The sequence below is a fragment of the Meles meles genome, chromosome 1 (assembly GCF_922984935.1).
Source record: "Meles meles chromosome 1, mMelMel3.1 paternal haplotype, whole genome shotgun sequence".
NCBI classification, from domain to species: Eukaryota; Metazoa; Chordata; class Mammalia; order Carnivora; family Mustelidae; genus Meles; species Meles meles.
In genome coordinates this window covers 116956819-117078714 of record NC_060066.1, presented here as the reverse complement: position 1 = coordinate 117078714, position 121896 = coordinate 116956819, and the positions used below count along the sequence as shown (strand labels likewise).

At 44.2% G+C, this 121896-nt stretch overlaps 1 protein-coding gene across 3 annotated transcripts; it reads right to left on the bottom strand.

Annotated features, from left to right (window-relative positions):
* Nucleotides 1-678: 678 nt before the first annotated feature.
* TSPAN2 (tetraspanin 2) lies at nt 679-62880 on the bottom strand. Of its 3 annotated transcripts, XM_045984634.1 has the most exons (8): nt 62755-62880; nt 42604-42706; nt 31209-31306; nt 28341-28415; nt 26972-27070; nt 25693-25764; nt 5021-5104; nt 679-2660 (listed from the first exon to the last, which is right to left on the bottom strand). In XM_045984634.1, exons 1-8 carry the CDS (start codon nt 62821-62823, stop codon nt 2595-2597), a joined length of 666 nt encoding a protein of 221 aa, XP_045840590.1. In that variant the 5' UTR covers nt 62824-62880; the 3' UTR covers nt 679-2594. The 3 variants fall into 3 exon arrangements, with proteins under 3 accessions (XP_045840590.1, XP_045840666.1, XP_045840760.1); XM_045984710.1 differs by lacking the exon at nt 5021-5104; XM_045984804.1 differs by lacking the exons at nt 679-2660; nt 5021-5104 and adding an exon at nt 23757-24085.
* Between the last annotated feature and the right edge of the window lie 59016 nt (nt 62881-121896).

Genomic DNA, 121896 nt, shown 5'->3' with positions numbered 1-121896 from the left:
ACATGTATAATCTGGATGAGACAATGTTAATCGAAATCTAACTACTTGCACAAAAGTCCTTAGGATGTTACTTTTACATCCTAGCTCCTCATAGTCACACTACAGAACGGTTACTACTCTTTCCTTTTTTTTAGCCATATTGTTTGGTAGTTGGACATTTAGATAAGTTGTGTAAAGATGTGTATAAAGATACAATAGAATTTTAAGAGAAATCAAACAAGAATTCCAGTGCATAGAAAATTTAATTTAAAATAACTTAAAATAGTTCATCAAGAAATTTTAATTCAGTGCCTTGGTACCAGATGCTTAAGGATAAGTTTGGGTCTGATCTCAAATCAGTTCAGATAAACAGCTATAACCAAAAATTTATATATATGAATATGTATATATACGTACCCATATATGTATACATGTATGTATGTCTGTATACACATTCATGCATACATATATTATTTATGTATATATTCAAGAGTTATAAATTCAAGACACATATAGATTCAAGATATATAGGAATTCAATATATATATAGATTTACGATGTATAAAAATCTGCCCTCACTCAGAGGTGGAATTAACTTTACTCATGGCACAGATTTTAGAAAAATTACTCCTACAAGGAACACATTAACCACAGATGGAACAGATCTCTACTCCCCCACTTTTAAGTATTGTACTCTTCTTAAGGTTGTTAAATCAGGTATAGAATGAAACTGGTGGTTTTTTTTTTTTTTTTTAATTAGAGACAATTCTGAGGTGGAAGAAACCTATGCACTTGAGCCTGTCTTCAGGTAGAGGATGAACTAAAGCTATGAAGAGAGATGGACTGTTTGTTCTTCGCTTGAAAGTTTATATTTCTCACCTACTGGAGTATAAACACCTATGTCATGAAGTGATTTTCTTAAAATAATCTTTTCTTCAGCTATAGACACAGTAAAGTAGCCATGTACAATTAAATTTTTAGCTTGCTTCCAATCTGACTTTTTTCCCAGAAAAGCTTCCTCCGACGTTAGTAGCAGTAGCAAGTATGGCAGAAGAAGTGTGGTTCTCTATGCAAATGAGACTATTTGTAGTGGTTAGGTCTTTTCAGCAAAACATTTTGTAGAAGTTTCTTGGGGTGCACACTTTCCTTTAGTGCATACCCAAAGACTGTGTTCTCACAGGTGGATGAGCTTACGTGGGTTTCCAAAATCCCCGGTACTTTCACTTTTGAGTGACCTTTTAAAATGTAATTTAAAAAACTCTCTATGATCTAATAAATGTACTAAGTTGTTAAAAATTGACAAAGTTACCAGTTTAGATTCTAAATTTGGGTTTACCTACCTCAGTTGAAGCATCAAGACCATAAAGAATATGAAAATTTTATTTTTATAAGGAGATTTACACAGACAAAAACATACTTCTGTTCTGTGGGTTTTATTTTCTTAGCTTGTTTCTGTTGTGTGCACACAACTAGTAGATGCCTTTCTTTCTTTCTTTGGCCAGGGATGCTTCTGATATAATATCTGAATTAGGAAGGATTTTGTTTTAGCTTAAGTGGTAAAAACTATAGGTCAAAATCCACGAAGAGTTCTCTAGGTGAATAAGGAAAATACAAAAAAATTAGGAAAATATGTAAACTCAAGTTATGAGGTATTTCAGAGATACAATGCCAGTAAAAATTTTCTTTCCCACTATTTGCAACTGCCAGAGCTCTTGCTTTAGTCTTTCTATCTGCACATTTGAAGAAACGTGGAAAAGTTTGAGATAAAAGCCCTTTTGCTCATGTGAGGACTGCTGTAGTTCAGAGCAGTCAGAAAAAGAATGTTATAAAGTCATATTTAAATGTATTTATATAAGAACAAAAAAATCCTTAAAACATTACTAAAAGGTTTTTTTTTTTTAAGTCCTAAAAACACTCACTTTTATAGGGCATATGATTGTCTGTGTGACCACTCTTTCCAGAGGGAGTTTTTTGTTTTTAAATACTAGGAAAGTATGACTTATTCAAATTAGATTTTCCATGCTGTATTTAGTCTCACAGATATGTTTAGTTCTAAAACTGTGGTTTACTGTGTTCTGGGGAGTATGTATATAAAAAAATCCCATGAAACCCTTACACCTAACTCAGATGCCGTTAGTGCGTCCTACACCATGATCTCTCAAGTCCTGTTGCTTATTGCTTCTGTTAACCAGAAATCCTGAATTCTCTGTATCTAACTTTCCATGGCTAGAATCTGGGAAAATGACCCATTATCATTTCTTCTAAATAGCCAAGTTTTTAAAATTTATCAAAATTTGATGATCTTTTTCTGAGAGTCAAATAGGTCATTCCTCTGATATAGTAAGAACCAGGAATTTCCAGCAAAACAGATTTCGTTATGTACAATGCATACACCAGATGCACACAGATCACACATGAATCTCAGTCAACACACACAGCATTCACTCAAGGGGTAAATGAGTAATGAGCCAAACATACATACATGTGCAAATGTACAATTAACAGCATATTATTTTAGATCCTAATGTCCTTTGAATATTAAAAATGAGTCAGGAGACACTTCCGGTGACAGCTGTATGGAAGCTCTAGATTGCAATTTTCATGTAGAAGTAACTTCATATCACATCTCTTGAGGTTCGTATTGCACAGCAAAGCACCATACTGAATATCATGCCAAAGATCTGAAACAGAAGGAACCACTTGTTAATGACTTGCAAACAATAGAAACTGATTAAAAAAAAAAAAAAGCAAACTGCATGGGTGTCTAACTAATAATTAGAGTTAAAAATTACTGACCGTGACATTTTTATATATACTACTTAATTATTGTTGCTGGCTAAAGACTTCCATATTAACATGTTAACTATTAGTTGTTTACACTTAGGTCTAAAGAGTTTCCTGTTGTTGGAAAAGCTCTGAACTTTTGCAACAGTGACCACATATTACAAAGTAGAGCATCTTTTCATTTTTCCTGCTCCATTTTAAGGTACAAATTATGCTTCACTATTTAACTCAGTAGCTTGCCCAAAGCATAAACCAAGGTGTTAGAACTATGATATTAGTGATGTCTTCTGCCTCTTGGATAATTCTTTGAAAAGCCAAATACTTGGCAAATCCAATAGTCATTGGTATAGTTTGAATAGAAGGATGTCAAAGATCTTTCTTGTTCTCAATCATTTCCCCAACAATTTCCCAGACCCTATAGAATGTTATCAGCAGGTGCAATGTTTATGAACAACTGTCAATGTTTGTTTAAAGAAATCTGTACCATAACCCTATGATTCTCTCTTTAATCCATCCTTCATCAGATTAGAATCTATAAATGTTCAATTTAAAAAGCCATGTACTGTCTGCTTTATGGAAGGGAGAAAGTAGGCTTAAGTAAAAGCAACCTGGAGCAGGGCTCTAAGCTCCTGGCTGCCAGAACTCAGTACCAGTGTGTGGCAGAGGAGACACCTCAGGACATCTGGCTCACTGATTGCAACTCTTACCTTAAGAAGGAGTTACAAAAGGATCAGATCTGGGGGTGCGGATTCAAGATGACCAATAGAGGGCCTTTCCCGCTAGTGTGGTTGTCAGGTTGGATACAATACTTGCTTCGTCCTGGTTGTACTCTAAAGGGATCCCCTCAGAAAGGAACTTTCTTAGCACTGTCCTGCCACTGTCATGAGTATGGGTGACTGCCTCTACGATGCTCACTCTTTGAGATGATGGAATTTTTAGGGGTGTCTCTTTGGTACTTCTATTATGCAGCCCATTTTCAAATCTTCTGCTTCAAAATTGTTCTCAGGAAGCCACAGAATAGCAAGCAGACTAGCCCCAGAGCAGGTGAGGAGGGCCTGAGAGATATCCCTGGGCTGGGAGGCCCTCAATATAGTATTTCACCTGCTGCCCCATCCCGCTGCACTCTAAATACAGAAGAGAGGGAAAGTGCTTGTGTGTCCTGGAAAACTGCCAATTCCTTGATTTTCCTTGCAATTCCCTTTGCCCCCACTGATGCCATGAATTCATCTACATACAGACTAGAGGGTAAGTACTACCTTAGCATCAGCTATTATTACTCAACCCTGGATGGTGGAAATCACCACTTTACTAGCCTGACTCAAATCCTGCATCCCTCCAACTTACCTCCACATGGCAACACAGGTCCTTCTATCCCTTGGTGGCTTCATCTACCTTAAGGATAGAGCCCAATCCCTCAAAAAGGCACACAAAGACCACAGTTCTGCGGACTTTCACACCCTTTTCACTGTCCTCTCTTGCTGCTTCTATCATGTCCCGTGGGCCCCTATCAGTTCTTGCACGCTCGTGTACTTTGGAGGCCCAGAGCCATCTGCAGGTGCCCGGATGCACTATGCTTCCCACTTCTGCATGTTATTCCTTTAGTCTGGATTCTGGGTTTGGGAGGGCTCAGATTATGTACAGAGCTAGCATTTGTTGAGTGCTATCTTCCAGACACTTAATATGAGTTGATGGTTACATATACCTTATATATATTATCCCATTTCATCTTCACAACAATCTTAGGAGTTTGGTGCATTAGAATCCTCATTCTACAGATGAGGTAATTGAGGAATAGAGAAAGTAAAAAACTTTCCCATGATCCCAGGGCTCGTAAGCAGTGGAGCCAGGAGGTGAACCCAGACCGGGGTGCCAGAGCTTACACTATTATTCACTACACTCACTACTTCTGCAAATCATAGGTGAGAGAGATTTACCTGGTGGGCTATTTTAAATTTCTAACAGCAAGAAGAGACCCAGAATTGGAAATCACTTGTCTAGTTTAAGCTTGCTGGTCTTAATGTGGAAAGTTATTGCAATGATAAACTCAAGGTCATAATTAGGTTCAAGTTAAAATTGGTATATTTGAGAGAACTGAGTATTGATAATCAAGTGCTTTGTTCTTAGAAGATGTCCTGTCAACAACCATCTGTCTTTTATGAGAAATCTCTCTTAAGATACTGCCGTACCACACCTGAAGACAAATAAGATGCAAAGGCTTCTTAGAAAGCAAAAAAGTTAAGTTCTCGAACTTTCTCACCGTGAGACCTGCAATCCCAATACCAACAATTCCGATGAGCTGGAGCTTAACACTGATTATGGCCTCAATTTCATCAATGCAATTCTGTTTTGGAAAAAAAAAAGTCAGGAATAACAAATGATGGTATCTGTGAATTATCACTCTGATCCAACCCTCTCCTTCTCTATAGCATTCTGTTAAAGTTAATCCGTGTCAGCTTCTGCTCACATTTAAACCACTTCTCTTAGATAGCACCATTCTGATAACCTTAAAGCGAAAGTGTGTATTGGGGAAAAAAATATAATCCTCTCCTTTTGGTGGAATGTTCCTATTTAGGCCAACGACTGCTTCAGAACCTAAAACCTGGCTGGAGGAAGCTATTCTAGGACCTGAAGCATTTAAAAATTTGGGACATCTTCTTGCTTTCAGCGTATAAAAGTAAGTAAAATATCCCCCAAATGGTAGTCCCTTGCTTTTGTGTTGTCATTAATAACTTAAAAGACTTTCTACAAACTTGGTCCGATTTACTATGCAAGGTAAGTATTACCTATTAAGAGGCTTAAAAGTCTGTACAGGTTCAAATTAAACAAAGGAAAACTGAATGTTAGCAGTTAGAGGACCACTCTTTTCTATGATGGCTGGGCTGCATGGATCTCTATCCTTTCATTTGCCCCATAGAGACTTGTGCAGAACAGGTTCAAAGAAAAGGGGTTATTGGACAGAGAACAGAACAGATCATTTGCAATTATAATTAGTTTCTGCAGTTTCTATTTGGAATCGTCTTAAGTACAGAGTTTTGCAATTTTGTCTTTAGGCTACCCAGGTCATAAGCTATATGAAACCCTTACCACTATTCTTATGTCTCCTATCATACTACATTCATTCATTCATTCATTCAACAAACTGTTCTTGAGCATCTACCTTGCATCAGTCAGTCACTGGAATGATATAGTAGATATGGAGATAAGATTTCTTCTGCCCTTAGGGAGCTCACAGTTTAGAAAAGGATACAGACCACAAAAAATAATACATTATAATACATTCTAATGAAAGTGTGAGAACCACGATATAAGATATTTGCTCTCTCACTGGAGAAAATGGAAGTCAACCTATAGTAATTCCTCCAACCTTCTTCTCCTTCACCTATAAACCTACATGCTCCATTCAGGGCCAGGCAGTGTTGAAGGCAGTGAGCATGCAAAGTCAACAAGGGAGCACTGCTCCTTAATTCCTTCTCTCTCATAAAGTCAGAGAAGTACCCTTCTCTGTTGAAAGTTAACCCTTTTACTAGAGCCAGACCTTATTCCTTCTTATTGCCTCAGGAAGCCTGTGCTGTCAGTTATCTTCTTGTCTTCCATACATTCAGCCTCTACTTTTCCACTGACATTTCCACTCATCGTATAATGCCATGCCTGTGTACTTCAGTCTAAAACAAAACAATCCCCTCTAGTGTTGTCCTCCTTTCGCTCTGCCCATATCCCCCCCTTGCTTTCACACCAGCTTCTTTTTGTAAGAGAAATATGGTTTATTTTTGCTTACTGTTGAAATTTGGGAAATTCAGTAGTTCCCCCTTATCTGTGGTTTTGCTTTTGCAGTTTGCTACCCCTGGTGAACCATGGGTCTGGAAGCAGATGATCCTCCTAACATATTGTAGTTATCTCATCATTTTATCATCTCACATCATCACAAGAACAAGGGCGAGTACGGTATGGCAAGGTATTTTAAGTGAGAAAGAGACCACATTCATATAACTATTATTACAATATATTAGGATTGCTTATTTTATTATTAGTTATTGTTCATGTCTTACTGTGCCTAATTTATAAGTTAAACTTTAGATATTAAGTATAGGAGAAAAGACAGTATACATAGGGTTTGGTACTATTCATGTTTCAGCCATCCACTGGGGTCTTGCAACATATCCCCTGCCGATAAGGGGGAACTACTACAGATTATTAAAGAAAAGAAAATAAGACATATTTGTATTCTTACACTAAAGGTAATCACTAACACTGCTGGTGTGTATTTTTTTAAGATTTTATTCCTCTAAATGTGAAAAATAAGATTTTATTTTTCTAAATGTGGGGCTTGAACTTACAACCCAGAGGTCACAATCCAGAACTCACACCCCAGGGCTCTACCAACTGTGCCAGCCAGCCACCCTTATTGGTGTATTCTTTTCTCTCTCTTTCCTTTTTTTTTTTTTTTCTTAAGATTTTATTTATTTGAGAGAGAGTGAGAGAGAGCATAAGCAGGGAGGAAGGTGCAGGTGGAGAGGGAGAGGGGCAAGCAGACTCCCCACTGAGCATGGAGCCCAATGCAGGGCTCATCCAGGACCTTGAGACCATGACCTGAGCTGAAGTCAGACGCTCTACTGACTGAGTCACCCAGGCGCCCCTGGTATATTCTTTTTTTTTTTTTTTTAAATTTTATTTATTTATTTGTCAGAGAGAGAGCACAAGCAGGCAGAGTGGCAGAGAGAGAAGCAGGCTCCCTGCTGGACAAGGAGCCCGATGCGGGACTCGATCCCAGGATTCTGGAATCATGACCTGAGCCAAAGGCAGTGGCTCAACCGACTGAGCCACCCAGGCATCCCGCCTCTGGTATATTCTTAAACACAAACACACACTTAGTTCATTCTTTATATCCAACTATGTGCTTTTTAGACTTAAAATTATGACTTCAAAATTACTTTCTTTAAAAATTCTTTGAAATTACTGGCTTTTGATGATTGAAAATAACTCATCACAAGATAGTACATAATTTAGACAATTCCTTATTGTTTCATATTAGTGGCCAATTCAGTATTCTATTCTTATGAATAACACTGCAATGATACCACATCTCTGATTTCTTTTCCTTAAAATAAATTGAGGTGTGGGGCACCTGGGTGGCTCAGTGGGTTAAAGCCTCTGCCTTCGGCTCGGGTCATGATCCCAGGGTCCTGGGATCGAGCCCCACATCGGGCTCTCTGCTCCGCAGGGAGCCTGCTTCCTCCTCTCTCTCTGCCTGCCTCTCTGCCTAGTTGTGATTTCTCTCTGTCAAATAAATAAAATATTAAAAAAAAAAATAAATAAATTGAGGTGTGGAATTTCTGAATCAGAGGGCATGAACTTACTTAACTCATTTGTCTTTAAATTTCTTTTAAAATTTTAACTCCAATTATTTAGCATACAGTGTTATATCAGTTTCAGGTGTACAATTAACACTTCCATACATCACCCCATGCTCGTCGCAAGTGCCCTCTGAAATGCCCATCACCTGTTGAACCCAGTCCTTCACCTCTCTGTGGTAATCATCAGTTTGTTCTCTCTAGTTAAGAGTCTGTTTCTTGGTTTGTCTCTCTCCCTCTCGTATTTTTTTCCCTTTGCTTGTTTCTTAAACTCCACATATGAGTGAAATCATATGGTATTTGTGTTTCTCTGACTTATTTCACTTAGCATTATACTCGCCAGCTCCATCCAGGTCATTGCAAATGGAGAAATTTCATTCTTTTTAGTGGCATAATAATATTCCATTGTGTGCGTGTCTGTGTGTATACACCATATCTTCTTTATTCATTCCTCAGTCAAGGGACACTTGAGCTACTTTCATATTTTGGCTATTGTTGATAATGGTATGATAAACATCAGGGTGCATGAATCACTTTGAATTAGTGTTCTTGTTTTCTTCAGGTTAATACCCAGTAATGCGATTGCTAGATCTTAAGGTAGTTCTATTTCTTTCTTTTTTTTTTAAAGATTTTATTTATTTATTTGATAGATCACAAGTAGGCAGAGAGGCAGGCAGAGAGAGAAGGGGGTGGGGGAAGCAGGCTCCCTGCTGAGCAAAGAGCCCGATGCGGGGCTTGATCCCAGGACCCTGAGATCATGACCTGAGCTGAAGGCAGAGGTTTAACCTGCTGAGCCACCCAGGTGCCCCAAGGTAGTTCTATTTCTAAAGCTTTGAGGAGCCTCCATAATATTTTCCACAGTAACTGCGGCAGTTTGCATTCCCACTGACAGTGCATGAGGGTTCCTTTTTCTTTGCATCCTCACCAACACCTGTTCTTTCTTGTGTTATTTTAGCCATACTGAAAGGTGTGAGGTGATATCTCATTGTAGTTTTGATTTGCATTCCCCTCATGATAAGTGATGTTGAGCATTTTTTCATGTGGCTGTTGACCATCTGTATGTCTTCTTTGGATAAATGTCTATTCATGTCTTTTATCTATTTTTTAATTAGATTATTTGGTTTTTTTGGGTGTTGAGTTTTGTGAGTTCTTTATATATTTTGGATACTAAGCCTTTATCAGATATGTCATTTGCAAATATCTTCTCCCATTCTTTTTTTTTTTTTTTTTTTTGAGAATAAACTACTTGTCTTAAGAGCTTTATTGAGGTCTAAGTGACATTCTTCTCCCATTCTTTAGGTTGTATTTTAGTGTTGTTGATTGTTTCCTTTGCAATGCAGCTGATTTTTATTTTGATGAATCCCAATAGTTTTATTTTTGCTTTTGTTTCCCTTGCCAAAGGAGGCATATCTAGAAAAGTGTTGCTATGGCCACTGTCAAAGAAGTTACTGCCTGTGTTGTCTTCTAGGATTTCTTATGGTTTCATGTCTGACATTTAGGTCTTTAATCCATTTTGAGTTTATTTTTGTGTATGATGTAAGAAAGTGGTCCAGTTTCCCAGCACCATTTCTTGAAGAGACTTTTTCCCATTGGATATTCTTTCCTGTTTTGTTGAAGATAAATGGGCCTTAGGGTTGTTGGTTTATTTCTGGATTTTCTATTCTGTTCCATTGATCTATGTGTCTGTTTTTGTACCAGTACCATACTGTCTTGATCACTACAGCTTTGCCCTATAGCTTAAGTCCAGAATTATGATACCTCCAGCTTTGCTTTTCTTTTTCAAGATTGCTTTAGTTATTCAGGGTCTTTTGTGGTTCCATGCAAATTTTCAGATTATTTTTCTAGTTCTGTGAAAAACTTTTTTGGTATTTTGAAAGAATTTCATTAAATTTGTAGATTGCATTGCATAGTATAGATGTTTTAATACTATTTGTTCTTCTAATCCATAATCATGGAATATCTTTCCATTTCTTTGTATTGTCTTTAATTTCTTGCATCAGTGTTTTATAGTTCTCAGAGTACAGGTCTTTCACCTCTTTGGTTAGGTTTATTCCTACGTGTTTTCTTATTTTGGGTGCAATTACAAATGGGATTGTTTTCTTAATTTCTCTTTCTACTGCTTCATTATTGGTGTGTAGAAATGCAACAGACTTCTGTGTGCTGATTTTGTATCCTGATACTTTATTGAATTTGTTTATCAGTTCTAGCAGTTTTTTGTTGGAGAATTAAAAGTTTTTCTACATATAATATCATGTCATCTGCAAGTGTTTTACTTCTGATTTGGATGCCTTTTATTTCTTGCTGTCTGATTGCTGTGGCTAGGACTTCCAGTACTATTTTGAATAAAAGTGGTGAGTGGACATCCTTGTCTTGTTCCTGACCTTAAGGAAAAGGTCTGTATTTCCCCATTGAGTGTGTTAACTGTGGGTTTTTCATACATGGCCTCTAAACCTACTTTGTTGAGGGTTTCTTTCATGAATAGATTTTATACTTTATCAAATGTTTTTTCTGATTATATGATTCTTATCCTCTCTCTTATTGATATGATGCAGATTTGTGAATACTGAACTACCCTGGCACCCTGGGAATAAATTCCAGCTAATCATGGTGAGTGATTTTTTAAAATGTACTGTTGGATTTGGTTTACCAGTATTTTTGTCAAGAATATTTACATCCATGTTCATCAGGCATATTGTCCTGAAGTTCTCTTCGTTGATGGTGTTTCATCTGGTTTTGGTATCAGGGTAATGTTGACTTCATAGAATGAATCTGGAAGTTTTCTTTCCTTTTATATTTTTTTGGAATAATTCCAGAAGAATAGGTATTGCCCTTTTTAAAAAAAATATTTTATTTAGTTGACAGGGAGAAATCACAAGTAGGCAGAGAGGCAGGCAGAGAGAGAGGAGGAAGCAGGCTCCCTGCGGAGCAGAAAGCCCAATGCAGGGCTCGATCCCAGGACTCTGGGATCATGACCTGAGCCGAAGGCAGAGGCTTTAACCCACTGAGCCACCCAGGCACCCCAGGTATTGACTTTTTAAATGTTTGGTAGAATTTGCTTATGAAGCCATCTGGTACTACATTTTTGTGGGAGTTTTTTGGAGTTTTTAAAGTACTGATTCAATTTCACTGTTAGTATTCAGTCTTTTAACATTTTTAAAATAATTTCTTTCTGATTCAGTTGTGAGAGGTTATATGTTTCTAAGAATTTATCCATTTCTTCTAGATGGTCCAATTTGCTGGCATATAGTTTTCCATAATATTCTCTTAAGATTGTTTGTTTTTCTATGGTGTTTGTTGTTATTTTTCCTCCCTCTTTTGTGATTTATTTGAGTTCATTCTCTTTTTTTCTAGATAAGTCTGGCTAGAAGTTTCTCAATTTTATTGATTTTTCAGAGCAGCAGCTCTGGTGTCAGTGGTCTGTTCCATTGTTTTGTTGTTGTTGTTGTTGTTTTTAGTTTCTATATAATTTATTTCTGCTCTAATCTTTATTTTTTTACTTTCTGCTGGTTTTAGGCTTTGTTTTCTTCTAGTTCTGTTTGGTGTCTGGTTAGGTGTTTATTTGAGATTCTTCTTGCTTCTTGAAGTAGGTGTGTATTGCTATAAACTTTCCTCTAAGAACTGCTTTTGTTGCATCCCAGAGGTTTTGGATGATTGTGTTTTCATTTTCATTTGTTTCATGCACTTTTTTATTTCTTCTTTTATTTCCCAGTTGACTGATTCATTGTTTAGTAGCATTTATTTAACCTCCATGTATTTATGGTCTTTCCAGATTTTTTTCTTATGACTGATTTCTAGTTTCATAGGATTATGGTCAGAAATATGCATGGTATGATTTTGATCTTCCGTTTGTTGAGGCTTTTTATTGTGGGCTAATATGTGATCTATTCTGGAGAATGTTCCTGTTGTATTTTAACAAATTTAGGGTGGAATGATCTGAATATATCTGTTAAGTCCATCTAGTCCAGTGTATCATTCAAAGCCATTGTTTCTTGTTCATTTTCTTCTTAGATGAGTTGTTCATTGTTGTAAGTGGGATGTTAAAGTCCCCTCCTATTGTATTCTTATTGATTAGTTCCTTTGTTTTTTTTAAGCTGTTTTATGTATTTAAGTGTTCCCTTGTTATAAAAATAATTGTTTACAATTGTTACATCTTCTTGTTGGATTGTCCTCTTTATTATACTATAATGTCCTTCATCTCTTGTTATAGTCTTTGGTTTAAAATCTAGCTTGTCCAATTTAAGTATTTCTACCCCAGCTCTCTTTTGACATCCATTTGTATGCTGAATATTTCCCTGTCCCCTCACTTTCAATATGCAGGTGTCTTTAGGTCTAAAATGAGCCTCTTGCAGGCAGCATATAGTTGGGTCTTGTTTTTTTAATCCATCTGTCACTCTGCTTTTTGATTGGAGCATTTAGTCTATTTACATTCAAGATAATTATTGATAGATGTGTATTTACTGTCATTTTATTATTTGTTTTGTGGTTCTTTGTGAAGATTTTCTCTGAAACCTTGTCTTATGGTATGCTGTTTTTCTTTAGTGATATATTTAGCTTTCTCTTTATTCTTTGCATATTTATTAGTGGTTTTTGATAGATGGTTACCATTAGGTTTGTACAGAACCTCTTCAGCATATAGCAGTCTATACTAAATTGGTGGTTGTTTAAGTTTGAACTGATTGTTTTTTCTTCTCCTTCCATGTTTTTATATGTTATTATTTTATTATATTTTATATCCTTTTTTTCTGTGAGTTGCTGGACTGATTTTTTTTACAGAAATATTCATTTTTATTCCTTTTGTATATCCTACCTCTATGGTATCAATATTGGTCTCTCTATATCACTCAAAGAGTGCCTGTTAATATTTTTGGAAGAGCTGGTTCGGAGGTCATGAACTCCTGTTTTTGTGAGGTGCCCCCCCACCCCAGGAAACTCCTTATCTCTCTTATTCTAAATGATACAGTATTTTTTCCTGGATAGAGTGTTCTTGGCTGAAGATTTTTCCCCATTCAGCACTTGGATTATTTCATGCCATTCTCTTCTGTCTTGGAAGGTTTCTGCTGGAAAATCTCCTGCTAGCCTTATGTGTTTTCTCTTGTACTGACTTCTATTGCCTTGCTTTAAAATTTTTTTATCACTATATTTTGCCAATTTAGTTACAATATGTCTTGGTGTGGATCTGTTTTTGTTGATTTTGATGGGAGTTGTCTGTGTCTCTTAGATCTGGATATCTGTGTCCCTTCCCAGATTGGGGAAGTTTTCTGCTATTATTTCTTCAAATGAATTTTCTGCCCTTTTCTCTCTTCTTCTTCTGGGACTCTATTATAGGAATGGCATGATATTTGAGGGGGTCATTCAATTCCCTGAGTCTATTCTCATTTTGCATAATTCTTTTCTCTTTTATTCAGCTTTCCATTACTGTCCATTACTCTGTTTTCTAGGTCACTAATTCATTCCTCTGCTTCTTTCATCCTGCTGTTCATTCCCTCAAGCATGTTTCTCATTTTGTTTATGGAGTCCTTTATCTCTGCTCTATTTTTCCTTATCTCTGTGCTAAGGGTCTCACTCAGGTCTTCCACTCTTTTCTCAAGTCCAGTGAGTATCCTTATGATTATTGCTTTAAACATGCCACTAGGCATGTTACTTATAACTGTTTTGCTTAGATCTCCAGATGTGGCCTTGTCCTGTTATTTCATTTGAGATAAATTTCTGTCTCCCCATTTTGTCTGCCTCTCTCTGTCTGTTTCTGTGTGTTAAGAAAGTCAGCTGTGTCTTCTGTTCTTGAAACTGCTCTTTTATTAAAAAGAGCAGGCACTTCAGAAGAGTATGCCATGTATGTTGCTTATGCTGTTATTGTGTTTGAGTCACTTTTCCTTTCCATGCAATCATCGGCACTGACTTTCTGCCTGTTGTGTGTTGTGCTTGCTCTCTGTGGTGTTTGGGACCCAGGGAAGCCAGCTCTGAGTATGCATGCATGCCACGGAAATTCAGAGCAGGGTTAACAGTGTTAGCAAAATTTGCATCAGGCCACGAGTCCTATGTTAGACCTCTGAAGCATTGTGGGAGTTGGGGGCTATGTGCCAGGGCAGCCAGGAGTATGAGGCTGGGCTTAGTATGCAGTTGTGACTTAGCACATGACAGCGGCTAGGGACACTCAGCTCGATATGGTGCAGCAGTTGAGCACTTAGAGGCTGGGTAGTAGTGTGGGCAGCTATAACAAAATTTGCCCAGAGCCAAGGTTAGCAGGCTTGGAATGGGTGAGTCCTCAAGAGATCTTGTGCTCATGGTGCACTGCTAGAAGGTTAGGTAGCAAGTATCTGTGCAGTCCTGCTTTATGCAGGGTACTCTGGTTTTATGCTGGAGGGTGAGAGAGGAAAATGGCACCTGCCAGCTCCTTTATTTTCAAAGTCACCCAACAGCATATGTCTTGCTTTACCCCACTCATTCTACCTGGAATACCCTTCTCTTTTGTTTGCTAAACTCCAATTCATCCTTTAAAACTCATCCTAAAAATAACATCAGGGGAAAGGATTTCTGGAAAGATGGCAGAGTACGATGTTCCTAAGCTCACTTCCTCCCACGGACACACCTAGATAACAGCTACATCAGGGCAACCAACTCAGAAAACCTGAAGACTAGCACAACAGACTTTCCACAGTTAATCATAGAGAGAAGTTTACCTTGAAAAGAGTAGGGAGGGCAGAGATGCATTTGGGATGGTTAGTCTTAACTACAAGCAGGAGGGGTAACGCAAGCACAGAGAATGGAGAGAGACAGACCCCATAACATACATTCCAGACACAGGGGACTGGCACTGGGAAGATAAGTCCCAATAACATTTGGCTTTGAAAACCAGAAGGGTTTAACTTTGAGAGTTTTTTTTTTTTTTTAAACAATCAGTGGGGTTTAAGACCAGGAACTTTAAAAAGCAGCATGCTCTGGGGTGCCTGGGTGGGTCAGTGGGTTGGGCCGCTGCCTTTGGCTCAGGTCATGATCTCGGGGTCCTGGGATCGAGTCCCGCATTGGGCTCTCTGCTCAGCAGGGAGCCTGCTTCCCTCTCTCTCTCTCTGCCTGCCTCTCTATCTACTTGTGATCTCTCTCTGTCAAATAAATAAATAAACTCTTAAAAAAAAAAAAAAAAGCAGCATGCTCTGCTCTAGGAGAGCCAGAGGGTGCTAGGAAAGTGAGTCACTATTCTTAAAGAGCCCGCATAGCAAACAGGCCTACTGAGATACAGCACAGAAGCAGCAGTTTGAAAAGTACCTGGGATATATGGGAAGGAGATTTATTTACATCTCAGAACATGAGCTGGAGGGGCAGAGATCTTTAGGAGACTTTTCCAAGAACAGATTCCTGGTGGGCACCATTTCTCTCCCCTCTGCTCCCTAGCCTAAATACTTAGATACCTATGTACCTGCAAGATCCAGTGAGAACACTTGCCATCCAGTTTGCTAACAGCACATTGCCTGCCTCCGTGTTCTCGGGATCTGGGTCCACCCCATCCAATTAGCTCCACTTGGCAGGAGTCCCTCCAGAGTGGCTCCTGCCATATCTCAAGCTGCAATCAGCCCAGGCAGGGATGCCGACACTCCAAAGTAACTCCTGCCATGAGAAGGGGGGAAGATAACCATACACACCATTTCTACTATAGTCCCAGTAGCCAAATCTTTATAACTGGCTGTTGAGAGAGAGAAAGAGCTCTGCCAACCAGTGCATATGTAGCTCCACTAGACAGACTGGGGGCAGACATCTGATCTCATTACTGGCCCTGTCCACCAACAAAAACCTCCTGAGGACCTCACAGGAAGAGAGCCCTATAGTTCATGGTCACTGAAGCATCAGCAGATGGATTGGGAACAGACATCTGGTCTAACTACAGGCCTCACCCACAAATGAAAGTCTTTTAGGGGATAAGGCAGACATAGTGCTCTGCAGTTTGGTATGATCACAGCTGCAGTAGATGAGATGAGGGAAGACATCTGGTTTGACTGCTGACACTGCCCAACAATAAGCCCACTGTGGTCCCAGACTGGTCCTGTAACAACACAGGGAGCAAATCCTGCCTACCATAGGCAAAGTGGGCCACTGCAGTCATCTGGACTGAAGATAAAGAAGGCTCAGCCAGAATAGTAGGACCTATGTACCCCACATGGAAGACATTTCTGAAGCTCCTGGTCCTGGTGAACAGGGTACATTGCACTGTGGGGGCACCACAGTCCTTATAGGTCACTACTTTAAAAGTCAGGAGATGTAATTGACTTTTCTGGTACATAGATACAAACACAAATATTTAGACACCATTCGGAGAAGATGTCCTAAATAAAAGAAGAGGACAAAAACACAGCAAAAGAATGAACTGAAATGTAGATAAGCAATATTCCTGATAAAGAATTCAAAGCAATGGCTATATTCACTGGACTGGAGAAAAGAGTGGAGGATCTCACTGAAATCTTCAACAAAGAGAAAAATAAAAAAAGGACTAATCAAAGATGAAGAACTCAATAACCAAAATTAAAAATACACTAGAGGGAATCAATAGTAGATAGAAGAAACAGAAAAATGGATCAGGGAGCTGGAAAACAGGGTAATGGAATGCAATCATGCTGAATAGCAAAAAGAAAAAAAGAACAATAAAAAATGAGAATAGGTTAAGGGAATTCAATGACATCATCAAGCATAATAAAATTCACATTATAAGAATACCAGAGAAGAAGAGAGAAAAGGGTGAAGAACATTTATTTGAAGAAATAATAGCTGAAAACTTCCCTAATCTGGGGAAACAAACAGGTCCAGGCAGCACTGAGAGCATCTGACAAGGTGAACCCATGGAGATACACACCAAAACACATAATAATTAAAATGGCAAAAATAGTGATAGAGAATTTTAATTGCACTACTGGGTATTCACCCTAAAGATACAAATGTAGTGATCTGAAGGGGCATGTGCACCCAAATGTTTATAGCAGCAATGTCCACAATAACCAAATGATGGAAAGAGCCTGGATGTCCATCAACAGATGAATGGATAAAGAAGATGTGGTATATATACACAATGGAATAAAATGCAGCCATCAAAACCCCCAAATCTTGCCATTTGCAATGATGTGGAGAGGATGGAAGTAGAGGGTATTATGCTAAGTGAAATAAGACAATTATCATATGATCTCTCTGACATGAGGAATTTGAGAGGCAGGGCGGGGGATCATTGGGGGTAAGGAGGGAAAAAAAATCAAACAAGATGGGACCAGGGAGGGAGACAAACCATAAGAGACTCTTAATCTCAGGAAACAAACTGAGGTTTCCTGGGGGGTGGGGTGGGAGGGATAGGGTGGCTGGGTGATGGACACTGGGGAGAGTATGTGCTATGGTGAGTGCTATGAAAAGTGTAAGACTGATGATTCACAGATCTGTACCCCTGGGGCAAATAATACATTATATGTTATGAGACTGAGGTTTTAATCCACTGGGCCACCCAGGCACCCCAATACAGTATATGTTAATAATAAAAAAAAAGAATTTTAAAAACAGCATGAGAAAAGTAAAGTTACATAGAAAGGAAACCCCATAAGATTACGAGCTGATTTTTCAGCAGAGACACTGCAGGCCAGAAGGGAGAGGCATGAACATTTCAAAGCGATGAAAGGAAAAAAACCTGCAACCAAGGCTGTCAGCCATCAACCAAGGCTACCATTCAGAAGGAGAGAAAAAGAGTTTCCCAGATAAACAAAAGTTAAAGGAGTTCATCACCACTAAACTAGACTTACAAGGAACATTAAAAGGAGTTTTGTAAGTGGAATGAAAGGCCATAAATAGGAGTAAGAAAATTATGAAAGGCAAAAAATTTAACATGTAAATACAAACATAATAAAAGTTGTAGATTAGGGGCGCCTGGGTGGCTCAGTGGGTTAAGCCTCTGCCTTCGGCTCAGGTCATGATCCCAGGGTCCTGGAATCGAGTCCTGCTTTGGCCTCTTTGCTTGGTGAGGAGCCTGCTTCCCCCTCTTTCTCTGTCTGCCTCTCTGCCTACTTGTTATCTCTGTCTGTCAAATAAATAAATATTTTTTAAAAAGCAGTAGATTAATCACTTATAAAAGTAGTACAAAGAATAAAGCACAAAAGCAGAAAAATCAATTTTATCTATAAAAATCAAAGAATTCACAAAATAAAAGAATGTAAAATGTGACATCATATAAATGTGGAGAAGGGAAAGTGAAAATTTAGTGCTTTTAGAATGGGTTCAAACTTAAGTGACCACCAGCTTAATATAGACTGCTATATGCACAAGATGTTATATGAACTTAATGGTAACCACAAATCAAAAACCTGTAATAATATGCAGAAAATAAAGAGAAAGGAATTAAATTATGAAAGAAAATCATCAAATCACAAAGGAAGAGAACAAAAAGGAAAAGAGAACAGAGATGAGCTACAGAATAACCACAAAACAAGTAACAAAATTGCAATAAGTACATGCCTATCAATAATGACTTTGAATGTAAAGGAACTAAATGCTTGAATCAAAAGACACTGGGTGACCAAATGGATATAAAAACAAGACCGATCTACATTTTGTCTAAAATAGACCCATTTCAGGCTTAAAAACACATGCAGATTGAACATAAAGGGGTAGAAAAAACTTTACCATGCAAATGGAAGCAAAAAAAGCTGGGATAACGATACTTAGACAAAATAGACTTTAAAACAAAGACTATAATAAGAGACAAAAGAAAGTCACTACATAATGATAAAGGGAACAATCCAACAAGAGGATACAACAATTATAAACATTTATGCATTCAACAAGGGAACACCCAAATACATAAAGCAACCATTCACACACATAAAGGAAGAAATTGATCTACAGTAAGAGTAAGGGACTTTAACACCATACTTACATCAATGGATAGATCATCCAGGCTGAAAATCAACAAGGAAACGGTGGCTTTGAATGATACATTGGACCACATGGACCTAACGGAGATATTCAGAACATTCCATCCAATAAGAATGGAATATGCATTCTTTTCAAGTGCACATGGAACATTCTCCATAACAGGTCATATGTTAGGCCACAAGACACATCTCAATAAATTCAAAAAGACTGAAATCGTACATATTTTCTGAGTACAATGGTATGAAACCAGAAAAAAATCACAAGGAAAAATCTGGGAAGAACACAAATACATGGAGGCCAAATAACATGCTAGTAAACAAGGAATGAGTCAACCAAGAAATCAAAGAGAAAATGAAATACATGGAGACAAATGAAAATGATTACACAACATTCTAAAAATCTTTGGGATGCAGCAAAAGCTTTTCTAAAGGCAAAGAATATAACAATACATGCCTACCTCAAGAAGCAAAAAAAGTCTCAGACAACCTAAACTTGCACAAAAGGAGCTAGAAAAAAGAAAACAAACAAAGCCCAAAGCCAGTGGAAAGAAGGAAATAATGAACATTAGAACAGAAATAAATGAAATAGAGACTAAAAAGGCAGTAGAACAGATCATGAAAACAGGAGATAGTTCTTGATAAAGATCAATAAAATTGATAAATTTTTAGCTAGACTCATCAAAAAAGGCAGAGCAAGAACTCAAATAAATAAAATCAGTAACAAAGGGAAGAAAAAACAATATCACAGAAATATGAAAGATTATAAAAGAATAAGAAAAATTTTATACAAACAAATTGGACAACCTAGAAGAAATGGACAAATTCCTAGAAACATATAACCTACCACAACTGAATCAGGAAGAAATGAAAAATTTGAATGGATTGAATACTAGCAATGAAATTAAATCAGTAATTTAAAAATCCCAATGAATAAAAGTACAGGACCAGATGGCTTCTCAAGTGAATTCTACCTCTTATTTAAAGAAGAGTTAATACCTATTCTTATTTTATTTTTTTAGTATCTCCCCGCCCCCCCCCCCCTTTTTTTAGAGAGAAAGAGAGCCTGTGTGAGTTGGGGGACAGGCAGAGGAAGAAAGAGAGAATCTTAAGTAGACTCCATGCTCAGCACAGAGCCTGATGCAGGGCTTGATCACAGGACCCTGAGATCATGATCTGAGCCAAAATTAAGAGTTGGATGCTTAATTGACTGAGCTACCAGGTTCCCTGAGTTAACACCTATTCTCAAATTATTCCAAAAAAGTAGAAGAGGAAAGAAAGCTTCCAAATTCATTCTATGAGGTCAGCATTACCCTGATACAAAAAACCAGACAGAGACATTACAAAATAAGAGAACTACAGGCCAATGTCTCTGTTGAACAAAGATGCAAAAATCCTCAAAATACTGGCAAACCAAATCCAACAATACATTAAAAAATTCATTGACCATGATCAAGTGGGATTTATTTTTGGTATGCAAGGCTGGTTCAATATTCACAACTCAATCAATATATCACATCAACAAAAGAAAGGTTTTACCATATGGTCACCTCAATAGATGTAGAAAAAGCATTTTAACAAGGTACAACATCCATTCATGATAAAAACCCTCAGCAAAGTAGGTGTAGAGGGAACATACATCAACCTTATAAAGGCCACATATGACATGTCCACAGCTGAAATTATACTTAAGGGTGAAAAACTGAGAGCTTTTCCTCTAAGATCAGGAACAAGATAAGGATATCCACTCTTACAATTTTTTTTCTTTTTTCTTTTTTCTTACTCTTACCACTTTTATTCAACATAGCATTGGAAGTCTAGCCACAGCAATCAGGCAACAAAAAGAAATAAAAGGCATCTAAACAGGTAGGGGAGAAATAAAACTTTCACTCTTTGCAGATGACACGATACTATACATACAACACCCTAAAAACTCCATCAGAAAAGTACTAGATAGATAAATAAGTTCAGTAAGGTCACAGCATACAAAAATCTGTATATAGAAATCTGTTGCATTTCTATACACTAATAGTGAAGTAGCAGAATGAGAAATTAAGAAAACAATCCTATTTACCTTTGCACTGAGAATAATAAAATACTTAAGAATAAACTTAGCCAAGGAGGTAAAAGATCTGTACTCTGAAAGCTATAAAGCACTGATGAAAGAAATTGAAGATGATACAAAGACATTCACTGCTCACAGACTGGAAGAACAAATATTGTTAAAATGTCCATATTACCCAAAGCAATCTACATATTTAATGCAATCCCTATCAAAATACACAATATTTTTCACAGAATGAGAACAAATAATCCTAAAATTTCTATGGAACCACACAAAACCCCAAATAGTCAAAGATATCTTGAGTAATAGGAACAAAGCCAGAGAAAAACCAGTACCAGATTTCAAGGTATACTACAAAGATGCAATAATCAAAACAGTATGGTACTGACACAAAAAAAGACACAGAGATCAATGAGACAGAATAGAGTCCAAAAATAAACCCATGCTTTAAAAAAAAATTTTTTTTTTATTTGACAGAGAGAGAGGGATCACCAGTAGGCAGAGGGGCAGAGAGAGAGAGAGAGAGAGAGAGAGGGGAAAGCAGGCTTTCCGCTGAGCAGAGAGCCCGATGCGGGGCTCGATCTCAGGACCCTGAGATCTTGACCTGAGCCAAAGGCAGAGGCCTAACCCACTGAGCCACCCAGGCACCCCAAACCCATGCTTTTATGATCAACTCATCTATGCCAAAGGAGGCAAGAGAATATGCAATGGGGAAAAGATGGTCTCTTTAATAAACAGTGCTGAGAAAACTGGACCACTTTTTTACTTTATACACAAAAAAAACCCCTCAAAATTGTTTAAAGACCTAAATGTGAGACCTGTAAAAATAAATTCCTAGAAGAAAACATGAGCAGTAATCCCTTTGACACTGGCTAGAGAAACGTTTTTCTAGATAGGTCTCTTGAGGCACGGGAAACAAGCAGAAATAAACTATTGGGACTATATCAAAATAAAAAGCTTCTGCACAGCAAAGGAAACAATCAACAAAATGAAAAGACAACCTATGAATGGGAGAACACAATTACAAATGGTGTATCTGATGAGGAGTTAATATCCAAAAATATCTAAAGAACTGGTAGAACTCCACACCAAAAATCCAAATAATCCATTTAAAGAATGGGCAGAGGCCTTGAATAGACATTTCTCCAAAGAAGGCATTGGAATGACCAACAGACACACAGAAAGATGCTCAGCATTGCTCAGCATCAGGGAAATGCAATTGAAAACCACAATGAAATACTACCTCACATCTGTGAGAATGGTTAAAATAAAAAACACAAGAAACAAGTGATGATGATGTGGAGAAAAAGAACCCTTGTGCACTGCTGGTGGAAATGCAAGCTGGTGAAGCCACTATGGAGAACAGAATGGAGGTTCTTCAAAATACTCAAAATCGAAATACCATATGACCCAACAACTCCACTATTGGGTATTTACCCAATGAAAAACACTTTAATTTGAAAAGATATATGGCACCCCTATGTTCATTGCAGCATTATTTATAAAAGTGAAGATATGGAAGCAAACCAAATGTTTATCAATAGACAAATGGATAAACAAGTAGTATATATACACAATGGAATATTACTCAGCCATAAAAAAGAAAGCAATCTTGCCGTTTGCAACAACATGGATGGGCCTACGGTGTAATGTTGAGTGAAGCAGAGAAACACAGAAAGACTAATGCCATATATTTTCACTCATATGTGCAAATTAAGAAATAAAACAGATGAGCAAACAAAGGGGAAAAAAGACAAAAAACAGACTCTTAGATACAGAGAACAAACTGATGGTTGCCAGTGGGGAGGTGGGTGGGGGATTGGGTGAAATAGATGAAGAGTATTAAGGAGTTGCTTGTGATGGGCACTGAGTAATGTACAGAAGTATTGAACATTGAGGTACAGATGGCCCTTCTTTTCAGTACATCTGTATCTTTGGTGTAAATACCCAGTAGTGCAATTACAGGGTCATAGGGTAGCTCTATTTTTTTTTTTTTAAGGTTTATTTATTTGACAGATAGAGACCACAAGTAGGCAGAGAGGCAGGCAGAGAGAGAGAGAGGAGGAAGCAGGCTCCCAGCCAAGCAGAGAGCCTGATGCGCGGCTCGATCCCAGGACCCTGGGATCATGACCTGAGCTGAAGGCAGAGGCTTTAACCCGCTGAGCCACCCAGGCGCCCCTCTATTTTTAATTTTTTGAGGAATCCCACACTTTTTTCCAAGTGGCTGCACCAATTTGCATTCCCACCAATGTTCATAGCAGCAATGTCCACAATAGGCAACCTGTGGAAAAAGCAGCGATGCCCTTTAGACGAATGGATAAAGATGATGTGGTCCATGTGTATATAATGGAATACTACTCAGCCATCAGAAAGGATAAATACCCAACTTTTGTATCAACATGGACAGGACTGGAGGAGATTATGCTGAGTGAAATGAGTCAAGCAGAGAGAGTCAATTATCATATCGTTACACTTACTTGTGGAGCATAAGGAATAATACGGAGGATATTCAGAGAAGGAGAGAAGTGAGTTGGGGGAAATTAGAGGGGAAGATGAACCATGAAAGACTGTGGACTCTGAGAAACAAACTGAGGATTTTAGAGGGGAGAGAGGTGGGGGGATAATGAAGCTGGTGGTGGGTACTGAGGAGGGCACGTCTTGCACGGATCACTGGGTGTGGTTCACAAACAATGAATCTTGGAACACTGCATCAAAAACTTATCATATATTTTATGGTCACTAACATAGCACAATAAAAAAATGGTAAACTTTATTAAATGTATTTTACCACATGTAAAAAAAAAGTAATATATTAAAAAATAAAAAAAGTATTGAATCGTTATACACCTGAAACAAATTTAACACTGTATGTCAATGACATTTGAACAACAAAAAAAATGAATCACATCGGGAGGGCCTCCCGCAACCCTTCAGATCACGTGCCCCCTGTTGAGTCTGTGGTGCTCCTCTCATGTAGCCTTACTCATGCACTGCTGGGTGGTGGAGCTGGCTCCATTGTGGGCCTGTCCAGCAGATGGGGAGAACTGTGAGGGCAGTGGCTCTGCCTTATTCACACTATCCTACTCACAGGGAGTCAGTAAGTGTCCAATGCCTGACTCACGACACAAGCTGGAGCTCCTGTCTCCTCAGTGCCTTCATAGCTGCATGCCCAGAGCATCCATGTCATTGTCCCCATATTCTCATACCACCCCCCATTACCTCCCACGTTATGTCTGTTCTTTCCCAGACCTCTTCCCTGAAACTGCAGAGCAAACACCATTAACGATCTCCTAAGACCAAATCCAACAGGTTATTTCCGGCCTTCATTTCTTTGTCTTCTTCCCAGCATTGGACTCTATGGACAAACCATCTCCGCCTTCACTGCCCCGGCCCCACTGTCTTTGGACTCACAGTCTTCTGACTTCTAGTCCTCTGCTTACCCCTTAAATGGCAGGGTTGTCAGCCCACCTCTATATTATTCCACACAGCCCCCCTGGGTGTTCCTTTCCACTGCTATGGCTTCGGCTACCACCGCCATGCTGGGATCCCTACACCCATCTTGAGCTCAGATTATGTGTAATTCCCACAGTCACCTAAAGAGCAAACTTGACCCAAACTGCCCCAGGATCTGCTCCTCTCCCTATATTCACCTCTTGTGGAAAGCAGAGCCTCCACCCACCCATTCTGCCCAAACAGAAGTCTGAAGTCTTAATTTCCTCCCCTTGACTCCCCCTCACATGCAAGAGGCCTGTGGATTCCACCCCTGAACATCTCTGAATCTGCTTCCTCTCCCTTCCCACTGCCTGTCACTTGCATCAGCTCCTCATCCTCTCCTTCCAGGGTGTGCACAAGTGCCACTGAAGTGGCCTCCCTGCATCACTCTCCAACCTTCTATCTGTCACACTTGGCAGCCTGAGTACTGTTTCTACAACTCAAAACTGACCATGTTAATCCTCTGCTAAAAGCAACACCTTTCCCAAACTTCCAGGTGTACAATTAGGCCTCTGTCTACCTCCCCAAGCATGTCCCTTACCATGCCCTCCAGAGTCCCTATTTTCCTGGAGTTCCACTTGGCTGCACCTCTGTTCCTGCTGCTTTTGGTCTGGGATGACCATCCCTTGTCAAAATGCAGCTCGAGGATTCCAATCTCTGTGAAGCTTTCCTAATGCTCCTGTCTGCACTGTACTCTGTACAGACCAGGCACAGAAATTTCTCCCTTGACTAGACTTTGAGGCCTTTTGAGGACGCAAGAGCCATGTTCTTCATCTTGGAGTTCTCAGAAACAGGCAGAGTGCCTGACACATAGCACTTAACAAATGAAGCATTTATCAGTAATGCCACAGGGAGGTCTTGCGCGACATTCTCAGGGTACATACCCTTGGACCTGGCAAGTTTAAGTAACGCCATAGCATTTGCACCATTATGGACAAGGCAGCATACCACCATTTCCCAGGGACCAGGAGACTGGGATTCAGCATTGCTTCCTACTCTATGCAGAACAGAGCTGAGGCACAGAAGTCACTGGGAGAGGGCCTCCTAGATCACACCCATCAACCCCACCACCACCGCCGCCTCCGGCTAGAACCATCTTACAGGAGAGTAGGACAGGGACCCTGGCAGAGAAGCTTACCTTGGGCCCTAGAAGCTCCTTTGGGCATGTGGGTTGGACCTGTTCAGAGCTTTCCTTTCCACAGCACTGAAACTGGAGAGTCAGAAAAGAGTTTTTAGGGCAGAGGAGGGAGAAGTGGGAGCTACAAGTCTGGGCATCACTGCTGAGGACCAGGGGACTGAGGCAGCAAAGCAGCTATGGGGCCCAGTCAGAGCAACCCAAGCTGCCATTTCTAGAAAGATGGTGAAGAATCACATAATCATGCTAGCAAAACAGGGAAAGGAATTCCGTCAAGTTTTCTGAATTTTACATTGGGAAGTCACTCAAGGCAACCCAAGCAAAGCAAGAAGCCAATGGATGATATCTGTGTAAACTGCTGTTTTTTAGACAGGTATTGGGTTTTTAGATTCTTTTTTTTCAGCCTGGGAGTAATTTAATCTACTGAGTGGCTGAAGTTTTATGAGCTTCAGGAAGGGCTCATTAGCTGGGGACAGTCTGGGACAGAGAGGAAAAGTGACCACAGCAAATAAACCCTGGAGACTGAAAGGCAGGACCTGAAGTCTGGTCAGCAAACAGGTGTCCTGTCTTACAGCTGGCCCTTCAAGGACAAAGGAGAGTGTGTGCAGCTTGATGTCTCCGGGGCAGCTGAGGCTGAGCAGGAGAAATGGTTGGTACTTCCAGTGACGAACAAGAATGGGGCTACGTGAAAGCACCTGGCCCAGGAGTTCATAGCTACTTCTGCATATTGCAGGGAAAGGTTAAGACTAGGGCCTGGCCCTTCTCCCCTGTACCTCCTCCTTGGTTGCCTGTGTCAGCCCTCAGCACTGCACTGACAGCACAGTCCCATGGAACGTTCCAGGATAAAGGGAGCATGGCTGTCTCTGTGCCCTTTCATTTTACAAATGGGGAGCTGAGCGATTATTAGGGAGACAAGGAACGTGCTTAAGTGGCAGACCTGCAGCTAGAAATGAGCTTCTCTGACTTGAAGGTCATGGCTGTTTCTGTTATACCACTATGCTGCCTTTTGAGAGACCTTGGTATTTAATTGGGCAGCTTTCTGGGTGTTCTTATTTGTGCTCTTTTGTCTCTCTGGGGCACATTTCCTGACTTCCTCTTGTGAACCCTCTGTGCTAGGCCTCTTCCTCTTCTAGGTTCTACACAGAATGCCAACTGTGTCTCCCGAGAGGACTGAAATACAGTGCTCCAGCTTCATTTCACCAAATTTATTCTGATCCAGGTGAAGAGAGAGCATCTGGCTAATGAATGATCTTTAGAAGAGATGAGAAGTAAAGTTACTTACTGTTGAGTGGAAAGTAATGAGAGTCCCATTTCCCCTTTCCCTGTCTTTCAGGTAATCATTATAAGCCTCTTCATACATGGTTTGAACATGTCGTATAGCCTAAAAAACCAAGGGGACAGCGAGTGGAAGAAGTTTCAAACATTCTCCTTTCATCAAGGAAAACCCCCCATTCCATACCCTTGGAAAATATAGCCTTTCCCTATGTTTATCTGTATTTAAAGACAATGCTACATATATGGGATAAATTACAGACTCTGGAGTTTCTCAGACACTTTTGGAGATGGAACGATAGACTAACCAAGAACAGCTTTCATAGACTAGCATATTTCTTAGAGTGGAGGTTTTCAAACCTAAATGGACATTGGCATCCATCAGCTCCCAGGCTCCTGGGACCCCAGGGCATTCTGACATACAACCAGAGTGGGGACTTACGTGTTCTTGGTACCCTATTTGTTAGAAGTACTCAAGTCTATCCATGACATGGTTTGAAAAATGTTCATGACCAAGGAAAACTGGTTCAGCATACAAATATCATATGAAACTCAGAGAATGTTTTTTTCTGGTTATAACAGCATTTGATCTGGTGTCCCTAGTGATCTCAAAAAGTCCTAAGATCCAATTCCTCCAACCTATAGATAGAACTGGTTACTTTAGAAATATTCTAAAGGAGGTAATATTTACTTATTCTACATGTTTACCATTTTTTAAGAAAAATCCAAAGTTTGTACACACAATACTGATAGCACATGAATTTATGTGAAATGCAGTAAACTTAAGATTCCATTCTTCCTCCTTTTCATGCTCTTCTTTCCCACAGAGTGTCCCTTCTAAAAAGGCTACTTCCTCTATGGCCTCTGTGGGTTCTCTTGATAACGTATTTTGGATACCTATAGTTTGAGCACCAATTTAAATAAACTGGCTTTCCTAGCACACAGCAAGTCAGACTTTAGACTTTGAGGATGATGTGCCCTCTTTTCAGGCCAAACCCGATGGACAAATGATAATCTAACAAGGGGTAAAAATACATGTCTCTCTCCATCCCTTTTTCTCATGTGTGCAATCTACCTGCTTCCCTATTACAAATGAGATCATCTTAAACTAGAGATCCTTTAAAAGAAATCATAGACTCTTTTACAGATCTAATGAACTATCATCTTCTCAGAAAAATGTGTGCAAATAAATGTATGCATACTTATACATACAATATGCACAGGTCTGCACAATACATGTAGGTTAAAAAGTTCTGTGTAAAGGATATCTGTGGGGATTATTTAGTTTTTCAGTATCATTGTGGGTGAAATATTCTCATAGTTTTTGTCAAACAGAAACACTTTAACCATCATAAAAAGAAATTGAAATTTCTACTTACTACACCCTTGCCTATAAAAGCAAATACTCCAGTGGTTACTTCAGCAGCAAATATCACCAGGAGGCAGGTGAAGAACTGTAGAGGAGAGAAAATACTCACTTCATTAACTCAATACCTTTTCAATTTATTTGGCCTCTTTAATGCTAGTTCCACTTGAAAAAAAAAAAAAACATTAGGCGAGATTATTAGTTTGAATTGATCTGGTAGGAAGCATCTACTGTCATTCCCCTGTTCAGTTTTTTCATTCATTCATTTACTCATTAATTCATTCAGCAATTGTTCATTAAATAGCTACTCTGCACCAGGCACTGTCCTTGGCACTGGGTATACAGTGGTGATAAGACATGATCCCTACGTCTCTGCTATCGTGGACCTTCTATTAGAAAAAAGGGATGAGGGGCGCCTGGGTGGCTCAGTGGATTAAGCCTCTGCCTTCGGCTCAGGTCATGATCTCAGGGTCCTGGGATCGAGCCCCACATCAGGCTCTCTGCTCAGCAGGGAGTCTGCTTTCTCCTCTCTCTCTGCCTGCCTCTCTGCCTTCTTGTGATCTCTCTGTCAAATAAATAAATAAAATCTTTAAAAAAAAAAAAAAAAGAAAAAAGGGATGAATACTCGCCATTTGCATCAACATGGACGGGACTGGAGGAGATTATGCTGAGTGAAATAAGTCAAGCAGAGAGAGTCAATTATCATATGGTTTCACTTATATGTGGAACATAAGCAATAGAGCAGAGGACCACAGGGGAAGGGAGGGCAAACGGGGAAGAAATCAGAGAGGGAGACACACCATGAGAGACTCTGGACTCTGGGAACCAAAGTGAGGGGATGGGGGGATGGGGTAACAGTGATGGGTATTAAGGAGGGCATGTGTGGTGATGAGAACAGGGTGTTACGTGCAACTAATGAATCATGGACCACTACATCAAAAACTAATGATGTATTATATGGTGGCTAACTAAACATGATGATAAAAAAGAAAATGTGAAGTATGATAAATGAGTAAGGCAATAAAAAAGTGAGTTAGATAATTTCAGGTAGTGATAAAGAAATCCCACCACTTACATCAGGGAAATACAAATCAAAATCACAGTGAGATGCCATCTCATGCCAGTCAGAATGGCTAAAATTAACAAGTCAGGAAACGACAGATGTTGGTGAGGATGTGGAGGAAGGGGAACCCTCCTACACTGCTGGTGGGAATGCAAGCTGGTGCAGCCACTCTGGAAAACGGCATGGAAGTTCCTCAAAAAGTTGAAAATAGAGCTACTCTATGACTCAGCAATCGCACTACTGTGTATTTACCCTAAAGATAAAAATGTAGTGATCTCAAGGGGCATATGCACCTGAATGTTTGTACCAGCAATGTCCACAATAGTCAAATTATGGAAAAAGCCCAGATGTCCTTTGACAGATGAATGGATAAAGAAGAGGTGGTATATATATATATATACAATGGGATACTATGCAGCCACCAAAAAAACCCCCCAAATCCTGCCATTTGCAACAATGCGGATTGAACTAGAAGGTATTATGATAAGAGAAATAAATAGTCAGAGAAAGACAATTATCATATGATCTCTCTGATATGAGGAATTTGAGAGGCAGGGCTGGGGTTCGTGAGGGGAAGGGAGGGAAAAATGAAACAAAATGGGACCAGGAAGGGAGACAGACCATAAGAGACTCTTAATCTCAGGAAACAAACTGAGGGTTGTTGGGGGTGTGGGGAGGGATAGGGTGGCTGAGTGATGGACATTGGGGAAGGTGTGTGCTAATGATGAGTGCTGTGAATTGTGTAGGACTGATGATTCACAGACCTGTACCCCTGAGGCAAATAATACAATATATGTTAATAAAAAATAAATTTTTAAAAAAAGAAGGAAAAAGAATTCCTGTTACTTAGAACAGTGCCTGGCACCTAGGCAGTCAATGAAATCTTGATGAATGAAAGAGATTCCATAAAGATATAAAACAAAGCCAGGACATAGGAAGTGACTGGTGGGGTCTAGGCTTGGGGAAGGTGTGGTCCAGACTCTGCGGACCGTAAGGCTTCTCTGGGGAGTGGGAGTGTTGGTGAGGGGCAGCCTCCTGGACAGATTTCTGTTCTGCTCTCTTGGGTCTGCTCTGTGTTCAGTGATAAATGACAGGGAGCTCAGCAACACGGGAAAGACAGGAAGAATGGAGGATGGAGGAGATGAGTTAGAGATTTTACCCTGCAAGAGATCAGAAGCCGAAGCCACAGTTAAAAATCAAAGATTGCAACAAGAAGGAGAGACTGCCCCTATAATTGCTGTTTCTGATTCCTCATGGAGAAAGACAAAATCTTTCTCTCTTCCGGCCCCTCTTCCTTCTCCTTGTTTCCCTAGGGTCACTCTGGCATTGGATGTAGAGCAGTAACTGAAATTCATTCTTTTCTTTTCTTTCTTTTTTCTTTCTCGCTCTCTCTCTCTCTTTTTTTTTTTAAAGACAGAGCCTGCTTATTAAAATAAACCACAAGAGGGATGTTCGATGTTACTGATCTCAAACAGCAATTCTTTTCTTATAGTTCACAACACTTCCCTACCTACAGGAACCTTGGCTGCCTCCCTCACTGTGAAATAATTTTGAAAGAGCAATCATAATTACCCCTTACAAATATTAGGCACTTTTCCTCCCCAAACGTCTTTATGCCAGTGACATCATTTTTTTTTTCATACTTTCCATATGAGGCGGGGACAAAGATAATATTATTCTTAAGGAAGAAATGGAGAAACGGAGACTCAGGGAAGAGGGAGTGAGTGCCAAGGTCTCAGTAAGTCCAGGAGCTGATGCTGGAGGCCAGATCTGGGGGCCCCCTTCAGACCAGTTCCCTCCCCCCAACGCCCTACTTACAGATCCAAGCACACACTGCGACTCCCGCATGGCTCCGCAGCACCCGAAGAAGCCCACGGCCATCATCAGGGCCCCTGCTCCAACCAGCACGTACAGCCCTGCAGGGAAGAGTCAAAGGAGTGGCTGACCCTCAGCCTACTGGCTGCTCAGCAGCTCCAGGGGTCAGCTCCCGGTCGGGCTCTGCGGCGTGTCTTCTGCTGCTGCTGCTAATGTGCTGGGAGACACCTGTTGAAAGCACCTGCCAGAACCTGCGCAGGGATCCTGAGAGGCAGGGGCTCGGTTACCCCCAGGGGACAGAGAAAGCTGGTACTTATCCAGGTGAAGGGACTTCCTCACCCTCGCTTGAACAGCAAGGATGGGAAAGCTCTTCTGTCTGATTCCCACAGCACATATGCTCTTAACCACCTTCACACGTCCTCTCCCTGCAGCCCCCCAACCATGCCAGGCACTTTACCTTTCAGGTCTCTACCACCCCTGTCAAGTGGTCATTACTATCATTTGCATGAAATTGAGGCAGTTGGGCCCAGGGGTGGTCAGGACCAGTGCCAGAGGCAGGGCACAAACCCACACCTCCCTAGGAGCCCCTTGGGCTCTCATGGCACTCAAGAATTCATGGCTGTCACCATCTGTGATGGCCAGGAGGACAAAGTGTCTGGGAGGGCTGATGGACTGTCCAGATGGGAGAACATGGACACAGCGGGGCAGAAGAGGGAGGGTTTGGTTATGGAGAGGGGCCGGAGGACACAGCAATAAGGCCATAAATTTTGTGAGAATCACACACTTTATTTAGAGGGCATCACCATGTACGCTGAGCACATGGGTAGTTGCAATGTTCTAAGAAAACAGCCAAGAGAGGAGGCAACAAGGTAACACACACCAAATACTGTTACTAATACAATATTAGCTCCATTTATGAAGGGCTTACTTTTTCTGGGCACGGCAACTGGCACAGATTTATTAATTTAATCTTTGTGAGGCAAAGTACCATTATTATATCCATTTTCTAGAGAAACTAGGCCCCCCAAATTTAAGGGATTTGCCCAAGTTCATAGAGCTGCGATAAAAATACCCATCTGCTTCTAAAGCCATCACCACTACCTAACCTGCCCCACCTGTCCAGCACCAACCGCAGCCTTCATTTGGATGCTAATTTCCCTTACTACTGAAGGCAAGCCAAAGGAACCATTGCTCACAGAGAAAGAAAAGGACAGAAATGTTCTTGTTCTGAGAGAAATAAGGCCAAGCCCTTTCGTATTTCCTTTTCTGATCCAGAGATAAGTTAGCACACAATGGAGGCCTGGTGCTGGACTTGCTTAGAATAATGCTAATTGTCTCTGTTTTATTTTTTGCATTTTAGTCCTATGAGTCACCTGGAAACCCCTCCCATTCTCTGAAAGGGTGGGGAGCCAGCCTTCTGCTTCTGTGGAGGAGGCCTGAGCGCGCCCGCTGGGTGTCTCCGGGGGCCCCTCTGGGTACTGCCGGTGGTTTGTGGGCAGATCTCTTAGGTCCCTGACACAGACAGGGTGGCAGGCCAGGCTGCTGTGCTTCCTGTCTTCCCCAGGCTGTTGTCAGGGCCTCCGGGCTGGGGAAGCCCTGAGGTGTCTGCCTGCGTGGGGCAAGTGTTCCTCTGTCTCTCTCCTCTGCTGGCTTTGCCCCTTCCTCCCCTTTCCCTTTCACTAGAAAAGGGATTTCGTGTGGAATGGATGCGGTCATGAGAGAAATGACACCATATTAAAAACAGGCTAATGTTGGCTCTGCTGCCTCAACACCTTATTGCTTCAAACATTTTCTTTTTCTAAGCTCTCTCATTTCCATCATCTCACTGGCTTCACGAACAAGCCCATTAGATGAGGCAAGGGTTCTATTTCGGGTTTGTTAGTGGGGTCAGGCCCAGAGACCTGACTCCTGTCCTGTTCGACCAGGAAGCAGGGGCACCACCTTATTTCGTCCCCTCACAAAGGGTCACAAGCATGGGCTGCCGTAGTATATTGATTTCCCTCTACAGATTCTGCTCCAAGTGACAGTCGAGGGCCCGGGCCCCCCTGGAGCCTTTTGTAGCCTGGGCTCCGGCCACAGGGGAATTCACCGGGACCTGACCCGGCCTGCTCTTTTCCATTTGGTGCTTTTGCAGGTTCTTGTATTTGAATTTCTCTGTATCTGAAGTCCACCAACAAACCTTATTGACCCGATCTAGAATATGCCCAGCACAAGACAGAATTCTTGATCAGCCTGGCTGTCTGCCACTGCCCATCTTTGCCGGGAAATACATACTAGGAATACATCTCAACAGACCTTCACGAAGCTGCCACAGATCTGGGCTCTCTCAGGGTTGGGCAGATGAGTGCGTGGCCGCACTCCTGAGAAGGGGCTCCAGGGAGTTCCGAATGCAGGAAACAGGGCTGCTCCTGGGTAGGCTGGGGTGCGGTGGACACAGGCACGGGGGCTGAGGACACCATTGTACCCCACTGTAGACAAGCGCACTCAGCCCCTCCGGCAACAATCCTTGTCCTTCTAAAATAATGACACCCCCCCCCCCCCCGCACCAAGAAAATCTGCTTATTTGTATAATAGGCCATTCTTAGGCTCTCGGAATCCTAGAGCTCAGAGCAAAAACACCGTGGGACTGACCCAGCAGCTCCAGTCCTGAGGCTCTCCCCAGCAACCAAAAAGCCTTGTCTGCAATAACTCATTTTTAAATGCCCCCCCCCCCCCCCGTTTCCAGGACTGGGTAGTGGCGCGGTCATCCATTTCCGTGACTTTCTGGAGGCAGATGGTTTTACAGACCCGGCTAATGACCATTTTCATCCAAGAATACATTTTCTCTGCCTTGGTGCCACACCCCCTCCCTCCCAGCTGGCCCTGGCTGCACAGAGTTACATCTGTTAGTGGAGTGCGGGATGGGACTTAGCTGATGGGGAAGGTAGAGACTTGAGCTCTACGTGAACAACAGCTTCGGTTATGGAGTACTGTTGTGTGGAGCTGAACACGGACAAGTCATGGAGTCATTCAGCCCTGGGGTGACAACTGCCATTTCCTGGCACCTCAGTCTGCTCTGTGCAGTAGCCGCACTATGCACCCAATGGGCACTGGCCCGGGAACCGGCCCCCACGCCATCAACCCTTCTCTCCTTCTGACTGCACGGCCTCTAAACCACTCACTCCTTGGTCTTTCCTCCCTGTATCCTCGCGTGGAGTCATGCGTCCTCCCTCTATCGAGGAACACGGTAACCTCCCTACATAAAAATACTAAAGCCCTGCTTTATTTATTTATTTTATTTAATTTAAAGGTCCTGCTTGTAAGTGTGCTCTTCTCCCGCCTCACCTGGCGCGATGGGGTCTGTGGCTTATTAGTAGTCACATCTCACAGCTGGGGAATCTGAGACACGGAGAATTGAAGGCATTTGCCAGAGGGACTGCCCAGCTCATGAGGGGCAAGCCTGGAACCGAGCTAGGGAGTCTGCGGCAAAGTGCACGGTCTGACCCCCCTGGTACAATTCCAGCAGGAACGCAGGACAAAGGGGACTCTCAGCTAAAAGCTGTTCACTTTGCAATTTATAAATGTCAAGAGGGTGGGGGCCTGTAGAGTCTCTAAGGCATGATGTCTGGGTCTTCCTCTGAAAATACAGGGCTGGGAGCTAGAAATCCAGGCCTGTCAGCTGACCTTCAGGTATGGTTATCTGCGATATGGAAATAATAATCTCACTTGTAAAAACGCTTTGGAGAGGGGCGCCTGGGTGGCTCAGCGGGTTAAAGCCTCTGCCTTCGGCTCAGGTCATGATCCCGGGGTGCTGGGATCGAGCCCCGCATCGGGCTCTCTGCTTAGCTGGGAGCCTGCTTCCTCCTCTCTCTCTGCCTGCCTCTCTGCCTACTTGTAATCTCTATCTGTCAAATAAATAAATCTTTAAAAAAAAACAAAAAAACGCTTTGGAGAAACTGTCTCAACCAGGTAAGCTACAGCACCTCTCTTCTGAAGCCACCATGACTCTCGGGAACAGCTGAAAACCAAGAAGTAACAAAATATGATTGGAGTGATTTGGAGTTTTGAATAAAGCAAGTCAGCTCCTCAGCGTTCAGCCCTGGAACACTTTTCCTTACACATAATGTTACACACAATCGAAACCAGGCTCCCTGACTCTGAATTCAACAGGGAGAGACAGCTACGGGTCAGCCTGGGACCCTGGAGAGCCAAAGGGCTGCTGTCTGTGTGGGCAGCCCCTCTGTGGAAAAACTTGCCAATGTCCTTGGCTCACAAACACGACTTCATGTGCCCTAGCATGAGTGCCCCATCCAGGCTTCTTCTTCTTCTTTTTTAAAAAGATTTATTTATTTATTTGACAGACAGAGATTACAAGTAGGCAGAGAGGCAGGCAGAGAGGGAGAGAGGAGGAAGCAGGCTCGCCACTGAGCAGAGAGCCTGATGCGGGGCTCGAGCCCACCAGGACCCTAAGATCATGACCTAAGCTGAAGGCAGAGGCTTTAAACCACTGAGCCACCCAGGTGCACCCCCCATCCAGGCTTCTGAGGCCCGGGAGGCCAGTGCCCTACTCAGCACTCCTGGAAAAGGCCCCCTGTGCTGTCTGCCCCTCTAGGAGGCCGCCGTGGAGAGGGACTGTAACAGGAGGTCCGAGGGGCAGGTTAGTGGAGTTTGCATGCCAGGGGGCAGGGGAGCCTCCCCCTGGAGTTTGTGGAGAGAGACCACAGTGGAAAGAGTGCAGGAAACCCCAAGTTATCCCAGCAGTTCCTCTCTTTCAGGCTTTCTGTTCTCCACGTTGGCACTCCAGGGACACCGATATCCTGCCCCAACCTCCACACTTTGGCCAGAACTCAGAGAACCTTGAGAAGGGGGGGCAGGGGGCAGCCCTCAGGGCTCAGGGCTCCAGTCTGGATCTCTCCATCCTGTCCCCAGCTGTGACGTCAAGGTAGATCTTCATCACAGGAAGGGAACCTCTCTCCATCACAAGGAAGAAGCAAGGATCCCAGACAGGAAAGCATCCTCCCCCCCACAAGGACGGAGAGAAAGTTCTCCTACAAGGCCTGGCAATCATCTGCCCAGAAACAGGGAGCTAGGCCCCGTGCGTTCCGGAGGTCTCTCTCAGAGAGGGGCCTCTAGGCTGTGAGGCTCTTTCTTTAAAAGCCACTTGAACGTGCCCCGCCTGGTCACCAACACTCTTTAACAAAGGGGTGATAAGGGTTTTGTGGGCTGATTGCTCTGGCACTAATTCTGAAAAGAAAACACCCAGCTTAGTGACCGCCACTCTGTGGCATGAAGTGAGATTTTCCAAAACCTGTGCCTGCTTCTTTTTTAAAGTCCTATTACCTCACACCGTTTGCTCTGTAAGTCCATAAATGGTGTCCTGGTGTATTTTTCTTCTCGTTTTATTGCCAGAGAGCAGGTATCTTTCCTATTTGGGTAATTATTTATTGAGGAAAGAAGTATCGATTTCTGCAAACATGTATATGGCTCCAATTATAGTCTAAGAAATACCTGAAGTAGAGAGGAGGTCTCTGACTTCCCAGGACTGTTTATTGTTGTCACCATGTAGGTAAACAGAACAAGCACAGGCCGAGCCATCAGCAGACCTGGGTAGTGGGCTGAGCCCCGCCAGGAAGAGCTGGAAAACCACCGCTGACTGCCAGCCTCCCGTTTCTTCTCCCCCGTTCTGTTTCCTTATTCTACCTGGTGCTAAGATTCCTGAGAACACATTTCCCTGAACTCTGAGCACTGACCATGAGCATCTTCACCACCAGCCACTCAAGGGCAGACCCAGGGAGGGGAGGTGTGGCTGAGCAAGAAGAGCTAAGGGTGGGTGAACTCACATCCACGCCCCAGGCCACCAAGAACACGATAGAAGGACTCAGGTCCTGCCGTATGGACTGTTGTTTTCCCCAGCCAGCATTCACTTCCTCGTCATCTCTGTGAGAGAAACCAACCTTCTCTGCTCAGTCGCTGTGGACTTTGACCGTGAAGGCAAACGTGAAGCCCAGACTTTGGCCAGCAAGCCCATCCCAATGACCGGTGTGGGAACAGGCCCTGGACCCGAGACCGCTAGCAAGACTGACGCTCGGGATTTTAGTCAGAGCAGCTGGAATGAAAGCAGGAGGTCCCTCCGTTGCTAGGGTTACTAGGGAGCTGGCACCTGGGGCTGGGAGCGGCCATGTTGTCACGTCTTGAGGAAAACTGCCTGAGAACGGAGCCAAAGGGAAGCAGAGGGAAGACATGGGTATAGGCGGGACTCCGACCCCATCACTTGCACGAATCTTGGACTTTTCGGTTTGGCGAGTCAAGAAATTTCTGTTGTGCTCAAGACAGCCTGCATCAACTTTCTGTGACTTGCAACTAAAAAAGTTCTGACAGATATGTCAATAAAGATATGACATTTCTTGCATCATGGGCCGCTTATATTGCTTCGGTTTAGATTAGTGAATAGGAATGTCCGCACGGAACAGGTCCCCCTCCTACGAACCCAGGAATCTCCTGAATTGACAAACACTCCATTCTGATTTTTGCCATGTTAGTGGTTAAATACCAACATAGGGGAAAGTTCACTCTTACCTGTGGGAGTCTGCTTAGCTTCTTGGGCTTATAAAATCATGAAAAAGGTTTTCTTACCTTGGACCCAAATCGACACGTGTGAAACTGCTGGTCAGCCCCCTGTGGGACCAGGCGGACAGAGGCTGCTCCCCATGCTGCACCTCAGGTCCACACACTGTACCCCCTCTGAGCGGGAGCCCTTCCTTCCACAACTCAGGTTCCCACTGAGGCTCAGGAATGATTCCTGTTAGGCTTGACTCTTCTCTCGCTGATATCTTTGATCATTTTGATTCCTTCTGTCCCTGACTTTAATATGGTTTAATAATAATGTTTAATAACGTTTCTTGTCTTTCTAATTCTTTCTTCACAGTTCCTACTGTTGACAAGCACCACGGTGAAGCCATTCTGTCTGAGTCACCTAGCATGTTCTTTCCTGTCTCCCCTCTCATTCCACTGCTGCCAGAATAATCTCTTTAAAAATGCAGCCCCGGGCGCCTGGGTGGCTCAGTGGGTTAAGCCGCTGCCTTCGGCTCAGGTCATGATCTCAGGGTCCTGGGATCGAGTCCCGCATCGGGCTCTCTGCTCGGCAGGGAGCCTGCTTCCCTCTCTCTCTCTCTGCCTGCCTCTCTGCCTACTTGTGATCTCTCTCTCTCTCTCTCTCTCTGTCAAATAAATAAATAAAATCTTTAAAAAAAAAAAAAAGACATTTAAAAATGCAGCCCCAATCATCCCTCCCCCCAAACCCTGAATTATCCCTCTGTTGCTTTACCAAATGAAAAAGCATTGACATTCAGGGCCCTGTGTGTTTGTCCTCTCTCTCCCTTGCTCTTCTAATCCTACCTCCCACCTTGCCCCAATCTGTTCCACTCCACCCAGAGTCCTCTGCCCAGCCTGGGCTTGCTGATCACGGTCCCGTGGATGTGCCTGGTGTGGTCTTTGCCCCACAATTTCCACTGTCCTTGTTTGTCTTCCACTCATTGATGACAGCTGGTCTTTAAAACCGAAATCAGATTCTTGCCTTACTGGTTTAGAATGACCCTTGATGCACCCACAGCAAATACCACTTAGCTGGCATTTAGTTACACGCTCGTTTCCATTAGAATTTAAATTGTTAACTCTGTGAGTTTTTTCAAATAGATCGCAAAGATACATGGGAGCCAGTACAGTGTTCTTATCCTCTTTTGTGTGATTCGGGAGCCCAGGACTATAGATGCTGGCTGACGTAGCCATGAATAGATTATACGTTTTCCTAAATGAAGGAGCCTATGAAAAAAGAGGGAAAGACTAGAAGGGCCCCTGCTTCAATGCATAACGATGTTTGCATAAACCCAAATACTTGATGAAATCCCCAGATTAAAAACACCATGAAAAGATTTTTAGATAGTCAGGTGTTTACCCTCATGGAAAGGAAGACAGCCTTTCTTACCTGTTTTTCAGGGAACCCAGCTCTTCACAGGTTTTTAGAAATGATGTTTCTTTACTGCTGCCCCAAATTCCCAGTTCAGGCTTAGGAATTACATGATAGGGATTTACATCTTTCAACCTCACTCTTGGGGGTCGTGAGGGGATAAGTGGCTTGGTTTTAGGTGGTTAGTTTTTGACAAACCACTTGAAGGAGAATGTCTGCCTCTAAGGGAGTGGGGGGCGGGGATGCTGTCTCTCGTTTTGGTTCTAATGAAGGAAGACCCTTCCCTCCCCAACCACCTGAGGGCACAACTGCCGCTTCTGAGGGCAAGTCTTGAGAGTCCTACCTGGGGAACTGGAGATAAATTTGGTTCCAGTGCAGAGCCCGCAGCACATGAGGAGAAGACAAACTGAAGGCTGATACCCTGAACCCCTCCATGCCTGAACTGCAGGAGCAAAAGATTCCCACCGTTTTATGGAGACTGACATCGCGTTGGGACATAAATAACTGGTGAATTCAGAGTAGGGAGAGAAAATAATGTTCACCCTGAGGATCAGCTGTAAGTGGTCGGAGGAGCTAGGTTAGGAGGAAGCCCCTAAAAGAGTATCCTGAACGATAAGCTCTCTCTTCCTCAGGCTAAAGAAATGACGGGCTGCTGCCTGCCTCCTACTGGCCGGCGCTAACTCAGAGTCATGAACAAGGCTCTCCCTAGCTCAGTCCATCTGAAACCCCACTGTCTTCTGAGGCCCCATTCAAGCACCCATCCACCCTGACGGTTGTCTTACCGACTCCCACTGTTCTCTCTCACTTTTTTTTTTTTTTTAAATGTAAGCTCTAAACCCAATGTAGAGCTCAAACTCATGACCCGAGATCAAGAGTAGTATGTTGTACTGACTGAGCCAGCCAGGTGGTTGCTAGAAGCTTCTTCCTAAATCTTTGATGCTTTTAAAAAATATGACTGCTGGGGCGCCTGGGTGGCTCAGTGGGTTAAAGCCTCTGCCTTTGGCTCTGGTCATGATCCCAGGGTCCTGGGATAGAGCTCCGCATCGGGCTCTCTGTTCAGCAGGGAGCCTGCCTCCTCCTCTCTCTCTGCCTGCCTCTCTGCCAGCTTGTGATCTCTCTGTCAAATAAATAAATATATAAAATCTTTAAAAAAAATATGACTGCTAAATTCACGGGTGCATATCACCACTGTTCCCACAGGATCTTTTTTTTTTTTTTTAAGAGGGCTCTGCACCCAATGTGGGCTTAAGCTTACCACCCTGAGATCAAGAGTTGCACGCTCTACCGACGGAGCCAGCCAGGCGTCCCTTCTCACTTCTTAATTCAGTGATTCTGTTTGTACCACTCATGAGCACTTAACATATGGTTGTGATTATTGTCTGCTATTTATCATTGCATATGCCTGGAGAGGCAAGAATCCCATTACGGTGGGATCAGACCTTTGCTGTGGGTAATCCTGTGGGCACTGAGGTGTGACAATGCTGAACAGAGTTAGAAATCACAGGGAACAGCTATAAAAAAAGCCACCCCGGGACCACGATCAACGCGAGGGGAGAGGTGTTCCTTCTGTTACCCTTCCCCAACTGTCCCTGCATGTCCCCGTCAAGGTGGCGGGGAACAAGGACAGGCTGAGCTCTGTCCTAGGTCACTGGGGCTCACTCTGGGATGGAGACCACTTCTGAGGAACTTTGCAGGGCCCAGAGTCCTCAAGGAGAAATGTGTTAAATGTTTGTGTTAGTTTTGGATGGAGGGGTGTGTGCTACCTGGAAAACACATGGGTGGAAAAGAGCATTTCAGTGTTAAGTATAATGACAGACTCCTCTGCTGCTTCCTTGGGACAGAACTCTGACTTGGTCCAAGTGTCAGGGGCCCTCTGGGGCACCTGGGCCCCTCCCCAAGCCCAGGGCGACTCTCCTTTAGTCACAGGAGCCAGTCACAGCAGCTCTCCTGTGGCCGTGACTAGGTCAGGCATGAGCACACAGGCGGCTCTGGCCAGCAGGCTGCAAGAAGAGGGTTCCCGGGGGGTCTTCCGACAAAGGTTGTATTCATTCCTGAAGAGGGCCATGTGAGGTGAAATGGGCTTTTTTTCCTCTCTCTTTTGGACTTTGCAGCATGAGGATATGACACTTGGAGCCACCACAGCTATCTTTTAAACCTGATGGGATGCAATTGAGGTCATCTCGAGGATGGCCAGTGGAAAGATGGGAAAAAAACCTGGGTCCTCGATAACTTTGTGGAACTCTGAACTCTGGAGAGTCTCCATCACCGCATTTCTTCCGCTGTGTTTCACTGATTTCAGTATACATTTGACATATTCACATTTTACAGTCCCTAAAATTGGGATGCATATTTTATGGTATGTCATGGTTGAATTGGCAGCATTTCTTCTTTTCTTAGGGGAACTTATATGAACTAACTATGTGTTTTACAAAAGACTACCTCTACGCTTTGGTGAACTGTGGACTGTCCTTACTGCCACCCATCTTAGAGTAGGTTTGTGGTTAGTTCCTTCTAGAAGTGTCTTTGCCACTATGGCTGCCCTCCTTAGGAGGCTCAGCTGTGGGAGGGTGCTGGGAAGGGGAGACAGCACAGCCAGGAGGCCTGGAGTGAGTCTGAGTCCCTCCTGGGAAGCAGACACTGCTCTTCTAGGCACCGGGAGCAGATGACCTGCCCAGGATCCTGCTTCTCTCCGTACTCTATGTACCCTGTGGCTGGCGCAGACCGTGAATGGCCAGACATAGGACTATGACCTGTAGAGACAACAGTCTCGGACTTGTTGAAATCTAGAGTCTGGGTGTACCCGGCTGGAGAGTGAGGACAACACACAGAAGAGGACGAGAAGTAGATCAGAGGGACTTAACCCAGGAGAACGCTCAGCTCCTACTTACCACGTTGTCTCAGAATTGCAGGCCACACCCCCTCACCACTCATCCCTTCCTCACAGCTGGTGCTGCAGGCGGCTCGTTCCCAGGGGAGCCCTGCCCTCTGCAGTGCCTAGTTAGGGAGGGACTGAGTACCTCCGAACCTCGAGATGTCTCTGTACTTGGAATTATGTCTCCCTCATCGACAACTTAAAATATAAGATCACAAATAAATCCCTCACTTGGCAGGGACCCCATCAGCCCAGATGGATTGACGCATAACTGATTTCGCTCAGTGGGCAAAAGGGAGTCTTCTAATTCTTTGGAAATGGGTGGCGGCTAAAAGAGCACGGCGGGTCTGTGCCCTGACACTGGACTTTCTTGATTTCGATGAATCATGTGGGGAGCGGCAGGCTAGGCACGCAGTGCCCTCGCCCACCACGACCACACATTCCCTCCAGCCCCCAGCCAGGTAGAGGCTACAGGGCTCAGTTAGGCCTCTTCACTTCCCCTCCCCCAGAAGTCCGGGGGTGGGTTCTGCTCTAAGCCCCTGGGGCAGCTCTGGCTAACACTCAGGGAGGCTGAAGTCACTCACCCATGTAGAAATACTCCGGGGATTTGTCCTCCGATGAAAAGTCCTTCATGGTACCTCCGAACCGAAACCATAGTCCAAAACCAATGACAGCCGACCCTGCCAGCTGAAAGGGAAACAATACTGGTTTTCAGCAAAGGGAAAGGGACGGGGGCGCACAGCCCATTGGGCTGGGGGCACAGAGCGTTGAGGCTGAAGAGGCTGTCCTTTAAGAGATCAGCGTGTCCACCCTTCACATTTCCTGGGGGAGGAGAAACGATGTGCTCAGAGCCCCCCAGGTCCCCGATGGGATATCAGAACTGGGGTTTCCTGATTCCAAGCTGAGTTGTTCCCATTCTTCTGGGCTGTCCTGTGGTTGCTGGGCATGGAGAGGGCACAGCCTGGGGAGGCATCTCGGGAAGAATATTCCAATAATAGTCCTCGGAAGGCATCTGCCCCTGACATGTTGTCCTTTTACTGGGCACCCCGGACCTCCTCAGCAATATCACGGAGAAAGGGGACTGTGTTTCAGCCTCTGGGTCGCCAACAGCAAGATGAACTCTCAGACCTGGGGAAACCCATTCTTTTAAACCGGGGGGAAACATAGCCTTCAGAACCCACCCACACCTCATGAGTGTGCAGTGCCAGTTAGAAAGCTGTTCCAGAGACATCTAGAACCCTTGCTCCCGGGGCCTCCACGGTCACTGCGCTGCCTGGGGATGGTTTTGCTGGCAGTGAGGAAGCTCAGCCGGTTTTTGTTTTGTTTTGTTTTGGGTTTTGTTTTTTTTTCTTTTGGTTGCTATTTTGAGTTTCCATGGAAAGTGAGAAAGGAAAAATAATTTTCTGAAAAAGTGTGGTCTGTGTGCCGTGCGGCTCACGGTGAGGCCGTGTGGCTGGCGCAGGCCCGGCTGGGCAGGCTGGTGGCCTGTGGAGTCATTGCCTGCTTCTTTGAGGGCTTCTGTGAGGCTCTACGTCAACGCTGGGTCTTTTCTACTGTGGTAGGACTGGGACGACTGCCGGCCTGCAGGCTCCCACCACAAGCACCGATCCCGGGCTGCATCAGACCAATCCATCAAAGACATTCACTGGGCACCTTCTGGATTCAAGTCACACGGGGAAGGAAGAAGATGCAGATGTAAAGACGGCCTCCTCGTTCTGCCAACCCATCTAGTTCGTGTGGGGGCCCCTGGCCTGTCACCAGATGAACAGATTAGAGGCTGTTGCTGTCTCTGTCCCTGTCCCTGTCCCAGCAAGGAAGAGTGGACACAGATGCTGGCAACAAGACAGGATGCAGTCAGACGAGTAGAGTTTAATAAGGAAAAATGATATCGAAGTCAGGGGCAGACCAGAGCCCTCGGTACACAGGGGTCCTCTATTGGCAGGGCTGCAAGCCAGGCTAGTGCTGCCCTTCGGGGCTCTCTGGCTGGACTTAGAGGAGACCTTAGCCGTTCCCTTCTCTCCCCTCCAGGCCAGCTTCTTCAGAAAAGCAGCGTGACTTCACTGACAAGTCTGAGGGGCTAGAGCTCTACCAGCTGAACTCTCTCATGCAAAATAAGTAAAACTTTCCAGTACTCAGAGGAAAGCACTAATTGGATAATGTGAGGGACAGCTAAAGGAACTGGACTCAACCAGCTTTCAAAGACTTTTGCATTTTTAAAAGGGTAGCAAGGCATGGAAAAATATTGACAGAAGTCATGCTAAACCATTCACAGTATTTCTCTTTGAAGGGAGGATTATAGGTGGCTTTTTTCTTTTCACTCTTTTAAATTGTCCACACGAAGCACGGAATTACTCTCGTACATTAAAAATGTTGTTTTCTCCATGCATTATATGGTAGTTTATCTGCTCAATCCAGAAAAAGTGGGGAGGATTTTCTTGGGCCGTGCTCTAGTTTTGGGAGAAAACCAGCTTTGAGGTCATTGCTGTTCTGGTGCAGGGAAGAGAGCAATGCCTTAGGAGGGCACTGTCCTAGACGCTCCTTGAGGCTGCCTGGGAGACATGTGCCCAGCAAAGCCGCACAGGCAACCCTCCCCACCTTGCCTCCGTGGTGACTTGATGGAAAGACAGTTTCCAAATACAAAGCAGAACCTATTGACAGAGGCATCAGGCCAAGGCCTGCAGCCACCAAGCAGACTGTGGAGGAGGTGACTGGTCCCAGGGACACCCTACCACGCGGCCACATTTTTGGCATGTCTGTACACAGACTCTAATTTATTGCTGTCTGGGATCATCCTCCCAGACGGAATACATTTGTCCACTTCTGGCACAGATGTATTTGATGCATAATGGAAAATTAAAACAGAGGTTGCAATTTCAAACCACGGGGCAACGAAGGAAAAAAATCTGCGCTTGCTCGTCCACACCCCCAACCCCAAACCACACGGGTTTCCTCCCGGGTCAAGGAAACTGTGGCTTAACTGAATGTCATCACTGTGTGGAGGGAATCCTCCCAGCACACAGCCATGGGCTGTCAGGAATACGTGGGGGAGGACCCGTCAGGCCTGAGGTTGCTCGTGACAACAACGATCACTGCTTTGGAAAGTGACATCAACAGAGACCACGTAACCCTTTGGTCCTTCCAAACTCCCCATTCCTGTAAGACTCCTATAATACTCTGGTCACCGGACTTTGGTTGGTCTGCCTCACCCTAGCAATGGAATTGAATTGGAAAAATTCACCCTGGTTCCAGACCAGTCAGGAGCAAAGTGAGCAAGGCTAGAATTATGAAGTCCCATTGCTCTGTGGGTCCCAAGCCCAGGAAGAGACCTTTCATGGAATGATGCACGGGAAGCCTTCAGGCCCACGAAAAATGTTAACCCCTTCTAGACCCAACCCCCTCTGTTCCTGTTCTTTCTTCTTAGTCTCAGCCACAACACGGCCCCTCAGGCAACACTAGAACAAGTAAGGAATGAGAGGCTGCCCTTTCCTTCTCTTGCCACCTGCTCTCATCTCCTTCCCTTTCCTCCCTGTCTTTCAAGGAATCAACTGCCGTCCGGGTTGGGGGTGTGCTAAGGCTTCATGGAATCAATGATGAAAGACAGGACTCACAGTGTCACACAGGAGCTGATCCTGCAAATGGGTACGCGCCATAGAATGCAGGCAGCTCAGTGCTCAGGGGAAGAACATCACACTGCCCAGGAAGCAGAGCAAAGCGCGACAAGTGGTGTTCAGCAGAAGACATTCTGCTTTGACTTACACCTTCAAGCATGAATTTGAAGTCGTCGAGCAGGAGAGGGCTGGAGGGAGGAGCAAACACCAGGCAGAGGGAACAGCATGGGTAAGGCTCGATTCCTTACCTGCAGCCTGTGTGGGACAGAGAGGGGAATCTGCAGTTGGAAGAGGCAAGTTGGGGCAGACCATGCATGACCCACAGCTTCTTCTTAGCCTGCTACCGTCTTGGAAAGCCCATGGCAGGGCCTTGAGGGAGGGGAGAAGGGAGTTATTCATCCTGACGGGAACAATCAGGAGCATAGGTGCTCTCGGATGCCAGACAGCGAGGAGCCAGAGATAAAGGCCTGATGGCGGAAGGCAAGAGTGGGGACAAAGCGGGGACAACGGGGAGTGGATGCGGAGGGCACTGAGGACCAGAAGGATCCACTGTACTGACAGAAGAAATCTGCTGAGGGCTGCCCTGCTTCCAGGACTAGCACCGATCCCCATGCCTTTGGAATAATCATCACTAGAAATGTTGTTTTTCCAGGAATGGACTTTTTCGCACAACACCATGAGTGGGACTTTGATGCCTGTCACTTAGTAAACATTTACCGAGCATCTATTGTGAGCGGGGAGTCAAGGATTCATAGGAAAGGAAGATTCACCTCCTTCTCAGGAAGCTCTCAGGGGCTCATGGAGAAGCTGATTCCCACTGGATGGTCCAGGAGGGACACTAACCTTGCAGGTGAGAATTCAATCACAGAACCAGCGCATGAGAAGATGATGGATAGCGTCATTTCTTTTCTGAGTCTCAACTGTGTGTTAGGAACTCAGAGAATGTGATGAGGGCAAAAGTGTGTCCATTATTTAAGAAGAAATAAAATAGAAAAAAGAAAAAGGCAGCAGTGAAAGGAACAGTGATATATCAATCCATGTCATTAAATGGCGGGGGGGGTCACCAGATACAATTATATTACACATCTTCAGGGGCAAGCGATTTCGGTTTCTAACCATATTCCAGAGAGTCTGCAGGACACAAGGTTGCAAATTGTAAGCGCATGTTTTTAGAGAAGACAGTTTAGTGTTCTAAAACTGAAGTGACAGAAGAGAGGACTACGGACCTGCTCAGAAAGCATCTAAAGCAAAGTGGATGGGCCAGAAGTTTCCTTTAGGTAATGGCTATCTGTCAGAAATAGGTCATTTAGCACGAAGCAGAACTGGTTAAAGGATTTCAGTTTCATTTTACTGTATTTACTTCTACTTTCCTAGGATTGTTGCTGAAATGTTCTATCTTGAGGACACATTTCTTTTTTTCACTTAAAAAAAAAAGATTTCATGAATCATGAACATGGTTCTTTGGAAGGCACTAAGCTGGAAATCGGTCAGGGCTGAGATGCAAGGATGCCAGGATCACTTGCCAGTCCTGGGTCCCCCAGGCTGCCTAACTCCCCCCAGCTCCCACCCCCACCCAGAGAAGGCCAGCCACCCCTGATCACAACCCCTAGTCATGCCGCTCTCTTATCTGATGACTAAGCCTACCAGAAAGCTCTCTTTCTGCGTAAAAAGCTTCACTTGGGGAAGTTCTCACATGATGCATGTTTTTTCACCTAGATGGAAGGCTGTTGTCTTCAGATCCTCTAGCCTGTGTGTTTCAGTTCCTTCTCCCACTTGGGGGTTTCTGCTCCTATTTCTTTGGCTGGGAAAGCTCTTTCCCCCTACCTGTCCCTCTAACTCAACCAGCCCAAAGTCACTTCCTCTGGGAAGCCTACTCTGGCCTGGGTATGTACCTGCCTTCATGTTTCATATAACCAACTCTATTTAAGTATTTCTGGAATTAAAAAAAATGAAGGCCTGAGCTGCATGGGGACAGGGACAGGGTGTATACTGCTCTTAGCCCCCTGTGTGCAGAGCAGGCTCCCAACGGACATCTGTTCAAGGAAAGAGTGGAAGGCCTTCACCCAGGTACCGTTTAAGCTGTGCTATGGACAAAATGTGTGTTGTCCACCCACCCCCCACCCCGATTCATCTCCTGAAACTCTGCCCGCAGTGTGATGGTATTTGGAGGTGGGGCCTTTAGAGAGAGGTGATTAGGTTTAGACAAGGTCATGAGGGTATAGCCCGCATGATGGGATTCTCTTGTAAGAGATCCCAGAACCCTCCCTCTCTCTCTCTGTCTGCCATGTGAGGACACAGTGAGAAGGCAGACATCTGAACGCCAGGAAGAAAGCTTTTACCAATACCCTGATGGGCCAATACCTTGATCTTGACTTTCCAGCCTCCAGGATTGTGAGAAATCCAATCCTGTTGTGTAAGGCACTTTTTTTTGTTTTGTTTTGCTTTTTAATGGCAACCTGACTTGACTAAGACAGGCTGACAGGAGTGACTGCCCCCCTCCCTGCCCTGCCGCCAAGGGAATCCTTTGCCAAGTACTATTTTCAAAAAACATCTGCACCTGGGAAACACGGAACAGACACCTCGGAAGGCGCGGTGTGAATACGCTGTTGAATTGACTCAGCAAAATACTTTCCCACAGAAAAACAGAACAAAACTAGCCCGTGTAGTATCAGCTCTGTCTTCTTAAGCCTGTGGGGATGTGCGCTGTGCCTCATGCACGGATGCCAAGAGTATAGCCGCACGTGCCCTTTAGAGGCAGGGGCTTATGAATGCCTAAAGCAATTAGAGCAGCACGTGCACAATGCCCTTAAATGCAAGAATGAACAAGGTCAATTTTGTATTCTTGCTTCCCCAGGGGGAACACCAGGTGTGGACACAACCCACCTCATCTGCAATTTTCTTCTTTGCAATGGAGTCCCACAGAGCTGGAAATGACACTGTAACCCTAGAGTTTTCATTAAAAGCTTTTAAGCTAATACTTGCTCTTGGTGGCAATTCCCATCCCAGACGCAATCAGGTAATGAGCATTTGTGATCTTGATCTGATTGCAAACCGCATCACGATACCATAAGGGTAATGGAGTTCCATCCTTTTAGCAGCAAATGTCAGAAGCACATTGCTCTGGAAGATGACACTAATTTTCTCCAGAGGAAAGCCAGCTCCCAAGATTTTCATCCTCTTATTCAGTGAGAGCAAGCCAAGGAGTGAGAGGGCCCTTTCTCAAAATCAAGGATTCAGTCAGAAGAAACACAAGACCCTAATGTCCTGGGACATCCATGCACAACTACCTCCGAGGAAGCCTGCTGCCTTCACCTTGACCTCAGGAGCAGGTGAGGTGGGACGGGAGAGCAGTGTGACAGCATGTGTTGAGGTAGCAGTTAGCTTGGAAATGTGCCGGTTAGAGAGCAGGGTTTCTGATTTTCCCTGTTGTTTTTCTTAATAATGAATCCATGAGAACCAGCTCATGCTAAGAAATTCCCGAAAGACTTCTTCCAGGTAAGGATATATTTTAAAACCTATCAGTGTTGAATTCTCTGCCCCACAGTCACTCTGATCCACAGTCACAGCCGTGACCGGATCAGGAGTGAGCTATTCATCTCTGGAGGGAATGCGGGGCTATGTATTTGGGCCGAACATACCTTCTTCTGTTTGTTTAGATCATTCGGGAGTTGACTTGTGTGGATCAACTGGGAGACAGCTCCGAGGCAGTGTGGAAGGGTTGGTGGCATTCCGGGATCAGGGGAAGGAAACTAACCTGGGCTGGGGGAAAGTTTGCTGTCGTGACAAAGCAGATCCAAGACAGCTGGTGGGAAATGTGTTGAGTTTATTCAGTGGTTCTACACAAGGCTTTTTCTCTAAAGAAATACGGGGCAAAGGAGGAGAAAGGAAATATCAGCAAGAACTAGGAGAAAGAGGATGGTGGGATAGTCTTGGACACCCACACAAGTATCAGACTGCTGGCTCATTACTGCAGTGAGCAGATGCCCTGGTGAAGTGAAGATCAAATACATACAGAACTAAGATCCAATCCACTCAGTCACCGAAGTGAGTAAAATCCAAGGTCTGACTTGCTTCACCTAGCGGATGATTTCCAGGACGGCAATGGCCTTGATGATATCCCCCGACTTCCTCCTGGCAACACCGGCTGGCGCTTATCTCAGGGTTGCCCTCTGAGTAAACACTCAGCTCCAAGGTCTACAATGCCTACTGTGAGGTCTCATCTGTATTGAGCTTCCTATGAGCAAGGACTGGGTGTTTAACAACATTTGTTTTACTGCCTAATATTGTTCAAAGTAGTCTGAGAACCACTCTTGAGATAAATAGGATTCTTACATGTCAATTGATGGAAATGATCCACACCCGGTTTGAGCCGTTACCGGGAGACAACGGCAGGAAAAAACATTTCAGGTAGAACTCAGGTTAGCCTGGAACAAGCCTAAGAGCTTTGGTTTATTAAAAAGTTAGCTTGGATGTAATCCCGGAGAAATCACGGAAGTCCAGCTTCATGTTCCAGAGAGCTTTCACTTCACAGCAGTCTTGCCAGAAGCCATTTGTGTCCTGGAGGCCAGCAGCACTGGGTCATTTGCAGGGGACCGGGCCTACTTGAGCATGTGCACGGCGAGCAAGTGGGCTTCCTGGCCAAGTGCCAGCAACTTGCAAGGCACCAGGCCCTGCCCTATTCCCTTGCCCCGGTTTATAAGCTGACTCTTTCCCAATCACCATTATGATGGGGAGGACAGCAAAGCATGCACTTTGGGATACTGCTGACTGCTCTTCTAGAAGCTTTTAGTTCTTCTGAGTATCCAGACTGTGTAGCAGTGCCTTGAGGCAGGATAATAACACTGTGGTGTCGTGACGTCAAGAGGCTGCAGCAGATGGGGGGGGGGGGGGGTGGTTTTTTCTAGGCGTCCTAGATTTGAATCGGGTTCTGTCTGTGATCTTGGGCAAGACACTTGATTGCCCAAACCCTCAGCTTCTTCCTTTGCAAAGTGAAGGTAATAATAGTGCCTTCCTAAGAGGTTAAACGAGTTCGAGTTTCACATTGAGAATGGGGAGTGCCCAGCACTTAATTTTACTCTAGTGGTAGACTTGCTAACGTTACAGTCAGACCGAAAACTGAATCTGACCCAAGGTAGGAAACACTACTCCCATAGTACCAATAACAAAGCCCTTGGCTGCCTTTCTCTACTCATTTTTATGTTAGCTCTATGCTCTTTCCAGGACAGTTAGAATCCCCTGAGTTTTCTAAATGATCCATACTCAGTATGTCAATGCCCCATTCTAGAAGCTATGCTCCCTCTCTCTCTTTAGTTTTAGTTTTATAAGACCCAATAAGAGAGAAATGGAAAAATGATTTAGAGAGAAAGAATAACTATATCTAGGCTAGAGCTATCCAACAGAACTTTCTTCAGCGATGTACATGTAACGTCCACCATCTGTGCTGTCCAATGTTATAGCCACTTGCCACTTATGGTTCCCAAGCATGTGACATGTGACTACTGTGACTTAGGAGCCAAATATGAAATCTCTTTTAGTATTAATGAATTTAAATTCGAATAGCCACATGTGGTTAGTAGCCTAGCTGCCATATTGGAATTCACGTGCTCGTCATAGCTTCAACCTTGTCTCCCGTTCCTCTGCAGATTGGAGGAGTGGACAGCATAGACTCTGGGGCCACACACAGAACCCCAGCCCTGCTGCTGTCTCTGAGTGCCTGGGAAATCTCTGAAATTCTCTGTACCTCAGCTTCCTCCTGTGTAAACTGGGGGATGACAAGAGCTGCTATTTCAGGGGGTCAATGTGAGGATTAAAGGAGCCAGGGTACAAAATGTGATCAGGAAAGCAGCAGCACAGAGCTTGCATTTACATCACACTGCTCTTCCTCAAGATTTTGCTACTGAAATTGAGTTAAAAAAATCTCTTGATACATACCCTTTCTCAATTCCCATCTTGCTTTTCCTCTGCCTTAAACTGATCAGTAGTGGTTTAAACCTAACTCTCCTGTTTCTCTCATATACCAGGAGGGCCTGACTTTCAGCATCAATGCCTCTAAAATGGGGATAATTACATTAGTTCATGAGATTGCTGTAATCCATGATCAAATGGGATATGCATGTGGAAGCATTTTGTAAACTAAAACATCACACAAATGTTAATTAGCATTATTATTTTTGTTCCCAATTAAACCCAAAAAAGATTAAAAGGTGGGCCGGGGTAACCCTTACTCAACTGTAAGGTGTGATCCCAGCCAATCTGATAGTCTCATTAAAAATTTTTTTTTTTCATTTACTTATTTAAGAGAGAGAGAGAGAGAACATGAGACCAGAGAAGGTCAGAGGGAGAAGCAGACTCCCCGAAGAGCTGGGAACCCAATGCGGGACTTGATCCTGGGACTCCAGGATCATGACCTGAGTCGAAGACAGTTGCTTAACCAACTGAGCCACCCAGGTGGCCAGATATTCTCATTTTACTTGCTTCTTCCTCCATTCCTCCTCCTGATTCCTTAGCAACCATGACATGTCTCAGTAGTCAGTGCAGTAACATTTACTTCAGGAGAACATCCCTGTTGTGATATTAATTGTCAATACTAAGGTAGGAGACAGAGGTTATGTTCTCTTTTGCCACACAGTTGGAGGTCCAAACACACTGCATGGATGTTCTAAAATTACACAGTAAAATACAATGGACAATGAAAACATGACTACCTGGTAATTCTAGAAACCATCAAGTCTTTATATGAAAAAAAAAAAAAAAGTCTTGAAACAATAATGGCTAAATTGTAACTGGAATTAAGAGAAGTGCCATAAGACAGCAGACCTATCCACAGAGACCTGACAGGCCAGAAAGGACTGGCATGATATATTCAGAGCACTAAATGAGAAAAATATGCAGCCAAGAATACTATATCCAGCTAGGCTATCATTGAAAATAGAAGGTGAGATAAAAAGCTTCCAGGACAAACAAAAACTAAAAGAATTTGCAAACACCAAACCAGCCCTATAAGAAATACTGAAAGTGGTCCTCTAAGCAAAGAGAGAGCCTAAAAGTAACAGACCAGAAAGGAACAGGGACAATATACAGTAACAGTCACAGGCAATACAATAGCACTAAAGTCTTATCTTTTAATAGTTACCCTGAATGTAAATGGGAAAAATGCCCCAACCAAAAGACACAAGGTATCAGAATGGATAAAAAAACAAAACCCATTGATCTACTGTCTGCAAAAGACTCATTTTAGATCCAAAGACACCTCCACATTTAAAGTGAGGGGGTGGAAAACAATTTACCATGCTAATGGACATTAAAAGTAAGCCGGGGTGGCAATCCTTATATAAGATAAATTAGATTTTAAGCCAAAGACTATAATAAGAGATGAGGAAGGACACTATATCATACTTTAAGGGTCTGTCCAACAAGAAGATCTAACAATTTTAAGTATCTATGCCCATAACATGGGAGCAGTCAATAATATAAACCAATTAATAACAAAATCAAAGAAACACATCGACAATAATACAATAATAGTACGGGACTTTAACACCCTCCTCACTGAAGTGGACAGATCATCAAAGCAAAAGATCAATAAGGAAATAAAGTCTTTAACTGAAACACTGGACCAGATGGACATCACAGATATATTCAGAACATTCCATCCCAAAGCAACAGAATCACATTCTTCTCTAGTGCACATGGAACATTCTCCAGAATAGATCACATCATGGGTCACAAATCAGGTCTCAACCAGTATCAAAAGATTGGGATCATTCCCTGCATATTTTCAGACCAAAGTGCTTTGAAACTACAGGAAAGTTGGAAAGAACCTAAATACATGGAGACTAAAGAGCATCCTACTAAAGAATGAATGGGTCGATCAGGAAATTAAAGAATTGAAAAAATTCATGGAAACAAATGATAATGAAAACACAACTGCTCAAAATCTTTGGGACACAGCAAAGGTGGTCCTGAGAGGAAAGTAAATAGCGATACAAGCCTTTCTCAAGAAACAAGAGGGGCACCTGGGTGGCTCAGTGGGTTAAGCCACTGCTTTCGGCTCAGGTCATGATATCAGGGTCCTGGGATCGAGTCCCGCATCGGGCTCTCTGCTCAGCAGGGAGCCTGCTTCCCTCTCTCTCTCTCTGCCTGCCTCTCTGTCTACTTGTGATCTCTCTCTGTCAAATAAATAAATAAAATCTTTAAAAAAAAAAAAAAGGAAACAAGAAAGGTCTCAAATATACAACATAATCCTACACCTAAAGGAGTTGGAGAAAGAACAGCAAAGAAAGCCTAAATCCAGCAGAAGAGAAATAATAAAGATCAGAGCAGAAATCAATGAAATAGAAACCAGAGAACAGAACAGATCAACGAAACTAGGAACTAGTTCTTTGAAACAATTAATAGGAATGATAAACCCCTGACCAGACTTATCAAAAAGAAAAGATAAAGGACCCAAATTAGTCCTTTCATGATGTCCATCAGTCCATCATGATGAGGGGTGCCTGGGTGGCTCAGTGGGTTAAAGCCTCTGCCTTCGGCTCAAGTTGTAATCCCAGGGTCCTGGGATTGAGCCCTGCATCAGGCTCTCTGCTCAGTGGGAGCCTGCTTTCCCCCTCTCTCTGCCTCCCTCTCTGCCTACTTGTGACCTCTATCAAATAAATAAATAAAATCTTTTTAAAAAATCATGAATGAAAGAGGAGAGATCACAACCAACAACAAAGAAATACAAACAATTATAAGAGCATATTATAAGAAACCAAACCCCAGCAAATTTGACAATCTGGAAGAAATGGATGCATTCCTAGAGACATATAAACTACCAAAACTGAACCAGGAAAATAGAAAACCTGAACAGACCCATAACCAGTAAGGAGATTGAAGAAGTCATCAAAAGTCTCCCAACAAACAAGAGCCCAGGGCCAGATGGCTTCCCAGGGGAATTCTACCAAATGTTTAAAGAAGAATTAGTACCTATTCTCCCGAAACTGTTCCAAAAAATGGAAATGGAAGGAAAACTTCCAAACTCATTTGATGAGGCCAGCATCACCTTGATCCCAAAACCAAAGACCCCATCAAAAAGGAGAATTACAGACCAATATCCCTGATGAACACGAATGCAAAACTTCTCACCAAAATACTAGCTAATAGGATCCAACAGTACATTAAGAGGATTATTCACCGCAATCAAGTTGTATTTATTCCTGGGCTGCAAGGTTGGTCTACATCTGCAAATCAATCAATGTGATACAATACATTAGTAAAAGAGAGAACAAGAACCATATGATACTCTCAATAGATGCTAAAAAAGCATTTGACAAAGTATAGCATCCTTTCTTTTTAAAATTTTTTTATTTTTAAAGGATTTTATTTATTTATTTGACAGACAGAGATCACAAGTAGGCAGAGAGGCAGGCAGAGAGAGAGGAGGAAGCAGGCTCCCTGCTGAGCAGAGAGCCCAATGTGGGGCTCAATCCCAGGACCATAGGATCATGACCTGAGCCGAAGGCAAAGGCTTTAACCCACTGAACCACCCGGGCACCTCTACAGCATCCTTTTTTGATCAAAACTCTTTACAGAGTAGGGATAGAGGGTACATACCTGGATGTCATAGAAGCCATCTATGAAAAACCCACACTGAATATCATTCTCAATGGGGAAAAACTGAGAGCTTTTCCCTAAGGTCAGGAACATAGCAGGACTGTCCACTATCACCACTGCTACTCAACATAAGTCCTAGAACTCCTGGCCTCAGCAATCAAACAACAAAAAGAAATAAAAGGCATCCGAATTGGCAAAGAAGAAGTCAAACTCTCATTCTTTGCAGATGATATGATACTTTATGTAGAAAACCCAAAAGACTCCACTCCAAGAAAGCTAGAACTCATACAGGAATTCAGTAAAGTGTCAGGATATAAATCAATGCACAGAAACCTGTTGCATTTCTATACAACAACAAGAAGACAGAGGAAAGGGAAATTAAGGAGTTGATCCCATTTACAATTGCACCCCAAACCATAAGATAGGCAGGAATAAATCTAACCAAAGAGGTAAAGAATCTGTACTCAGAAAACTGCAAAGTAGTCATGAAAGAAATTGAGGAAGACACAAAGAAATGGAAAAACATTCCATGCTCATGGATTGGAAGAACAAATACTGTGAAAATGTGCTACCTAAAGCAATCTACACACTTAATGCACTCGCTATCAAAATACCATTAATTTTTTCAAAGAAATGGAAGATACAATCCTAAAGTTTATATGGCTCCAGAAAAGACCCCAAATAGCCAGAGGAATGCTGAAAAAGAAAACCAAAGTTAGCAGCATTTCAATTCCAGACTTCAAGCTGTGATCCAAAGGGATACCCGCACCCGAATGTTTATAACAACAATGTCCACAATAGCCAAACTATGGAAAGAACCTAGATGTCCATCAACAGATGATATGGATAAAGAAAAGGTGGTGTGTATATATATGAATAATATGCAGCCATCAACCCCCCCCCCCCAAATCTTGCCGTTTGCAATGACGTGGATGGAACTAGAGGGTATTATGTTAAGCGAAATATATCAATCAGAGAAAGACAATTAGCATATGATCTCTCTGATATGAGGAATTTAAGAGGCAGGGTGGAGGATCGTGGGGGGAATGGAGGGAAAAGATGAAGCAAGATGGGACCAGGGAGGGAGACAAACCATAAGAGACTCTTAATCTCAGGGAAAAACTGAGGGCTGCTGGGCCGTGGGGGAGGGATAGGGTGGCTGGGTGATGGACATTGGGGAGGGTATGTGCTATGGTGAGTGCTGTGAATTGTGTAGGACTGATATTTCACAGACTTGTATCCCTGAAGCAAATAATACATTATGTGTTAATTCAAAAGAGAGAGAGAGAGAGAGAGAGAGAAGTGCCATAAGGAAGCCAAGATGAAGGGTCCTCTCTGCCCCATTCAGAAATGTGAGCCACCAGTAGGTCTTTACCACTGGTTTTCAGAGTGTATTCCTTAGACCAGCAGCATTAGCATCACCTGGAGGCTTGTTAGAGATCCCGACCTACTGGGATGTCTGGGTGGCTCAGTCAGTTAAGTGTCGGGCTCTTGATTTCAGCTCAGGTCATGACCTTAGGGTCTTAATTTCAGCTCAGGTCATGATGTCAGGGTTCTCGGACTGAGCTCAGTGCCTGCACTTAGCAGAGAGTCTGCTTGGATTCTCTATCTGCCTTTCCCTCTGCTTCTCCCCCACTTGCATGTTCATGCACATATGTGCATGTCTTTCTCACTCTCTCTCTCTTTCTCTGAAATAAATAAATAAATATATAAGTCTTAAAAAAATAAAAAGACCAGTAGGACAGAATATATATTTGGACAAGATCCTCAGATGATTTGCGTACATACTGAAATTAGACGGTACCAATCCCCAAGGTTTTCCTGTGCCTTCCAAGGCTTCCCTTTGGTAGCAGAGGGTCAGGGTAGGGAACAAAGAGCAGTGCCTGTGTGGGCATCGATGCCCGCAATCCTGTGAGCTGGAGCTTTGCCAGTGACTGCTGACCTCTGCTAGGTGCTGAGGGCTGAAAGGAGGAGGATCCCAGCAAGAGACAGCCACTGCTTCAGGAAACAAAGACACTAGAGAGGAAATAAACTACAGTCAAAGGCAAAATGGAGGAGTAAATAGACGCCTGAGTGTCTCAAAGTCAAGGACTGCATCTTCATCATTTTTGAATGCCCAGACACTTGGCAGGGTGCTGGGCACACACTAGGTCATCAGTATATGTTTCCCAAGTGCCTGCAGAGAAGGAAATCTCTCCTTTACATTCCATGTTCTTAAGAATCTATGGAACTCTTGCTCTTTTTCTTGGTTGGTTGGACCTAGGACGCTTATTTGCTATTTCTTTTTACTTTTATGAACCTCTTGGATTCTGGTTTCTATTTGTGTTTCCAGTGCTTAAATATAACTACTACTAATATCTTACATTACTGAGTATTAACTATGCACGCGGACCATATTACTTACTACTTGACAGGTATTAACCCATTTTATCTGCACTAAAAAAATCACAGGTTGATATTGGTACTTAATTATGTCCATTTTCCAGATGAGAAACTGAGGCTCGAGTAGGCTAAACAGTGTGCCCAAGGTCCCCTAGTTAGTAAATAATACAGGCAAGAGTCAACCCAGGCAGTGTGATGCCAGCATTCACCTTCCTGGCTTTGAGTCCCTGGCTTTGAATGGCCATCCTGCCTGGACCTGTCCGAGGTCTGCGGACTGCTGGCACTCTCCCTCTAGCCTTTGCACACTGGCCCCTATCATAGACACTTTGTCCCTTCCAGCCACACCAGGCCTTTCTTGTCCACGTCAGAGGAGGATGGCCTCTCCTGCTGTCTTCCCACCTTTACAGAAATCAGAAACGAAGACTATCCTACAAGAAGACAAAGGAAATTCCTATCTGCCTTCTGGGGTAGTCTAGCTTGTGGGTGGACCCCAAAGAATACTTTCTTCAGGAACTTTTTTGTTTAAACCAGTATTCCTGACAGGGGTGTTAGCTCTGAAATTACTGTTTGAAACAAGTTTGAGGAAGAGGAGGAGGCAACCTGGGACCCAGTAGCATCAAACATCTTTCACTCCCCAGCTGGCGGGACACGATCATTCCTAACAGCACCCGTTAGGCGTCATTGACCAAACCCCCAGAGCTGCATGAATGCTGGTGAGAAGGAAAGGAAAGCAAGTTCAGACAAGCCATATATGGCATGTGAACAGTCCTGCTTCCTGTCGGTCGCTAACACCAAGCTGCTCAGTACATCACAATGATAGGAAAACGCTGAGCGTACAACAATAAAGCAAGGAATAAACAGCGCCCAAGTTTTTCTTGAAACCAACATATGTGGCTTGGTGGACTGTAGTGTTTTATTTATATTGCTATGCAACAGAGGAAAAAAAAAATAAAGGTGATTACAGTGAGAGGCACGGGCCTATGCCGTGCTATCTGATTATAGTGTCCGAATTTAGACATGACAGATGGTGGGAGGGGTTCCATGTTAGACATCAACCATGATAACAGAAATGAATTTAGTGGGGTTCATGACCAGGCTCTACTTTTGTTTTTAAAAATGTAGTGGTGAATACAGTTGGAGGCCCTGGGCCGGCAGAGCTGTGCCGGCTCTGGCAGGATCTAGCTGAATGTTTATAAAATCAGGAGCACAGCCTAGGGAAACTTACTTAAACCAAGCTGCCAGAGGAGCCTGCAAATCGATTTGTCATATTGCAGATCACAGAACACACCCCCCCCCCCCCCACCACCTTGCCTGCCTTCTGGTGAATTCCTGATAGGAAAGAGTGTGGTCACCCAAGGGGACAAACTGCAGATCACAGAACACCCCCCCCCCCACCTCCTTGCCTGCCTTCTGGTGAATTCCTGATAGGAAAAGAGTGCGATCAAAGAGGGGGACCTTATAGCTCAGAAGGGCAGGCACCCAAGCATGCCAAGGGGTGCATGAATAAGACACGTGAAGTCACAGCTAAAGCTGAGTCTTCGAGGAAAACCAGCCCCCACCCTCTGCCCTTCCACAAACTTGCCACAAACCCCTCCAACCAGGAAAAACAACTTCAGAAACTAGGGTGGGGCTTTTCCTGGAATCAGGTTCCCTCAGTTTCAGTGAAGGCAGATATCTAGATAATTTATCCCCAATAATCACTTTCCCCTAAATGATGATGTACCGGTTTCAGTTGGCCCTTTCCCTATGGTGGTGCATGTCTCTAAGACTCGGGAAAGCCTCCATAACTGCACTGTTCAGACACCCTCGGCCCCACCCTCCCATGGAGTTGGGAGAGAGGGAGGCCCCATACCCCCCTCCTGGGTTCAGTCTGTGCAAACGAAGGACAGATCAACAGGTAATGTGCAGGAAGAGGTAGATCAGTCTTTCAGATTATTGATTATCAGTGCAAGTTGGGAAGGCTGTTGGTACCAAGTGCTCTAAGCTGCAGATTCATTCATTCATTCTACAGATATTTACTGAATGCTTTCTGTGTGCCGGGCTCTGTTCTAGGCCCTGGAGATATAATTGTGAACATAAGAGGAAAAAAAGAAAAAAGGAAAAAAAAAAAAAAGCCTGCTCTCAAAGCATTCCTAGTTCGAATGGAAAAAATTCACAAGTACAAATTGAGAGGATCATGTGTAGTCACCCTACAACAAAGACAAGCTCCAAGTCATTTGGCGAACATAGATGCTATTACCCCAAATTAAGAGACTCAGGAAAGAGAGTTAACTTTTACTGGATGCTATGTGCAGGCACTAATAACATAATAACAGGCACAAATAAATAATGTTTTTTGAGCACTTACTATGTACTAGGTTCATAAGAAAATGAGGTCGGGCACTTCACACCATTTTGTTTTGATCGTCCTGAAACCCTATTACCCTAATTGTATAGATGAGCAAACACACACCTAGAAGAATAACTTACTCAAACACACCCTGCTTGGGATCTCTGCCCTCGAGCCTGACCCCTTTGTCAGATGGTAGTCACACTCAGCCTTGTGCTGTTCCTCTGCTGGTAGGTGGCATGTCACCCCCCTTGCCTTGCCCACCTTCATTCTACCAGTCCTCTGAGGTCCAGCTTAAACACCTTATTTTTCAGGACAACTGTCCTGACTCCTCACTGTTGCTGCAATCCTTTCTCTGTTTTTTGTTTTTTTTTTTTTTTTTAAGATTTATTTCAGCGAGAGAAAGAGAGAGAGAGAGAGCAAGGGGGAGGGCCAGAGAGAGAGGGAGAGAGAATCTCAGGCAGATGCCTCCCTGAGCGCTGAGCCCAATGTGGGGCTCAATCTCACCACTCTGAGATCATGACCTGAGTCCAAAAATCAAGAGTCAGACACCTGACGAGATACCCAGGCACCCACCTTTCTCTGAACTCCTTAATTAGATCCTATATATAAAAGGTCATGTCTAACCCCAGTGGCTAACACATGGCAAATGTTCAAACATTGCTTTGTTCCTGCTTACCTTCTTTACTATGTATGGCCAGAACTGTGACATTTGTCACTTGATTATATACTTCTTAACTTTTTGTTCTATACACATTGGACTTGTTTCCTTAGCAACATTGGCAGCTTAGGGAACAGCATTTTATATTTAAAAATTATATATACTGATTTATATTTATATATTATAAATTATCTTTATAATATTTATTTAATAATTGTTTAACATTGGTTCTCAAGCTTAAGAAAGCACCAGGATTATCTAGAAGGCTTGCAAACATAGACTACTGGGTCCCTCCCCCAGAGTTCCTGCTTCTGCTGGCCTAGATGGAGCAGTGAATGTACATTTCCGACAAGTTCCCAGGAGATGCTGATGCTGCTAGCCCAGGAACCACCCTCTGAGAACCACCGCTTAGGAGTGTAATGTGCCACAGTGCTTAGGACCACAGAGGCTGAGTCCGAGTCCCACTTCTGCCTCACACTAGCTATGTGACCTTGGGCAAGTCAATCTACGTGTGCGCCTCTGTTTCCTCATGTGTAAAAATGGTGATAACAATATTATATACATGAGCATCGCCGTCAGGATTGAGTATAATAATGAATGCAGTGTGCTTAGTTAGCACTGTCCCTGACACACTGAAAACGTTCAATAAATGCTTCCTACGATCCCTGGAAAGGCTGGCACAGCACCAGGCACTAAATAAGCACTGAGCCCAGCCTGAGAAGTCCTTCTGAGGCTGAGAGAAAACTTGTTTTGAATTTGTAAGCAGTGAGAGCGAAGGGTGTCACCGAAGCATGACATCTATAATTAACAGCTTTTTAAATTAAGCCAACAGAAAGGACCTTTAGAAATGTCCCTCCCTGTAGTATGCTGAGTGTAAATGCCCGGTGTACTAAAACCATGTGTGTTTTTAAAATTCAGGGGCCGTCTTTGGGGTGCCTCCTTCATACCTTCCCCTGCTGAAGGATGCAGAACATGGCAAGGTATCTTATGAGAGGTTAGAGTTGCTGGAGTCACCCAGGCATCTGGGCTAATGGGTTGGCAGACACAAGCAGAGCCCATCGTTCAATAATTAATTAGTTGCAGTCGTGGGAAGACAAACTCCCTGGAGCAGATAGGACAATCACCACCCTCCCCTCTCCTAGTTGCTACTGAGCACCCAGGCCGATGCTGTTCCCCACCAGCGTTAAGAACCCAAAACAATATTTATATTTTCCCTCAGGGTCTAACTGACTGACAGTTTCTTCAGAAAGCCCAAGAGGAATGTGCAGACAAGATAATTTTTGCAGTCCTCCAGAGCCTGAGACAGGGTAACCAGGGAATCTAGGGATGGTCTGGCCCTAACCTTGTCCCAATAATATGGGAGACAAGGGGCATGGCCCCTATCTCTCTGTGAACCACTAATCCGGGGAATGTTGGTTCAGTGCTAAATTGAATGAGATCATCTGTGGTATTTAGCAGAGGCTGTGGGCTAGGGGCTGTTGGGAGATGCTGTTGCCCTTTGGAAGCCCCTCTCTTCTGTCCGTTCGCTTCAGGGAAGAGTATCACCACCTCCTCGCAGCCAGGTACCCTCCTCTAACACCCAGAATAAGCACGACAGCTGCCCCCCTCCCACCATTTCCACTCCTACCCCCAATTTCCTTAAACAAAACCATCACCGCCAGGTGGTGTCTCCACACACGCGCTTTGGGGCACCACCCCTGGCAGCCCCCGCACCGGCACAGGGGTTTCTCTCCCAGCGCCCTGGCCAGGCCCTGGTTGCAGCGGAGGGGCAGAGAGACAAGGGGTGAGTGCCCCGGAGGCCAGGTGGGGAGCCGACTCCTCAGGAGGTGAGGTGAGGAGGGGCTGGTGTCCCCGCACCTGGAGTCACCAGCTGAGGCAGAGCTTCCTCAAAGGGAAGAGCCACAAGGTGTCCCCCACCCCCCCCAACCCGCTTCTCACCGTTTCTTGTTGCTCAATCTCTCCCTCCCTCTGCTCTCTCTCCCTCCATCCCTCCCGCTATTCCTCCCCTCCCTCTTTGTCTGCCTCTTCCTCACCTCAGCCCTTCTGAACACCCAGCCTTCTGGAGCCCGGCTCGGACGCCGCAGCGGCCAGCTCCCCGGGGACCCCGGTCCCGCGCCCCCGCCCGGCCCCTCCCCTGCCGGGCCTGCCCAGCTCCGGGTCTCACCCAGAAGAGCAGGTTGAAGCCCAGCAGCAGGTACTTGATGCACCGCAGACCCCCGCGGAAGCGCCCCATGCTGCGGCCCCGGCGGCGGGATCCTATGTCCCCAGGCCCGCGCTCGGAGCGCCGGGAGCGGCGGGAGCCGGCGGGGAGGGGGCGGAGCGCGAGGGGCCTGGGCGGGGCCTTCGGGGGGCGGGGCGGAGGGGCGGGGCCCGAGCCGGGCGCTGGGCGGGAGCCGGCCTGGGAGGACCCCGAGAGTCTGGCGTGGGGTGGGGGCGCAGAGAGGGCGGAGATCTGGCTGCCGGAAGGACGCGTCCCCGGCTCTACCCCGGTAACGCCGGGTGCGTTCTGCCGATGCCCGGCCCCCCGGGCGCAGCGCCCTCGGTGCTTCTGCGGGCATCTGCCGGGAAGGAGCGTCCGCTGGGGACCCGAGACCCATTTAATCGGCGCCCTGTGCAGAGACTCATTTGAGGCCTGCGGTGGCGGTGGAGAATGAGGACATGGCCCCAGTGGCTATGGAAACCTAGGAAGGTGGCCTCGGGTAGAAGAGCAAAGTAGGATCCGGTGCTTCCCTGAAGCTGGCAGTACCCGTCGCGGGGCGCCCGGCCGGGGTCTGTGCTCCCCTGGCTCCGGGCGAGCTCACAGGCCGCGGGGTCCCTTCTGGGGTCTCCTCCGAGAAATCTTACCTTAATAGGCAAGAACTGGCAGAAGGCGTGGGATGAGGCTGCTCTGCGCCCTGACGGCTGCTCCCCACCCTGCTCCGCCTAGCCCCGGACTCCCGCGGGTCCCTCTGCATTCGACAGATGCGAGGGCTTGGAAAGGAGTTCAGATCCTCGGGGATTGTTGTGATGTGGAGATGGGAGAAAAGGGGGCGGGTTTTGTTTTGCTCTGTTTCATTAAGTTAGGCTGCTGGCTGGGAAACCAGGCTCCCGCTCCCCATTGACTAAGTGTCTGCAATATGTGGTGCCAGACGGCGTGGGGGCGACAACAGAGTGTAGAATCCAGGGATGCTATGCATCACTTCAGCAAGCCTTTAAGTGCTGATTCCAGGCCGGGCATAGTAGCAAACCCCAGGGACTCCAGCATGAGGAGACAGCCAGGCCTGGCAGCATCATCTCTGGTGGGAGAGAGAGAGAGCTGTAAGCACGTATATAGAGCAGGATGAGGACGCCGGGCAAGGTGCTGGCCACCACAGCCTGACCGCACCTCACCAGACAGAGGAGACGTCACTGAGAAGCGTGGGCCTCACTTGGTCTCCAAGAATGAGCACAGAGGATAAGCAGTCGGGACAGAAGGGACAGCATGTGCAGAAGCATAGCACTGGAGAGACCACAGACCGCCACCTAGAACTAGGAGAAATGTAGCTAACTCATGTGAAGCAGACAGGAGGTGAGTCTGGGAGGTGTTGAGCATAGCTTTCATCCCACAAAGGTGCAAACTACCCTTGGGCCACAGTTTCCTCATCTGCCACGTGGAGATCATGGTACCTACTTCATAGAGTTGTGAAGATCAAGGAGTTCCTATTTGTAGAGTGCCTTGAAGGGTGCCTGGCACAGAATAAGTGCTCTAGAAAGCTTAACTATTATCACATGGCATTCTATTAATCAGTGAGTTTTGGGGTGCCTGGATGGGATGGCTCAATTGGTTAAGTGTGTGTCTTCCACTCGGGGGATCAGGCCCCACATTGGGCTCCCTGCTTAGTGGGGAGCCTGCTTCTCCCTCTGCCTGCCGCTCCCTCTGCTTGTGTTCTCTCTCTCTGCCAAATAAATAAATAAAATCTTAAAAAAAAATCAACCAGTTTTTACCATGTTGCCATCTTTGCCTCCATCTGTGCTTTTAGACATTTGTTTGAATATCTAATGAATTTTATTTATGAAAATGAGTACAAGACAGAAACATGAAAGTGCTGATGCTGGTGATAAGAATAAGTCTTAAATAGTGCGATAGAGAATAAGATGGAAGTCATTAGGTATGCAGAAAGTGGCAGATAGCTTCATCGAACACTGTTCTAGATCTGTCATCTCTCTTCTATTATAAAGGAAAAGAACTAAAGTATAGTGTCTAATACATAGTGGGCATTCAGTAAGTCTCTGAACTGAATGACCAACAATGATATTAACCTTTAAATATATTGTTAAATTTATGTCTCCAAGACAAAATAACATTTAGAGATGATATATTCTCTAGTTCTCTAGTCTCTGGGAACAGATCCCTTATTATAAGATGTAAATCTATTGTTCTTTCATACTACAGTTTTAGCACAAATGTATTAAAGACAGATGGCTGTCTGCCTAGCACAACAGGTTTGGATTTTGAGTGTCGACTTCCCCAGCTCCTCCCTCTAGGAAGTTGTGTCTTAAGGGAGCTGATCCTTGACAGGACTGGGGCACTCTGACGAGGCAGTTTCAGGAGTATGTTATTAAGGAAACTGCAGGACACGTTACATAACATACTAAGGAAGTTAGCCTTTAAACTAGGTGTTAGGCAAAGCCACAGACAAGATCTAGGCAGGGGATAAGATGGTTAGATGTCTGTTTTTAGAATGGTCAAGCTGGGGCCGCATGGTTTGAAGTTAAGGCTTGAGACTAAGAGACTGTTAGAGCAATTCAGGGAGGAAATGAGAACATGAACCAAGACAGTGGCAGCGGGTATGGGAAGGAGGCTCAGATGTAAGAGAGATTCAAAGACTGGGAAAAGATCCGAACAGTGGATATGAGGAGTAGAGGGGAAAGAGAGCTAAGGATAATTCCTGGGGCTCCTTACTTGGGTGACTAGTCAGGTCCTGGGACTGTGAACACAGATGAGGAGTATAGGAGGTGGAGTGGGCTGGGAAGAATGTTACAGATACTGCAGGCAGGTTCACCCAACACCCAATCCTATATCGAATTTAGAGGATAAGGAAGTTAAGTACTTGCCTCCTGGTTTCCTTTGCAGCTAGGGCAACAGTCTGATTAATGAGATTTATGGGGAAGTCTGCTGGGAGGCTTCTGGAAAATCTGAAGCTGTGTGGATAAAAGTTCAGTTGTCACTGGCATTGCTTCCTTCCCCCTGTTCCTATCTTGAACTCAGACATGATGCCTGGAGACACAGAACACTTTGTGACTATGAGGGAAGGCCAAGGGAATAGTAGACCTGTTAGCCAGGAGATGAACCAACACCAGCAGCCACCTACCTCCAGATCTCTTGTTATGTAAGAGAAATCACCCTTGTTTTGTTTGTTCTATTCTGTTACTTGTAGCTGATGGTATTTCTAACTGACACAGGAAGACAATAAATTCATGTTTGGATTTGTTGAGTTTTAGAACTGATGGGAAATCCAGATGGAGCATTCCAGGAGACAGATGGAAAGATGACTGAGATTCTGCAGAGAGGTTTGGGCTGTAAGTTTAGGTTAAAGATTCATTAACAAATGGTGATGACAGAAACCAATGGTCTTCAAATTTTTACCCATATATGCCTTAAAGAATTATGAAAAAAAATTTTATTTGTGTACTTTCCCCAATAGTTTGTGTGAATATTTTCTTTCTTTTTTTTTTTTTTAAAGATTCTATTTATTTATTTGACAGACAGAGATCACAAGTAGGCAGAGAGGCAGGCAGAGAGAGAGGAGGAAACAGGCTCCCTGCTGAGCAGAGAGCCTGATGCGGGGCTAGATCCCAGGACCCTGAGATCATGACCTGAGCCAAAGGCAGAGGCTTTAACCCACTGAGCCACCCAGGTGCCCCTGTTGTGAATATCTTCAAACAAACAGAAAAGTTGAAATTGAGCAGTGAAGAACATATACACACCACCTAGATTCCACTATAAACATTTTGTTTTAGTTCTATCTGTCCATTTGTGAATCTTATTTTTTATACATTTCCAAATAAATTCTTGACACTAATACATTTCACCCCTAAATTCTTCAGCATGCGTAACATGAACTAGAGTTCATATATTTGTTTATAGTTTTTCTTTTTCTCTTGAGATAAAATTTACCGTAATGAAATTTAGACATCTTAAGTACACCATTTGATGATTTTTGACAAACACTTTTGCCTTTCTAACCTCAAACTCTGTTAAGGTATAGAACATTGCTATCACCCTAGAAAGTTCTCTTGAACCCTTTTACAGTCAGTCTATACCACCATCTATAGCACCAAACACTGTTCTGATTTTTTTCATGATTAATTTTCCCTGTTCTGTAACATCATAAAAGTGAAATTGTACAATATTTACCCTCATGTATTTTTCAACTGACATACAAAATTCTTTAAGTTTGCAAAAGATGTTGTTTCTAATGTATTTTAAATATTGACATTAAAAAGATGGTCATGTTCCTCATTTTAATGCACCCAGGAGAAATTTAGTGTCAGTGTGATCTGCTCCCTACCATCATCCATTTGTTTTTATGTATCAGGTTTAGTGCTTGAAATGACAACAAGAAATTTTTGATCAGCGCTTGTAGATGGCGAGCTCTCAATTTTTAAATATTTCTTGTTGATGAGAAACTTAACTCAAATAATTTTTTATTGAGGTGCAATGGATGCACAACATTATATGAGTTTCAAGTGTAACATAATTTATTATTTGTACATATTCATTAGCCACTTGAAAAAGTCTGAATAAATGCCTCTTTACCTGAGCGAAAGTTCGACATCTTTTTTTTTCTCCTGAACTTGTATTTCCATTCCATCTTTTCCATGAAATATAATCCTAAAGTAATTTTTATGCTTGAAACATTTCTCTTGAATCTCCTTTTATACTTGCCTGAACAAATATTATTATATGTTTGTTTTTATTTTTTATTTTTTTATTAACATGTAATGTATTACTTGTTTCAGTGGTACAGGTCTGTGAATCATCATTCTTTCACAATTCACAGCGCTCACCATAGCACATATCCTCCCCAATGTCCATCACCCAGCCACCCCAAACCTCACACCCACTGCCCCTCCAGCAACCCTTAGTTTGTTTTCCGAGACTGAGTCTCTCATGGTTTATCTCCCTCTCTGGTCCCATCTTGTTTCATTTTTCCCTCCATTAACCCCACAGCCCCCTGCCCTGCCTCTTAAATTCCTCATATCAGGGAGATCATATAATAACTGTCTTTCTCTGATTGACTTATTTCACTTAGCATAATATCCCCTAGTTCCATCCACATCTTTGCAAATGGCAAGATTTGGGGTTTTTTTTTGACTGCATAGCATTCCATTGTACATATATACCACATATTCCTTTTTTTAATTAAATTTTTAAATTTTTTTATAAACATATAATGTATTTTTATCCCCGGGGTACAGGTCTGTGAATCGCCAGGTTTACACACTTCACCATAGCACATACCCTCCCCAATGACCATAATCCCACCCCCCTCTCCTGGACCCCCTCACCCCAGCAACCCTCAGTTTGTTTTGTGAGATTAAGAGTCACTTATGGTTTGTTTCCCTCCCAATCCCATCTTGTTTCATTTATTCTTTTCCTACTGCCCAACTCCCCCCACGTTGCATCTCCACTTCCTAATATCAGGGAGATCATATGATAGTTGTCTTTCTCCAATTGACTTATTTCGCTAAGTGTAATACCCTCTAGTTCCATCCACGTCATCGCAAATGGCAAGATTTCATTTCTTTTGATGGCTGCATAGTATTCCATTGTTATGCCACATATTCTTTATCCATATCATCTGTTGATGGACATCCAGGTTCTTTCCAGAGTTTGGCTATTGTGGACATTGCTGCTATAAACATTCAGGTACACATGTCCCTTTGGATCACTACATTTGTATCTATAGGGTAAATACCCAGTAGTGTCATTGCTGGGGCATAGGGTAGCTCTATTTCCAACTTTTTGAGCAACCCCCATACTGTTTTCCAGAGTGGCTGGACCAGCTTGCATTCCCACCAACAATGTGGTAGGGTTCTCCTCTGCATCCTCGCCAACATCTGTCATTTCTTCACTGGTTAACTTTAGCCATTCTGACTGGTGTGAGGTGGTACCTCACTGTGGTTTTGATTTGTATCTCCCTGATATTGAGCACAGTTTCATGTCTCTGTTGGCCATCTGGATGTCTTCTTTGCAGAAATGTCTGTTCGTATCTTCTGCCCATTCCTTGATTAGATTATTTGTTCTCTGGGTGTTGAGTTTGATAAGTTCTTTATAGATTTTGGATACTAGCCCTTTATCTGATATGTCATTTGCAAATACCTTCTCCCATTCTGTCAGTTGTCTTTTGGTTTTGTGGACTGTTTCCTTTGCTGTGCAAAAGCTTTTGATCTTGATGAAGTCCCAATAGTTCCCTTTTGCCCTTGCTTCCCCTGCCTTTGGCCATGTTTCTAGGAAGAAGTTGCTGTGCCTGAGGTTGAAGAGGTTGCTGCCTGTGTTCTCCTCAAGGATTCTGATTGATTCCTGTCTCACACTGAGGTATTTCGTCCATTTTGAGTCTATTTTTGAGTGTGGTGTAAAGAAATGGTCCAGGCTCATTCTTCTGCATGTGGCTGTCCAATTTTCCCAACACCATTTGTTGAAGAGACTGTCTTTTTTCCACTGGACAGTCTTTCCTGCTTTGTCAAAAATTAGTTGACCATAGAGTTGAGGGTCTATTTCTGGACTCTCTATTCTGTTCCAGGGATCTAGGTGTCTGTTTTTGTGCCAGTACCATACTGTCTTGATGAAGACAGCTTTGTAATAGAGCTTGAAGTCTGGAATTGAAATGCTGCCAACTTTGGCTTTCTTTTTCAACATTCTTCTGGCTATTCGGGGTCTTTTCTGGAGCCATATAAACTTTAGGATTGTTTCTTTCATTTCTTTGAAAAAATTGATGGTATTTTGATAGGGATTGCATTAAATGTGTAGATTACTTTAGGTAGCACAGACATTTTCACAGTATTTGTTCTCCCAATCCATGAGCATGGAACGTTTTTCCATGTCTTCCTCAATTTCTTTCATGACTACTTTACAGTTTTCTGAGTACAGATTATTTGTCTCTTTGGTTAGATTTATTCCTGCCTATATTATGGTTTTGGGTGCAACTGTAAATGGGATTGACTCCTTAATTTCTCTTTCCTCTGTCTTGTGTTGGTGTATAGAAATGCAACTGGTTTCTGTGCATTGATTTTATGTCCTGACACTTTACTGAATTCCTGTATGAGGTCTAGCTTTTTTGGAATGGAGTCTTTTGGGTTTTCTACATAAAGTATCATATCTGCAAAGAATGAAAGTTTGACTTCTTCTTTGCCAATTCGGATGCCTTTTGTTTCTTTTTGTTGTTTGATTGCTGAGGCCAGGAGTTCTAGGACTCTGTTGAGTAACTGTGGTGATAGTGGACATCCCTTCTATGTTCCTGACCTTAAGGGGAAAGCTCTCAGTTTTTCCCCATTGAGGATGATATTTGCTGTGGGTTTTTCATAGATGGCTTTGATGATATTAAGGTATGTATCCTCTGTCCCTAAACTGTGAAGAATTTTGATCAAGAAAGGATGCTGTCCTTTGTCAAATGCTTTTTCAGCATGTATTGAGAGTATCATATGGTTCTTGTTCTCTCTTTTACTAATGTATTGTATCACATTGATTGATTTGCAGATGTTGAACCAACCTTGCAGCCCAGGAATAAATACAACTTGGTTGTGGTGAATAATCCTCTTAATGTACTGTTGGATCCTATTGGCTAGTATTTTGGTGAGAAGTTTTGCATCCGTGTTCATCAGGGATATTGGTCTGTAATTCTCCTTTTTGATGGGGTCTTTGGTTTTGGGATCAAGGTGATGCTGGCCTCATCAAATGAGTTTGGAAGTTTTCCTTCCATTTCCATTTTTTGGAACAGTTTCAGGAGAATAGGCATTCATTCTTCTTTAAACATTTGGTAGAATTCCCCTGGGAAGCCATCTGGCCCTGGGCTCTTGTTTGTTGGGAGACTTTTAATGACTTCTTCAATCTCCTTACTGGTTATGGGTCTGTTCAGGTTTTCTATTTTCCTGGTTCAGTTTTGGTAGTTTATATGTCTCTAGGAATGCATCCATTTCTTCCAGATTGTCAAATTTGCTGGGGTTTGGTTTCTTATAATATGCTTTTATAATTGTTTGTATTTCTTTGGTGTTGGTTGTGATCTCTCCTCTTTTACTCATGATTTTATTAATTTGGATTCTTTTTGATAAGTCTGGTCAGGCGTTTATCATTCCTATTAATTGTTTCAAAGAATCAGCTCCTGATTTCATTGATTTATTCTACTGTTCTTTTGGTTTCTATTTCATTGGATTCTGCTCTGACCTTTATTATTTCTCTTCTCCTGCTGGGTTTAGGCTTTCTTTGTTGTTCTTTCTCCAGCTCCTGTAGGTGTAGGCTTAGGTTGTGTATTTGAGACCTTTCTTGTTTCTTGAGAAAGACTTGTATTGCTATTTACTTTCCTCTCAGGACCACCTTTGCTGTGCCCCAAAGATTTTGAGCAGTTGTGTTTTCACTTTTATTTGTTTCCATGAATTTTAAAAATTCTTCTTTAATTTCCTGATTGGCCTATTCATTCTTTAGTAGGATGCTCTTTAGTCTCCATGTATTTGGGTTGTTTCCAAATTTCCTCTTGTGGTTGAGTTCTAGGTTCAAAGCACTTTGGTCTGAAAATATGTAGGGAATGATCCCAATCTTTTGGTACCGGTTGAGACCTGATTTGTGACCCATGATGAGATCTATTCTGGAGAATGTTCCATGTGCACTAGAGAAGAATGTGTCTTCTGTTGCCTTGGGATAGAATGTTCTGAATATATCTGTGACATCCTTTTAGTCTAGTGTTTCATTTAAAGCCTTTATTTCCTTGTCGATCTTTTGCTTAGATGATCTGTCCATTTCAGTGAGGAGGGTGTTAAAGTCCCATACTATTATTGTATTATTGTCGATGTGTTTCTTTGACTTTGTTATTAATTGGTTTATATAATTGGCTGCTCCCACATTAGGGGAATAAATATTTAAAATTGTTAGATCTTCTTGTTGGACAGCCCATTTAAGTATGATATCATGTCTTTCCTCATCTCTCATTATAGTCTTTGGCTTAAAAATCTAATTTATCTGATATAAGGATTGCCACCCCAGCTTTCTTTTAATAGAGATGATTAGGCTGGTGAATACAACAGAGCCACACACTTGATTTTGAGTTCATTTTGGTCTGTTAAAAAAAACTGCCTCCCAATTTTTTAAAGAAAGAAAAACATATATATATATACACGAAAGTTTGTATGGGATGGAATACGACTGTAAAGGGAAATTTTAAAAAGATTTTTAAAAAGGAATTGATAAGATAAGAAGGTGGTAGAAAAAAAAGGGAGATAATGTGATCAGGCTAGAGACTAGAACAAAGCTATATGCTAGATTTAGGGTGTATTTTCATCTGTTAGGAGAAACTGTATCCCAAAATTTTAAAGAAAGGAAAACTTCTATGTATACAAAAAAATACAGTTAAATACAATGGAGAGATCGGATATGACTATAACAATGAAAATTTGAATAGATTTTTAAAAAGGTATTGATAAGATAAAATAGTTAAAATAGAGTAAAATGGGAAAGGGGGATTTTTAAAAAATAGAATAAGAAAAAAATAAAAGTTAAAAAATCTAACTTTGAGGAACTAAAGAATCATGAGGAAAAAGCCATGAATTCTACGTGTTGCTTTCCCTAAGCTCTGAAGTTTTGCAGTTCTCATTGATTGGTGAACTTGGTCTTTACTGGATGTTCTTGCTGATCTTCTGCAGGAGGGGCCTGTTGCAGTGATTCTCAAGTGTCTTTGCCGGAGGCGGAATTGCACCACCCTTGCCAGGGGCAGGGTTAAATAGTCTGCTCAGGTTTGCTCTCAGGAGCTTTTGAGGAGGGGAATGAAAATGGCGGCCTCCCAATCTTCAGCCTGGAGGAGCGGAGAGATCGGGCCCTGTTCCTCAGTGCACCCTCAGAGAAAAGCAGTCAATCCCTCCTGTCTCCCTGGTCTCTGGCCATGGTCTGAGCTCACCTGGTCTGTGACTGAGCATTTCTGTCTCTGGCACATGGCCTGTTTGGAGTCTCCAATGCCCCCTGACTCCTGCAGTGTGCTACGATGCTACTCCTCCCCAGGAAGGAAGGTGTCTCCCTGACTCTGCTGCTTATGGGGTCCGTGCCCGAAGAGCAGTGGCCTGACCGTGCCTCGGATCATGGTTTAAGGTAATCCTGAGTGGAGAGCCCCTTCCTTGGCTCTGTCTCTGCAGCCGGCTTCCCTGCTCTGATACCTGGGAGCAACATCCCTCAGTGGAGCCACTTCTAAAAGTTCCAATTTTGTGATCTGCTGCTCTACCACCTGCTGGGACCTGACCCCTCCCCCCAGTCTCTTTCCCTGTACCTCACATTCACTTCTCCGCATGTCCTACCTTCCAAAAAGTGGTTGATTTTCTGTTCCTTGAATTGCTGCCCTTCTCTTCCATCTCCTGTTGAGTTTGCAGGTGTTCAGAATGGTTTGATAACTATCTAGCTGAACTCCCAGGACCAGACAAAATTTGGGTCTCCTACTCCCCCACCCTCTTGTTCTCCCCTTATTATACATTTATTTTATTTAAAAATGTTTATTAAAAGAAGACTCTAATGCTCTAAGTGCTAATTAATTTATTCTTGCTTGAACTATCATTAAAATTATTCTTGGTACAAAATTGATTATTGGTTAAAATAACAATATAGCTTAAATACACAGTTATTAAACATAAAAGTAAAATATTACCGGAGTTGCATCTCTTAATGAGTTTGGTGGGCCTGAGACTTTTTTCTACTACTTCATGTATTCATGGATGAATATTCCTTATTGCTAGGACAATACAGGGCTCAGCATAAATTCCCTTAATATTTTTCATTGCTTTGATATTAATGCTGAGAAACGTTGTTGCGATAAGTAAGTGGATGAGGGTGGAAGAAGTTGTTAGAGCAATGCCAATCAGTTCTTTAAACCCCTTCTGAAGTATGAACCCAATTCACATATGGATATCTCATCGAAAACTATCATCAAATGATCAATAAGCTGACACCTCCATTTGGTCTTTCTTCAATTTTACTGAAAGCAGAGTTGGAACTCTTCTAACTTGCAAGAGCATTTATTACCCATATTATAGTCATTGCCTGTATTATAGTCATTGTAGGTAGTTGCAATGTCTATGGCAATTTTTTTTTATTGAAATATAGTTGACACACAATATCACATTGCTTTCAGGTGTACAGCAGAGTGATTTGACTAGTCTATACCCGTTCGCTATGCTCTCCACAGGTGTAGCTGCCATCTGTCCCCATACAAGGCTATCACAGTACCATTGGTTATATTCCTTATGCTGTGCCTTTCATGCCTGTGACTTATTCATTCCATAACTGGAGGCCTGTATCTCCTTTCGCCCCTCACGCTACACTCCCCTTCACCCATTTTGCCAGTCCCCCTCGCCTTCCCCTCTGGCAACCATCAGACTGTTTTCTCCGGCAGTAGTTTTTCAAGTCGCTGGGATTTTTCTGTAAAAATACAGAGATTTTTCTGTAAACTCTGAAGAGATGTACCTTCTCAGATTTAGGATGAGTGAGAAAGAGCTTGTGAAGGAAGACAGCTTGATCTCAGGCATATTCTCAGGCAGATTGACTCTAGGAAGGAGTACACATAGCAACAGAGGATCTGGAAACAGATTCTCTTGAAAGTATTCATGTTGGAGTGCCCTCTGGAAAGGTTTCTTACGTTGCCAGGTTATGCATGCCCCAGAGATGGGACGGCTGCTTTAAGCCACGAGAGTGGATGACATGGCCAGGGAGGATGTGAAAAGGGTTGAGAATGGAAACTTTAAAACAACTACATTTTAAGAAATGGGCAGAGGAGACATAATACTTAAAGGAGACTGGCTGGAAGTGACCAGAGATGTAAGAGCAAAATCAGAAGAAAGTGATGTCATAGAGGTGGTGGGGGAGAAGGTGGGGGAGAAGTTTTGGAATGGGAGGAATCGTCAGAGCCCAGGAACCTTAGCAGAATCAGGTGAGATAAGATTTGACTGGATTCGGTGCTCTGGTCACTCAGGAATCTGGGGTAAGGGTTAATTCAGAAGAGTGGGGGTGGGGGGGAAGCTGGACTGCAGTTTAGTGGTGAATGGACAGTGGGGGAGTCACTGTCACCACTCTTTGGGAAGCCCAGCTGTAAGAGTAGTAGAGCAAGATGGGGGGTGGGGGAGCAAGTTTCCTTTTCTTTCCTTCTTTCCTGAATGGAAAGTTTTTGACATGTTCTTAGTGCTTTGGGAAGGTGTCTATGGAGAAACACAGGTTGAAGAAACAGCAAAAGCAGAGTCTCGGGAAGAAATAGACAGGTGTGGAGAGGTGTGGAGAGACGGAAGCTGACAGAGGTCTACATTTGGAGATGGGAGAAAACAGGCAAGGATGGTGTAGGAAAAGCTGACTTTCTAGATTGCCTAATCTCAACCCTTGAGCTCTCTGCAATCTGATTTTGCTGCCTGTGGAACTTTCTGCCTTGTTGATCTTAACATCTTGTTTCCTTGTGAATTGTGTGATTTCTTTCTCTTTTCTTCCTGTAAGCTGCTCTTTTTCCTTGGAAAATTTGGAAATGCTTTGTATCCTGAGTTGAGGTTTTGTTTCTCCGGAGAGGATTTATCTGGACTTTTGCAGATCAGTCATCTGAAGGTAATACCACAGAGTATTATTTCAAGGCTGGCTTTACAAGTTCTCAGGGGAGATTTCACATGAAGCCTCATGAAGCTCATGCCACCACCACCCCCTGCCCCCGTCAACTTCAAGATCATAACATGTCCATTTCCTTGTTGCCCCCTTTCTTATGACGGGTTTATTTCCTCTCTATTCCTACCTTGAGAGTATAGCCCTTGGGAGGGGATACCAGGTTTGGCAAGGGCTTCCTAAAAGGCTCCTGACCTTAGTAGAATTTCACACTTTACTCGATGAACTGCAAGACTCTGCAGCTGTTGAAACAGAAACTTAGGTCTGGAGGTGGCCTCGGCACCTTTCCTTCCCAGGATTCTTGCTTTTGGTTCACTTTGGCCTTTGTGCTAGCTAAGCATTGTGTTTTAAAAAGATGCTAATGTATTTAATCCAGTGTTTCAGTTTCAATAGAGAAAACAGTTTGGTATATCGAGTCTGCCCTACTGCTGGAAAAAGAAGACTGGTGTGCCTCTATCATAACTTTCTTTTTTTTTTTAAGATTTTATTTTTTTATTTGAGAGAGAAAGCATGAGAGTAAGGAGAGACAAAAATGAGACTAATGCAGGACTCAATCCCAGGACTCTGGGATCATGACCTGAGCTGAAGGCAGACGCCTACGTAAGTAAACCACGCGGGCACCTGTAACTTTGGTTTTGATAAGCAGGATGTGAACAGTTTTTGACTCCTGGGTTTGCAGTGTATGAATCTTGTTGCTATGCAATTGTTGCTGGAAAATAGTCTGTGGGCTCCAGGTTTGTAAACCAGCCATTTCTTGGATACGCAGAGAGAGGGGGGAGGCAAGGGCCTTGGTTTCCAGATTACAACCCATCCCTCGGTCACAGGCGGCTGAGCTCTCCTCTTTCAATGTTTTCTCTGTAGCATTCAGGCAGCAGTAGCTCCCTCTCATCCTTGTTTCGCTTCTGTGTTTGCTGGTGAGAGGAAGGCGCACACGTATACTTGTATAGACAAACATGAAGCCAGAGAAGGGACCAGGAAACAGGAGAGGGAAAAAATGCAAAGGAAAATTGATTATTTGCATAGGGCCCTATGGGAATAACCTATTTACTTTTGTTTTCATTTTTATGGGGGGGGGTGGGAAGGGAGAGAACATAACTCATTCAAGTCCAAGTGTGAATATTTATTGTATCTCATAGATGATCCCCATTTTCATCACCTGGATTAGGAAAAACTTTACACACTTACAGAATAATAAGCTGACATAATTTTGTGTGACTTTTCCCGTTGTTTCTAAATTTTGACAAAGGCCCCAAAGACCAAGAACAAAACGCTAAGGAGTTTTACATTCTAAAGCAAGGTGTATGATCATCTGTATTAGTAGTATTCTCTAGAGAGACAGAACCAAAACGATGTATGTGAATACATATTATAAGGGATGGACTCACATGATTGGGGAGGTTGAAAAGTCCCAAGGTCTGTCGTCTGCAGATGCAGAGCCAAAGGTGCACTTCCAGTCCAAAAGCTGGACTGATTTTTCAGTTGAAATCTGGAGGCAGAAGAAGACCAATGTCTCAGCTTACAGCATCATGTGGGAGGAGGTCTCTCTTACTCAACCTTTTGTTCTATTCAGATCCTTCACCTGTTTGGATGGGGCAGACTCACACGGTGGAGTGGGGGAGGGGGTATCTGCTTTACTCTATCTACCGACTCAACTGTGTCCAGAAGCACCCTCACAGGCAAATGCAGAATGATGTTTGGCCAAATGTCTAGACACCCTGTCCCAGGTCTGGTTGACACATAAAAATAACCACCATTCTGTCTGTGCAGGACTTGCAAAGGGATGGAATGGAACCTAGTTTACTAGCCAAGGGAATCCCCTATCACCTTGGCTTTATAAAAGAAGGCTAAAAATACACTGACAAACTGGAGGGAGAGGGCAAGTCTCACTCCATCAGTGCGAAGGGAGAGGGAAGAGACTGCTTTTCCCCCACAACTCAAGCCAAATCACGAAGGACCCTGTTTCTTTATGTCTGCTAAGCTATTGAAATTTTATTTTGTGGGGAGCAGGAGAATGATATGAGCAGATTTGTGTTTTGCCAAAAAGAGCACTGGTCAGCCAGGAGAATGCATTCATCCAGCAAGCGTTAACTGAGCAAGAACCTATGTAAAATAACCAGCTTCGATCTCTGGTCTCAGCAAGCCTGCAGATATTCTGAAAGGAAAGGTGTCTACTAAACCTCGTACTTCGAAGAGGCCAACAGAGAGTTCTAAGTAAGAAGTCCTGGGGCTCTAAGTGCTGTGAGAACTCAGGGAGACAAAACTCCTTCAGGCTGAGTGCATCTGCATCTGGGAAAACCTCGGGAAGGGGTGGCAGTGGAGGGTCTTGAATGATTAGTGTGATTTGAGAGACAGCGTTGGGCGGTGGGACAAACCCTGCAGTGAGCGGTGTGTGTGGGGGGTGGGGCGGGGGGATGGCGAATTGTCTGCTTTGGCCAGAGTGCTGGGCGGATGAATGAGGGGCGCTCATGGGACAGGGGATGCATGAAATGATTTTTGGTGGCCTATGACGGACCCTTTAGAGTTTATCAGTGAGGCATTTATAGTAATGTACTTTGGAAATATTTAAACATTAATGATAATGTTGCCTACAATGAAGGAAAGCAAAGAAAATGAGGCAGTTTAATCAAATTCATGAAGTAATAATTTGAATGGTGCACAGATATGATGAAAACCATCAAAGAAAAATTCAGGGAAAGTGGGCTAAGTTTAGAAAGATTTAGGAGGGTAGGCACATTAGTGTTTAGGGTGGTGCTTGGGTAGAAAGACCAATCTGGGAGCTGGTGTAAAATGGAATGAAGTGGAAAAAGTGATCTAGGCTGGAGAGACCAGCAAGGAAACTATTATAATACATTAGTAGTAAGAGTTTCCTCTTTAAGGAACATGTGCTAGTTTTCCTTCACACGTTCCTTTATTTGCTCAAGGTCTTATTGTAAATTCATCAGCTTGCTTCACGTGGAAGCAACATGTGCTGCTGGAAGTGGCCACAATTTTCCCCACTGCCTTTCTGCAAATAGACATCTCTTGGTTTTGGCAGTGGAGTTTTGAAGACTTGACACATTACACGTCAGTTTCATCTTGAGCTTTTCCCTTAGAATCAATGCCATTCTTTTTGCACCAAAAAGTTTTCATCTCATCGCAATGAAAGAAGTGTGTGTTTGGGGGTGGGAAGGTGGGTGGGGGGAGCAATAAGATCTTCTGAAACTGTCAGGCTGATGCCTTGAAATTGCACAAAGAACCTTGAGCTCTATTCCAGTGAAAATAGCACCAAGACAAGCAAAGCTTTCTATCCCACCCTAATTTCCAAGCCTGTGCCCTTTTTATCTTTAGTTCTTTTGCAATGTCTACTTTCTTTGAAGCACTGTGGATTTCTTAAGATACTGCAACCCACAATGAAATGTTCTTCCTGTGAGAAATGAAGCATTGAATTAGCATATGGTGGGGGAAGTTGCCTGTCCAGGAAGGAAACTACAGTGCTATTCTAATGGGATAGATCTTCAGGAGGAGGAGAAGGGGCTTTGGCCTGTCTCTGGGTGCTTCCTGCCTATAGTCTGTCAGCTCATGCTCCTGGCTTTTGTTCTGACATCCAGAATCTCATGGATGGGTAATACTTATCCCTTCCTTCATCCTTCCAAAGCAGGGGGACACTTCAGAGTTAGCTTTCTTCCTTAGATGGACATGTTTATACATAATTATTGGTGGAATAAATAAATTCCTTTTCAGTTTCCTCTGCCACCTCTCCATAGCTTAGTGGCTTATTTATTTAGTGGTTAGTTACTTTATCTCTCTGAATGTTATAGATGAGTCAGAGAATGAGGCCTGGGGAGGGTTATGCGGCATGTGACCTGATATGAGGCGCCATGTGGTACCTCCTCTATTTCTCATCTCCCAAACCTCCCCTATGGCCCACCCCCTGACATGATGCTGCCTGACTTTGTTTCTTAGGCAAAACCACAGGTAGATTCACTTTGTCATTAATGATCCTCTTACCTTTTTTTCAGAGTCTGTAGTAAATGCCTAATTTCTTTTTTGGGGGTGGGGAGGCAGAATCCCTTCCCACTTCTTTGGGAACATATCTCCAGTTTCTCTGCGATTTTCCTTTGGGAGAACGTTCCTCCCCTTGGAAGTTGTCTTAATGAGAGTTTGTCAGTGTAGGTGTGTTGTCTTGTGGCCAAAAGTAAGCATGTGACCCAAACCGAGCTGTCCGAGTCTCTCTCTGGGGAATCAGAGTCTGAGAGATGCAGCACAAGGACTAGAAAGTGGTCAGGCAGCTTCTTGGGGATGATGGTGACTCTATAATCCCCATTTCTGGGATCTGTGGCATTTCCTTTGTTCCTGTCCTTTTTAAGACCCTGTTGTTTAGCCTTTCCTTTGATGCCACAACATCTGCTTCCAATAAATTAGCTTTTTCTAAAGTAAGCCAGACTCTCTTGTTGTTGTTTATGATCAAAGAACCCCAAAAAGGCCACCCTCTGCTCCTTTTTCTCCCCCATTGCTTATGGCTTCGGTGGCTTCACATTTCTTTTAGAGCAAGACCCAGCTCCCAGAGCAGCCTGAGGGTCCAGGCCATATGGGCCCAGGGGGCCTCCGTGCCCCACATCCTGGGCGATCAGTCTCTCTTTGACCTCCCTGGCCTTCTCTCCCTCATTGTCTGTTCCATCCACTCTGTGTGGGGATTCTCCTGAAGGGGATTCACAGTCCTCTGCCTGTGGGGCTCTTGGAGTTGGCCTTCTTGTGCTCCTCCCAGCCCTTGCCCAAGTTTGTCGGTTAGGGGCTCTCTTAACACACCTGGTACTTTCTTATCATAACATGTATTTTGTAATCATATATCTCTGTGTGGCTTTATTTCATCATTGTTTGTCTCCTTCACTAGACCATAAACTCCGTGACAATAGGAACTATATTTTTGTTCCTGACTGGGTTCTAGTGTCTAATACAGCACCTGCTAGGAAGTAAGAGCTGAAAACATTTTTGCTGAATGAACACAGAAAAAATGTGCAGTCGGACCTTGCCAGACCACCTGAAATATGAACTCACTCCCAGTCTCCATCTTATCAGGATTTCTGGGCTTCATCGGTTCTCTTTAGGCCTCTGGTCTGCACTAGGCAATGATGGCTGGAGTTCCAATCAACCCATAAACACAGTCATGGCTAGCAAGCTTTCCCACAGCTCTCCTCTCTTCGACCTTCTACCATACCCCTGCTGATTACCTTATACCATCTGATTATATTCTCTGGCCCATTTCTTTCTTTCTTTCTTTTTTTTTTTTAAAGAGTTCATTTATTTGACAGAGATCACAAGTAGGCAGAGAGGGAGGCATGCAGGGAGGGCAGGCTCTGCTGAGCAGAGAGCCCGATGTGGGGTTCGATCCCAGGACCCTGAGATCATGACCTGAGTTGAAGGCAGAGGCTTAACCCACTGGACTGCCTAGGCTCCCCTCTCTGGCCCATTTCATGGTAGGATTATTAGGTCCTTGAATACAGCAACTAGGGATGTAAAGACTAATTCTTATTCTGGTTCTGTGCCTGAGTAGCTAATTCAGTTAATCTCACTAAAGCTTAGTTTCCTCATCTTTAAAATGGAGGTAATATTTGTTCTACTGTCTACTACCTCATGATGATGAGAACATGAAGAGATAATGTCAAAGCACTCGAGAAAATTGCTAAGTGGATAGAAAATGTGAGAAATATTTATCATCGCCTTTTATCTTTCTGATACCCATTATGACATTTGGTCTTTTCTGGGCACTCTCCAAACGCTATAGTGCCTTAATCCACCTGCCCTTACTTCATCTAGTGAAAGAAGATACACTACTAGTTACCACCGCATACCCACTGAAAGCCAGGCATGCATGTTGCTGTGGGCTTCACAGATGACATCTCATTTAATGTGCCCAAGACTATGAGATGGACATGAGTTTTCCTCTTTGAGGAGAAAACTGAAGCTAGGAGAAGTTAGGCAGCTTATTCAAGGTCATGCAACTTGCGCATGGGGGAGCTGGGATTCAAGGGACCTGTGGACTCCAAGTCCAGTGCTCTTCAGCAGGACTCAGAGGCCCTCCCCCCGCAAATCTCTTAGGTGGCTGACCACAGGTCAGACTCTGCTGAGTGCCCACTGTGCTCTGGGCACTGTGTTGGCTGACTTCCATACCTCTGTTCATTTAAAGTTCACACCATCATCATCATTTCACAATGAGGAAGCCGAAGCTGAGAGAGGGAACTTGGCCATCTGCTTCTGGTAAGATACAGCGTTGCAACAGGCCACCACAACCGCTACACTAAGGCAGTAAAGAGAGGAAAACTGGATACACTGTACAAAGAATATGTGGAAAGACAATGGAGAGCCTTGGAGGCAATGAATCAGAAGCAAATAACCCGGGGAAGGAAGAGACTTTCCTAGGTCAGCTGATCCTCCATTTTCTTCCCTGGAGGCATTTGCCTGGTCTGAGCGCAGGTGTGCCCTTGATCTGAGTGAACAGGGACTCCACTGAGGGAAAGAGAAACCACAGAGGATGTGGCCATCTTGAGGAGTTGGCAGGACAGAGAAACCAGAGGGGCCCCGAAGGCAAGGCTGGTCTTCTCCACAGAGCATTTGCTGAGCTGTCAGGGAGCTGATAAGGAAGCTCAATTGCTGCACACGCCGGCTTTGTTTCAATTTTCCTTCCTGGGGCCCATAGAGATCAAGGGCTCATCTCCCCTTCTTCCCTTTGGTGTCTGTATTCCTCCGCACCAATGGTGTCTACATTGGCTGTGGCATGTAGCTTTTTGCAGACATTGGTGCCCCCTGCTGGCAGAGAGCGGTGTTGTAAGGACTTGGAGCCTGCTCTTAACATCTGTCCTGATAGTGTTTTCCTAAGAACTAGGGGTTTCACCCTGTTGATCAATTCCAATGTCTGAGATTTTGTCTCACTGGTCTCCTCTACTTTAGGGTGTTAACTGTCTAGATGGGTAGACGCCTGTGGCTGTCATATCCCTGTCTGTAAAATAGTGGTGGTGCCCATTTCACAGGTTGTACATTCTGTGAGGCAGGGTATAAAATTCTTAGCATTGCCTGGCATATGGTTAGTGATTGGTAAAGAGCAATAACAGTAGTGATCATTATGACCCTTTTCAAAGCTCCTCAAAGGAGGCAGTGCTGGGTGGGACTCTCAGCAGTGACGAGAGCTGCCTTGACTCCAGGATGTTCTGGGGTGTTGAGATGTTCTCAGCCCTCTTCACCCTCCTCATAGGAGTGCACCAGGAGCCAGGAGCCTGGTGCCCAAGACCAAGGAAGAGGAGAGGAAGAGGAGAGGTGGGCTGGGGCAAGGTGAATGCCGGGGAGCTCCCTGGACATCAGCATTTGGTCTGTTAACTTGTTAGTGTTGATGATTGTTAGGCCTTGGGCCCCTTGAAGCTGAGGTTACTGCAACTTCTTCTGCCTCTTGGGAGGTTATATCCTGGTATTTACAAGACGAGACCCTTGACTGCCTCAGATGGAGGCCCCCTGAGTTCACTGATCTGATGGGGAAGAGTGGTTACATATTTCCTAATAGTTCTGGACTTGGTGAATTGCTTTTCTGGCTCACATGGCAGGTGCTGGGGAGCTGTGGATGTGGGGACAGAAACCTGTCCCGGGGGAGGCAGGCTTCCTGGTGTCAGGCTCCTAGAGCCTGGGTCTCCCAGAGTCACAGGGAGCTCAAACCTTCCAAGTCTGTGATTTCAGCTCTGGATCATTCCCGTTTCCTATTTTCAGTCCCCCTCCTCTCAGATTCCCATGCTACCAGCACCACTAACAGCAGTGTTCTCATGGAGGTTTCTTGCCTGGCAACCAAGAAGACGTCCCATCATTCTTCATTTTGAAAGCACACACTGTCCCTTGGGCACCCATCTGGGTCCCCCCAGATCTTGGCTCGACGACCCCGAGGGCCTGCCCATGTTCTTCTCTCCCAGCGTGCTTGGCCTCAGCTCTGGCTTGAGAGGACACAGCTGGCTGCCAAGCCCCTGCATGTCTCTCTCTGGGTCCTACCACACAGGGAAGCAGCCCGAAGTGACCTGCGGTGCTGGGGCAGAGTCTGAGGTGTCCCCCTGCCGCCCACAGACCTACAGCATTGTGACCCTGTGACTTTGGACTTTTCATTTACTCTCATGTTGCCACATACATAGACCAAGTTCTGGGGCTTGTGATTTTGTTCTGTTCTAGGGTTGCCAGATAAAATACGAGACATCTGGGTAAATTTACATTTTGAATAGGCAAGGAATCATCTTTTTTCTTAGTTTAAGTATACCAAAAAAGAAAGATTCCTTATTTATCTGAAATTGAAGTTAAACTGGATGCCTTGTGTTTGCTAAATCTGGCAACTGTGTGCTCATCTGCCCCATCAGGGGCCTCTAGGGGCTTGGGAACTTTCTGGAGGAGGCTCCTTTCCTGACAGCAGGGACTTTGCCTCTACATTTTAGATTAGGATATTTGTTACCCATGAAGACTTCCTTGGACTGGGAGATCCTTGAAGACCAGACATGTGCTCCTGTCTCCCACTCCCACCCTTCAGATGCTCCCAGTAAGCCCCCCTCTGTGTGCAGGGTCTCGAGCCAGGGCTCCAGGGCTCGGCTCATTGTGAAAGGTTTGAGTGTGGGGTTCCCTTTCTTGCCAAATTACCTGGCAGCGCTAAACCTGTATGGGTCCTGCCTGCTTGAGGGACCCCAATTTCTGAAATGGCCATGGGCTGGTGAGCAGCGGGGAAACCTGCAGGGGAAATTCCCCCTCACAGGTCTAGTGATGTCTGCGGACCAGGAGATTGGCTCTGAGCTGAGGAGGCTCCCTCTGGGTGACTCATGGCAAATTCGCAGGGCACAGAGGTCCACCCGTATACTTTTCTGTGGCAGATGGGAGAGGGTAAATATTAGGCCTGAACTTCATTCTCTGCCTGAGGGCCTTTCAATTTTTGGTCTTGTGTTTCATTTCAAAACTTCTTTGTGCAGATGAGAAGAACTAGCCTGAGCAAGGTAGGGCTCTGGTGGCTCCCAGTCTGGTGCTCAACTGTCTCTCTGGGGTGTCTCTCTGGGGTGCTAGGGCCAGCGGGGTAGAGAAGGATGAGCTGAGGCAGGAGGTTTACCCACGGCCCAAGCTCGGGCAGCAGTGACTGGGTGTTGCTTCCCTTCTTGGCAGAGATGACAGAAAGTTTAAAGACAAGTTCACAGGAGGCAAAGTCCCAACGCTTCCAGTTAGATTAGCGACTCCTCAGTTGTGGGCAGCTCAGGAGTCCCTGCAGCTTACACACGGAGAGCCCCGCTAACCTTAGGAAGATGGACAGGGACATTTTCGGGTGTTTTGAAACGTCTCCTTTCCTCCTCCATACAGGAGAAAGGACTTATATCCTCAGGTGTGACGTCGAGGAGGCCTCTGGAAGCCTGTGATCTGTGAGTGACTACGTCAGGGTCCAAACAGTACTGCCAGCCTTTGGACTCAAACAACCTCCTCCCTTCTCCCTCCCCTGCCTTGGATGTCTACTCATTTCCAGGAACCTGTGCCCATGTGCCGATCAGCCCAATGCTGGTGCTCTTAGGGATGTGAAGGTAACCCCAACTGTCCCCTGCCTTAACGGGGCCCATCTGAAAGGGTATCTCTTTCTTTAAAAGCACAGCCTCACCAGCTTTAGCCTGAGCTCTCCTTAGTGCAACACTCCCACCCTCCTTTATTATCAACTTTTTGGCTACATTTCGAATCCCTAAATGCCCCTTAGAATCCTGTGTTGGGACTTGCTTCTTTCCTCTGGCAGGGGGAGGGCTCCTCCGACTGGTTGGTATTTCTGAACTGCAGCCCTTCCCTTGGGCTCTTTCCCATTTCCCCCACCTCTTGCCCACCTGGCAGCTCTCAGCGAGTGATTAATGGTGTTGTCTCTCCTTACATTGCTAGAGGGGAGAAGGTGATGATGCTGAAGGAGAGAGGGGGGCTCTGGGTTTGGGAGTGGGTGGGCTTGACTCTTTGGAGGGGCCTGAGGTCTTTGTAATACCTTGAATTTCATGCATGGACTCCTCTGTGGACAGTAAAGTAAGATTTTCATTAAAAGGAAAGATTTTGAAAGGACCGGCCCCTAGCACTGATGCTGTGGTGTGAGAAGAATAGTTTATTCTTAAACAAGACAAAAAGAATTTACCACAACATTGATTAGATTAAAATAAAGAATTTCTGTTTAAAAGACATCTTAAAGATAAGTTGCATACTGGGAGCAGATACTCAGTGTGCGTGTCATTTACAAGAGATTCGTTTCAAGATTATATATGTATAATTTCTACCATTCAGTAACAAGAAAACAACTCAAGAGAAAATAGATAAGGTACACGAATGGGAAATATATATGACAAATATACACATGAAGAGATATTCAATTTCTCTAGTTATCAAGGAAAAATAAGACAACAGTAAGTTGACTATTATCTATCTAATTGGTAAAAATTACAAAGTCTTTTAATACAGGGATTGGAGAAGTTGTAGCCATTTGTTCATTTATTCAATAAAAATTCATTCAACCCTATTTGGCACTCTGTCCTCTTTAAGTGTTCCGGCTATAGCAGTAAAAAAAAAAAAAATGTATTATTTAAAATCCCAGTTCTTTTTGTGGCTTACATTCTTCTGGGAGAAGATGGACAGTAAGAGATAAATGTAATAATACTAATTATCTAGTATGATAGTAAGAGAGAGAGGAAGGTAAGGACAACTGGGCATGATGGTGGGACTGGGGGGGGTAATTTTCAGCTTAAATGGAGTAGATCAGGGTACATCTCATTAAGAAAGTGAATTTGAGAAAGATTCGAACAAGACTTGAACGAGATGATAGAGCGACATGATCTAACAAGCATCTATAGGACACTGCACCTAACAAGAGCAGAATACAAGTTCTTCTCAGGTACACAGAGTACATTCTCCAGGATAGAGCACAAGACAAAATTCAGTAAGTTTTTATTTTATTATTTTATTTTATTTTAATTCCAGTATAGCTAACACAGTATTGTATTAGTTTCACGTGTACAATGTAGGGATGTAACACTTCTATAGGACACCTGGTGCTCATCACAGCAAGTGCTCTCCTTAATTCCCAACACCTGTTTCACCCATTTCCCCTCCCCCCATCTCCCCTCTGGTGACCATCAGTGTGTTCTCTAGAGTTAAGAGTCTGTGTCTTGGTTTGTCTCTCTCAATCTCTTTTTTTTCCCCTTTGCTCATTTATTTTATTTCCACATGTATGTATTCCACTTGGAATAAATTCCATGTATTTATTTCCACTTGTATGTATGTATTTCCACATACAAGTAAAATCATAAGATATTTGTCTTTGACTGACTTGTTTCACTTAGCATAATACTCTCTAGCTCTATCCTTGTTGGAAATGGCAAGATTTCTTTTTTCACAGTTGAGTACTAGTCCACTATATATACACCACATCTCCTTTATCCATTCCTCAGTTGATGGACACTTGGGGTGTTTCCATAATTTGGCTATTGTAAATAATGAAAATTCAACAAATTTAATACAATTGAAATAACATAAAATCTGTTGTCTGGCCATAATGGAATGAAATCAGAAGCCAGTAACAGAAACCAAGTTGGGAAATGTGCAAATACACGAAAATTATGCAACATGCTATCAAATAATTGGTGGGTCAAAGAAGAAATCACAAAAGAAATCACAAAACTGCTTGGAAATGAATGAAAATGTGAAGGTTGTGAAAACACAACCTACCCAAACTCATGACTTAGAGTGAAGACAGTGCTGAGAGGCTGTAAACACATGAAACAAATATACATTTCTCAGGTCAAAAATTACCTTCCATCTAAAGACACTAGAAAAAGAAAAGCAATCTCAAACTTTCCAAGAGAGGTGAGGCTGAGCCTATGACCATTCTATCAACAATATTCAGTATTACTTTTCTTCTCTTATTATATAGCCTCTGTTTACCCAACTTGAGTGATAGTCTCCGGAGGGCAGGAGCAGGAACTGCTTATACTCACTGTTGTATCTCTAGTGCTGAGTATGGTGTCCAGTATGCGGGCTGAGAGTTTTGTGGGATGAAATGATGTACCCTTATCACTGCACCTGTGGGACGTACAGCATACATATGTTGTCCTGTCGCCGCACAGGGCCCCCAAAACCAAGGCAACACTGTGTGTCAACTATACTTCTCAAAAAATATCCCCAGAAGGTCTTTCGTCTGTTTGAGGTGAGTTTCTCAAACTCAACACTCTTGATGTTTTGGGCCAAATGATCTTTTGTTCTTGTGGCCGTCCCTGTGCCCTGGAGGAGGTGGAGTGGTAGCTCACCCACTTGATGCCAGTGACCTCCCCCAGTTGTGATGACCAGAAGTGTCTCTAAACAGTGCCACGTGTGCCTGGGGTGGGGGAGGGGACAAAAAAGCCACTGATGTAGAGCCATTGGCCTAGTGGCACAATCTTGAACCTTCCTGAAGTTTGGACAAAGGACTTCATAGTCTCTCCTTAGGTTTGGTGCATTTCTTAATATGAGGATCGTTGATGGTGGACAGGTTGGACACGAGCAAGTTCCATTTTCAGACACTCCATTATGTATATCAGTTCATCCTTTCTTTCCTCTCTCTCCATTCACACTGAGTCACAGGGACTGAAGTGCGGCCAAGTGGCCCTGCCAATATTCTGCCTGCAAATCACAGATCATCAAGTTGGTTTGTTACGGGTCCTAGTTTCCACCTTACTGCAGGCGAACATGTTACCAGAATTTGTGCCACAGCAGAGAAAGAGTGCCCTGTCCTCCAGCTTCCCATCATGTTTTCCTTTAAGCCCACACTGACAGAGTCCTAGAGGCAATCAGGCTTCGCTGTGGACAGAATCTCAGGTCCTTCCAACTCCCAACTACCTGCCAGTTACAAAGACACTGCCAAGTGCTTTCAGCCTTGTGAAGGCAGCATACCACTTCCAGGTACCAAACTCTGTTCTGGTTTAGCTGTTGCTGCATAACACATTGCCCTCAAACTTGAAAGGACAATCAGTTTCTGTCTCTTATGGATTCCGGAAGGGTTGGGCTTGGCCTCTCTAGCTCAGGGTCTCTGGGGAAGTTGCAGTCAGCATGACTGGTGCTGGGATGGTGGGGGTGTGAAGCAGCTGAGAGCCTTCTCTTCTTTGGATGGTTTTAAGAACTCTCCGTGTGTCATTCAGCCTGGGCCCGTTTGGGCTTCCTCACAGCATGGTGGCCTCAGGGCAGTGGAACTGCTTCTCTGGCACCAACCTTCCCTAGAGCAAGCACTGCGGCAGAGCGAGATGAAGCCCACAGCAGTTTTTGACCTACCCTTGGAAGTCACACAACATAACTCTCATCATACTCTGCTGATTGAGGGCGTCCCAAAGATCTGTCCAGGTTCAAGAAAAGAACATAGGCTTTGATGGGAGAATTATCAACGTCATCTTGGAAGAAGGGCTTGTGAGTGGGAAATATTGTTGAGGTCATCTTGGCAAAATACAATCTGCCACAGCCAACACATATTCAGGTATATCACACAAGTAGGTTATGTTAGTGCAGCGTCGTGGGATAAGTCCTGCATCGGGCTCCTTGCTTAGCAGGGAGCCTGCTTCTCTCTCTGCCTGCTGTTCCCTTTGCTTGTGCTCTCTCTCTCTCTCTCTCTGGCAAATAAATAAGTAAAATCTTTAAAAAAAATGATTAGGGAATAGAATTTAAAAAAAAAAGAAAGAAAAGAAAAGAAAAGCCAGTGATGGGAATTCAGTCAAGTCTCAGGATATAAAGCCAACATACAGAAATCTGTTGCATGTCTCCACATCAATAATGAAGCTGCAGAAAGAGAAGTCAAGGAATTGATCCCATTTGCAATTATACCCAAAACCACAAGATATCTAGGAATAAACGTAATCAAAGAGGTGAACGATCTGTATGCTGGAAACTGTAGAACACTAATGAAAGAAATTGAAGATGACACAAGGGGAAAACATTCCATCCTCATGGACTGGAAGAGCAGATACTGTTAAAATGTCTACGCTGCCCAGAGCAATCGACACATTCGATGCAATCCCTATCAAAATACCTCCAGCATTTGTCACAGAGCTAGAATAAACAATCCTAAAACTTGCATGGAACCACAAAACCCCAAATGGCCAAAGCAACCTTGAAAAAGCAAAGCAAAGCTAGAAGCATCACAATTCAAGACTTCAAGCTATATTACAGAGTTACAAAAGTGTATGGCACTGGCACAAAAAATAGACACATAAATCGATGGAACATAATGGGAAACTCAGAAATGGACCCACAGCGATATGATCAATTAATCTTCAAAAAGGCAGGAAAGAATATCCAATGGGCAAAATAGTTTCTTCAACAAATGGTGTTGGGAAAACTGGACAGCCACATGCGAAAGAATGAGACTGGAAAGCTTTCTTAGACCAAACAAAGGGCCAATTAAAAATGGAAAGACAGGAATGTGAGATAGAAAACCATTAAAATCCTGGAGGAGAATGCAGACAGTGACCTCTTTGACATCGGCCATAGCAACTTCTTACTAGATAAGTCTCCTGAGGCAAGGGAAACAAAAGCAAAAATAAACTATTGGGACTTTATCAAAATTAAAAAGCTTTTGCCCAGTGAAGGAAACAAGCAATAAAACTAAGAAGTAATCTATAGAATGGGAGAAGATATTTGCAAATGACATACTCGATAAAGGGTTAGTATCTAAAATATATAAAGAACTTGTAAGACTCAACACCCCCAAAATGAATAACCCAATTAAAAAATGGATAGAAGACATGAATAGACATTTCTCTAAAGAAGACATCCAGATGGGCAACAGACACATGAAAAGATGCTCAACATCACTCATCATCAGGTAAATGCAAATCAAAAACACAATGAGGTATCACCTCACACCTGTCAGAACGGCTAGAATCAACAATACAAGAAACAACAGGTATTGGCGAGGATGCAGAGAAAGGGGAGCCCTCTTACACTGTTGGAAGGAATGCAAACTGGTGCAGCCACTCTGGAAAACAGTATGGAGGTTCCTCAATATGTTCAAAATAGAACGAGCCAATAACCCAGCAATTGCACTACTCAGTATTTACCCAAAGAATACAAAATTCTAATTCAAAGGAATACATGCAGCCCGATCTTTATAGCAGCATTATTTATGATAGCCAAATGATGGAAAATGGCCCAAGTATCTGCTGATAGATGAATGGATAGAGAAGACGTGGCATATATATGGAATGTAATATCATCATCCATAAAAAGAACAAAACCTTGTCATTTGCAATGGTGCGGATGGAGTTAGTATTCTGCTAAGCACAATAAGTCAGTTAGAGAAAGACAAGTACCATATTATTTCATTCATATGTGGAATTTAAGAAGCAAAATGATCATAGGGAAAGAAGAAAGAGACAAACCAAGAAACAGATTCTTAACTCTAGAGAACACACTGATGGTTCCAGAGGGGAGGGTGGTGGGGGATGGGCAAAACAGGTGAAGGGGATTAAGGAGGGCCCTTGTCATGATGGCACTGGGTGATGTAAAACAGTCTTGAATCACTAAGCGTACACCTAAAACTGATATTACACTGTATGTTAACTAAACTGGAATTTGAATAAAAACTTAAAGAAAACCCAGTGATGAATTTTATTATTTTAAGAAAACAAATTAATGATATTCTGTGAAAATAAAACCCATATAGTGTTCATTTGCAACACACAGAAAAACACAAAGTGGAAAACAAAAACCTCCTTGAATTCCACTGCCTGAAAACAGTAGGTAATCGCTCTTAACCTTGAATATAGCGAGCTTGGCATATAGTTTTCCAACCGCTGGGAAATACTTGTATGATAATTGTAGCGTAATTGGAATGCTCACCCCATACAATCAGCACTCAGGAAGCACAGAGTGTCACACGGTGATTTTCTTCCAGACTGGGCAGGAAGACTTGAACATAGGTGAGGGGACAGGAACCTGAAGGGCCTGGCTGGGGGACAGAGAGAAGCCCGTTATGTCCCCGGGAGCGAGCCCAGCAGGAAGACGGGCATGTCTGGGCCTTGGGTGTGGGGTGCCACTTCAGAAGGATGCTTGTGGGCCACATGTGTGCTCCCTGCAGATTCCAGTTTCCCTGAGTTCTCCAGAGAACAGATTAGAAGCAACCCCTTTTCCTCTGCTGCAGGCCTTCACCACAAAAACCCAGCTGTCCATGAGGCTTGTCATGGGGGGAGTGTCCCATGCTGCTCCGTGCGCCTCTCCTCCATCCTCCCTAGGGCGTAATTCTGGCCCAAGAGGATGGGCAGCTTGTATATCCCGGCCTACCCAACCTGTTCATAATTACATTACCTCTCCGATTTTGTATCCGGCACAAGTACTTTTCATATGCGTCACCTTAATTAATGTGACCTACACTTCTCTGAGGTAAGACCCATCAGTCCTCTCACGGCTGAGGAGGCTGAGGCTCAGAGAAGTAACAGCAGCCGGGAGTGACAGGGCCGATGGAGCTCAAGTATGTCAGACCCCAACCTCCATGTGTTTAACCTCTTCTGCACGTGGCCTGTGTCCCCTGAGACACTCTGCCGTCATCCTGGTCTGTTGGCTGCTGCAGGAGTTCACGTTCTCCATCTGACTCTGGGATTGGGATGGCTGAGGTTCACTCCCAGGTTACCGGGGAGGCCGAACCAGCCCTAAAGCTGGGGGTACTGAAGTCATGCGAACAATGGGTAGGTGCTTGGAAGGCAGCTACGCCGAGGCCAGAAACCCAGGCTGCCGGACTGCCACGCAGGTCCAGCAGGGAGAGAAGCCTGGGGTGGGGGAGGCAGAAATACCTCCCGCTTTCAAAGCAGGGTTGAAAGTCTGAATCCCCACCCTCATCAGGGCCTCAGCCACAACTGAATCAGGTTGGAGTAAGTTCCCCGAAGCCACCTGGGAATTCCCCAGGGTTTCTAGGTCTCTCAGGCATCATTCCCAGGGAGGCCGGCCCTGCTGCTGCCCCCTTCCCTCCATTCATGGAAAAGTACAGACTGTGCGGTGCCCCGCAGGCCTCCAGGCAAAGGCCTGGCTGCCCTCCGCTCTCACAACGGCAAGTGCTGACTCGTTTGTCCTTGGTCCAGGACTAGAGGAAAATAGTTTCCCAAAAAAGCAGCTTGAAAAGATGTGGAAAAAAATCCACACCCTAAGTGTCTGCAGAGTGGGGGCAGGAGGGAGAGGAGATTCCTGCGGTCCTCTTGAGGCAGGGAAGGAATATGAAACCCTGTGGCCTGGAGGGAGGAGACAGGCACACTGTGCCTTTCACTTTCTGCCCACTCTTGGAGGCATCGGGGACTCGGCTAGGGCTGGGAAGTCTCAGCCTCCGGAGAGGCTGCTTCAGATGGCAGGGTCCAGTGAGTCAGGATACCTGATCTGATCCCCATGTGCTCTGTGGGAAACTGACCCATGCATCTCTGTTCCTAAGGGGATGCTGGAGCTGTTTTGGCCTTCCAGAGCTAACCTACTCTCCATGACCTCTTCCTCCCTTCCTACCTTAGGTAGTGATTCACAGGTTTACATGTGATCTCATTTGACACTTGCCGTCAACAGGGAGGTGGGATGCAGAAGGTAGGTAGTACTGTGTCTGTTGTGCAAAGCAGAGGCTCAGGGTCAGGAGGGGAGGTGTCTGCTTAGGCCTACATAGACCTCAGTCTCCCAGGAGTCTGGGAGACTTCTGCTAGACTGTGTGTTGCCCCGTAGTCTCGTGCCTCACACACCACATGGGGCCCTGCTGCATTATTCCAGGGGTGGGAGGTGCTGGGGAGTGAGGTCTCATGGCACTGTGCTTGGCCCTAGGTGGCTTCTTGATTGTGTGAAGGAATGAATGCAGGACATTGGGCAAGTTGCTTTATCTCTCTGTGCCTCAGTTTCTTCATCTGTACAGTGCAAGTGTGGAGTTGGAGAATCCCTGAAGTCTGAGCCCTGCTCAAGCTTTGAGGGGCGAGACTTTCTGATTAAACCCAGATTTCCTGGCTCCTGCCAAGATAGCCATCACCTCTGTGGTCCACTCACACTCTGCCGTGACCCTTCCTGGTCCCTCCCTGCCCTGGTGTGGTGGGCTGAGCACAGAGCTAGAGGCCCCAGATTTGTGTCTCTGCATCTCCACACAGAGCCCAGGCTGGGTCACCCACACCCCTCTGCAAGTGTTGGATCCCCCTGCATGACCCAGCCATGGGAGGGCAGAATGAGACTGTGTTTGGGAAAAAGCTGTGTGGACAGGAACATTGGGGTCTCCGTGTGGGGGTGGTGTGAGGCATCCAGCTGAGAACCGTGGTGCAGGGTGAGGTTTTCGACTGCGACGGGGAGAAATGCTGTGACTCTGTTCCCCTGGGCGAAGTGTCGTCTGGATCTGGATTCAGTGACTCAGGGCATATGTTTCCTTTGTACGGTCTTAGATGGCTAGCTAGTTTCTTGATGGGCTAATAGTATGGGACAAAGAAAAGGCAGGTGAGGGACTCTGACAAGCTCCAGGGAGCTAAGTCCTTGAAGCACCTGGGTGTGCTCGAGGGGATCCAAGGGCTGGATTTCCACACCCCGTGAGTGGCTGAGCACTGTGTGGAGAGTCTCTCCCTGGGGCTCCTCCATACACCTGGCCTGTGCTGCTCTGGCAGTGTGGCCCGCATGGGGAGAGCATGGGGACGGCAACATGGAGAAGGGCAGGGCTGCATCTCTGTCAGAGCTGGAACGGCCTACTTCTGTGTGTGCAGAGATGGTGGAGGGGGGTGGAGGGTGGCCTGTGGCCCCAGGCTTCTCCAGCCCAGCCACCATGTTGGAAATGGAAATCCAGTTTATTGAATTTACAGTAAAGGTTTTATGGGGCTTTCCTGGAAGCTTCTCATTATGGAAACTCTTGTGCTGACAGTTTGGTGGCTGGTGTCTGGTTTGTTTGGGAGAGGTTGAGTCAGGTCCCGCCCTGATGGAAAGTTCCTCTGCCTGGGTCACTCGAGGGGAGCAGGCTGGGGACCTGAGGGGACCTGCCAGATTCTGGGAGGGGACCAGCAGCTCTGCAGTTTGGTGTTGAATGGGTCCCCACTTATTTCTTGTCTGACCATTCTTTGTGGGTTCCAGACATCTTTTCAGGGGAAGCTGTTGGGGGGGGAGTCATCCCAGTTATTCAAGCCATTTTCATGATTTTCCACATATTTGAAAAGTAGGAGGTGCTGGTTGACTGAGCAAAAACAAGCCAGCTCCATGCAAATGGATTTGCTAATGATAAACTCCAGGCACACACAACACACAGGGCCATGGCTGGCTGGAGAGTCTGTGGGCACCAGCATGAAGTGCGTCCTGCTACCCTTGGAAGCTCCTTTGTCTGGCTTTTCCAGCTTTGTGCTCTCCTCACCATTGGGCTCACCTGCCCACCCCAAGATGCCTGATTTCATGGGAAGAAGAGCGAGACTTCAGCCTTAGGCTCTTTTGAAAAGACTCAGAAGCCCAGTTTATGAGTGTGGGTGTCTTGCCAAGGCCCCAAAGAGAAGACAGATTCACAAGTCACCAACCTGTCTTTGGCTGCTGGGGAGACGATTAGATCCTGCAGTGCTGGATCGCTAGTCCTTTCCTGGGTGGTTTTGTTGTTTGTTTGTTCATTTTGGTTTAAGTGTTTAGATCCTGGGTGTTCTTGGTCTTGAAAACAAGGGCCATTCATAAAACAGAACGCGCTGCTTGGGATCTGAATGGCAGTCATGAGAACTGGGTTGTTTGGGCTACTCTGGGGACTGAGGCAGGTGCCTTGGTACAGAGTGTGGAGGGACACTACAGTGGTGTCACTTCCCCAGGGGTGAATGTGACCCCTCGGTAGTGCTGGGGGACGGCCGTGTTTCTTTGGGTCCCAGCCATCCACGAGCATGGTCTGTGCTGCTCCAGGGCGTGGCCAGCTGTCTGTCACCAGAGGAGCCCACCGTGGTTTTCCCAGACCACTCTGAAGGGTGGCTGGCCTGGAAAATCTCTAGGATTCCTGGAGTGAACAGGTCCTACCTTTGCACTCCGACAGACCTGGGTTCAAGCCTCTGTTCTCTCACATGTTCAGTTCCCTTCTCTGCAGAAGAGAAGATAAAAATATCAAGGCTGCTTTGCGAATCCGTGGGGCATGGAGCACAGGGTCACCTGAACCCGGGATGGTGGCTTGCTATGACTCCCCCACTCTTCCTTTCAAGGCAATTGTGTGCTCAGAACATGGGCTTCACCGTGAAAACAGCCCTGTGTTCTAGATAAACAACCACTTAGCTTCATTTGATACATCATCTATCCACACACATGAATGTTTGGTCTTGTTTTGATTTCTCCCCACTGTCTGTGTTTCCAACACATATGTCTGGGTGAGCATGTCTGTCCTAGAGAGCAGAGCCGGACGGACTCGGGGCCACACGGGCATGAGTTCTGGTTTGTGGGTACGATGACGACGCTAAAGACACCCATCTTACGTTGGTGATTGCATCTGACTTTCTCAGTACCCCTCGGAGGCAGGAAGGATGACAGAGGTGAATGGTAGCACCGATGAGAGACTGGACAGGAGCACAGACCTGGGGTAGCCATAGGCCCAGGCCCAGCTTCTGGGCTGTGCTGCAGACTCTCCAGGATGGCCCTCTCTCTGCCTCCCCCCAGATCCCCTTACCCCGCCTCTGCTTGTCCAGATGTTCTTTTCTTAATGTCTTGGTCCCTTTCTTTCTGGGCTTGGCTTGATTCCCGGTAACCAAACGAGATGGTTAATTTTCCATGTGGGCTCTGAGCATGAGCTGAGACAAGGAAGACTTTTCTTTGGACTCCGTAGGCTTGGGTGTCTGGGGTTGCCGAGGGCTCAGTTGCCTGAAGCCTGAGGCCAGAGCAGAGCAGAGGAACACCCCATTTGCCCAGGGATCTGTGGGCTATCTGGCTTCAGAAATTCATCTGGTCAGTCTTCTTTTCCTTCCTAAATTAGTATGTTCATTCATTCATGCCTCTGGCCTGCATATCATATTATACTCAGGGCTTTGTCATAGCAGGAAAGGTGAGATCCTCCCTGGCCTTGAGGATTTTGCAGTCTGGTTGATGAGTCACCTAGATAATGAAGATGGGCAATGAGAGCACCAGGGAATAACCTCAAGGCTGAGGGGGAGAGAGAGAGAGAGAGAGATATGCATGGCAAAGCCAAGGCTTCAGTCCTCGCCCAGTGTAGGAGAGGGGACTGGGCTGAGGCACTGCTGTGGTGTCCCAGGACACCTGAGAAGGACCCAGGGTCTGACTGTGGGTCACCTGTGAGTGAGTGTGCCGGGTGTGGCTGTCACTGCGTTGTCCTGCCAGCCTCCCGCTCGTAGCCCCTCACTCTGGGAAATAGCCCACGGCTTTCATTTTGCACAAGGCTGGCCCATGTTGGTTGGAGCATCTGCCCCAGGCACCACTCTCCCCTTGGCCGACCCAAGATTTGGTTTGTCTGAAAAGATGAGCCAGGCCCTGGGAGAGACCCCTCGAACTGCTCTGAACCAGACAGACAAAGCTGGAGAGTGAGCTTGCCTTTGGAAGCCGACGGTGCGAGATCACAATGTGGGATGGGCAGGTGGCTGGGATGGACGTGGCCAAGACGCTCCAAGAAGCAGAAGCAGTGCAGTGGGGAAAAGCTGCCCAGAGGCAGCCAGAGAGCTGCTCAGAGGTGAGAAATGAGAGGAAAGCTCAGAAGGAAGCCAAGTCACGTTTGCGGTGGCCCATCGGCTGGAAGATGTATGACCCTGGCTGTTGCGGACGACTGCAGATCAGGACCAACCCCCAGGGCTGCCCCTCCCCAAGGCCCCGCTGCTTGGCTTTCCTGCTTCCTGCATCCATGTGCTGGTCAAGAAACCCCCACGAAGACAGGAAGCATTGGTCACTTTCTGTCTCAGGCAAGCAACAGATACAGTAGCTTAAGTAACTTCCTAGGATCCTAGGGCGTGAAGGTCAGGGGACGTCCACATGTGCACACACAAACACACATACACATGCATGCACACACGTGGATCTTCATTTAAGTGCACTTACAGACCTGGTTGCTATACAGATGTTCTCCAAGCATGGAGCAACAGGGCCGTGATGGGGTGTGTGGGATGGGCACGGCAAGCCAAGCTCCCCTCCCAGATACTCCACTTGGAAGAACAAATGGGTCATGGCAGCAGAGGCTGCTAATTTTAGTTTCCTTCATGATGTAGATGTCATTTAAAGTCAAACTGTTTCCAAATACTTGTGCCCAGAAAGTGATTTATTGAGCAGTGCTAGTGCTGTTCCTTGTGTCCGACGTGGGCAGCGTGATGCTGTCCCGGAGCAGGGGACACGAGGCTGGGAGGCAGCAACTCAGTGAGCCGTGTTTCCCTCGGCTGCCCTGAGACCCTACACCGAGGTGGATTCCTCTTCACTTCAGACACGTTTCACACATGTCATCTCTACATGCCCTTTAAACCCCCACCACCTACCCTTTTGTTCACTGCCCTCGGGGGTTTGTGTTTGCGTTGGCAGTGTATTGCTTTCTTTGTTTCCCTGAACCCTGGGGCTGGATTTAGGAGCTCCTGCTTGGGTACTCTGTGCTGTGGGACCTTTGGCAAGCCGTGAGCACCTCCAAACCTCTATTTTCCCATCTGTAAAATGGGAACAATGACACCCAAGGATTGATATTATGTTCTTCTTGTAAGGATTTTGCTTTATAGTTTTTACTGCCTCTATCACAACCCCAACCCCAACCAAATTAGCACCGATGGGCAGATAGGGGCAGCCCAGTAAATAATTGTTGAATGTGATCAGTGTTGTTGCCATCTTCACAAATTCCTTATGAATGCCTGTCTGGTGCTGCAGGGAGAGCTCCCCCTCCCTGCCACACTTCCGGATGAGTATGGACACACACATGCTCATGGGAAGGCATCAGAAAGTTTCATAACGTGTCAGTGGAGAATAAACATGATTTACACATAAAGGTTAAGTGCGTTCTGGAGGTTAAAAAAAGGGATGAATGAATAATTGAGGTAAGAAAGTAACTTGTGGGAACAGCTTTAAGGTACAGATTGAGGCAGGATGGGGCAGGGGCAACTGCTTATGTGATTAATCTCAGAAGACCTTGCAGAGGAAGTGGGCTTTCAGGAGCAGATAGATTAGAGAAAGAGATAAGCTTGGCAAAGAGGTGGCCGGGGAACATTCCAGGCACATGAGTGTTGTTTCTGCGGGCTAAAGTGCTGAGGGGCCCTTCGGGTGGCTCACTTCTTTGGACTGCTTGAAGTGGCTAGAGGGGTGTGTGTGTATGCGTGTGCATGTGCGTGCGTGTGTGTGTGTGTGTGTGTGTGTGTAGATGGTAGAGAAAGAGGAGGGCAGTGAGACAGTGAGGTAGGAGAAGGACATATGATAATTGATGAAGAAAACGTGAGATTAATAAACTCGAGGCATGAGATATTTCTGAGGAACCCCGTCAGGAACACTAAGTTCAATAAAGATGTCCCAGCTTTTGTGTTTAAATTCAGAACTTGGACTTGGGGTGAGATTAAAACCAGAAGTAGGGATAAGGTTGGGGGTGAGGGTAGAGTAAAGGACCTGGGTTCCAAGAGCCATAGGATGATTTACAGATCTTACTAGAATTTGGCTGTGACTGGCCTGTTGGGCTACCACCTTTCCTTTTGAGAGTTTACCACTGAAACTGAGCTTTTATTTCCGTGCTGCTCCTTGCGGAGAACCGTCATCAACCCGTACCCTCTCCCCTTCTGCTTCGCTCTAGGCCTCAGATGTGAGCACTGTGATCAGGCAGCCATCGTGACATTGGCTTGTGCTTCTGGATATGCATATCCTCTGGAAGTCAGGAGTGGGACTGGCCTTCCCTCTCTCCAAGCCAACAATCCAGAATAGTCTCATCAGGACCACTCCCTGGAGGGAAGCAGGAGGCATAGGTTGTTTTCTCCCATTTCTAGATTGAGAAACTGAGGAAAGAGCGCAGCTGAATAAGGACAAGGCTATGAACTCACTGCGGACCTAAGAAAAGACTGGGCTGCTCAGAGTGGTGGCCATCCAGTAGAGTCAGTGTGTGTGCGTGTGTGCGTGTTCCTCTCTAGTCCTCCTAAATCTTCAAGGACACTGGGGATGACATAGTTTAAAAACAGACCCTGGTTCCTGAGAAAGAATGTGTGGCATTTGGAGAATTACGTAATCTTTAGAAATTCAATGTCCTCATCTGTAAATAGGGAATAATGGTAATACTTACCTCCTACCACTGCTGTGATGGACCACTGAGGTCACTAATGGGTCTAAATCTCAGGACCCAATTTCTGACCCCTCGCTGAATGCATGAGCACCCAGTCACAACGTCCGCTTGGTGGAGATTTGCCCACGGGAGCTGAGCCCACTCTCTATTACCCTGTTCAGGGGTGTGAGCTATGACCTGGTTAGCCCACATCAGCTAATCCAATGTGGGTTTGTATTCTGTTAGATTTATTTTCCTTATTGTTTCATCAAAGTGGGGGAGAGAGCTAGCATTGTGTACTATGTGCAGGGCAATTTTCTAGGTGCTCTCCATAAATGGTTTTATTGAATTCCTATTGTCCTGTGAGGAGTGTTATCACACCAAGGGTTTGTATCCTCTGGAAGATATTGTAGCCCTGGATGCTGAGTGGTAGAAGGAAAAGTACTGATATTTTCAGAATCCAAGTTTAAAAGAGTGTGTTAGACCACAGGAACTCTACAACCCATTGCAAGACCCATTGTAGTCCTGGTGGTCACTGGACAAGATGGATCACAGGCTTCCTGAAGCTCTCTCCCATGGCTTCAGTCCTTTCTGGTTCTCCTTTCATGTCAATCATTCCTCTTAGCCTCCCTGGGGGCAATTTCTTCTGGCAGCTTCTTATAAATGAGCTTTCCCTGAGGGTCTGTACTCGGCTCTCTCCTCTCTTCACATAGACTGTGCATCTTGAGACAGTTTCCCTTCCAGGGCCACAGATTATTCCCAACCCCCAAATCAGTCCCCAGAGCTCCAGACTGAATAGTCAATGAATAGCTGCCTTCCAGAACTTTCCTTGGGACTGTCCCTCAGGCACATCCAATTCTACCTGTTCAGAACTGAGCTCACCTTCTTGCATCCTGATCGGCTCTTTCTCTGTTTCTGGTTTGACAGGTGACATCATGGTCATGCTAACCTTTGTCCTTTATCCTCACACCCCATCCACAACCCAGGCCTGTAGATCCTCTGTCCTTCACACCTCCTCCTCCATGCCTTCGACATCTTTGGTTTAGGCCCTTGGTTTTTCCTTGCGCTTCGACTTCCGCCCCCTTTACCTGAGAAATCCTTTTATTTTTATTTATTGATTTTTAAAAAAATTTTTTTTATTTGTTTGACAAAGAGAGACAGTGAGAGAGGGAACACAAGCAGGAGGAGTGGGAGTGGGAGAAGCAGGCTTCCCACAGAGCAGGGAGCCTGATGCGGTGCTCGATCCCAGGACACTAGGATCACGGCCCAAGTCGAAGGCAGATGCCTAACGACTGAGCCACCCAAGTGCCCCCAGAGAAATCCTTTTAAATCTGTAAAATTGATTTATGTTTCTCTGGCTTCTATCACCTTTGGGATGAAGGTCAAAAACCTCCTTTATCTGACCCAATTTCCCCCTCTCCAGCTTCTTCTCTGGCTGTGGCCCCCACGTTCTCTTTCTCCCAGGGGGACTAGAACACCTTGAGTCTGTGCTAGTGTGTCTGGAAGGCCTGTTTCCCACTTACCTGTCCGGCACACATCTCAGCCTGAGGGTCACCTGTCTCGGGAAAGACCTTCCTGTGCCACTAATTCTGCCTCTCTGAGGGCAGGCCTTGACACACACACACATACACACACACACACACACGAACAGCCACCATGACTTGTCTGGCCTCCCCAGCCAGACTGAAACCCTCTTTGATGGAGTGATGATGTCTCACTCGCTCGTCTGTGGTGGTGCTTAGCACATGGTGGGGACTCCAGCAGTATCTGTGGCCTGCGTGCCCAGAGAAGGTGACAGATCCCTAGCTGCCAGCCGCTCTGTGCAGCACTGAGTGGGATGAGTGCTTGTTGCTCCCGCTAGAGGGCACTGTCGCCGTGTGCTTCGCTGGGAGCCCGGCAGAGGCTGGCTAGCAGCCATGAGGACTCCGTCACCCTTACCAGCCTCCGGTCACTCCTGGTAGATGCATTCTTTGTATTTCTCACCACCCTTCCCTTACCCCATGCCCCTTTGGATGGATACCACAACCCTCAACTGTCGCAGACTCACACCTCTCCTTCCCTCCTTTAGTGGTAGCTGATAACATCTGGACTCACTCAGGCTAAAACCCTAATTGTAGCAAGTTTGAGGGTGTCGGCCTCCTACTGACATGGTGGCATCATAACAATTGTTTTCAGTGCCTTTGAGTCACGTGGAATGTGCCCTGGCGTGGGCATGGTTTGGTGGGAGGGGTGGGGACGTCCGCAGAACACCCCCCAACCCCCGTCACACACAGGGTAGTGAGTCTATGAGTGCTCAGTCCCTTCTGACCTGCTCAGGCGCACACCCATCAATTTACCACCCCCAGCTCACCTCCCTGAGGAGAGCAGCACCCACCTCTGAACGCTGGTGTCCAGCTTTGAACTGGACAATACTTGCAATTGTAGAGAATGTTGAAAAAGCAATGCATTCTTTAGCTTCGCTCGTAGAGTTTCTTCTGCACAGAAGTTCCGCAGCACTCTATGTTGTGAAATCACAATTTGAATTACTGTGTTCAGTCAAGGGCACGTCCTTTTAAAGACAATGGGAATTGTCCAAGGACAGTATCCAGTATCGAAAGGAGGTAATCAGAATGGTTGTGGCATTTGGGGTCCAATGAAGCACAGGGGGCTGCAGGGACAGCAGAAGAAAAGACAAAGGGAACATGTGAAAGCTTCCTGTCCTGTGCCTGCTTCTATTTCCACCACTCTGTGATAGAGGAATAGAAGATATCAGTGCTTTCAAAATCAAGGAGGCTTCTTGGCCTTCTTTTGAAGTACAGAATCTGGGGAGTGGGGTTAAAGGAGAAAATAGCAGAAGGTAAAAGAGCTAAAGAGGCTAAGAGTATTCCTGAGAGTTGTGCAGTCAGAGGGCAGGTGGCGGGTGGGAGGAGGGGTTGAGCAAGAGGCTGGAGTCCACTGGCAGGCTTGTTGGGAATGGTTAAAATGGAGAGTTTTAAGGGTTTCTGCACAGAGTAGATCAAAACAGAGTTATGTAGAAAGTGGATTGTGAGACCTTGTTTGTAGTTGATGATTCGATGGCTTTTTGATGATCTCTGAGAAATTCCAGCCTCTTTTTGAATCGCATCTTTACCTCTTCTTGGTCATGAGATTGTTTCTCTGGAATGAGATGTTACTGCAACAGGAGCAAAGGAAATTCCAGGATCATATGGAAGATGTGAGGAAGCAGTTTCTGATAATCAGTCCAGAACAGGCTAGGCTCCCGCAGGATGTGGTGCGGCCCCTGAATCTGGGTAAGCAGCACTCCAGGGTGCTGGGGAGACGTTACATTCTGGAAGCTTCTAGGAATAGCTTCTAGGAAATGAAATAATATGAAAGTGACAGATTGCTGGGCAAGTGTCAGGGGCCCACCCTCTCCCCTGTCCTCCCATGGTCTGATGTTCAGTTACGAGAAGTTGGGAATGCACAAGGTGACAGGCCTCCAAACTATGCTGGGCAGTTCTCTCCTGGCATCTAACTTGACTCTGAGGGACACCAGTTCCAAAAGACTATCAAAGGATCATCCCACATTATTGTGCATACGATTAGAAGAGTTAAAATTGCAGGCGATCAGCTCTACCGATGTCTGCTGCAGACTTTCTATGTCTGGGGACAGTCCTAGGAACTAGGGAATGAGTGTCACTGAGACACAGTCCTTGTTCTCTCTGTTTAAAATCTTTCAGTTTCTTTAAAAATGTTTTAGTATCAACGTATAGTTCATATGCAATGGAACATTAGTTTCAGGTGCACAAAATAGTGATTTGACAATTCTGTACATTATGTAATGCTCACCATGGTAAGTGTAGTCACCATCTGTCACCATACACAGTTATTACAGTCTTATTGACTATATTCCCTATGCTGCACTTTTCATCTCTATGATGTCTTTCTTTTGCAATTGGGAGTTTAAACTTCTTAATCCCCTTCACCTGTTTCATCCACTCCGCCTCCCCTCTGGCCACTTAGTTTGTTCTCTGTATTTATAAGTCCATTTCTGTTTTTTGTTTGTTTTGTATTTCCCCATAAGTAAAATCATATGGTATTTGTCTTCTTCAGACTTACTTCACTTAGTAGAATATATCAGGTCCATCCATGTGGTTGTACATGGCGAGAGCTTGCTCTTTTTTATGGGTGTGTAGTATTCCATTGTGTGTTGATGTACAGATATATCATATCTTCGTTATCCACTCATCTATCTAAAATCATCTAAAAAAATTTTACCTCTATCAATGGACACTTGGTTGCCTCTGTATCTTGTCTATTGTAAATAATGCTATATGAACATAAGGGTGTATATATTTTTTCAAATTAATGTTTTTGCTTTCTTTAGGTTAACATTCGTAGTAGAATTTCTGGATCATATGGTAATTCTAGATTTAAATTTTTGAGGAAAATCCATACTGTCTTCCACAGTGGCTGCACCCATTCATATTCTCACCAACGGCACAAAGTTTCTCTCCATATCCTCACCAATGCAAGTTATTTCTTACCTTTTTGATACCAGCCATTCTTGCTGGCATGGCGCAGCATCTCACAGTGGTTTTGTTTGTTTGTTTTTTAGATTTTATTTATTTATTTGACAGACAGAGATCACAAGTAGGCAGAGAGGCAGGCAGAGAGATAGAGGAAGGGAAGCGCTCTCCACTGACCAGAGAGCCCGATGCGGGGCTCGATCCCAGGATGCTGGGATCACGACCTGAGCCGAAGGCAGAGGCTTTAACCCACTGAGTCACCCAGGTGCCCCTCACAGTGGTTTTGATTTGCATTTTCTCAGAGTCCTTGTTCTTGAGAAGTTCCTCTTCTGTGGGGAGAGTCATGTAAGCCAGTGGTTATATCCAGTGTTCCAGGTATGGGTAGAAGTAGTCCAAGGTGGGGGGATGAGCGGGGTTGGGAAGGAGCTTTCCTGAGGAGATCATTCCTTTTTTTTTTTTCTTTTTAAACTTATACATTTATTTTTGGCAGAGAGAGCGTGCATGGCGGGAAGAGGGACAGAGGGAGAGGGAAAGAGAATTCTCAAGCAGACTCCTGGCTGGATAGAGCCTGACCTGGGGTTTGATCCCACAACCCTAAGACCATGACCTGAGCTGAAAGCAAGAGTTGGCCGCTTAACTGACTGAGCCACCCGGCACCCCTGCTGTGACCATTCTTGAGCAAGTTTTAAAGAGTGAACAGGGATTTACCAAATGAGCAAGGGTGGGGAAAGGGAATTTCAGATGGCTGAAGCCTTGTGGGCAAGGAGCAGATGTGTGAGGCCGGATCACGTATTAGGAGCACTGGGGCTATCAGAGCCGGAACATCTAGTTATAATGTTTGTGTTGTGAGACTATGGAGATAGAAGCGTCTTTCTCTTCCATGCTGAGGAGTTTTAGCTTTATCCTACAGGGGCTTTGGATTCCAGAAGCACTTTAATCCCATCACTGTTTGGTGGGCAAATGGAGGACGGGTTGGAAGGGTGTGATTGCACGTGTACGGATGTACAGGGTCTAGATGACATCAGTCAGAAGGCTTTGCAACCTGCTTCTACACCATGCTTCCAGCCTCAGCTTATTTTACCTCTCAGAAAAAAAAAAAAATTTATTCTGCTCAATGTTCTCATCTGACAGAGAAGGAAACTGAGGATCAGAGTGGGACATTCCCTTATCCAAGGTCACACAACTAGGAAATGGCAGATCCTTTGATTTCTTTGTTCTCAGTCCAGTGCTCTCTTCATGATGTCATTCTGCCTTCTGAGAAGCTCCAGTACGCACAGGCTAAAGTTGGAGCTCTGGAAAATGGGAGGATAAGCTTTGGCAGTATAAACACAGCTTTCTTTTCTCCCCAGGGAGGACCCAGCATGAGGTGTGCCCAGGGGCACCTCTGGGCACCATTTAAAAAGCTCCTGATTCTCTTCTTCCTAAAAAAACCCCTACTCCTTCTTCAAGCTCTGGGGTAAATGTCACCTCTCATCTAAAGCAGTATGTTGCCTCAATAACCCCTCTGAGCTGGGCCAACCATGTTACCTCTGTTTGCACAGCGCCCAGTGTGATGGGTTTATAAGGGTTTATAAGCCTCTTGCCCTATGAGTCGTGAAGTTTCTTGAAGGAAGGCATCATTTCCATCAGGTTCCCGGTTGTAGTCCCAGTGCCTAGCATGGTGCCTGGCATGGAGTAGATGTCTGGAAAATATCTGTTGAATGACTAAATTGATGAAGGTATGAATCAGGAGTCTGACCCTGAATGCTTTCTTCCTCTCCTTCTTCTTTCTTTCTTCTCCCCCTCCCCCTCCCTCTCCCTCTCCTCCTCCTCCTCCTCCTCCTCCTCCTTCTCCGTCTTCTTCTTCTCTATAGCAAAGTAAGGTGGTGACTCTGGGTTCATTTTTCCTTTGTAATTCTTCTGTCATATGTTAACCCCAGGAAATTAATTTCCCTTGGACACTGACACTTTCAGCCTGGAAGTTGGTTTTTTGTTTTCAGCTGCTAAGAGCTGACGCTGGTTTTTACAGTTTAGATTTGTGTTGGGTCTTTAGATAAGAGAAATTCTCTTGCCTTTTTAAAAATTATTATTAAATTTCATCCTTTTCCCTCCCAAATTCCATGCCTGTTTAATCTTGTTTAAACAGATTCATCTTAAGGAAGCCAAAAATGGAACCACTTTGGGGAGGGGGCTGGGGCCAGCACTCCGGCCCAGCCAGCTTTTCTCTCTTCAGGAAGAGCCTTTCCCATCTGTGCTCTCCTGCCAACTGATTAACCCCTTGTGATGAGTGCCAGGCTGTGCCACTTACATTTTTTTGCATGTGATTAAAGGTCCAGGAGTGCCAGACTCCTGGGTCTGGTCCAGACAAAGCTGTGAGAGGGTTACCCTGGGGCCTGGGTGGACCCCGTGTAAGAGAGCTCTGGGCCATCTTTTGAGGAAACAGCAGGGTTTGGCCCGGATAGGACGCGTTTGGTTGTAGGTGTGCAGATACTTTCTCTTGCTGGGGCTTCTCTTAGTACTTGAGCTTCATCTCCCTGGGGCTCTCTGGGGGCTATCTGTGGGCTGTCCGTGGCTGTCAGGAGCTTGTGGCTCTGGGCAGGAGCTCACAAACCTGCCTTGAAGTCAAGTGGTGTGAAGCACTTTCCAGAGCTCAGTGAGGTCTGATGGCAGAGCAACTGTGGCATAACAGCCCTCTGGCTGCAGGGAAGGGAAAGGAGTGGCAATTGCGGATCACCTCGCAAGTGTGAGGAACTGGGCTAGAGATATTTAAAATGCACATTCATTCATCCAGGTAGTAACAGTCACTGACATTTACTGAGTGCCTTCCTTGCACCGGGCACACTAACACATGGTCACATTTAGTCCTCAGAATGTTCCCCCATCAATTGCTTACTCTTTATTTCCATTGTGCTGCTATGGAAACTGAGGCTGGAGCGATCAGGTCAGTGGAAGAACTTGCCCAGGGTCGGAACCAGACCAGGCTCAAAATCCCCTCCACAGGTCTTGTCATGGAGTCTATCTGTTTTTTTTTTTCCCCAAATGCCATAAAATATGATTGCTTGAGTTCCTTCAAATGATCAAGGAATGATTTCCCCCAGGAAACATGATCATATGAAACCACAAACACTAGCGGCCCAGGTCACAAGAGAGCAAACTGCTGAAGGATGCGAGTGTTTGTTTCTGAGCTTCTCATTAATAATGTCTATTCATTCATTTATTTTGTCCTATACTAGCTGCAGCTAATAGGCAAGTGGTAACAGGCACCAAGGGTGGAACAAAGGTTTATGGGAGAAATGCATGCAACTGAGAAAAGTCTCCCTGTGCTCACATGTTTTTAGTGCACTGGGAAAGCTGCAAATGTTTGATATGAACAGTGCAGACATGCTTCTGGAAGCATGGATTCTGAGCCACGCTGAGCATGGATGGTGGGCACAGGTGGGTGGGGGGAGAGCTCCTCCCACAGGATGGATCTGTTCTTTCGGACTCTGAAAGGTTTTACTGGCAGACAATTCACTTTCCAGGTCACTTTTGTTTAGGTTACTATCAAAATGATTCGAAATGCTCAAGTGCACTGATGGGCCCGTGAAATTGGCCTGAGTGCGCTAGAGTAGGCATAGAGATGGGTAAGGTACTATTTGCCTGGAATTTTAAAAACAGTTGGGGATAATGCTGGAATTGGGCCACTGCCCTCCAGAAATCACCTAGCTGATTATCCTCTTCCTGGAAGGTTCTCCAACAGGCACAGATGCACAGACCTTCATCTTCCCCAGCTGGCAGACATCCTCCCCAAGGGGGAAGGAGATCACTCCAGTTCATCTTTCTGTCCTCATTCCTTGCTGTGACCTGAAGGTTGTGAGTACCACCAGTCCCCACAGCATTCAGAGGGATCAGAGCTCTCTCTGCTTTTGCTGCATGCACTATTATTTATGCACGAGGGCAGCTCTGTGAACCAAACTTCACATGGACCTCAGGCCAAGCCCTTCCTTTTGAAGGTAAGGGGTGGGGGCGTGAGTGGTTGGTGAGGAAAGAATACCAGGGCTACACCAAGGCCAATGCACTTCTCCAGCTCACCTCTGTTGTCAGTCTCTGCAAGAGACTGGGCTCCAGATGATAAGACCCTAATGAAATGATTGGGCTGTACTTTGCACTTGTAAAAAGAACAAATGTTGAACAACAACAACAAAGGTAGTAATATGATTTTGGTTTGGGGCTGAGGCTTCAGAATTTCAAAGATGGAGCCCATATGGAATGCATTCGTAGCTCTGTATAATGCCTTATAAACTGATTGGGTTCAGATGAGAAGCATTTGTCAGCAGAGTTCTCAGTACTGGGTGTGTTGGGGTCTGGCCTGGGCTCTTACTGGAGGGGCTGCTTTAGGAGACAAGACGCTATTGTTAGCTGTGGTGGTGGGAAATGTTCTGTGGGGAAACCTCCTTATCTTCACATAAGCGCCAAGCCAAGGAATGGTTGAGATGGCTTCAATTGCTAATTTCACTCTGGTACTCAGGTGTGATGGATCGACGGGAAAATGCTAAGCACACAGAAGAACAACTCTTGAAGTCGTATTCTTTGAGAGTTTCAGATTTCAAGTACTTCCTCATAAGACCCAGTAATGTGATGTTTTGGGGAAGATTTTGCAGGTTTGGGTAATCGAGGAGACATTGAGTTCCAACATACTGATGGTTGTTGGTAGTAAACTGTGGTGCTGTTGGGGTTCAGTGTACAAAGCCCCTGACCTTCCAGTATTTGAGCCAGGCACCCCTTCCATCATAAGATAAACCATGCTATGTCTACATTTGTGTTCTGGAAAAGAGGAAACTGAAGGTTTTCCCAGAGGGCTATGTCCCTGAAGCTTCCTGCTCCTCTGTGGTTTGGCTTCCCCACTTGGGTGGCCTTAGTGGTCTGCTGTTTTCATCCAATTTCCTTGCTTCTATTTTGATCATCAGTGCCACTAGCCATGGTTGCATGTTCTAGCGGAAATTTTACAAATATTTAAAATGAGATTGAGTTAGAGGTTTATCAAACAGAGATCTTTGCCACATTTAGGGAGTAGCTTTAACATATGCAGAGTATTTACAAAGCCAAAATCTATTTTAAGCAGGTTTCTCCTTTGTGACATAAATCCATTTTTAAAATTTTGTTTTATAAAACTCATTCTTTTCTGGAACTTATCAGGGATACGGTAGATATGAGAGCTTCAAGGAGCCTAGAGGGGAAGGATGTTGGGAGCAGGGGCTGAGAAGGGGCACAACAGTGGAAGGATGGGCAACCAAAGGAGGGGAGATGGGTACTTGGGTGGTGTGGCAACCGTCAGCATCATCAGAAAACACTTACCATGAAGTGCCCATGTAGACTACTGATAGGACCATTGGGATGACTGACATGCCTAAATCTAGGAAAAGAGACAGGTAAGCTAGTGGATCTCATCAAAACCAGGAGGCCTTCCTGAAGGAGACAGGTCATTTGGAATGCTGGGTAGAAAGAACACTGGCTGGGCCAACGGGCAAGGGTTGGCCTTGCTTCTTGGGTAGACTGCATGGGTTACTGGTCTTGTCCTATTCACTTTGTCTATTTTTGCTATCTTTGTCAGTCCTTGATCTAGTTCAAATATTTCAAAGCAGTTGGAGAATGTTAGCAGAGAGTTGGGCTAACTTCTAGAAAGGCAAGCTCTGCGTACACTGTTTAAACCATCTTCTCTCTAGACTCTGGCCTTGACTCCTGCCCGAGTCCCACTTGTGCCTTTCACCCTGTTTGTGGGACTTCTGCAAATGCACGCTCTGTTGGTACCTTACATTTGAAATGTGTAAAATATGATTTACTATTCCTCTCTTTTTCTTTTCTCCTGAATCCAATTTTACTCTGAAATAAATGTCACATTTTTTCCTTTGATTTTTATTCCTATAATGACCACCACATCTTTTAGGACCGAATTATGTCATGACTGGTGCACTAGCATGGTTATATGTCCCATCCCTGTCCCCCACATTTTCCCTTCTTCCATGTGCTGATGCTAGAATGGCTTCCCATATACAATGTGGTTTAATAAATATTGACTGAGAGCTTAATATGTGCACAAGGCCTGGCACTTAGAGACCCTGAATAAATGTGACCGGAATCACACCAGTACTAATTTTAAGATGCATATAATCTCTTTCAAGAACACAAGGACAAAGTCATAGGACAGAAATAATTGAACAAAGAAGAGGCATATATTTTATAAGAAAAGAGGATGAAGAAGTGTCTGGGCACTGTGAGTTGGTAGACTATATACTGGAGGAAGACCCAGGAGTTGCTTCTAGTCGTTGAGAGACTTGCAGTTGAGTGCAAAACCACACCAACTAGTTTTAGGACCTTGAATAAGTCATTAGCTATCTCTGGGCTCATGCTTTCTCATTTTCGGGGTGATAATTAAAAACCAGATCATCACCCAAGGTCCCCTCCAGGGGACAATTCCTCGATTATTTTGTTGACTTGTGGTCATTTTCCAGTTCTGCCCAAAGGCTTAGGAATGGGGTCACGATTGGTGATTTAGTTCTGAAGCAAGTAATTCAGTACTGTATTTGTGGTCTCCTAGAGACCACAACAGGTCTGCCAGTTTATGTTGAGCCAACAGACAGTCTCATGAGTGACATCCTCCTGGAGGACTTTAATCTATATTACCATTCTTCCTGGCTGGGAATACTCCTGTTGTTCGTAGCTGTCTACCAAGACAGGTGTGTCTGGAAGTTCCCCAACCTGGTGTAGGGCTTAGCCACCGAGCCCTCTCCCCCCACTCCCCACTACTGTAAGAGTTCACTTTACTCTTTATTCTCAAAGCACAAAGTTCCACTGCAGTCCTTGCTTATAATGGTCTGAGTAGTGCTTCGAAAGGCCCAGACACTACACCAAGCCGGACCCTCACATAAAGCCTGGGGCTTTTTGGATAGTTAAGTTCTCCAACCTGTGCACAATCCAAAGAAGCTATTCTCACCCTCGACACAGGCTTCTGAAAATCTGGCTCCAGAATATATATTAACTCAAATGTCAGGGGAGAACTTAAGAGATGAAGACAGCTCCAACTTTGAATATTACCAGCATTTATTATTTTTTTTAATTGCCTAATGTCAACTACAGGGCTTATGGCCTAATTTCCCTGGCTTACTAAATGTCAAAATATTAGTTCTGAAAAGCATCACTATGGGCCTGGAAATGAGCTCAGGAAAAATACATCATCCATCTTTTAATTCTTCCCAAAGCTGGGAAGGCTTACAATAAATTTGGTCAGCCTGCCAAGTCTAAGAAAAAATTAATTTGGGTCCAAGGATAAGATTAATAAAAGGAAATAGTCCGCCATATTCATTCTTTGCTCTTCCAGCCAAGCTAATTGGCTCTCAGCAGCTTCTCTCCCCAGGCAACTTTGTATTCCTTCATCTCTATCAGGGCTTGACTCACTCTGTAATGACCTTCACCCTCTCTCCATAGAACTGTGTCATTGGAATCATCCCAAACTCATTCCTTCTAGAAGTTTTCCATTATCGAGACATCCAATTGGAGGATCACACGGTTGTGTAATCGTGAGCAAGACTCTTAACTCCTATGCCTCATTATTTTTTTAATCTTTGAAAGGAGAGGGTAGAATATTAAGGACATGTCTACCCTCAAGGCCATGGCTCAAGATATGGAAACCTGTATACATTTAACTTTTTTTGTAAGAACTTGACTGCAAATGCAGATATAAGAAGAACAGAAGGAGACACGAATTTCTGTTTGAATAGAAATAAAACATAGAACATTTTATCCCTCTTTGCAAAGGTGATTTTCATCCTCTTCAGATTAATGTTATTCCCATCCTTTCTTGCCATTTACTATTCTGGGGACAAGGTCATTTTTGATTCTTCTTGATCCTATTGGCTCCCTCCCAAGGGGTCATCATAGTCATCATAGTCTGACCATCATTAACATCATCATAACTTGAATCCCATTATTAGACGGAATCATATGAAGTTGACTTTTTTTAATATGTCAAAAAAAGAGTCTAATATTGGCAATTTTGTGTGGTCACCCTCACACAAAAGACTTTCCAGAAGCTGTTCCCTCAGTGTTACCACTCTTGTCATCCTCCCCCACCCCCATCATAATTCTCTGACCAACTGACAAATTTCTGCTCCTCATTCAAGCCTTTGCTCAGGTTTGAGCCTAATCTGTGCACTTAGCCTGAGGTCTTGGATTCTCCCAGTCCTCCATGTGTGTAGTGAAGGTCCCTCTGCTCCATGAGGTCAGGGTGCCAAGTAGGAAAGAGAAGGCACATTCAAGTGGGGAAACTAAAGAGAGCTTAAGGAGTGGACTATTCTTAAGATGTGGTCAGAATGAAGGGAAACCAGGAGTGATGGTGAAGCCATGGGGGCTAGTGACAACGAGGAGCCCTTGTGCCCTCCCAGGCCTGAAGAAGAAAGAGGAAGCCGGGGGATGGCTCTAACCTAGTGAGAGCCACAGCAGAGCTCAGGAGAGGCCCATTTTTGGGAGATATGGCCTTCAGTAGAGCCAGACAGCCACTTCCAACATGTAGGGCTACAGGAGGAAGCCAGAGAATAAATACCTGGTCTTTTTTATTCTTTCCTTGTAGCCATCTCTGCTTCTGCCTCCCATTTACCAAACATCATCTGAAGCCAGAAGGCAAGGAGCCTGTTGTCTTTACAGATCAGCTTTCCAGGGTGAAGGGGGGTCTGCCAAGGTCAGAGATGCTTCTGTGTCAGGAACAGCCTGGAGGAAAGTTGATGACCCTACTGCCAACTTTTGTTCATCATCAAATTTCCATTTGCTTCTTGAAGAAGAAGGAAAGTCTGGCAGAATCAGACAACTGATCCTTTGTGAAAGAGGAAGGAGCCTGAAGAATGTTTTCAGAGTGGTGATTTATATCCGTTATTTTTTTCAAAGTTAGACAATATTTCAAACATAAAACCACACAATAATGCAATAGATACCCAATATATCCACCACCAGATTTAAGCGATTATTAATATTTTCCCATATTTGTTTCAGATACTTAGTTACAGAAACAAAATATTAGAAATTCAGCTATAGCCTCCTTCCCCAAATCCCAGTAACTTCCCATCTCACGAATAACCACTTTCTTGTCCTCTCTCTGTAATTTTGTTACACCCTCATAAGCCACATGCATTGTCTTGAATGCTTCAATGTATACAAAGGGCATCCTACTACAACTTGTCTTTTTACTCCACTGTCTATTTTTGAGATTTATCTCAAAAATGTTAATAAATATGTTAATAAGTTAGATCTAGTTCATTCATTGTAGCAACTGCTCATTGCATAACTACTCTGTTATTTATTTACCTGGGCCTACATTGATGGATTTTGAGGTTCTTCCAGGTTTTTTTCTTCTCTTCTTTTGCTGCTACACATATGCTATGCTAAATACCTTTGTACCTGTGTACTGTGCAAAAACACCTCTGAGATGTGTATTTAGAAGTAGAATTGGTGGGTCACTGGAAATGTGCATCTTCGACTTCACTAGCAGTGCTAAGTTACCCTCCAGACTGGTGGCGTCCGTTTACAAAGTTGTGGGACAGACAGCAGTGGTGTATGCGGATGCCTGTGGGTCCTCACTTAGTCTGAGCCTGGTGAAAGGATGAAGGAATCTGCTTCTGGGTCCCTCCCATCATCTGGAACCTGGTCCCAAACAGGGAGGGAGAGGAAGGTCAATATTTGCCTGTGACAGCTTGTAATTTTCTTTGCGGGGTTCTTTGGGAGAAGAAAGTCTATGTATATGCTCGGGTGGGGAGTGCTGCGAGAATAGCAGAAATTATTTTCTGAGTCCTTGCTACATGATAGGCACTTAATTGATTTTAACTTTTTTATTAAGAGCTGTAACACATACAGAAATATATGTACAAATACACAATATATATATACTATATATACGTTTTAATAAAAAACAAATGTACTCTGGAAATTATAAGAAAACAAATACCTGTGTAACTCCCACCAGGTAAGAAAAAGAACACTGTTAGCACGTCTTTTGTGCCCACTCATCTGTTTGCACACTAGAAACTTCCTCAAAGTTAACAATTGACTTCTAATGCTGTAAGTTTAGTTTTGCCTGTTTTGAAGGTTATCTAGCTAGAACTGTGTCCTAATTTTTCTTTTGTGCCTAGTTTCTGTTCTCATTCATGTTGTTAAATGTACTTTGGGTTAGTAAGTTTCATTGCTGTATAATGTTACATTGTACACATATACTGTAATTTACTTATACATATTTATTGTTGATGGACATTTGTGTTGCTTTTAGTTTGGGCTATTATAATGAAAGTTACTATGGACATTTTTGATTGTGACTCTTGAGTATATGTCTAGGTTATAGGGTTATTAGTGTCTTTATCTTACTACTTAATGTCAAACGATTTTCCGGAGTGGTTATACCAATTTATGCAACCACCAGCAGTGAGAAATTATGTTGCTCCAAATTCTTAACAACACTAATTATTTTTACATACTCAAATATTATCCATGCTTGTGGAAATACAAAGCTAGCAATCTCATTGTGGTTTTATTTTGTGTTTTCTGGATGACTGATAAAGTTGAATAACTTTTCCTATTTACTGGCCATTTGGGTATTATCCTTTGTAGAGTGCCTGTTTAGATCTCTTCCCCATTTTTCTACTAGGCTGTATACCGTTTTTTATTAACACATAGGAATTCTTTATACATATATTTTTTCTGAATGCAAACCCTTTGTCAGTTACATAAATTGCTGATACCTTGTTTTATTTTGTGACTCGCCTTTGTAGTCTCTTAACTGTGTCTTTTGGTGAGCAGATGTTCTTAATTTTAGTGTTCTTAATTTTAGCTCCTATTTTATCAATCATTTTCTTTATGACTGATGCATTTTTAAACTCCTGCTTAAGAAATCTATCTTTCCTCACAGTCATTAAAATATTCTGCATATTAATGTCTAGAATCTTTGTCTTTCACATTTAAAGCTATATTCTTCTTAGAATTGATTTTTATGTAGGATGCAAGGTGAGTTCAGTTTATTTTTTTCCACATGGATATCCAATCAGTTCAGTGCCATTTATGAAAATATCATACTTTTCCCAATTATCTGCAGTAGCACCTTTGTCACAAATCAAGTGTTTTTATATGTGCAAATTTCTGAAGTAACTATTTTATTCCATAGGTCTGTTTGTTTGTTCCTGTACTAAGATCTGCACTCTCTTGATTTTTGTGGTTTTAGAATAAGTGTGAAAAGTTTAGAATAAGTTTCCTCCTTCTTTGTCAAGAGTGTCTTGACTCTCCTTGGCCTTTGAGTTACCATACATACTTTAGAATTAGCTCATTAAATTCCACCCAAAAATTAAAAAAAAAAAAAAAGCCTTTAAATTGAAAACAAAACTTTTAGAATTTCTTAAAAAAAAAAAAAAGGAAAAGAGTTTTATTCAAGTCCAAATTAGGACAGCTGCCCAGGTTTCCATTATGTTCCATGGCTTCAAGAAAGCATCTCCTGCCTGAGAATTCAAAAATAAGAGAAGAAAAAAAAAATCTGTCTTGACCTTCTTAATTATCAATTGTCCATAACAACTGTCCCCAAACTTAGCATATTAAAAAAAAAAACAAAAAAACAAGCACTTTTCCTGAGGGTCAGAAATCCAGGAATAACTTAGTTGAGTAATTATGGCTCAGGGTCCATCATGAGTTGTAGTCAGCTCTTGGCCAAGGCTACAGTCATCCAAAGGTTCTACTGGGGCTAGATGATTTCCCAAGGTCACTCATGTGGCCGTTGGCTGGAAGCTTCAGTTTCTTACCACATAGGCCTCTCTAAAATTGTGTATGACATGGCAGCAGGATTTCCCCTGAATAATCTGAAAGAGTAAGAGAGAGCACCCAGGACAGAAGTTGCTGTATAACCTCATCTCAGAAGTGATATCCTATCACTTCTGCCATATGCTATTGGTCACACAGACAAACCTTTGCGCAATGTGCAAGGGGACTACATCGGATGAGAGTACCAGGAACTGCAAAATCATACATGGCCATCTTGGGATCTGGCCACTAGAGCCTGTCCTTTGGTCCTGATAATTCATCTGCCCTACACATTCAGAATATACTCACCCCCTCCCAAGGCCCACCGAAGTTTCATCCCATTATAACATCAGCCCCAAGTTCAGGACCTCATCTTCTAAAGCAAATCCAGGTTCTCAGGGGTTGTTCCCTTAAGTACAGCTTCATGGCTATACTTCCTCTCAATTTGTAGACTGATGAATGAAGGAAATAAATAATCTGTCCCCTACACATACAACATACAATGTTGGCACAGCAGAGGACAGTCAATATAGACACTCCTCTTTGAAAGGGGGAAACCAAGGCAGAAAGAACACACTGGTTCATAGCGATTCTGAAATCCAGCCAGACAAATGTTGTAAGTTCCTGACTAGGACTCGGCACTACTCCTGCTTGGAAATGAATTTCCATAGTTCTTGATTCGATTCTCTGGGCTCTTAGTCCTCCTTTGGAATCATCCTTCTCTTTTCATGAAATTTATCATGCATTTTCAGCTGAGTGGATTTCTCAGCCTGATTTCTTGTTTGTAGGAGTTTGGGGGTTCAGAAGCCTCTTTATTTTATACTGTTTCTGTCACTTTCAGTTCAAGCTGGCAGTATTTCTGGCCATAAAATTCTCTCAAACTTTGTAGTCCTCCTGTGAATCTCACTGAGGTTTGCTCCTTGACAAACTCATACCTACAAATCTCTTTGAGGTAAATCTTCTCTACTTTGGGCTTCTGCTAAGATGGATGAAGGACAAAGCCCTTAAGCTTCTTAGGATCCATATTATTTGATTTATAGGTGCCGTGAGGCAAATGTTTAAACTCTTTAGAGGGCCTTTTGTCTCCTGAAAGTACCCTGAAGACCCATCTTTTAACAGAGGTCTTAACAAAGGATTTTACAGATATACTCTTGGCTTTACCTCTAGAACATTGTTTCCTGAGAATGTCTTGGATTTGATCTTTGCGTGGGAGCAGTTTCTTAAGTTTAGTATTGTTTGCCTTTTGGGCAGCCTCAGAATCTTCAGAATCAGCAAATCCCATATTCTTTCAGTTTAACAGTCCTTCTTTTAGCTTATCTGTCTCCTCTCACATTTAAATATAAGCAGTCACAAGAAGCTGGTGGCACCTTCAGCACTAGGGCTGGAAAACTTCTTAGCTAAATAAACTAGTATATGAGGTACATTTTTTTTTTTTTTACCTTTCACATTATTGCAGGAGAGAGTGCTGCTGAACTTTCTGCCAGGTATAACAAGGATCCCCCTTTTTCAGGTTTCCAACAAGATTTTCCTTTAAGACCCCACCAACTACCTCCTTAAAGTCTATTTTGACAGTTTATTCAAGATAATTAAGGCTTTCATTAGTGCTCTTCTTAAAGTTCTTACAACCATTCAAGCTCTATCCATTGACTGGTTCCCACACAACCCTTACCCTTTATGTTTTTATTATGGTAGCTCTTCATTTCCAGGTACCAAAATTTGCACCAGTTCAAACACTAGAAGGTGTATATTTTTAGGTCTCGGGGACAGTCTAATACACCAAAGGATGGTAATAAAGAAGTGCCTTGGCATGTACTGATTGTTTCAGTGGAATGGTTATCTGGCTTCATCCTGAGTCCCTGATTAGCTGGAGTTGGGCCTGCAAAACTCTAGGGACCTAAGGATGAGTTAACAATGAACACATATGGAAGGATCTAGATCAGTGGTAAACGTTTAAGAAAATAAACACACACATGAAAAAAATCAAGACTGGCCTCATTTTACAGGTGAGAAAGCCATGATTAAGAAGGGTAAAGAGAATTGCCTAAAGTCACATGGACAATTACTGGTGGAGAAGAAACTAAATCCAGTTCTTCTAACTCTTTCTGCAGTGTACATTCCAGGTACCAGATGGCCTTAGGTTTCCATTATGTTCCATGGCTACAAGACAGCATCTCCTACCTGAGAATTCTTAGAAGCAGTGTGTGAGAAGGAAACAAAGGAAAGAATCTTAGGATTTTCTGCTGGAAAATTCATTGTTTTTTATGCTCTGCAGTAGTCCAGTTAACTCACTAGTAGTTGGAGAACTACTGCTACCTTTCCCTTGGGATTCTGAAGATATGAGGACTTCATTGTGACAGATTCAAAGATCACGGAGTGGAAGATTATCTCTTGCTCCTCCTCTCATCTTTGCCTTTATTTCATGAGTAATGAAGTGGGGATCTTTGAATACAGTTTTCATTTTCTTAGTTACTTTTTTCTTTGGAAACAAAGTCTTCAGCACATGTAAAAAAAACCTAGATTTTTAATAATTTAGTACACCTGCTTCTATGAATAGTCATAAGTAAAAGTCAGCCAATGAACTCTTCTGAGGTCCTGATGCATATTTCCAACTGCCTACTGGAGTTCAGGATCCTGATTCACAGATGCCTCCATTCCAATGTGTTCTTAACTCAAGTCATTGCCTTTTTCTCTCAACTTGCTTAGCCTCCAATATTTAAAAAAACCTTAAGAAACTTACTAGTCACACAACATGGAAACTTTGGATTTTTCCATTTTCTTTGACCAAATTCTTTAGAATCTTCCCCAGAAGATATTTTTTTTTAATTGTGTGTGTATTTTACTTCCAAAAAGTGGTATCATATAATACCATATATTTCTGCAAGTGTTTTTTCCCTTAACCGTCTCATGGACACTTAAAAAAACAAATAATAGAGCTCTTCAGGTTCTTGAACAGCAGCATAATATTCAGTGTTGTTCAACATCACTAGCCATGGGGGAAATACAAATCAAAACCACAGTGAGATACCCCAATACACCAGTTAGAATGGCAAAAATTAACAAGACAGGAAACCAACAAATGTTGGTGAGGGTGCGGAGAAAGGGGAAACCTCTTATACTGTTGGTGGGAATGCAAGGTGGTGCAGCTACCATGGAAAACAGAAAATATTTCTTAAATATGCCCTTTTATTTACATCGCCACTGTTACTGCCTACTTTAAGTCCCCATTCATTCACTCACCTGTGGATGGCATTTATTGCATGCCTACCCTATGCCAGGCATTGTGTTCTCAGCTGGGATTCAATGGGGGAACTGGCGTTTATCTGTATGTGGGAACTGGAGGAGACAAAAAGAAAGAGTGACAGTAAAATGTGATATATTCTACATATATCTTTTCTACATATATCCTAGGTCTCACAATAGGTCTTGACCTTTCTCTATCTTTCTTCTTCCCCTCCTGACCCTTTCTGTTCATTATCTTCATTGCTATCAGAATGACCTTTGTAATGTAACAATTTGATCATGATCATTATTATCTTTGTCTCTTTGTTGTCTAAAAAATGAAGACCCATAGTCCTTAGTCTATTGTTTCTTCACAAGCTGACCTAAACCTGCTTATCTTCCTCTCTATCCCTCTGTTTTCTAGCTTTGAACCCCATGCTGTAGCCATATTAGACTACTAGTGCTTCTCCAAATACTGCTCAGGTAGTCTCACATTTTTGTGTCCTCCCCTTCTCCCCACTTCTCTTGCCTTGAACGCCCTTCAAATCCCATTCATCACCTGCCTAGCTCTGACTCATCTTCAAATTCTTACTCACTGTTTAAGACTCACCTTCCTCAACTTCCCTACCCTGAGGCAGAATTAATTAGGAACACCTTTTCACATGCCACTATTATAGAATTTATTTCATTGCATTGTAATTAATTCATAGCTTAGATACGGCGTTCCCTCCCAGCACCTAGCACAGTGCTAAATATGTATCTGTTGAATGATTGAAAAAAAGGATAAAATATTTAAAATATACAGTGTACCATTGTAAAGGGTGTTTTGATTTTTTTTTTTACTGGTAATATATTGTGAAAAAGTAAGCAAAGTCCCCAAGTGCCTGGCCAGGGTAAACAAAATTCCTGCATTTGGAAATCAAAAGAAGTTTCCATGTCTGTTTTTCATCTTCTCTCTTTCATGTAAAGTTTGGGGATGTGAGTTGGGACATCTATTGGGTTATCCTGAGTTTCCAAGATGTAAGATGGGATTAAATGACCTCAGGGTTTCCATCAGAGAAGTGAGTGGTGGTTAGAGAGAGCATTCCTCAGGGATGTTGGAGGTCAGGAGAAAGTCTCACTTTCACTTCATCCATGTGACGGAAGTTCTTTCACAATCTGCCTCTTGGTTCTGGTGGTGAGGTGTATCTAGATGTGTGTGTGGCAACACTTGGAGATAGTTTAAAACCTTGGACGTGAAATGACCCAGACGTGATTCACCAGTCATTGTCAGTGCATCTTCCCCAACAGCTTTATGAGTAAGTGGCAAGACATCTGGGCCCAAGTGCTTTTTTCCTACCAAACCCTGCATTGAGAATGCAAACAGGATGCTTCAGAAGAGAATCTGCCCCACATCCAATTGGATAAAGATTTCTCATACATTTGGGAAAAGTCACTCAGAAAATTTTCAGCCCTTATTGCAGACTAATCCCCAGAATTTCATTTTGTGAATGCCCAATATTTCAAAACATTTCCCATAGGGAATCCTACCAATGGATAGAAAGTCTCCAGAAGGTGACAGATAAGGGCAGAAATTCTTTCCTTCTTTTTTTGAAGCTAAATTTCCAAAAATGAAACCACATGATTCCTAGACCTGGTTTAGGTTTGCATGTTTTCAGGCTCTCAGAATGTTGGAGCTGGAAGGGACTTTGAGGGAACATCTGGTTCGGCCCCCTCACTGTACAAATGGCATTAGGGAGGTGAATGGCTTTTTAAGGTCACATAGCTTGTTGGGGTGGAGCTGGGACAAGGACCAAGTCTCTAAGCCCTTAGCCTAGGGATCCTTCCTCCATACCAACTTAACTACAGGCAAGTTCCTCTGTGAGATGCATGGGGAAGTTGTAAAGAATAGATGTAGGACTTTAAACATTTTGAGTATGGACATATCACATTGATCTCCTGAGACCTGAACCTCGCTCTAGGCCAGATCTCAGAGGCAGGCCTCCTTGCAAGAACCTGGCCCTGTCAGCCCTCATCCTGGACCTGCTGGATGGACATTCTGGAGCCATACATGTTGATGATGGAATAATACTTAACTTAGATTCGGCGGACAAGTTAATTCAATAAACTTACCTGGTATCTGCTCTTTCTGTTATGACTGGGAATCTCTAGCCCACTGTCAGCCTTTACCTCTTCAGGCCATGTCTCCTGCCCTCCTCTCTTTCTATCCAGTTTAGCCTCACTCCCACCCTGGACACCTTTGCTTCCCTGCTCTGGGACTCTTCCACTGAGCTCAGGAGAACCCTTGTCCTATTGAAGACAACTCCTCCCTCACCTTTCCTTAAAGCCTTCTTTCTGCTTATAAGAGCAGAAGCTGGCTTTTCCCCCAGATACTATTCTGGCAACTTTCTCCAACATAGACCTTCCTCCTCCCACTTGCAGTGGTTCACAGAGTGAGGAGAGTGTGCTCCCTCCTTTTCCTCCAAATTATGCTCCTTAGTCATCCTCTGGCCCTCACCATCCTTTTGCTAGTGTTGAAAACATTCTTACTGACTTACCAAAGCTTCCTTATGGAGTCTATTTCTTCCAAATTTTTCTTCTCCCTTTAAACCCTGAGTGATTGTTCCACTTCCTCAGGCTTTGTACATGGCTCCATGTCTTCCCTTTGGAGTTGACTAAAGCTTTTCCTCCTTCGTCTCTCAAAATGTCTATGTGTCTTTTCCTATAGTGTTGTTCTTTCTTGCTATTTCAGAGCAAGAAGTCAAGACTTGAAGGCCAGCTTCCCCAGGGTTCCCAGATTCTTGCACTGCCTGTTCTAGGACATCAAGACTCTGAATTGCATGGTGTTTGCTTCAC

Coding starts and splice junctions, on each gene's coding strand:
- TSPAN2 (XM_045984634.1), bottom strand. CDS start 62,823: ATGGGGCGCTTCCGCGGGGGTCTGCGGTGCATCAAGTACCTGCTGCTG. Junction 42,707..62,754: donor GCTTCAACCTGCTCTTCTGG/GTGAGACCCGGA, acceptor TTTCCCTTTCAG/CTGGCAGGGTCGGCTGTCAT. Junction 27,071..28,340: donor CTTTTATAGGCAAGGGTGTA/GTAAGTAGAAAT, acceptor TTGGTTTTTTAG/GCTATACGACATGTTCAAAC.